We start from the raw sequence: 144,179 nt of genomic DNA, 5'->3' as shown, positions 1-144,179 counted from the left end.
GTTTTGTGAGGATCCTCAGTAAGACTAGTTGTCTCACACGAATGGATCAAAATCTTCTAGAAAGCCTACAATTTAGGAATTCTATTCTGAGAACTCTAATAACGCTATTGTCATCACCGCTAGATGCTGTCCCTCTGCTATTACTGAGGACTACACTGCATAATGAAATTACAGTTCTGTTTTGCAGAGTTTTCAGGAAAGAGGCATTTGAGGCTGGATCAGCAAGTTACATATAGCAGATCCATCTTGTGCTACAGGTTTACAGTATTGGTAGCGAAAAGAAATAAAGACCTACTATGGCTTGTCAGGAATATCAGCCCAGGAACTGAGGCACAAGTACAATACAGCATTAGAATTAGAGGCTTTTCTGTCCCTTTATAGGTTTTATACTTTATTTATTGATAGAAGTCTCTTTTTTTTCCCAGGGGAATTTCTTTCTGTGTTGCCACCAAATCAATCACCTGGAAGCAAAAAGGCACACGCATGTGTTCTGCCTTGTTACTACCCTGGCCACACACCTGAGTATCTGCAGTACAGCACCAGTTTTGCTGAGGAGGTGGCAGTGGTGAGTAAACTCCTAGAAATTTCTGTATGCCCTGCTTCTTACATGACACTTAAAGGAGAGCTGCATGCTTCATTGGCAGTTCTTGGATAACCTGTTGTCTTATCTTCACTGCCACACCCGGTTACTTTGATAAGCAAAGTAATACCCTTTACCATGTTAGGAAAGCTTAGATGAGCCATCATGTCAGATGGGCTCCTGTATGTGAAAGTAACTGAGATTCTAATAGTTACAGATTTGATATACTGATATGAAGACCCTTTCATTTCTAATTGAAAACACAAAGTGCATAAAATATTGTTTTAGTTGAGCATCTTGTTCTCATCTGAACTGATAAGAGTATTCAGACTTAAGTAGCTTAGGCTGCTATCAAAACTGATCAAATGGATTTGCCAATCTAACCAACATCTATTCATTTTGAAACTCTGAATTCACCTGATGATTCTGTCAGGAAATATTGTTGCCTGCAATTAGTGCTGTAGATTTTGTGATGCTGAATTTCCCCTTGCTTCTTTGTATCTTTTGAGCTTTAAATATTTGCTAAATACTGGAAAAAAATCTTATCAGAGCACTGGGTGTGGGGGGAAATTGCTTTACAGAAGGCAGTTGTTTTGGTACCTGGCATGGATAACATTGCTGTCCTTGTCCATTTCTCATTAATAACCTATAAAGGGCAAAGACTAAGCCAGGTTCTGATCTATTGGAGAGTCAGTCTTTCTCTTAACTTTAAATTCACTAACAAAAGCCACAGTTCAGCAGGGTGTAATCTAAACCTTAAAACAATAGGGGAGAACAGTAATGCCTTTCCTTGTCTTTGGATCCCCATTGGTAGTCTCAGCAGGGAAAACATTATGTTTGACCTCACTTGCAGCACTCTCAGATCAGAATAGCAGGGCTGAGCTTGATTCAGACCTCTGCTGACGCTGTTGATTATGCTTTGGTATGACAATGATTCTAAATTAGATCTGACTTGGATGCCAAGGAAGAAACAGACAAAAGGCTAAACCAGTTTCTGTAGCTGTCAGAATATAAGGAGAGCTTAGACTGCCCTTTTCCGGTCTCTTACTCTCCCTACCAGCTCATGGGAAATAAGTAACCCATAGTCTGGCAAAGCCCTCACAAACCCTTAGCATTTCACCTTGGAGGTAACAAGAACCTCATGAGGTATCTCAGGGTGGTGCTTCAGCCCAGGACAGTGACTGCTTTGCTAAAAGAGGGTGGTAATTTTGGCTGCTGAATAGCTTTGGGATAACCCCTTACTCAGATGAAGGCCAGAAGGTTTCTTGACCAGAGTTCAAGCCAATGAAAAACATTAAATGCCTGCTTAGTGTGCTATGTGTTAGGAGGAGGTGAAAAGGATATAAGGCTCATGACATTAGTTCTTGAATTGTTTGGTGGTCCTGAGTACAATTACTAGGCAATAACATGCAATTCTTCTGGATTTATATTGCATTTGCTATCCAATTGCAAAGTAGATATGATGCTAAATGAATATGTAGATATGATACATAATGAATATGTAGATATGATGCATAATGAAATGATACCCTGTTTTGGGAGCCTTGCCCAGTGGAACTTGAACAGCTAGAAAAAAAAAAACATATGCAAGCCAATTCTTCTTGAGTAAGAAGGAATAAAAACCTACAATGTGCTTTCATTTGGGAGCAGACCTGCTTTCTTTTACCTGTCATACCATGGAAGGTGTAAAGCCTCTGTTGTGATACCCTCACTGCATGCTATTTTTCTGTGATGTGATACAACAGCTCCTGTCCCAGGAAAACATTGAAACATCCATGTATGGTTGATGCTGAACCAAAGACAGGGAACACTCCCTGTCTCCATAACTGTAGTGCAGTTGTGTGTTGGTTTGGATTTCTACCTTTGTTTTCAGTCACCTGGGAAAGAATTGGTGTGTCCATGTTCCAAGTATGTGAAAAGTTTGCTATTCAGTGGGGAAGTAAAGGTCAGCGTATTCCCAAACATCAGCTGTTCTGGGAAAAGATAGACTTTTTCACAGGGAAGTCAGATCTTGCTTACTTTATTCATTACTGATTCTGAGTGGGAGTCTTGGCTTAGTAAAGAACACAGGGTCAGGGTCTGCTCACAGATGGGACCTGGATGCTGAGCGGTACAGTTCTGATAATGAGGGAAGGTGCTGAAAATTTTAGCACTAATGTTAGTGACTGCTGGGCCAGTCTTTACAGTTGCCTGCATATGGGTCAGATCTTCACCTTGGGGGGGTTAATGGAAAGGCTGTTATCTGCTTCAGTGGGCTCTGGAGCAGGTTCTGGATGAGTGGCAGATCCTTCTCAATAAGTATGCAAGAAATGTTTATCCTTCTGAGAACTCTGACTACAGAAGTGGTGTTAATTTGCAGGTCAGGACATTTGTTTCCAGCAAAATGTCTGAACTTGTTTCTTAAAGGACTCTAATTTCTGTAAGACAAAGGCAAAATACTTAATTTGTAAACATCCTTAAGGATCACAGGCTTCTTAAAGTACTTTTTCCTCTTTCACCTTGAAATAAACTTTCCAGGGTAGATGTTCTAAGGAAAATATTTTTGGGGTAACAAGTAGCAAAATAAAACTGATGTTTTCCCAACAAATCAGGGCTGCCCACAGAAATGTTTACTAACATCTGACTTGAGACTTTGTGGTTGTTCTTCTGTATTGCCTCAAACATGTATAGAAAAGGAGAATTTCTCAGTTCTGTGCCTTTGATAATCACTGAAGTCTTTTATCTGAGGAATTCTCCCTTGAAAATATTTTATTTGCTATTTAATATTAAATATTTCAATATTAAGAAGTTATTACTGGTTTTATAAACAAATATGCAAGAAGCAAATCTCAGAATACATTACCAAAGCCCAGGAGCTAGCCATCATTTTGGTGTCACAGTAATGAATGACTGGAGAAGCAATGCAGCCTGAAAGACTTTCTAAAAGGTAATTTTAGAGGTACCTGTTTGACAACCTTCAGTTTGTTTTCTGAGTTTGCTGAAAAGTCCTGCTCAAAGCCTTTGTGAACTGCCTTAAAACAGTATTAGAAGCTGTTAAACTGTGTTTGTTTCTTTGGCATATATGATACTGCCTTTGCCTTCTGATACAACCACTTGGGATGCAGCCTCATAATGCAGGTTTCCTGTCATACTGGCACCTAGCAGGTTGCCATAGTGACAGACATAAGAAACATTACTTCAGAAATGTTGCTTTATTACAGTTAAAGTGCATTTTGAAGAGAGATCAGATTTCAAGTTACTCCCTGTGTTTTATACAGAAATAAGCAAAATTACTGGCTTCTACTAATAAGAATTAGTTTGAACCTGCATATCCCCCCAAAGTACGTTGCAATGTTCTGTATGTGCTTTCCACGACTTTTAAGTAAAATAGGCCAGTATTCCTCTCTTTCTCTCTCTTAGCACATGCACAAATGCACTTTGCTGCTTTGTTGCATTCAAAACTGCCTCCACCTTCCAACAGTCTGAGAAGTGCTAAGTCATTGCTGCCTTTGACATTCTGTATCTTTTATTTATAAAGAGCATCTTCAGACTCCATCGATTTTGTTCACATTAATGTAAAAAAGACACAGAGGGGGACATCTGGGGAGATTTCTGAAGTATTCCTGGCTATGTTGTGTTCCAGCAAATTAATCAAATAACAAGCGTTTTGTAAGCAGCAGAGCTGCCTAGCAGCCCTGTGCTGAGCAATCTCTCAGATCTAAGATGGGCTTCCCCATGTGAACATGAAGCCCATGGAGATTCAAGCTGAAAAGCTCATCAGCCATCCTCTCCCCCCGCAGTGCTGCTCCATCACACAGCTGGGGCAGCCCTGGGGCTATCAGCATCCCACCTCTCCACTGATTAAACCTATCCCCACCATTTTGCCTAATAAATAAGATGAAAGGGTGCTCTGGCGAGGGGGAGGAGCTGGGGCACAGCTTAGAAACAGGTGAATTGAAGGTTTGCAGCAGGAATGTTCAGCCCCCCAAGAGCTCTCTGCCTTGGGCTCCCCTTCCCCACAAGGCAGATGACTGAGACATACCAGCAACATTACCTGCCAGCTAGTGAACAGCACTGTGCTCTAAAGCACCACTGAAAGGCCTGAAGTACTTCCTTTTAGGTATTTGGAAGTGTTCATATAAGTGGATATATAGTGCTGTATGGGACCTGGCTCTGCTCATCCATCTGAGAATCAGTTGCATTGCAGTGCACCTTGTGCAGGCATGCGTGAATGCAGAGAAACGTTAAATCTACACCTTCTTGAAAGCTGCACCACTCCATTCCCTCTTAAACAGTGCCTTTCTGTACACAAGTGGTAAGCAGTCAAACCAGTTTGAAAGTACAGCTCATGCCTCATGACCATTGCTGACTATGCATTTAAAAACTTACACCACAAAAAACACCCATGTTACTCCCATGTCTGATAGTTTTCCTGTCCAGAAATTCCTTCATAGAACAGTTGGCAGTTATTAGTACCATTGTGATTAGCTGATTGACTTCCTAACATAAGAGTAATACAGGGCAGAAAGATCCTACTACTTTTTGAAACAAAGCTTTGTTCTTTTGACATCCTTTACTTTCTGTTTCTAAAACTCATAGGCAGAAATTACTTCTTTTGTCATAGATAGCAAAGGCTAGAGGCAGTATTCAAATCCTATGCCCTTGTGCATCTAGTTATAATTATGCTGATAGTTCATACTAACAGTACAGTCACAAAGTAAAATGTTGATTTCGAGCCTATCCAGCACACTCCTTCCAAAGCATACTGTCCAAGTCAGATTCCTTCATAAGAGAATAGCCTTACTGTTCTAACAGCTCCTTCCTTCCTGACTGCTGTGACCCCTTGTTCCCTGGGTTGGGAACTCTAATGAGTTACTCTAAAATTCCCCCAGTGCACCCCATGCCGTGAATGTTAATGGTGTTCCTATTACAGAGATTAGACTTCTTATTTTACTTCTTGCTCATTCCTCATCTTTCTACTTAAGCAGACATGACCCTATTTCCATTTATTTAACACAGGTCTTCAATTACTGAGACAAGCAACAAGCATTAGCATTGGATGAATTCTTGTCTTGCATAATTTTGTTTTCCTGCCCATCAGTTAGTAACTGGGCAAAGAGGTAGATTAAAGTGTAATGCTCCAGGTGTGCTGTGACACTAGAGAACAGTAAATATTAACACAGGGGGAAACATCCCTATTTTCTCATCTCAAAAATATTGAACCTCTCTTCTGTTGAAACTTTAATAGTAAAAATAAGAACAGAAACCTGGTATGGAGAGCTGGATACCACAGCTTCAGTTTGCACAGGCATAGTGGTCATAGTGGGATGTGTCCACAGCTGTGATTGTAGGTGACCATCAGTGGTTCCTCTGAATTTGAGCCTTTTTGTGAAAAAGGTGGACCCAGAGGCAAAGGGAATAATTTACTGCAGCTTGTAACAAAGTCTGAAGAAAACCTGTATTAGAAGGAGTTACAGCATCAGCTTGCCACAAAGAGCAAAGGGTTTGGCATTAGGAGGGATGAGGCGGTGCCCTGGCTTTTCTCAGGTGTAGGAAGTGGGCTGAAAGGAAGCAAAATGTGACAGACTTTATCTGATGGTATTCTCTATACCCTCATGCAAACATTGTCTTTTCTTCCCTTATATCCCTGCATGAAACCACACACTTGTGGTTTGCTGTGTAATTAGTTTTGGTGCCGAGAGAAGACAAGAGAACTTCTTGTTAGATGGATTAAAGGGATCTGTGCTCTCCACCGTTTGAGTGACAAGAACCATGTCAGACCAGTCTGCTGTCAGGTGAAAAAAATAGTGACAGCACAGTCTGAGCAAGACAAGTTCTCCCACTCTGTGAGTGGCAAGAGGCAGGCATAAACTAGCCCTGTCAAAGAGCAGCCACAGGTGACTGGGTCAAAACAACTGGGGCAGAGCAGACAGAAGTCAGTTCTGAAAGCAAACAGTGTGATTCCTGCTTGGCTTAGTTAGAGCTCTCCTGCTGGGACTTGTGTCTTCCTACAAGGAGAATCAGAAAATGCTTTCAGGTCAAAAAGGAGGAAGGGGAGGAGGTTGGCACCAGCTTTCGACAAATATTGTCTAGGTTGCAGCCAGCAGTTTAGAACAGTGTTTACATGTAATAATTCTTGTGTAGTAAAAGAGCATGGAAGGTAAAATGTTATGAGAAACACAGAGTTCCTTCTGCTTGTGGTGCAGCACCAATGTATATGAAATCCACCCTCCAAGTCCATGAACAGCTGAAGCCAGAATAAAAGATGGGAATAAGTGAGATTCCCTTTTATTTTTCAGTTCCTAAGAGTTCTGCTAAAAACAAATGTTGGTTTCTTAATCATGCTTATTACATTAAGGGTATTGTCCAGAATAGTTAATTGCCAGCTTCACAGACCAGCAGCATGCCAGGAGTATCGCAGTTATTCAATATCCATTTCCTTCAGGTGCTGAAGAAGTAAGCTGATGAGGAATGAATGCTCCAGATTTAGATTAATAGAATTAATTCTGTGCTGAAAAAAAACCTTCCTCTTCTATGGAATTCTACCTTAGTTCTGAAATCCACAAACAAGTCTGCCTTTTCTATCTCTAACCTGTATAAACATATATACTGTTTAATGCAAATTTTACCAAGCATGAAAATCAGTTCATTGCTATTACATGGTAAAGAACAGCTATGAAGCAATGGCGTTTGTTTAACAGTTTCATTCCAAAAGATTGGAGGGACACAGAAACTCTTGCAAGTGCAAAGCATGTGCCCACCCAAAAGCCTTCCCTTTTACCTTACAAAGCACTAACACAGCACCTTCCCCTAAGCCTGAGGAGTGTGCCCAGCTCTCTGCCGTGCAGCTCCTTGTACTCTTCCCATGCACATGTGCAACTGCAGGCACAGATGACTATGTCAAATATGCATCTGTAGCTATAAAAGCATCAACAGTGCTTAGGCTGCAGATGTGCTGTGACTATATCTGACCATGTGGACCAGCATGTTCTCTTTGTTACCTTACGTTCTGCAGATCTTTGTGATCTTTACCTGTCGTGAATCATATTATACCCAGACTGTTAGCTCTTCAGGGCAGCTAATAATGATGGCAACTTTAGTTTAGATGTGCTCATATGTAGCTGAAAGATGTGTGCCAAAGCAACTGTTGTGAAATGTGTAAGGAGTAATAGGGCAAGAAGGGCAAAGAAAGAGATTTAAATGCTTTACAGAAGAATGAACAGCTGTGTAATACTAATACAGGAGATGAAATAAATCATTTGGTGATGATCAGCAAAATAATGGCATGAAAATAACCAGCAGAGTGGCCACAAAACCAGACATGTGCTGAGGGTGAGGCTCAACATAGCAGCATCACAGCCATTTGATCAGTGGTAAAAGTGTTGAAGTTGAGAATTGCATGCAGAGCTGTCAGGGCACATATAAGCCATAAAATCTACAGTCTTTGGTTAAAAAGTGACAATTGTCTTTTTTCTTTTTCTTTTTTTTTCCTTTTTTTTTTTTTTGCACCTTACTCTGACTCTAAAATGTGAACAAGTTCATACAAGAACATCAGAGGACCTAGAAGTCATTAATCAACAATACCTCCAAGCTATTATGCTTAAAAGTGTCAAGACAAAAATCATGAGTAATGATTTTCTGCAATACATTTTCACAAATTGTTATAAAAAAATACTTAGATCACCTTTCCTGGGCTGCACTTCTTTCCTGCCTGAAAGAAAGTAATATATTAAATCACAGGGATATCTTAATGGACAGATAAAAATGCAAAAAAGGGATGGAAGATCTAGGAATAAGAGCTTGTCTGTAGTGACTCAGAGCTCAACAGCAGCAAGGAGTCAGTCTGGCACATTGACAATGACTTTCACATGTTAGTTACAAACCAGGGGAGGGCTTTTGCATTCATTTGCCATGTTGTGAAGTAGCCTAAATATCAGGAATCAGGCTTTTAAACTGTCTTGCAACTCACAGAAGCCTTTGAAAAACTGAGATTCATGATGGACAGCTGCCACTAGAACATCTTCATGAACTCTTAGTGTGTTGGGTTCTCTCTAATTTAAGAACATCTTTCAGCTTTTCTGGTCAGGAACTTTAACCGAAAGCGTGCAGGTATCTGGTATTTTCCTGTTGCCTAGGGTATTTGCAGTATGATGGATGAACATTCAATGCTTTGCATAAATCCTGCTTCTGTTGCCTCCTTTTTATCATCAGAAAATAGAAGTTCTGATTAAAATTTTCCTCGCTAGGAATTTCTTCATTGCATTTGAGATGAGCAAACACCTCAGGAGAAAGAGTATCATCAGGAAAGGTCAGAGTGCTTGCTCTGTAAAACATCTTTAAAATATCTTAAAAAATATATTGGGATAGGTCAGACAAACTTTTCAAAACTCAAATAACTGGGAAATTGTCAGCCCGAGTCAATTAAATGATTTTACATTTATGTTATCACCTGAAATAACACTCTGTTATTGGTATTCTGTGTATTTTAAAGCCTGCAGGTTCTGCTCTTAAAACATAGCACTAGGAAGGAAATGGGACAGCTAAGGAGCTGTATCTGGATGTAGCCTTTCCTGAAGACCTGACTGCATGAGGACAGTGGGTTTGGAGATGGAGTGGTGACTGTCTGCTGCTGGTCCCATCTTGGCCAATGCTGCCATCCCCACTGGTGCAGGCACTGCTGTGCCAGTGACCTAGGCACAGACTGGCAGCCACAACCTGATGTGCTGGTGGATGTGGAGCACCAGCGCCCCTGGGGAAGCAGACGTGTGTGCATAGTGTACACAGCCATGCCTGTGGGAAGCAGCCAGGTCCCCCCATGGGATAAGCCCTCCACTGATGAGCACCCTGAGGGCTCCTCCTGAATGTTCCTCTCTGTGAAATGTCACTCCTTCACACCATACTGCAGTCAAGGATCCCACGTCCTTATCTTGACATTAAAGAAATAGATTTAATTGTCAGTCCTCTTAAACAAGCGTTTAATTCCATTCTGTGGGGACTAAAGACACTCTTAAATAATTGAGCGGCTGAGAGATTGGTTATTTCTGTTTTCATTGCCCGTATTGATTTAAGTGTAGTTAATCCTTTCAAATACCCATGTCACACGGGGCCTGATGGCTCTCTTTAGGGCAATATTGTTCCTCTGGCTAGATTATTTGACATCAAGCATTGTAATGTCACAATAAATCCTTCATGTGGGCTGTTCTTTTCAAAGAGAAGTACCAGATGGGGACTTTGCCTCTTACATTAAGCTCTTGGTTTTACTAGTCAGAAGTTGGGCTTGTGAATAATTTTCATTAAATTTTCTTTTGTGCCTCATAAAAGCTACCTCTGCAGCAGTGACATTAAATAATCAGAAGCCCAATTAAACAGGCATGTGGACATAAAACAAACCAAGGTGTTCCCCCCACTGCAAATTAAATATAGTTGTGTGTAAAATAATCTCATTTGGGATATAACCCAACATAGAGCTTGTGGAATGGATTTTACAGAAGTGGGGATGGCTGAAGCCAAGATCCAACAGACATGTTTTACAAGTCTTTGCAACTTTTCTTACTTCTAGTTAAGTCCTAAACCTGTCTGTCTACCTTAAGCTCCACCCAATCAGTTGACTGATACTCCACTTGTTACTTACAAATGGATCCAAATGGACCCAATAAATTATCTGTTCTCTGAAACTTCCTTTGGTTGATGCAATCATCTTTGTTTCCTCCTTTACTGTGGCTTTCATCACCATGGAGCCTTTAGAATAACTCTGGCATTAGCTGACTGAGGAAAAGGAAAAAGCACAGTAATGTATGAATTACCCTTGCAGCAGATCTCATCTTTGCTCATGTTGCTCACATGGTTAACTGCTGTATGAAAGAGTTTTTAACTTTTTTGCTTTGCTTGTCTGGTCCTCCCTTGGGTATCAATTGCATTGTCTGCTTTCCTTCTTTGGTTTAGACTTATTTTGAGAATATTTAATGATCAACTGGTAAAAAGCCTGCATGGTGTTTCTTTAGCTCTATCTCCAGAGTTTACTGTCTAAATACCAAAAATAACAGCAGGAATCAGAGAATCACACAACACTGAGGTTAGAAGCACCCCCAGAGATCATCTAGGCCCCCCACAGTTCAAGCAAGACCAGCTAGAGCAGGTTGTTCAGGACTGTGTCTAACTGGGTTTTGATTATCTCCAAGGATGGAGACTCTGCCACCTCTCTGGGCAGCCCGTGCCAGTGCTCAACTGGTTTTATCATTAAAAAGTATTTTTGCTATGTTTAAATGGAATTTCCTATATTTCCTGGGTGTATTCCTCCAGGGGCACAATTGCAGAGAGATCCTTCTCCAGGGTCTCCATTTACATTCACCAGTCTGTAGCACTTATTTCTATTGCATTAATAGTCACTTAGAATATTAAAAATCCTTCTTTATTTACCTGAGTACTAATGTACTCCATGAGCTCCAGCAGGAGCTCTGAAAGTTTATTGACAGCCTTGCTGCTTCCAGCATAATTTGCATCCCTGTTAGCTAGTTCTGAGCCACCTTTGTTCCCTGGCTATGGCCCATATCTTAAGCTTTTCCACCCATGAACAGACTGGGCTGTTGAGATGCAAGAATAGCTGCAAGTAGGTGAGCTCAACAGTAGGCAAGAAGATTTATGGTATTTTCCTTCCTGTAGTAATTTAGTGTGAGCTGCATTGCGCAGGTAAGAAGCAGCAGCAGAAGAACATGGAGAGGTGCAGCCATTATGTACCTTTTCCGTGCCACAAACAGAGGGCATTCAGTTATCAGTGTAGAGTGATTCATCCTAATATCAAGGATCTTAATGCTGCCTGCACTAGCAACCTTCATATTAACCAAGGAAACGTGGTTATTTATTAATAAGAATTTCTGCTTTTATGATGGCTTTTTTAGTAACCAGATGTGTATTTGAATTCCTTGAATTTTATGCATCATCTGGATGAAGCATCTGGATGCACCTCATTTTATAACCTTTACTGACAAAAAATAGTTTGGACTGGCAGCTAAAAGGAAACAGAGGGAATCACTGGTAGCATTCAGCATGCTCCAGGGCCTGTTGGATTGGCCTGAAAGACTGCCCTAAGCAGATCCAAAGCAGAAGGGAGGTAGTAGCCATGCATGACGCTGGAGTTCCTTCCTGACCCCAGTTCAGGCAGAATGCTGTTTTTCTACATCTCTGAGCAGTGAATTCTCATTTGGACTCACTCAGGAGGTAGAAATGTTTCTATGTCTGGAACTAGAAGCCACTGGTAAAACCTGCAGGAACAATGAGCTCACATTTATATGGACAGCTACGAAAACAAAACTTGGTTTTCCACTTGAAGATAAAAGGAAATTTTCACAGTTGAAATACAGCTACAATGTATTTGTAGCTGCAGATGGACATCCTTTTCCTTTATCCTCACAGCAGCGACTGTCGAGCAGTAGGATAACTCTTGCCCAGTGTTTTTGATGGTTTTGATGTATCTGAGCCTGTCATTGGTGAACAACCTCCATGGAAAAGGTCCCCTCCCTTTTCTGCCCTTTGAATGATGTTTCCCTTCAGGGGTATTCTCTAAAAAGTCAAAATATGTGTTCTGTGTGGTGCAGCGTACAACAAATGCTGTGAACTCCTCCCCTCGAGCAAGCTGAACAATCCCTGCAGACCTGTGCAGGCATCACCAGCCCATTCTTAATATTCCAGAAGTGACTTTTACAATTGGTCTGGTTACACGGTATGTTGTGTGATAACATTCTTCATCTGAGGCAAGAATGCACTGCTGAGCAGTCAGACAGCATGTGCATAGGAAAAATCGCTATCACTGGCAAAGCACAGCATCTTGGTTTGATTGCCTTGAATTCCCTAATGTCAGAATAGGCATGGGAAGAAGCTGCTGGGTTTATTCAGTGCCCTAAATTAACATGCTGAATGGGACAGTGAGCAGAGACGTACCTTGAAGATGATGCAATGGTTGAGATAGGCAGTCAGGAGCTTCACCTTGTCTGGAAATCTTCTCAGCATGGATAAAGTTACCACACGCATATCACACCAGATTCCTGCTTTTCTTCCACGGTGTTACTAATGCATACCATTTTACAGAATCTGGAACGTTACAGTGATGATCCTTTTGGCACAGCACTGCATTTCCATTCCCAGTTGCACAGGACAGACATCATCTTTCTTTCCCAGTTTTACTCTGTTTCTTTGAGGGCTGAGGATGATTTTCAGGATTATCTTCAGATGCAGGATTAAGTCAGACTTCAGATTTCAAAGGTATATAATGGTCTCCAGAGATACACTGAGGTCTTCAGGGAAGAGAGATTCAGGAAAGGGAGGGTGCTTCATCTAGTATTAAGCAGTATCTTTTCACTGCTCACTTAGACAGTTGATCTAGTTCCTAAGAGATCCACAGCAAAATACAGTTTTCCTTATATTGACTTTTCTGCATGGAAAGTGGACACTTGGGCCTGAATGCACAGTGTATTACAACCTCAACTTTTCAAGCCTCAGTGGTGAATATACAGAACTCTGCCAGCAACAGAAATGTGTGAATTCCTGGGACGTGTGAGTGTACAAGCTGGACTGTGAAGCTCAGGACAGCCCACTGCTTTGTCCTTGTCATCCTTCTCTTAGCATCTCTGCATTAGCTTTCCCTTCCCTCTTGTCACACAGGCTGCTGGTCCACTTGGAAAGTTGTTCTCACACTACCAACCTTTAACAATAAAAGTACGATCTGCTTCTTCAGCAGAAGCAGCTTCCATTGTCCACATGTTAAATGAGGTTAAAATCTCTTCTTTCTAGATTGATAGATGTCTCTCACAGCTGCCCTTATTTCTAAGTAGGAAAATAATGTCCAAGAGCAAAAATGTGTTAGAACAGACAGACAAGGAAGCTCTGCAAACCCAAATAAGTTTGTGGTTTAGGCTTTGGTTTTGTGTGAAGGGTACAGATACTCATTACACTTCTGGGTTATACCAAATGAGTTACGCTTCTGTTCACTGAACAGATTACATAAAGAATTTATGTCTGTTACTTGTCTGCTTGGGGTATTTACAGCAGAGTGATATGCACAAAACCTTTTTTTCTCTTTACGTATTGATTGCCGTTCTTCCATTATCTTGCCAAGCTGCTGCCCTAAGCTCTTTCTGGGTGGTCATAACAGATCTGGGATCTGCAGCGAGGCACAGATAAATGTACAGTTCAGCTCTTTCTAACGTACATTCGATCACTGGTTTTCCCAGCTAATTTTAAGAAATGCATGTTACTGTCAAATCCTGTCCTTATTAAGTGAGAGTTTACATATTTGATGCTTTTTAAAATGACATTTTTAAGAAGTTTTCTTAAGATTATAATGGAGACAGTCTGTCAAGAATGCAGCAAGCAGCAGCAGAGGGGAGCATTCCAACGGCATTACCAAGGCCCTGTGCAGCCGCACACTCAGCACGCAGGCTTGGCTTCGTTATGCCTAGAGGTGTAAGAATAGCTGTGAACAGCTAATAAGAATCAATGCTATTGGAGACATCTGTTTCAGTTTTCATTTTTCAGTGTTATTAGTGCTTATTGGTACAAGGCTCAGGAATGCAGCCAATCCCTTTGAAGTGAAGTGTATTGTAAGGCTAGAGGCATTGTGAGCCTTGTTGATGACCCTGTGTGTAACCTTTCAATTAAACATCCATAATGCACGGAATGAGAAAAGACCTCCTTAAAAAAGAAGAGTGGGATACTGAAAATCACATTGCTGGCATTTTAGTATTCATTTTGGGGTTTAGAAAGTAATCTCCAGACAAATAACAGGTTCTTTAATTTTTCAGGATTCTGTAGTTTAAAAAAGAAAATCTGTGTCTCCATTTATGTAAGTATGCCACTGTTCTTTCAGTTATTAATGTGTAATGAAAGTCCTTAATCTGTGCACAGTACAAGTAACCAGATAAAAGGTCTGTTTGCCCTAAACCTAGAAAATAAGGTAGAGACCAACCAGAGCTGGAGTCAGCTGCCAGCTATGTCCTGTTTCCCTAAAAAACCAGCCTTCCTCACATGATGCTCAAGCAGCATGACTGCAGCTCTGGTACCTGGCATGTTTTAGTTAATGAGACCCAGTGCTGACTGAATGCAATATTGACAAGTAAACGCAGGTGAACAGAAGCAGAAATAGCCTTAGGGCATGAGGAAAAGCAGCACGGTAGGTGAACAGTGGCAATGGTACCTTCATCACTGTTCTCTGCTTCCCATTAGCAGTGGGAAGAATCAGCAAGGAGTTTTCAACAATTGGTATGAAATCTGAACTCATTAACTTGTGTTTTTTTCATAGAGTGATTAACACAATTACTTAATTGTACTTACATGGAAAGAGTTACAAATATTACCAAAAATCAAAATGTAATAAAAATGGGCCAAGAGGGAGATGAGAAAAGTGGCAGAGGTTAGTTGGCCTCAGAGATGAGACGTTACAGCCTACACGTAAGTGGGAGAGGAATTACTTAGGATTGTAAAAGCAAGAATGATGGAAGGATTGAATAATTGCAAACCTTGGGCTGGCAGTGAGCTCTGCTGTGCTGTGAGAAAGTCTCATAAGCAGAGGGTGGAGTATGTCACTAAGGACATTTAAATCAACTAGAACAAGGTAGAGTAGAACATGTCTCCTGAAAAAAAACACATATCTTACTCCTTTGGGATGAGATACAAGAGGTTGCAGTGCCAGTAAGTTCACTGTGTGTTTTACAATAGGCCACCAACATTGCTGCTGGGATGTAGTTTGGCCTCAGCTGTAAAGAGGACAAGAAGAGTGGCTGCAGGGCTGCCAAGCAAGAGTCCTGACAAAGCCTGCTCCTGAAACCTCCTGTGAGTCTCTGACCGTCTCCCGTGGTGAAGCAGCAAATGTATGTGTGTAGAGAAGCATCGTCTGGGTGTAAAGTCTTTTTGGCTGTCTAAATAGGGCCTTCAGGGAAAAATTTACAAGGGGAAGTACATGACTAGAGTGGAGGCTCAGCAGTGGTACCCCTGGCTCTGCTGTGGTGCCCTGGAGGCCAGCATCCTCTGGGCTCATGCCTGTGCTGTCTTAGCTCATATTTTCTGCAGTATTTACTGACTGTGAGAGCATGTGAGCAGTGATGGATCGGTTCTCTGCCCTCAGCTCTACCCAAGAAACATGTCTTTTCTGATGCCTGAAGTGTCCCTGGGACATGACACAGTGCAGCATCCACCTGCATTGTGTTTTATTCGTGCTATTCAAGATGGACATGGGCACTTTCATTGTGTAAATGACCATTTTCTGCCACCATTATGTGCACAACCTCCTTCGGAGGCCAGGCTCTTAATCCCAGCCCATAAAACCCCCTGGCAGATGCCTGCACAATGCTATACAGGGACAGCTTTGGTGAGCATCAGTAGTGTAAACTTAAATGTGTCCTCTGGTTTCTGTCAGAAAAGTGACAGGCACTATGGGAAACTAATACACATTTTAAAGACCTTGTTCTCACAAGGGCATTACTTCACTGAATAAAATCATGTATTTGCACAGTATTGTCAGACCCTCACCCACCCTTGTTTAAATCATAATCACCGTCAAGGCTTACATAAATCCATTAACTTCATCAAATTCATGGAAGTGGAAATGGAAAAAGTTAAAAATTGCTTTTAGGAACTCCTCATGGGTTTTAAATGGGAAGATTTTTAGCACCATTTAAAACTATACTTGCAAAACTCAATCTGTTTGCTTCCTGTATGTATGTGTGTGTGCAGTCTAGAAAATGCCAGCTGTTACCTGCTGGTTAGAGATACACAACAACATAGAAAGCATTTCTATTCTGATGCAGATAGAGATGTAGTGAAAAGTTGTCCCTGTTTAATGCGTGTTTGCAAGAACCCTTGAGTAGCAACAGATCAAGTAAAGCTACCAAAGAAATTTTTCTTCATATGGAAAAAGGAATCAATGATATTTTTAATGTTTTAGACACTGCTGAATTGCAGCTTCCCAGTACAGACAGTGAGGACATGTTTTAAGCCAGAGACACTTTTTCTCTGATAATCCATATAGGAATGCACTTACATTTTCATCACCTGATGACTTGCTGCAAAGCAACACAGTGGCACATTGGGAGAGTGGATAGAAATGTGGAACAAAGAAAACTAGCCCACCGTGAAAGTGGAAATAAGAAAACTGCACATTCCTATGCCTGGGGCTTCTTCGCACCTCAGTATCCTTAATTACGTTCCAGGGTATTTTGGCGTTCCTTCTATTTGCGTTTAGATCTTTCATCAGGAAGCTAATGTTCTCAGAGCAAGTAAGATCTCAAACCCCATAAATCCTAATGTTTAATACGTTAACGATATAGAGATAAGTATTTAATTTTGCTTTATGCATGACAGAGAAGCCAATGACAAATAGCACTGAGTAATATTTATGAGTTCCATGCCTGGAGGAATAATAAGCACCTTAAATTATTGTAAATTCTGACAAGGCACATACATTGAAGACTTTATAAAACTTTCTGCATGTAACTACAACACTGCTGTTTTCCCTGCCGCAGTTCAGCTCCTTCTACTTCCAGCTGCTGTGATCATAAAGCAGTATCTTCCCAAGCCAGAGAAATTTGTGGGAATGTCGCTGACTGTCCTGCTTGACGTTGTTCTGCCCTCCAGAGCCCAGCTATACTCTGAAATGTGCCATTAAAAGGGCAATAAGGAAATCTTTGAGTGCTAAGGAAATCACTTAAGGTTACGTATGTCCATCATGGCTAGAAACAAAATAGTGTTCTTCCTTCCTTCTTTTATTTCACTATTTGTGTATTAATATTACATGTTCAACATCTCCTCCTCTGGAATACAGGTTGCAATCCCTTCCCACTTACAACACTAAGAGAGGCTCCTTTACCAGTGAGCCAGTGGTATCTGCTAGAAGCATCAGGAAGCATCTAGCACCTAGTTTCAGGGAAATCCAAATTCCTATACATTTCAAACAAAGAGCTGATAGAGCATTTGTATGCATTGCTAACTGTTCAACTTCACAAGTTTCTCAAGGTTTAGCTGCAGTCAGCAATAGTACTTGAGAAAATGGGACAACTGTGCCAGCCAACAAATATTTCATAGGCATAGAATGTTTGCTTGCTGAATGATAGCTGGAGAAAGAAACCTTACACATCCATGAGCACAGCTGTAATTTCTGTAAGCATTTTAGAGCAGTTCAGCAATGAAAAATCAAGAGCCATAGGAACAGAAGATGAGCTATAGCAAAGGAAATCTCTAGGAAGCCACTTAATTTCTTGGATTTACAATTGGATCTTACAATTGGATTAAAAAAAATTGCAAATGTACATGAAGGTATCAATCTGTCTGGCTGTATGTGGTTCCTAATGGAGGTGAACTGAATCTGCCTTGGTAATCAAAGAAATGTTTATAGATACTAACAAAAGAGGATGACAACTTTGTGTAAAATGACACAGCACCTGAAAGAAATTTTCCAATGTACAATTTTAAGAGCGTTTGTAGTCAGGAATAGCTGCCAGAATGAATGGCAAGTAACCTGTGCAGGAATAAAAATTGGGTTTTCCTCTGTTCTAAAAAGAATAAAAAAGAAAAAGAGAAAGGGAAAGGGAACAACAGATAATTGGCTACTTTAACTCAAATAGTTTTTCTTTGAATTACATGTGTAGAGCAGAGGCAGTGATTGGCATGTAAATGGGCATAATTGTGTGACTGGGTTTCATGACATCATTTAACCAAGCATGATGAAATGACGCAGGGTAGGAGGTGGGAATTTTCCTGTCTGGAATCATGTTTAGACTAGCAGAGAGGTAGTTCCCCCATTTCTAAACACCATGTCATACCCCTGACCTACTGCACTACATCAGTGTGAACCCCATGCAGCCCACGGACTCTGCACAGGAGATGAGCAAGATGTACACACCAGGATATTCAAATCCGCTTGCAGAAGTGTTGTGCTGGCAGAAAATGTAGTAGCAGAACCAGTGTCCCAGTCCTGCTTGGCAGGACTCCCTCTTCTCCTCCCTCATTGTAAAATCAAACTGTTTGTTCAAAAAAACAGTAATAAAACAAACCTTAGCAAAACCCCACAACAATCCCCAGAGCAAGCATCCCTTTTCCTCTTTTCCTTAAGGGCAATTTATGCAACCTATACCTTCGATGGGACCTCGTCCAACAGAAGCTGAGTTTTGTTTTTACTCTGTTAATCAGGCGTGGCAGGAAACTGTTACCAGTTGTGCACAATGCATCTAGTTTCTTCCCTTCTCTGTTCCAAATGTGCTTGGATTTATTAAGGTACAGAAGACTTTGAGAAATGTGATGTTGTGGGCTTGCCAAAATAAACCACAAGCAATGATGAAGCAATAATGTATTTAACAAAGTGTCATAGAAAAGACAAGCTGCAGAATCTATTTGCTGGGCTGCTATCTACACTTTACTGTCTGCAGCTGCATAAAACAGAATCCTTGTATTTACTATGTTGTACACACAGGACTGTCCCATGAATTTACCCAAGTTCAGGTGCTTCACCCAGAGACCCTGATTTTGTTATAGTTCTTTAAATTCTGATACTAGCTGTTGAAAATATGTTGGATAGAGAAATATTTGGTCACGTCCATCCTTTGATAACAGCAACAAATTATTCTTGCCAGTATTATTAGAAGAGGATGTGAGCTAGGTGTGGCCGTGGAAGGAAGAAAACCCCATCAGTTCAAGTGCCATTTCACTTACACCAGGACTCAAGGCCGTAAACTGCCTCTTGCAGTAGAATCCTAGTATAAGGCATTTAATTCTCCTTTTGATTTCCTGTATGTTTTTTTGTGGCTATTTGTTCCAAAGGAAGATAGTTGACCTTTGCTGAGGGGCAACCTTGTTGCTCTCTAGAGCTTCCTGAGAAGGAGACGTGGAGAGGGAGGTGCGGAGCTCTTCTCCCTGGGATGCAGGGACAGGACATATGGGAATGGTTCAAAGCTGCATCTGTCAGGGAAGGTTCAGACTAGATATTAGAAAACATTTCTTTACCAAAAAGGGTGGTCAAACCCTGGAACAGGCTTCCTATAGAGGTGGTTGATGCCCGTACATATCAGTGCTCAAGATACATTTGGACAGTGCTGTTAATAACAACATTGAACTTTTGTTCATGCTGAAGAGGTCAGCGAGTGGGACTAGATGATTGTTGTAGGTCCATTCCAACTGAAATATGATACTGTCTTCCATTCTGTTCTGTTCTATCCATCTGCTCACAGTGCAGTGGACCATGCTGCTGTGTGTAAAGCTGTGTTGAGGGGACACAGGGGAGAGGTGATTTCACAACTAGCCATAAGGCTGCAGGTGGTACCAGGGCTCCAGACCATATTGCACACAATGTTGTTGGTGATGTCTAGAAATTATGACCATGTCTAATCAGTGAAAGGCAATTGTGCCTGCTATCTGATTCCTGGGGCAAAGCTTTCACCTCCTGCTGTCATGTCACAGCATCCACATGTGTGAGTGCCCTGCTGCTAGTGCTGGTAATGCCATACCAGTGCTGGAACCCAGGAACCAAGTTTCTAGAGGGAGATGATGATGTCCAGGTCATGGTGTACAGGTCCTTGTAGTGCTGATGCACAGAGGCACAGTGAGACATGATTCACCACTCGCTTTGGATATGGCAGTGAGATGAATGGTGCAGCAGGGATTTGAGGTAATGGGCTGAGGAAAGCAAGAAGGACACGTTACTGGGAGAGTATTTAATGTTTCAGTGTGCTGGCTGCTCAGCTGACACAGCAGCATACACAGCCTTCCCCTTCTGCTTGTTGATTTGTTTCCACATTTGGTGTCTTCCCATTCAAGACTGGTTTCCTAAAAATCAGATAGAAATACATATATCTAATTGTAATAATGTATTCTTTAGTACAGTGGAGACTGGCTGTCTCTTGCCAGCTCTTGCTATGTTTTGCATTTTGGGTGAGAGATGTACATAAAGGGTCTTGAACAAATAGTAGCATTCTGTTGCATTCAGTGCCCATCTGTAACTCATTTTCAGCTCATTCGAAGGCTTGAACTAATGAGTGTGCTGAGGACACTCAGAGCAAAAATAAAACAAAATTCAGAAAGTTGGTGAAATGCTGTTTTTCTTGGCAACAGGAGGGAGCAGTGACTACCACAGGGAGATGCCTGGTGAGCAAGGGAATCATCCTTCCATCGCTGGTGGAGGAGTACCAGTATGGGAGTGGGACTGAGAAGTGGGCGAACCCCACCTCAGCCCCGTGCTGGAGGGACATGCTGCCAGCTACGTGTCAAGTGTTGTGTGGGGACATGCTGCCCCTGGGTGCTCTCTCTCACTCTGTTCAGCCCATAACTAATATGTATTCTAATGCTTTCCTTCCATTAACGTATAATCAATACAGACAGTAACACTGCTTTCCTGAATCTAATGATGCTGCAATATTCTGATGGATTACTGTTTACAATATTAGGCCCTATAACTCTTGCCCTCTTCTTGTTTAGCAAAATCAACTCACAGCAAAGTGCAGTTTCTGAGTTATTGGCATCACTGAACAGTCCCTGAGCAGTGGAAATCACAGGGTATATTTTTCCTGTATTTTTGGGGGTTTTATGATGGATTTTGCTTCAGTGTAGTATTTTCCAGCTGTGAGCAACTAAGTGGAGGGTTTGGGATCAAATAGCTATTGAAAAATGAAAGATTTTCATTAAAAAATTCAAAGCAGAATTGTGAGGAAATGGCTGATGGAATGAACAGTGATATTTTCAAGGATAAGCAATGGTGATTGCACTTCTCAGCAGTGGTTCAATCAAACTGATAATGATCAGACATGTGTCTGATAAGACGCAAGTCATTGGAGGAGATTGCAGTGAGTAGAAGCCACTCAGATTCCCTATCCCTGCACAGCACCAGCCCACATTGCTGGAACATCTCCTTCCCCTTGAGATAGCTGTGGGTGGGGAGATGCTGGGGTGTGCTGGTCAAGGTCAAGCACCTCAGAAACTGCCAACTCCTCAGTCTGAGGCTGAGCATGGGGACTCATTGGGTGGTGGTAGTCTTCGGGTTGGTATCAGGCAACAAATCCACTTTTGGGTCAGGGCCAGGCTGTGGCTCAAAAAGTTTTTATTAGCATCCATTTAATTTAAGAAAAATTAATAACAAAACATAAAATATTTGGTTTGTCGGAAGTGTTGCAAAAACATTTTTAAAAGCACATTTCAAAGCTTTGCTTAATGAGGATGTGCAGTGCTCTTGCCTTTCCTCAGTGGTTTAACAGGATGCAATGATGATGCTCTCCCTCTCCAGCCTCTGCTAGAATGACAGAGTGACCTGAATGGGTAGCAGGAGTTTTAAGGTGTTCAGAGTAGGGGCAGGCTCGTGACGAAGCAAGGTTTAAATCTTATTAGGTTGTATTTCTCTGCCCTCCAAACTAATGAAAGTATTTATTTGCAAAGAGAATTTCCCTGCACTCCCAAACAAGTGTTGCAAGAGAATATTTAAAATATTGCTGTTGCTGCCTTCTAGCACTAAACCTAATTAACTTTCTTTCATGTCTTGGAGGACTGCACATGCTTGTTTTCAGGAGGGTGGCAACACACTGGCACTGCCGGGAGATCTGTGTCAATGTGTGAGGTACCTCTGCAGTAAAAAGTAAATGACAGAGGTTGGTAGCTGGTGCTTATAATACAGACCCAAGAAGCTAAGATTGACATGTGCTGGCAGCAGGTTTGTTGTGGTTAAATATCTTTTTTCTTTAGCCAAGGAAAAATACTCACACAAAAATTACTTGATCCACAGCAGAAGAATAGGATTAGCATCAGGAAGGGGTGTCTGGTGGCAGGCCTCCATGGCACAAGCCTCCGTCCCTGAATGGGATTCATTCTTCCCCAGCTGAGCCAGTGGGAAGGTCTTACTCTTACAGGAAAGTGCACAGACTGCGGCAGTGGTGTTGTTTTTGCTCTCATGTTATGCCCTTTTGCAGGGGTCAAGAGTTCTTCCATAAAACTCACTCCAGGCTATAGGTCCTAACATAAGTAGCCTATGTTGCCTGTCCTCCCAGAAGGGATTTTATAGACGGGGTGCTGGAGCCCTCATGAAATGCTTGTCAACCCAGCACTGTTTGCTTATTCCAGGTTCACTGGAAGGAGACCTCACTTCACTCTTCAGCCTGTCGTGGCGCAGGTCTTTTTTCACACATTTTCTCTATCCCTTTTTTTTTCCATAGCCATCTCTCAGTGAGATCTCTCCAGCATCCAGCACTGCCAACCAGCTCTTCCAGGCTCTGCAGTCTGGCACAGAAAGAGACAAAGCCAGACTGAGTCATTTACAAAAACAGGGTGCCGCCCATTATTTGAGCAGGCTGGAGTGGACTGCTGCTGGGAGATCTCGAGTGCCAAACAATAAATGAATCCTCTCCGGTTAATCGTCACCCTGCCAATGAGACGGAGGTTGGTCGCTCTTGCAATGAAGGACAAAAGTCTTTTCTTCTGCCCTTTGTTGCCTGTAACAAAGCTGGTTGGATGCAGCTGGGATCAGGCCCACAGCTGATCCTCCTCTCTCCCGCCCCTGGGCCATTCCTTTCAGCTCAGCTGGGGTAGCCCGGACAATAGGGAAGCTGTGTTTGCTGCATCTCAGGATGTTAGGTCTATAGTTTGGACAGCCCAAGAATATGTGTGTATTCTCCCCATTGATGTTCAGGGGCTTGATACCTCTTTGTTTAGTTTGCTTTATTGAAAGGTAAAACGGAAGAAGGGATAATGCCCCTGCTTAGAAATATAGATGCATGGTGACATAAAAGGGATGAGAAGGGAACATTTCAGAGATGAGACCTGAATCCACACTCCTTGGAGTGGGGAGCAGTACAGGAGGGAAGCAGTTCTACCAGCTGTGCTGCCCCGCTGCAAGATTTCCTCAGGCAGGATGCTGGTCCGTGTTCAGATAACAGGCTGCGCTGGTGTAAGATGTTGAGATAATCTGCCAGTTCCTCCTGGCCCCTGGCAGGTAGCCCTCCATGCAAGAGTGAACAGGCCAGTCTGACTCAGCTGCAAATGCACAAGCCATCAGAAAATGATGATCAGAAAATAGTGCTCTCCATTTTCCGGTGTTGGAACCTTGCTTCCCTGATGTGTTTGATGTAGGTGCATTCAAAGTACAGGATAATTTTTTCCACTCTCTGTTTCTGTATTTTTGTGGTTACCTTTCTCCCAGCTTGGGAGCCAGCAGGCAGATCCTAGCACGTCCATTTTCTACCCACTAGTGCCTCAGCAAGAGATAGAGGTAGCTGGGCAAGCTATGCCTGTCTCGTTAGGACCTAGCCTTGTTACCTGCTTCCCTACTTTTCAACATGCTGGGCCTTACAGGAAATCACCACACAGTAATTTATTTCCATAAAGCATTCTACTACAAAAAGCATCCCAGCATCTGGCTACCTTTCCCACAGTTTGTCATACATGGTGGCTAAACTTCATTTATTCTGCATACTAGTCAAAGAAACTGTCTGTTCACATGAACACTTAGGGTAGAATGCCCAATACTGTGGGTTAAGTAAAATATGCCCTTTTCCAGATCATATCCGGGTAGCTGAAGAAGGGTCAAACCTGCAGTGCTCTCCTTCCCCCTTCTCACTGCTGCTGAATAACTGTTTTCATGCCTTCTGTGCAAAGCATAGTAGAGACTGATAAGCATCTCTAAAAATATCATTTAAGTTGTATTTACCTATGCATACAAATAAAACTGGGGACTACACAGGCAACATCACGTTTTCTGGCATCTAATGTTAAACATATGGATGGCTCTTAGTGCATTTACTATTTTGGAAGGATGTATTTCCTGGTTTTCCGGGTGTCATTGGAGTATTGATAGTTATTGTGTTCTATCTGCATATCAATGCTTGTACTCCCTCGGCAGAAGATGCTCACCTAGAAGCTTGCTGAAATCGAATACATATTCAGGACTCAAAACAATTCTTGCCTGATGTATTCAAACACAGCAGCAGAATTTCATCACCTACCTCACCACCAAATTCTTTTCAGATCTTATCTTTTCCAGTCATAAGCTAAAAAAGATGCATGATACAATATCCTACCAGTGCTGCAGGGGATGTGACTCCACAGGTAATTTGTGAGATAGATGTTGGGAGTGTCCCTAACTAAAATTGTTTGAGGATAAAATTACTGAGCACAGTGCTGAAATGGTGGATCACCCACTGGCCTGGTCTAGGATTTCCAAAGGGCTTCTAGGATCTATGTGCCAAACTACTATAGAATATCAATTAAAACCATGTTTCTAATTCAATTCTCTGAAACTCAACTAATCCTTCCCATAACATTTCTTTCAGCTTTTGGATGGTTGATATCATAAAAAATCCCATAGACTTTGATCATAACAGACAACTTTGCTTTAGCAACCGAAGTACGAAACACTGATAACTGGGCTGACCTGTTTGCCACCAGCAGTGGCAAAGCTGCTGTGCAGAGGGTAACTAAATCCAGAGGAAAGCCTTGTGCCTCTCTGCCTAGTCAGCTCACACTATATGGATGCTCAGTAGAGAGCAGAAAAGGGAACATGTCAGGCCACAGGCAATGTTATTTCCCATATGGTGTTCTTCTGTGGTTCTGCTCTGAGGATTCTGAGTGGCAAGAGGGGAGGTTTGGAGATAGAGCTTGTGGCTGTAATCTCAGCTTTCACTGGAGCCCTGAAGAGGCAGTTATTTTAAGAACCAATCTCTTCTTAGGGTGTGCTTTCTCACTGTCTGAATAATGCTAGTTCTCCCCTAGCTTTGCACTGAATTCACAGATAACTAGGACTGAAAACTGACTGAAAACCATTCAAAGTTTCCCCAGAATCCAGGGAAGAGTCCATGGAAGTATTACAAGAAAGGAAATATTTTCTGTATGGAATAATAAGTTTGTGCTGGGTTTCACAGCAAGCTCGATTAAGTGCCACATTTGAAAGGTCCATTTATTTTCAGGTTCAATGGAACATTATATTTTTTCAGGTTCAAGGTGTTCCCATGGCTCAGCTCCTTACCTATATGTTGTCCCCTGTTTGTTTGCCAGCCACGTAGCAGATGTATTTTGAGCTCTTTATCCTCTTTAGCTTCCAAGTGAGAGCACACACAAGAGCAGGATGTAGTTAGTACAATGGCAGCATGCTTTATTAGAATTCCTTACGTGCATAAAAAATTCACTGTGGTTGATTATAACATAGTGCTTTATAGTTCTTTATTGCAACTTAAAACTTTATTCAAAAGACACTTTTGAAAGGGAGAGAGATTATAGCTACTGTCTATGGCATCATCTAGTAACACTTTATTACTAGTGGATGATATACAATTCTTCATAGAAAGTTATTAAAGAATAAATTGCTCTTTAATAGGGAGTTATTAAACCACACAAACCAGAACTTTAATGGGATATTTTTGCAAATTAATATTTCAAATAAATATTTGAACTATATGCTATATATATATATGCTACTGCACCTTTTTAAATGGAGGCAACATTTCTGAAGTTTAGACTCTTTTAAACCATTGAATTACTTGTTTACTATCTCAGTGCCATGTAAAGTAACATGTTGCAGGATAGAGATCATTGTCCTGACTTCCTTAGGAGTACTCCACTGTCCCTACAATTTCCCTTCAGCTTTGTGAGGTGTTGGAGAAGCCGCGTGACTCAGCTTCATGGGTTCAGGTGCTGCTGGCAGCAAAGCCACTCCTGAATGGAACAGGGCACAGTCCAACTATGCATTTAATAACCAGCTTCATAAAGGGCATTGCAGTCCACACAGAGCCACAGGCACTGCTAGCACGTGTTTCCAGGCAAACAACTAATAACAGATCAAGAGACAGAATACAAAAGTGTCATATTTGCAGATGTAAGTGATGTGGGAGAATACTGACATGGCAGTTTAGATGGTAGCCCAGTACTTCCTGAAAAATCGGGTACTTCACATGTACTTCACTTTTAATGCAGATTGTTCATCTAGGAGCAGTCATCATAGATTAGATCACTAATGATATAATGTGAGTCTTTCTATTCCATCCTTAGAATGCCAAGAAACTCCTACACGCTATTACAGTGCACACCAAAAAAAGTATGATGTCACAGTACAACACTGCTGTAACACAGGACTTGAAGTCAGAGCTCCCAGACAGCAGCAGAGATACTATGTAGGGGTCTCATATATCCCTGGAAAGGGCAATAGGTTAAAGTGAGATGTCACCTCAGTCACCTCCTTGGAGCAAATTGTCCTTGTGTGTGACATGCCGCATCTCCCTCTGGCCTGGAGGATGCAAGTCCTGAGTGCTTCCCAAAGCATGTGTGACTCCTGGGCATCCGCACAGCATGGTGAGCCAGCCTGTGGGCATGGCTGCAGGCACCCCACAGCCATCATCCAAGAGCAAAAATAATGCCATTAGCAGGTATAGCAGTTTGCTTCCTGCTACACATCCTGTAATCCTTTGGGAAGAAATGCAGTAAAAGTCATGATAGTGAGGGACTGGAGATTAACTTACCTGTTTACAAAAAAGGCTCCCTTCACTAATTGCAGCTGAGAGTATTCCTGACAGCCACACAAACACCCAGTCTCTTCTCAGATTCTGACATGCTTTGGCCTCAACTGTATCACATTTTAATGACCCAAAGTTTGAAAGAAGCAAAAACCAACCTACTTTGATAATAGAGAGCGTTATCTTCTTAGCACATGTGAAGAGGATGGGTGCGTAGTGTGTGTTTAGTCTCTATGCCAGTTTAGAATGAATAAATCTAAATTTCTTGACAACAAACACTGCAGTGCAACAGAAAATACAAATATTTATGTGGGAACTTTGTGGACAGAGTATGGACACTTAGACATGGACATTCCCCTGTTTTCCCCCATTTTTACTCATGGAGACTGAGTATATGGAAACAAATTTTATTCATGGCCCTGGATGACACAAGGTGTTTGAAGCGAGTATGATGTGTTTGATACGGTTGAACAACAACTTTGTTCATCAGAACTGCATTTCTAGAGACATCACGGGTGGCAGCAGCTTTTCAGGCAGGATACATATTGGCTGATTGATGAGTGAATACAACAGATCCTGGAACACCAACAATCAATCAGCCATGTTACGTGGTACATGCACTTGTATTTCTGACCTCAGATCAAAAACTAACGCAATAGTGGATAAGTTGTGTGAAGAACATAGCTCAGATAGGGTCTGATCAGGGGTGGGATTTTGGAAGCCACCCTTTGTCAGAGGTACTCCATTCAGCAGAGAAGCCAAAGGCTGCTTTCTTACCAACAACACTGCAATACTAACAGGAACAACATCAGATGTTGCTATGTGGAGGGCTTAATGACCATACATACAGCAAGTCAGAACATCCATTTTGAGGCATGATTCTGATGCCCCCAAGATGAATTATCCTGGAGACATGCTGTTTTCTGATGTTTGAACAAGAGCCAGGCTTACCTGTATTTGCTTTGATGTGTTAGAGCTTTGATACCCACATCAACATGAACTCAAAGAAAAATTTGGAGATTCTTATCAGCTTATTATGGCAGCTATCCATAAAAATCTCTGATAGAAAGAAGTGCATATGTGATGTTTATAGATATTCACAGAAGCACAGGCGAGGGGACGACAAACATCATGCAAAATGAAGTTGTTGATGACAAAAAACCGAGCACTACCATACCTGCATGTAGGAATGATAGAAATCATGACACTTGTGAATCCCTGCTCCAGATCTGACTGCTGCTCTGGAAATTGCCATCTCTTTCTTGTCACCACAGATGACAATGTGAGTCTTTTCAACAAAAAGGCAGGAAATGCCAGTTGGTTTCCTGACAGAGCATCACCAACATTGATTGTGAGCTTGGGACCTGTTCAGTTATGGTTGCTTACAGAAGGACAAGATCTCTGGTACAGATTTACTTTCTGAGTGTAGGTATGCTGAGGGAACACGCAAGTCCAAACCCTTTGGTTTCTTTGTGATACAGATAAGAGGCAAGAGTTACTGTCTGAAATTACCTGCAGAAAGCATTTGTCTGAATCTGAGTTTTCCAGCATCAGTAAGGACAACAGAGCTGTTAGGCCAAGAAATGCTGAAGAGCAGATCAGTAATACCCCTTCTCCCAGAAGACACATGAAAGGAAAGCTAAAGAACAGTGTGAGAGGGAAGGGAAAAGAGCCACTGAAGAAAGGCAAAGGATGCTGACAGGCTGAAGAGTGATACCAGAAGTGACCATATGAAAGTGAGCTAGTTGAGTCCAGCAGTGGTGTCTCTACTACCAGCTTGGCTCTCCAAATTTTGTTTTCCATGTTAAACAAAACCTTCCTTACAAATTCTCCCCTTGTTGCTCCTCCTGTGGTTACTTCAGTGAGTGGGTCTGGACTGGAGGTACCATGCTTGCTAGAGAGGGAGCCTGCTTGCTGCCAGAAATACTCTTCTCATTGCTGCACCAGGAGGGAAGGGACTTGCCCTGAATTCTTCCAAGCTAATTATCTGGAGAATGAACTCACACAAAAGCCAACCTGTGCAAGAACAGGAATGTGCCAATGATCCTTACTTTGCAGGGCTGAAGTGCTGGAGAGAAGACTGTGGAGCACAGTCCTGCCCTCCATCAGCATCCACAGAATTGACCACAGGGTCTTTGAAGGCATTTTGCATAACTGGAGGGCAAGGTTTTCCTTCTGCTGCCCACAGTGTTTGTACAAGAAAGACCTGCATGTCTGATTGAGAAGAAGAGAATATTTGTACCTCATATATTGGAGAGATTGTTCAAGCACAGTTAATCCTTGTGAAAATCTTGCTCTGAAATGCTGCCAAGAGCAGTGGCTGTGTTGTTATCTGCCATGTCAATGCCAGTCTGTGAGCAACAGCTTCCGGCCACATAGCGTGTAACTTGGGCATCTGGCAAAATAGCAGGAAGTTCTTATTCCAGAGGGACACAGCGGATTCTGCTGTTAGTGTTGCCTGGTCCCCGTTCATCTCCACCACAGGCATTCTCTGATTTATGCTGTGTAGCTGTGGACATGCTGGTTTCGTGATGTCCTACAGGTGGAGCACATGTGGCACTGTTTTCAAGTCTGCCTTACCTGGAAAACCCTTTCACACTGGATCAGCATATGCATACCCTGTGCATCTGTTTTATCTTACTCATGATTTTGTTGATCGCAGTGTGCATCCTATATTCATAATCCACTGTATTCTACATCGTTCCAAGCCAGGTCCTCCTCAGCCTGCTGCTACCAGATAGGATGCGCTGGTAAACTCTGCACACCTCAGTGACAATACTCATCATTTAACCTTTGTGTTTCATTTGTCATGCTTTTAAATGCCGTAACAGGTCTGAAAGGTAAATGATGCACAGACTCAAGTATAGGTGGGAAGATGTTTGATTCTCCTGCAAAATTGGAATTGAAATGCCACAAACACCTTTTGATTTTCACATATATAAAGCATCATTCACATCACAGCCATGCCAGGCTCAGAAAGATAGAACATGCTGTTTTCTTTTCACATTGGTGCTTCCATTCCCCCCCCCCCCCCTCCACTAGCCACCCATACAGTCCTTACATATAAACTTCATTTCAACAAATGAATATTTTTAATTCATTAAACATTTCCCTGCCCTTTCTATCTGATTGGAATAACCATTTATGCTCTTTGGCAGACTTTCTGAAAATAAATGCTATTCCCTGAATCATGGTGCTTGTAAATGCCTCCTCTGATGGGAGCCCATCACACATCGGGCAGACAAGACTTCTCTGGAAGTTGCTGGAGGACTTAACTCCTTACAGAGACTCAAGGGGAATATATTAAGGATTTTGTCTCTAATTCTTTCTATACCTAATTTACAACAGAAGTCCAAATACTTATGTGTTTAAATTCAAGTTGTTGTACAGGGTATTAGATTTGTTGTTCATAGTTCCTATTTTTAGGCCCCGTTTTAGGGTGCTGTCCTGTTTGCCTGGGGCTTTGTGACTCAGCTCTGCTCTTCTCCTGATCCTGAGCTGATTTCATCTTCTAGGAGGAAAAGCCTGGGCAGGGCACAGGGATAGTGGCCTGGAACCACCTGGAACCATGTGCCTGGTACCAAGGGAAAGCTTGGGTACCAGTGCCATGAGGGCATCATGTTAAAGACCATCACTAGTGTGATGTGAATAGCCAAATGAGTAAGGGAAAGCTGCCTCTTACTGTTTCCTGGGAAGCTCTATACTAGCTCCAGCCTCTATGCTGCCCCAGATAAGGATCTAGGTCAGACTTTGATTTGGCAGAATAAGAGATGGATATCTTTTCTTTTGGAGGAAATGAAGTATAAGGAATCCTCAGGTTGTCAGAGTGAGGCGAGGGGAGTGCTTTTTATATGGCTGCGAGGCAGAAAAGAGACAGGAAAATCAGGACAGGTATCTGGAACATACCACGGGTTGGCAAGAGCAGTTTTGGGGGAAAATAGGTCTTATTCACATATTCTTAATCTTATTTCAGAAATAATAAAATGATTACATAAAAATGTCATGTCAGGGAAAAATTAGATTTAATTTTAAATTATATTAAAATATTAATGTTATTAATATAACATTTATATTATAATATAAAAATAATTATATTTTTATTAGTAAAAGCTTTAATCACTCATATATGCATTGGGTTCAAAACTAGCCATTTAAGACTTTTTTCCCAACCTTTGCAAAGTTAGCTTTCCATTCCAGTCTGTCAGGTTTCTCACTAGAATAAGAAACCCATTTTCCTCCAGTGTTATAAGATAAAGTTGGCAAATCAAAATAATGCTGATAGATAAAATATTATTCCATTGCTTTGAGTAAACGTGTTTGGTCTCTATCTACTTAGTCTGTGGAGGTTTGTTTTTCTTCCTGTGGTGTAACTGTTGTTTTTGGTAGAGAAACACAAATATTCCAGACTTGCACATACCAGCTCCAGCTTTCAGAAGCTCCTGTCTGACAGCTAATTGAGGCATTGCCTTGTTAGTAGTACTAGCAGGAGTAGCAGAGTCTTCCTCACCTCTGTGGAATGGTTCCTTTCAGAGCAGGTAAATAGATTAATGTAGGGAAAAGCAGTACTCAATGAAAACAAGGGCTGAATCTAGATGGGTTTTTCACAGGGCGTAGCAGTTCTGTACTGTTAAGTCCTGGCTGGCTGGAGGTAGGTTTGGATGTCCTGGTTCTTCCTTCAGTGGTGCCCCTTCGAACATCTGAATGCTGCTGCATGTTTTGAGCAGATTAGGAAAGAAAAATGTACAGCATTCTTTAATGGAAGCTGAAAATCGCTGAAAGCAGTAATAGGTTTGGTGTGCAAGTTTGAATAATAGTTTGAGCATGTGAATTAAGGTCCAGAAATTTACTCTGATGCCCTCAGGGGCATGTCTTTGCAGTAGCTCTATGTAGAGATAAGCAAGGTACCATGAGAATGAATTCGTGCTTTTTGTAGGTATGGTAATTTGGGCTAATTAGGGCAGGCTCAGCACCACCCTGGTGCAGAACAGAAAGCTGTACAGAAATTCAAAGGAACTAAGCTGTCAACTTTAGAGAGTTCTTCATCCAAAAGACCTCACTCACAGTCAACCATGGAAAAAAGCTACTTGCACAGGCAGGCCATCCTGAAAGCATCCAGATCCATGAGAAACTATTTCAGTTCTGAAGGAGGTGGGATGTTTAGAGCTTCCTGCCAGAACTCCCCAGTGGTGCTTGCAGGGTATGCTGGCTTCTGACAAGCCCTGCAGCAGGAGAACTGCTGCCCAGTGGACACCCCAGAGCCTTGCAGTTCCCAGAATGGCTGTCTTGTCCTGATGGAGACAGAGAGAAACGGAGCTCACTTCTCATCTGTTCTGTCCAGCAGTGCTTGGCCCTGCTTCCAGCAGTACCTGAAAGATGAAAGGTGATGATCTGCCCTTGGTTGCGACACTTTCCTCCACCCCAGCCCAGCACAGACATCACTAATGCCCCCTGGGGCTGCCTGAATCATCGCTGCAGCACCAGTATCTGACACTTTGCTTTGCAAAGTGTTTGCTGTTTAATGCCTGTCTCTGCTCCAGTTCCCACTTTGTTGAAATGATGAAACCCTGCACAACACCAGCCTGACACGGCTCCTTTCTCCTGGAGAGGATTCATTTACTGTATTGACAAAGTTGCCAGGTATGTGGAAGGGGAAGGGCTAGGGCTGTGCTCACATGCTCTGAAAGCAGTTGAGAAACCTGAAAACACAGCACAATCTGATGTAAACAAACAAGTTCTGCATATTCTCCTTTCCCAAATATTCAGAAGTCTTAAAAGAATTGGGCGTGTAATTGAAAGTAGCCAAAGGCAGCTTTATCCTGTGCTACCAGCACTTACGCAGCCGATCACCCGAAGTTTCACTTGGCAGGTTGACAGGGTTATGCATTTTCACATGGGTGAACAGGTCTCTAACAAAGCATTGCAGTGTGAACACCACAAAAAACCACATCGTCTTGTTCCACTGATCCTTATTTCAAGAGGCTGGGAGAGAGAATTTCATTCTTTCTTTGCCTTGACTTACCATCAAGCCCCTGATAAAACAGCCTTCCAGCACCAGAAGCCTATTTTCATTTACATCTTGCATCTCACGTTTTCCTTGAGAGACAATAGGAATGATCTTTCCTGTGTAAAGTCCCTTGTGCTGTTTTCTGTGTTCTCAGTACATACTTTAGAAGACATTGTTCTTGATGTCATGGGATCCCACTGCCAGGAAAGGATCCAGAACCAGCAGCATTTTGGAATTTGGAAGCTAATTTATCCGAAAATTTGGCACTTGAAGGGGATGTGATGGTTCTGAGAAACAAGGAGCATTTCCCTGCAAACCAAAGCACTCTCAGAGCTACTGCTCCAGGGAATGGTGCTGGCACTGGTGCCAGAATACCAGGTCGGCTTCCCTGCATGCTAAGACCTGCACTTTTTTCCTCTTATGGGACAGAGAAGAAAATCGTTGCATGAAAGGAAAACTCAGTAGGCAACACATTACTGAACAAACCAGTGAAGAACAGGGTATGATGAACCTCTTCTAGTTCTGCATTGAGGAAAAAGGAGAAACTGGGACCCTTCTACCATGAGAATTCAATACCCTTCAAAAATTAGTGCATTTCCCTTCTTTTGAGAAAAATTCTCACTTTTGATTACTTTGTTCCATGCTAAAAGTAACTTTTTTAGACTGAAATGTGGCAAGATAAACAGTAAAGTCCATATTATTGCCACACAGTACATGATACTAAAATCTGACACGTTTTTCCACCAGTGTCACCATTTTAATTCAGTTGTCAGCTATTTCCTTCCTACTCTGCGTAACTTAGAAATACCTGAAAGTAGAAGAGCAGGTGAATGTCCTGAGAGCTACATCCTAGAGAAACCATGTGAGGTGCTGAGCTCAGGCAGAAGAGTAATTCTCCTGATTAGATTCCTATTAAACCATCATTTTAAAAAAGGAAAAAAAAAGAGGAAAAAAGAAATAATACAGAAATCCCCTGTGGGAAAAGCCTTTTTATTTAGAGGGAAAAAAGGTGCTTTCTGTCAGTTGTTGCTCTTGTGAGAGACAGAAAAATCCACCTACAATACAAATCATATCTCTTACCAACACCAGGAATGAGTGCATTTCTGGTTCCTTCTGCGGCAAGCTTTGACGTCGAGTGGCATTCCCAGCATGGAGACAAATTTATTTATTCATTAATTTAATATATTCAATAAACCAACCAGCACACAGACTTATTCTTTACAAGTAATTAGAATGTATTACAAGCATACAAATGTGCCTAAGATTGAGAACTTGGGTTATAATCTAATGAAAATATTGTCGCTGAATTAATTTCCTATGTGGTGCCAGAGCCATGGAATAAAAAGTATATTGAAAGTCTTCAGAGACCTACTGTCAACAGCCTAGCACTACCTCTATTTTAAGCTGGAGAAGATTAGATTTCAAAAGCCTGTTCCTTTTCATGCATGTTCTAGTTGTCTTAGAGGAATCTTCAGTGCTTGAAAGGTTTCACCAGAGTTTCAGAGGTTAAGAAAGTGAAGTAACAGGCAATTTCTGCTACCAATGTCATTCAAATGCATTAGTCTCATAAAAATGCAGCTCAAATGCAAACTTACCAGGAGCTTGAAGCAGTTAGTCCTCTGTGTACCAAGCTGCAGTCTTGTGAGCTGCAGATTGCATCATTGCAGCAATGGAGAGCTGTACTACTTCTGGCTGCAGACCTGTGCTCCTTTCAGCTCTGCAGTAGCAGAGTGCACCAGCAGCATACAGGAGGTCACTGCTGCTTCAGTTCTGCTAAAGATGATCAGATTTCTTACTTTACTACCATTTTCATTTCCTAAGCATTTTTCAAACTCAGTGAGAAAAGGAATATTTTAAAGAATGGGACATGTAATCATAATAACACATATCGAAACATCTGGAGAGAACTGGGACACAGACACAGGCCACATTTGCTGGTGTTCTTAGGATAATAGCTCCAAGCAGAAGGAAGGAGCATTCATGAAATACAGCTGTTGAGACATTCTTTGACTTGCTGTTGGAAGTTAGACAGGCAGATGAACCACAACTAGGATATTGGTTCCATCATTCTCTTTCAGTCAGCTCATACAGAGGGTAAGAAACCAAGCAGAAATGCCCTGGCTGGTGCATGGTTTCAGACACAGGCTGCATCACTGCATGTGCAGCCACATCTCTGCTGCATCCCAGGAGCCGCCAGCCTATTAGCAACCTTCCTTCCCACATACTTCTTTCTTTCCACCTAGTGTACGGATTTTGGGACTTCACCCTCTATAGTAATGCAGAAAAAAAGAGATTAAGTTATCCAGGTCTTTTGTATTATTATTTTTAGTTACATATATTTTGCCTGCTTCACTAAGCAGCAGGTTTCCATTGCTTTATCCTGCATGAAAGACTACTGCCACCGGGAGTCTAATTACTTGGTTCCTCCTCTCAGTCCTAAAGCAAAAGGTTTTCGCATAGCACTAAGGTGTAAAGAAAGATCAAGGGAATGCACTCAGCTCACTGGGAGTACTTCTGTGAAACTCTTATCAGTAGCTCCTTATCGATGTTAATCTGACAACACAGGTGTGAGGGAATGCCCCAGCTGGGATAGATCACTGGTAATCTGATCAGGAGTAACCCATTGTGTTCTGCTGGACACCACTTTACTTGTTACCAGTTGAACAAAGGAACAAATTAAGCAAGCCTGATTAAGTCGTGTTGGTAACGAGGGAGGTGTGGAGGGAGCTGCATGTCTTGGCTGTCTGTGGGTGTGCAGCTAATAACCATTACACAACACCCACAGACACGCTCCCTCGGGGTGGGGGGGTTGGAGGGGGGGGGAGAGGGCATGGTAATTATAGAAAGGGTGTTCAGAAGGAAAAGGCATTTCATATTCCATGTTCCTCATTTTAATAATACAGATGGCTGAATTGGGAAACACCTTCCTTAGAAAAACATTAAATGCTGTGCCCCATGTCCTCTGCAGCAGCCAGCACAGCGCTGAGCCAGCACTGCAGTGAGCACCTTCACAGCATCCCTGTCTGGTGAGCAGGGCTCATCTCCAGGTCATGGCTACAAGGGTCAGTATCTGGCTGGTAGCAAAGCAGAAGGGTGTTCTTCCTGGAACACCTTGTACAGAAGTGGACACTGATGCACTGTAGATATCTTCTCTGCAAGCCCTGTCTCTGTCAGCCTCCTCATCCTCATTTCAGCTCCTATGGGGGTCCTGCATGTGCCACCCAGGCCCCACCACCTGAGGGAAAGGAGGATGTACCCTGGGCATGTAAGAGATGCAAGCTCCATCCTCCTGCTGCCATGGTTCTGCCTTCTGCAGGCAGCTGCCTGGGGTCTCCTTCACCCCTTGCTTTTGGTCAGAGCAGTTGCTGCCTATCAGTCTGGGCTTCTGCTGGGCACCTGAAGGAATGCTGCTGCTCCACAGAGGCCTCGGTGTGTGTAGGAAGGGGTGAACAGGCTACATGCACCATCTCTTCAGCAATTACACAAAACTGAAGTGCATTTCTGACTGTGGGAAGGAGGGAATACAAACCCCTGAAGCCACTGTCAGTCCTGTCTCAGAGGACCAGAAGGCATCTTTACTGTGTGAAGAAAATAGCTTTAAAACTCCATCATCCTGATCGCCATCATCTTCCCTGTGATTCTGTGTCTTTTGGCCACTGCCATTACCTAACTTCTCAACTTCGTTTTGTCATCTCTGTCTCTTCACAGTTCTCAGAACAATGTCCTGAGCACTGAACTACAGCAGCAGAAGAGCTAAAAGTATTTTAGCTAAAGTATTTTTGGGTAGAGCTGTGTTGAGGTTGTCATGATCCTGATGCTGTAAAAAGAAGTTAATTGTTTATGCAGGAAATAGTATTTCAGGTAGAAAGCTGTAAGAAATCCTTCAGTGCCTTACCCTTTTCTACAGTAATTTGTATGGAAAACTGGCTCAGCTCTGACAAAAGCACTTGAATTCTGAATAAGCCTTTTTAGGAGTAAAATATTGCAGAATATAAAAAGATTTTTTTGGAAGGGGGGGACAATGAGAAAAACCTGTGTGTCACTGACAAGACAACATGAGTGGTTTGAGCAATGGATCCAGGCTTCTGGGCTCTGCTCACAGCTCCAGCCTGTCATTCTTGGTGTCAACTACTAAATGCTTGTCATAAAAGCACTGCTTTTATCTGCCTGTCTTCCAAAATCGTTTTTGCTTTGGACATCATCTATGCTAGGACCTAATCAAACCTGCTGCTGCTAGGGAAGGATCACTAGCAGCTGATCAGTGGGTAAGCTGGCACAAGTGGTGGGCAGGAAGGTTTCTGAGTGAGCATAAGTCATGTAAGTCCCCTGCATAGTTCCTTGTGGAAACACCAGCCCAAAAGCCCACAGAAATATCACACTCTTTCCTAAAAATGAATGCAGTGCCCTCTTATTAACTAAAGGTCAAAAGATTATCAGTTAATGTAAATCCAGAGGGTAGAGAAGAGCAAAAGGGTAAATCTGGAGGGTAGAGAAGAGCAAATACTCTATCAAGACTCAGTAAAACGTGCATTGCTCATTGCTCTAGTTCATGTTGTGTTTTACATAATTCTCCACTCAGTATTATTTTCTTTCCTCTGTATTTTGGGGGGCAGCTTTGGTCATGTATAATATCATGTCTTGCTCAGAATGTGACGCTAAAGAGCTAGTGGTCTGCAGAAGATGCTCAGAGCCAAAGCTCTGAGCCCTGAGCAGTGAGTCCCACCCCAGCCACCATCCTACAGAGTGGGAACAGTCAGACCCAAGTGAGGAACTGTGGGCCAAGGAGATGAACATGTACAGATCATTTCTGAATGTAAGGTCTTCCACACATATGACTGATGCTGTGCTTTTGCTTTAGAGTAATTCATATTTAGTTTTCAAAGTAAGAGAAAAAACAGTTTGCAAATGCAAATGGTGGCTGTTGATTTGATAAATACTACAAGCCAAATTCATTAGTGGGCTTTCAAAGAGAATTGTTTTGTTTTCCCATCATAAGTAAACAAAGAAATAGCATTCTCTATCATCGCTCTCATTTCAGAATGTACCTGCTGGTTCTAGTGCTAATTACCACGTTCCTTCTGTGATGGAAAATAGCCCCACAGCATCTTAGCTGCAGAATTTGGTTTTCAGGAAAAGAACAGTTTTCTGAGAGTGTAAAAATGTGTCTTACAGGGTAATCAGTTTATATTTGAATACAAATGAGAGGCAAGTTTGCAATTTATTTATTTAATAGCATTTAATATACAATCATTTATACAGTGGGGCCATACTTGTAGTGGTTTTTTTGTGTTATTAAAAATATTGATAAAACACTAGACATTCATTAGTTACACCATTTCCAAGTGCACAGAAGGATGAACAAATGTGTTTTCATTATAAGAGGTAATAATAATTAAGAGTGACAGCACCTTATCCTCGGGATCTGCCTCCCAGCAGCAGTTTGGCTGATAAAAAAACAGAAGTTAAGATAAGGCAGCAATTATTAAGACAAATCTTTTGAAGGGCTGTTTGAACTCCTGTGTCCAGCAGATAATCTGATTTTACAAGGTGCTCCAAGGGGGGGTAGACTGCATGGGAAGCAGTACCCAGGTGCAGGCCTTTAGCCCTTTGCACCGGCATTTTTACCTCTAGCCATTTCCCTGGTCGCTTCTTCTTTTGTTTGCTACAGCTGTGGCATATAAATCAGTCTTCATTCTGTCTCACTGACACCAAAGAGAAACGCAGCACAAACAATGCAGAACACCAAGCCCCAAATGTATTAATCATCTTTTCTTCTTTTCTTTTCTTTTTTTGCTGATCCCTTTCACCTATCTTTTTGGGGAGATCCAGAAATGGCTATGGGCAACTCAGTAATTCTTCCTTCATAAATATTAGATGCACAGAGAGCATGAATATTTGAGTAGCTAACTCTGACTTAGGTGAAACCAATTGCTAATGGCAATTCATTTTTCCTCTGTGACACTCCACCAATAACAAGCATGAGGGGGGACAGGATGATGCAGTTTGGAGCTGGACAGCAAAAGGGAAAGAAGGTGCTGACTGGGAACAAAGATCTTTATTGATCAGGCCTTCAGATGTATCAGCCCTTACCTTGGAGAGTTCTAGTAGAGAGGTCCCTGCTCAGCAGTTATGTGCTTTAGGAACTAAATATTGGGGAAAAGTTTTAAACATAATTGATTTTGGTTATATCACTGAGCTGCCACCTCTTGATGTGCTGTGCTGGGTGTGATGTTGCACACATGATGTGCCAGCTGCGGTGGGAAAGAGCAGCCATTTCTTTAACATCCTCTGCCCAGGGTGCCCCACATTCCCACTGCTAAAACCGGGGTTTGCTATGGGAAAGGGCAGTTGGGATTCCTCCAACCCAGCCTCAGCTCTCTGGTGCAGGGCCTTTCTCTCATTGACTCTTGCAGCCCTGTGCTTAGAGCACAAGTCAGATTAAGCAGCTCTTCCAGGGGAAAAATGCTCTCATTTTGGTCCTTAATGGAGTGTTTTTCAAGCCAGATGAACTCACCCTGCTGCACGAGGGCTGCAAAGGATGTGCTGAAATGGTGTGACTGGAAGAAAGAGGTTCTTTCCCTTTTGGTGCTACCAGCTTAGCTGTAAAACTGTATGGTTTGATTTTTAATGAAAAATAGAAATTGTGAATTTATGCCTGAGGCACAGAAATGTAGAGTGTCTGGACCTGGGGAATGACAATGAGTGAATAATCAGATGTGACCAGATCAAACCTCAGCTGAAGTTCATGTTCATGTTTACATGGCCCAAGAGACACCAACATGCATCTATCATTTTATATTGGTCTCAAATTTGCCATCACTAGATGAGTACTTTATAATCTATTGGTAATACTTACACACATTTGTCTATGTTAGCACACAGCTCCCTTTGCATGTGTTTTGCCTCAGGAAAGACCCTGCTAGGTCACTGAAATCGCTTGAGCCTTTTTGTCAGGGCTTCTGCCACTTCAGGTTTGGATAGAATAGATGCTCTGGGTTGCAGCAAGGCCTGTGGCTGCCTATGCTGCTCTGTGCTCCTGCTGTCCATCCTGGTGAGCCCCCAACCACACAGTCCTGCTGACAATGCAGGACAACCTGGAGACCCAGAAGGATGTGGTGCTTGGACAGGGCTGTAAGGCAGGACAGCTTGGTCCCTGTGTGCTGCCTGTACATACCATAACAACTGCCAGCAGAGAGGACCTTCTGAGCCCAAGCACAGAGGATACTAACACTCTGTTTTCCAGTATGAACCCTCTGTGGCAGGGACCAGCAGAGCAGCACAGTTCCTCTGCCAAGGCAGGCTGTTTGGGTTGGCTCCCTGTCCCCAGGCACAGCTGCCTGAGGAGCCAGCCCAGCTCAGCAGCAGGATGGACCATTGGGCTTTCTCATCCCCCTGCAGCTCTGCATGTCTCTTCTTGTGCTGCTGCTTCAAGTCAGCAATACCACTGGCTTTTCACTTAAGGATAAATAGCATTAGTTAAGGTAATAAAAGAATAGCCATGGCCACTTCTCTGTCACTTCAGCAGAGAAAAAGTGGTTAAACCCCTTGGCCCAGCTTATCTGGCTGCCTAGTCCTGGAGCTCGTTCACTTTCCACACCTGCATTTGCTTTGTTTTGCTTCCCTTTAAAGAAAATCTTGCAGAATGTGTTCTTTTCTCATGGTGTCTGTTGAAAACCTAGCAGGTTTTGGTCAGAAATTTTCCATTTGAGTTATTTAACTTCTTTTAAAAAAATCAGAATTTTTGCTGGAAAACTAAGCATATGCTTCCTGTGGGTGAAGAGCAGCTTTTAGCTGGAAATCACAATTCTCACCTTAAAATAGTTTAAATGGCAAATTTTCAAGGGAGCCTAATGATGATGTCTAACTTGCCTTGCCATAAAACTGGACTGATAGGACCAGTCCACATCTCACACGGTGAGGAAAGGATCAAGGCAGCCTTTCCTTGCTGGACCACTAAGTGCCGGCAAACAACAGGAATGTTGGAGGCTGCATTAGAGCACTGCTGTTAACAGCAGCAAACAGCCTTTAACTCTGCAAGCTCATCTGGCTCTTGGACATCACCACTGCAGGTGGTGGCAATGAGCACTGTTGTCTTGCCCTCAAGCTGTTCGTGCAGAAACACTGCTCATTCTCCAGACCTCTGCTACTGTGAGTTGCTGTGTTCATGGTAGAAGCTGTTTTCTGTAATGAACTGGTATTTCCTTGGTTCCTCCTATAGCTGTGCCTGTGCCCAGTGGCAGAGGAGTGGTGCACTCAGGCTTGTCATGGCCCCAGGTATGCCCAAGATGCCACTGGGCTTATTGCAGTTGACTAGTCACATCCACGTGCTTCAGAATGAGCCTTCCTGGCACTGCCAGGAACAAGAAGTGCCTGCTCCACACATACCTTGCTCCTGACAGAGCTCTGTCTGAGTGACTGGGCTGGTTGCACCACCTCTAATTCCTACAGACTTTTCCTGTCCTAAACTAGGCCATGCAAAAAACGGCAGAGGATTGTGATAGCATAGTTTGGGTTGGAAGGGACCTTAAAGCTCCTCCAGGTCCTGTGGCAGGGGTATAAGAGAACACGCTTTCAGTCTGCAAAAGCAAAGAAAGAACTGCACACTGAAAGAAAATCCTGCTTTGTTTACAGGTTGCTTTTATTTACAAATATACTGAAGTGTCATCTCTCTCTTTTTTTTCTTTTTCTGGTTTTGTTTAGAGCGTGTGTGTGTGTGTGCACATGTGCACGTGGGAAGGAGCATCATGTAGGAGAAACTCATGTATCTTGGCTGCCAGGCAATGGTGGCAGGGAAAAAAATGCAGTGAATTGAAATTTAAAAACGCTAATAAATAATTTAACAATGACAAGTAATTAAATTAAAAAAAGAACATAATAAGAATCCGATCTACATACATTATGGTGGTTTGTTACCAGCACAGAGGGAAGGGAGCAGAGTCTATGGTGGAAGGCAGCTGGTTAAGTATGAGAGAGCATAGTCATATTTTTTTTACAAGTTAAACAAATTGTAACAGACAGCTACAAAATACTACATTTCGATAACATAAATACAGAATATATAAATATACAAGTAATACAGCCATACACAGCTAAAAAATAGGGTGTTCACTTAAAAACAGAGTTCCCAATGCAAAGGAGCTGGCAGTCCCTTCACAGTCACTGCTGAGCAGAAACAGGGTGTGCAGAACCAAGGGGCCTGGCTGCATCCTTGTGGAGGGCAAACAGTTTATTCAGATAGGCCTCAAATGAGCAAGACTGTGCTTAAATCCCAGCAAAGCCAAAAGACTTCAGGTGCCTGCCAAGAGGTAATAAGTCCCAGGTACCCCCCTAACCAAGAGGAGAGATGCCTAAAGCCCTGGCCACGCTGCTGTGGGTGCAGCACCCGTTGGCCCATGCCACTGGGCTGGTGATGGACTCACACACACAGGGAGCATCTGCTGTTCAGAAACACACGACGTGGTTTGGGCATGGGGCTGTGCAAAGCACTATCCTGAGCACTCGAGACTGTGAGTACTGTGGCTCCAGCTCCCATGGCTTGGATGTGTCCCAGTAGCCTCTCTGTCCTTTACTGTTGTGACCAAGCTCCAGGCTTGTGAGAACCCTTCCCTTCCTCCTGGGTTCTGCTGTTAATTTCTAGTGGCTTTTAGGGACAACCAGAGTTATTATGACATGGTTCAAAGAGGAGCTTTCGCAAACCCCAGCTTGCAGCATCCCTAGCAGCATCACAGAGCCGGGTTCCCTGGGGCACCTGTGGTGGTGGCTTGGGATCTACTTCTGATCCTTAAGGAAACTGGAAGGGAGTCCTGAGCACAGTAGGAAGAGGTAAGTGGGTTCACATCATCCCTGGAAGGTTTGCCAGCATGGAGGACCTTCCCCATGCAGTGACAGCACAGTGAGGTGGCTGAGTTGCTGCTGACAATGACTCCTTCAAAAGACCTGGTAACACTCATCTGACTTGTGCAGGGTGGCTTTCAAAGATCCACTCAGCAGCCATTGTAAGGGCTAACTTGAGTCACATCTCAGGCATGGTTAGCAGCAACTGAACCAAGTGATTAGGATGTTATTCATGACAGAGTTTAAAGAAGAAAAGGAGATAAAAATACCTAGAATAGTGTTTGAGTCATAGTGATTGCAACCACCATTCTTTACTTGCAGTAATTTAACTGTCTTCCATGTTGTGACTGGGATACAGATTTACCACCAGCCCCTAACTGCTTATGATATAGGGTTTAATGTGCAGTGCTGTGACAAACGGGCTGAGAACAGCCGTGCATGGTAGGAATTGTCCTCTCAACAGTCAGCTGTGCAATGGAAAGGTGCAGCCAAGAGCCCAGTAGTGGGATCAAGGACCACACTGCTCAGCAACCATTCCTGAATGCCAGCAAATCTCTCATGTGCCACTGTTACCACCTGGTAACTGCATACTAAGGACCTTTGAGGAAGCTGGTGCTTGGTATATTCATTCTGATCTCACAGTATCTTTTTTAAACGTTACTGAGCAAACACTGAAACCTAATCAATCATCTTTTACTTAATTGCATCTTGTCACCACTTAAGCTTAACATGTATTCCTTGCTTAGCCAAAACAACATGATTGAACCACCGTCAAGAGCTCACTTGATGCATTTATATTAGAGAGGGGTTAATTTCCCAGGGAAAATGATCACTGTAAGGTGCATGTAATAAACTGCTGTCATGACCTCTAGCCTTCAAGCTCCCTTATGTGCAGTCATTGTTTGTGGTTTCCGTTGAAGTGCCAGATGCTAAGAATTTTTGGCAAGACTTTATCAATTTGACTCAGTGTAAGATATTACTGTGATATGGCCCATTAAACATCTTACTTTCACCTGATCAGTGAAATCCCCTTGACAATAGCAGAGTAAAGCAGAAATCAAAAAGGTCAGAGGTTGCTCTATAATCTTTTACTGCAGGTCCCAGGTTAAAACCACAATGATCACACTCCAGTAGGGTAATTCATTCCACAAAAAAAAAGTGACATTTATTTTGCTTTAATGAACTTTGGCCTTTGCCAGATATAACGGGTCCATTGGAAATCATTGGCTATGCATTCCTTCCCTTGACCAGCAGCAACCCACAGTGGCATGGGAAACGTTACACATGCCAGAGGGCTCGACTGTGTCATGCATGTGGCACCGGAGATGGTAGAATATGGGGGAACAAACAGCTAAGGCATCATCATCCAACACAACAAGAGAAGCGGGCATGGTATGTACAAGCAATGAAAGAAAAAGGAAAAAAAGGTAGCAGTCATCCAAAAAAAATCAGCAAAAGATTATGGTTACTTCAGCTATAAAATGGAATATCTGATACTTTCCTTGGAAATGGATTGTTATTTCAACATCCAGCCCACAAGCAGAGGTAGAGTTGGGACAAGGCAGTTCTCCAAACTGTAGGTCACATTATAGTTCTCATATAAGTCCCTGTAAACACTAAAAATGCCATTTTGATCCTGCCAGTAATGAGGGATGAAGTAAGGTTGTGCCTACGTGTAGAGGCTATAAACACAGTATGTTTGAGATGGTGAAGATGCTTTTCTATGATTCTAAAGTAGCACAGCAGAAGGGTGGGGAGGAAAACTTGATGAATCCATTGAGATTGGTGGTGACAAATGTTTAAAATGTGCTGTATGAAATATGCTTGCCTTCTGCTCTGCAAGCAGTGAGGATCACCTGAGTTCTTTATAGATGTTTGCGGTCATGCAGAGAGAAAGGAAATGTTATTTACTTTGATACACAGGGAAAGGGAGAAATAATTGAAGGGGATGGGTAGGAAAAGAAAATTCTTCGAATTTCAAAATGTATCCAGGGGCTCACAACCTTCAACTGAAAATCCACATCCCTGCCAGAAAGTGAGCAATGGTCGCTAGCAAAAGCACAGGGGCCCAATGGCCCTTTTTCCCTGGTCATGGCAGCCTGCAGATAGGGCTGCTGCCACAGAGGGAGGAGATGGGAACCAACAGGGAGGGGAGTGTCACCCCAAATCCTCACTGAGACATTGGTTCCTTTGCTTGGGAAGAGCTGTGTGTGTGTTGGACAGCAGAAGGAGGGTTTGCCTGGGGTCTGCACTTGGCTGTCCTGCACTGCACACACAGTTTCCTCCCTGGTGCTTTCCTCACCTCCACAGAGTGAAAACACATGCACCTTTTGCTTTCGCAACCTCTAACATGCTTGGTCCATGTTTCCGTGCTTGGGTAGGGAATGTGATCTTATTTACTCCCTTAGACTTATCATCTGATCCTTGCTATCCACCCCTCTGGGACACAAGAAGAACCTTCCTCCATCAGTGAAGGGGTGAGCAACTCTCTGAGAGGCTCCCCAGCAGGACCCCCCCTCTGCCAAGGCCATAGGTTCTCTGTGCTCAGTGGATTTGCTTTCTTCCCAGTGGCACCGCCACCCCAATGGGAGTCCCAGAGAATCCCTACAGAAGGCACTGAGTCCCACAGGAGACAGCAGTGCTGGCCTGGTACCAGTCCTCAGCGTGGAGAAATCGGATTAGCCAATGCTTTGGACTTGTTTTCAGCTATTATGGTCAATATATTAAAGGTATTTATTTAAGAAAGTGCCTATCCTGCCAATCTTTCCCCATGAGCTCTATTTTGAACACACCCTATAATTACTGATATTACCCTGGCAAATTTTCCCCATGAAGTTCTCTCCACTAAGAGCCATGACCGTACTTGTCTGCCTCTCCACATTATAATTATCACCAGGCAATATTTATAACTATACTATTATTATTTATGTTATTTTATGCCCTACAAAAACCTATATGACATATGCTCAAACTTCAGCATCTGAGACATTCAGACTTCAGCTGGAACATTACCTTCAATTTGTGTACTTGTTCATCTTACAGTTGCACTAACAGGTTACTTGAGTATTTATTGTAAATACAGGAGTCCTGTCAGCGTGAAACCTGCAGGACTCGGCTTAGACTTCAGCTCAACAAACCTAAACCTCCCATTGTGATCTCTTCTATACTGTTTTTTCTCCAGTTAGAGCACGTTTCAGGACTTCTGATGGCTCAGGCTAGAAATGTGTATCATAGATTCTTGCTGAGGCGAGATAATTAACTAAAGGAGTGCTTAATTATTCCAGATGGACAATGGAGCACATTTATGCCTCATGCAAAACATAAATAAACAGAAGAGAATGAACAACACATGTTTGCCAGCCATGGTCTAGACTTGAATTTGGCACTTCCAAACAAATGTAAATGGTTTATTCTCACACTTCAAAAAAAGAGAATTAAATAAAACTCTGTCTTGTAAGCACCTTTAGTTTTAATTATTTAAGATCAATACTAACCTAAATGCCTCTGTCCCTAACATGCATCTCCTCTCCAGGGTCATAGACCTTTCTTATTATGAAATCACTGGCTTTCTCCACAAATATTACTGTTAACCAGTTTCCTCAGTATCATACGCATAAGGGCTATAAACTAATGAGCAGATCTAGGTTATGTAGAAAAAGTGTAGAAAGGAAACAAATGTTGAACGTCACATTTACATTAACTTCTCACAGTTCAAATGGCAATTTATCCACAACATAGTATGAATCATGCAGTAAGAAAAGGGAGGAATCTCCAGTTTCCTTGATTTATTTGTCATATGGTCGACTGATGTCAGTATCAGTGGCTTTAAAAAAAAACCAAACAAAACAAACAAAGCTTAAACATCCAAAAGAAAGGAAGAGAGAAAGGAGGAAAAGGTCTAGCTTTCCGCAAAATCCATTTCCTGTACAACGATGAGCTCAAACCAAACCAAAGGCTTCTGACGAGCAGGGTCTTCTGTTCCTTCCGTGCTTGTCTCGTGGTCTGGTGCAAGCTGGGAATCAAGGGGGTGGGATTGTGGATGCGTTTTGTTTATATATATATATGTATGTATGTAGGTAGGTATTAATATATATGTACATACATACACATATATGCACACAGATACAGTCTTCCTAAAAATGCTCTTTGCAGTCCAGAGGCAGCAGGAGTCACTGTGAAGGAAGAGCTGGGCAACATATGGCTGTAGAGTCTGCACTGGAAAAAGTCACTGGCTAAATATACGCCGGCTGTTTGTTTTCTTTTATTTTCATGAGGCGAAATAGGAGCTCTGCATAGAGTACAGCCTGTCAATGGGATTTCCTACCCTAGCCTGCATGGAGTTAACTTCGGAAGAGGCAAGAAAACAGTCGCTCAAGCTAGTTAAAGAGGTATCACTGTCGATATCATGAAAAATGGAGTCGTTTCCTGCAAATGAAACGTATATGTTAAGCTGGATTCTGTGCAGGCAGAGGAGGACACAGTACACACGATGCTCACATGTTGCACGCTGCAGCAAAAGGGAACGCTCCTGGTTTTGTTTTTACACGTTACCCTAATTTTGCTCTAAGGGTCTGACCTACAAAGAGGAAGGCCAGCAACCAATCTGCAGAGTTCAGCTAGGAGCAGTGCCACTCACAACTGCCAGGATTTAATTTATACTGCAGTCAGCAGCACAAATGAGAGTCTTGGCTGATGATGGGAGCAAACAGTGCTAGGGAGGAGGAACAACTCCCTGGCTCCCTCTGAATTGGGATCTGGCATTTGCATTGGCACCAAAGCCCCAAGGAAGGTGGGAGCAGACATCGAGTGCCCGTGATGGGAAAAGTGGTCTGAGAACCATAGCCAGTAATGATCTTCATTTACACACAAGGTAAAAGGCAGAACTACAAATGCAATGGGACTCGGGAGGAGAGACCCAGCTTCCCTGGCCTCGAGTTAGCTACAGTTGTAAACATGCTTTCATTTAAGAAAATTCCACAATTCTGGGGCTGGTTTGGAACAGCGCCTTTTATTTCCCTTAGCAAATGAGATTTCAACTTACTTCAACTCTGAAGGTACCAGAAAGAGCTGTAGCTCAAGTCCTGTGAGCATTAAGAAAGCGTTAGTCTGGCTCTTTTTCCTCACGCGCCCATTTGAAATGGCTTTGTGCTCTCCCCTCTATAGTGAAGTGCTCCTGGTCAGCAGAAACAAGTCTGACAGAGCAGACCCTTGTGGGTTACAGCAAGGCCAATAACCAGTCTGAGAAATCCTCTTAAATTTTATTTAAATGCCACACTGCAATTGTCCAGAATCAATTATTAGGCATTTAGTGCTCGTGATGCATTTAGGGTACCTATCCACTTGAAAGTGTGTGGTCAGGAAATCATGAAAGCAAACCATCATCTTGATTTTGGGCAGAGAATGAAATTACACAGGAAAAAATGTGCTGTTGTGACACATCTCTTAGTAGCTTAAAAACCTGTTTTTAACAAATCCACACATCCAGTCTGAGGGATCCTGCAGGGGTGTTTATGAATAACATTTTGGAATGAATAGATTGCTTCTTTTTATTGAAGGCACTTTTCCCCAAAAGTTTCTATGAAAAAGGGAAACTTGTGAGGGAGCTAGAATTTGGTGCTGTTTATTTTTCAGTGTCTTGGATATTGGTTTAAAAGAGTGGAGCTGGAGAGGTGATGTCGCTTGGTTTGTCATTTCTCAGAATTACACTGTGAAATAGTTCTGAAGGGTGTCCAGAGCCTTGGATGAGCTCTCTTTTTCCCTTTATGTATACATGAAAATATACACATATACAAAACTGACTGGTACAAATTCCCTGGTACAAATTCAGAAAACAATACTATAAAAGCAAGTAACTCTACTGAACCTGTAGGGTGTGAACCAGCATACGAACCCTGCTATTTCTGATGCGGCAGAATGATGCATGCCTTACCATAAGGGTTCATGTGGTCGCCTGGCATTTGTGGAGGGGTAAGACCCTGCTGAAATGGGTCTGTGCCATAACTGCTTTGATCCATTGCTACAATCTGCTGCTGTGGTGGTGCAAGTGGCGTGTAAGACGTCATCATCCCTTCCATTCGATTGGACATTACTTCTGCAAAGCAAACAGGAGGGCACAGTCACTACTTAGGAATAAAGAGGCAGCATCAGCAGCAATAAAGGACCCAAGCACAGAGGGGATGCAGCTCAGTGTGTCCTGTCATTCAGAGGAGCCTTCCACATTTTGTCTGAGAGTACAACCCTGAGCAGTAAGTTGAAAGACTTGTAATTTCTGACTAAATAATTTCTGGAGTTATTTAACTCTAGGTGTGGAGTTAAATAATACTACTGGACCCCATCTTCCCAAAGTCTGTCCCGTGTGTAACAAAGCCCTATTATTCTCTAACTTCTGTTGGTACCAGTTTTTCTGGCTCTTTGTAGAGGAGGATTTGAGGCTGCAAGACCCTGGGAGTTGGAGATGCTCAAGAGCATCCATGGAGCAGCAGGGTAAGCCCTGGTGCCTCTGTGCAGCTCCCTGTGCCTTGGCTGTGGCAGCGATGCTGATGATACCTTTGCAAGCAGCCTACAGGACTCCTTCCTCAGTATCTACCTGGAGTGGGGCTCCTGGAGGTTTCCTCCAATGAAAGCATCTCTGTACTGCAGATTTATTCTAGGAAGCAGGTAACAGTTTCTGTGTAAGCACCTGCAGGGCCTGGCTGCATGGAAGAACTGTGGGATAACCTGGGGTGAGCACTCGGACAGAGCACTGATGGTGGCACACATTATCCACAGACTCATGTGTGCTCTGTGGACCTGTACTTCAGGCATTATGTGGGAACAGCACTTCAAGAAACATGGCAGATTCTTTATCCATTTCTTTGCCTTCAATCACGGATGCCCTACCTTGCCCTAGTCGCTGTGAGTTTTGCTGCTCCTGCTGCTGCTGATGCCTTCGTGCTAGTTTTTTCATCTGATAAAAGAGAAAGAATAGAACAATCTCATGGCTCCAAATGCAACAATTTTGTTTCTTACAAAACTCTCTACAAACATAAAATCTATTAAACCAGACCATTTATATTCATGCTCACACCACTGTGGGTTCAGCTTCATTTCTAAGCTTAAACATTTTAGTCTCTATTTCATATTTGCATGCAAAATTTACCCCCAGCTTCATGCTGCTTTGAACACATGAACTTAATATCTGTGTTTGAAAGTTGCCTTTCCTGTATGGATGCAGAGAGCAGTGCATGCAAAATAAGTACAGTTCAGTCCCTGGGATCCCTGTGGTATGTACTACATCTAGGGGGAGGGGGAAACTTGTGTTGGAGGACAATTTGTGTTTTACTTTTGAGGACTTGACAAACAACCTACCTTTGCTCTTTGGTTTTGAAACCAGACCTGGACAACTCGCACGCTGAGTCCTGTTTCAGCTGCTAGTGTTTCTCTGACCTATAGGAGGAAAAGTTTAACAATGTCAATTTTAATATTTTTTAGAAAAACTAATCAGTTATGTATGGAGGATTATGCCTGTACTTACACTAAAAACTGCATGCACAGAATTACTTCTAAAAGTTCCTCATATTTTTGCATAGTTCATTCAAGTTCTGCCCTTCATGTCACCACCAGTTTCATAAGTACTGAACAAATAGTCTGAGCTGTGTAAAATGACACAGTCAAACTTAGGAGGAAACAGTGAGCTGGGTTGCTTTTTGCTACCTTCATCAGTGAATAAATACATTCTACCTTTCCCTTGCTGCTACAAACAGAAGGGTTAAGTTTCATAGAAAAGCAAGACTGGAAGGACAATAGTTGGTCCAAAGCTGAGCACCCTCTGAATAGATAGTAACTCCCTCTGTAGTGGGAAAAAGAAGGGCCAAAACACTTGTTTACCTGGGCTCTGATAGTCAAGGTCTATTTCATGTTTTATAACAGACAAGTATTGGAGCTGTTCTGCTTGCTGTGAATACCAAGGGACAGCAATGAGCTGGTTGGTCCTGAGCTGCTGGTTGCTCCAGGTGGAGATGGCATTTGGGTGAGTATTACCGTACACTGGCATGGTCTCTGGAGTCACCCCAAGGTATCTGCTGCTGTCCCAAGAAAGTGCAGGGAGCTGTGGCCTGACCCTGTCAGCTCTGCAGCCTGGTGTCAGAGATGACTTCTGGTCTGTGAGGAAGCACCTACCTTCCTACAGGGCTTGGAAGACACTTCAAAAGATGCTTTGAATGCTCGTCTCTGCTGCGTAGTAAGTATTGTCCTCGGTCGTTTAGGTCTTCTTGGGTCCTTCCCATCATCACTTCCTTTTCCTTGTGTTACTTGTCCTTTGGTGGGCTTAACATCTCCGTCTTCATCATCACTTTTAACTAGTGAAAAATAAACAGGATATGAAATCATACTTGTTCCACCAAGATTTGGTTGGTTTAGTGTGGGGTGTTCCTGCCCATGGCGTGGGGTTGGAACTAGATGATCTTAAGGTCCTTTCCAACCCTAACTATTCTGTGATTCTAAGGTATTTGAGAACTGCTCTTCAGCTGCCAAGCTAGTTAGCAGGTTCAGCATTAGCCCATGTTTCTCTGAATACCTAATGCAACTGCAGGAAGGAAGAGACTATCTTACATTTGTGTGCACTGCCTAAATCAAATGCCATAAAAACATAAAAATGTGTTTCATTTTTAACTCAGGGGTTTGAAATCCAGAAAATGCTTCAATATTTCCAGGAATCAGGCACATGGAGACTTTGTGCCCTTTTGACATCACTTGGTCCCCCATGTGCTCACCTCCTGCAACCACATCAACTGATGCACACCCTTTTCTTCACAGCAGAGTCACATCTCCAGAAGCATTAGCTGCAGACAGGTACTACTGCCTGCACCACTATGGCAGCAAAACAGTGTAAATGCAAGTATCACAAAAATATCTCAAGCTGTATAAGTGTAGATTCCAGCTGTGGATTTGAACATTTTTAAGCTCTAGAGATAATATTCAATATAATCTTTGCCATCTCATTCGTGTTTCCCACAGAAAACATCAGCGTTCTTTCTCTATGTACTATACTGTGTCTATCTGTGCGTGCAGAAATCTCTCTTGGTAAATACATACAAGTAAGTATGTGCTTGTGTAGACTAAATGCATTATTTGTTAAACTCTGAATATTCATACAATCTGATGATACAATGTTTGTTAGTGTGTTGTAATAGAAAATACCAATTGTAGTGGCAAAGTGTGAAGAGTTAAGTACAAATCTGGTTCCGAAAAACAACTTTTCAACTCAGCATATTTTATTTCACCAGATTACTGATTTTTCTTCCAGAAAATGTTAATATATGATTATAGGGACTTCAGCATGAAGAAACACTCTGCAATTTTATATACTCAAAGATCACGTTTGGGGAATTAACAAATTAGACTTTAATTCATTTTAGGGCCTGATTATTATGCACCTAGCAATCTAATCACCTTTTACTTTAATAAGCATCTTTGGCCTAATGATTAAAGAGAACTTCAGTCATTTTAATAACCATGACATTATTAACTTTCCAGCATGCTATTTCTAAGGAAAGGTTTGTGAGGATTAACATTGCTCATTGGAGAGTTACTTTTGTGTCCAGTGGATAAATATTTGATTGGAGCAGGACACATTCCCAGCCAGGGCTATGTGAAATCGTTTGCTCTCACACAGGCATCTGGGAGATCTGCGTTTTCTATGTATTAGACAATGGGAGACAAAACATCCCATTTAATTTGTCAACTTGTTTTTCAGGTTTGGGTTTGGCTAACAGAGAATAATGGGGGGGGGGGGGAAAAGCAGCTCCAGGAGTAAGAAACTACCCCTTGTGCCAAGGGGAAATGGAATTGAAACCAAGGTTGTTTTGTCCCACTGGGGTAACTTGCTGATCATCACAAAATAGAAAATGTGTCCTGAAGGAGAGCCCAAAGCACATCTCAAATGCAGCTACCAGTGCCAGCATGATGAGGGAGGAAGGTAAGGGAGAAGGATCCCCATCCCATTGCTGCAGCACGGGGACAACCCTGTACATGCATCTTCTCAAAGGGGCTTTGTCTTAACACTTACAGGCTGACAGTGGGACTTTGAGGTTGGAGATGAGAACGACATGCTGAAGGACAAGGAAACTCACAGGCCTGGGGCAAATTCACAGACCTTGTGACGTGAGATTTACAGAGCAGAGCACTCAAGGCCCTGCAAATACAGTGTGACAATAAAGAACATGCTCCTCCAAGAAAGACCCCGGTCCTGCATGTCCTGCGAGTTAGCAGTGACCTTTGTCTTGCAGCATTCCTGACATCCAAATACAAATTTCAGTAATGTGGAGAATATGACTCTCAGATTAGAGATTAAGATAATTACTGCTCTTACCTAAATTAGAATAATGCATTTTCCCATCAACCAGAGGCAAACATTCATGTCATTTGTTCGCTTAATGGAATGATAATTGTTGATTTTCTTAGACATTTTCTTGGGAAACAAGTGCACAGTTATGATGGCTGGCAGCAATTTGTGTATGCACTGCCTCTAGTTTGGGGATCAGCCAGGGCACAATGGCAGCAGTTTTCCAATCTCTCTGAGCATATATGGCACGGGAAGGAGGCATCCAATGTCTCCTGGAACTGGCTGTGATCTGAAAGCCAGTCCTCACTGTAACCCCTGCTAAGTCCCTGGGATTTGGACTGGAGAACCTGAGTCCAGTGTGTGAGCTATCTGTCCTGTGCCCTACCGTGTTCTTAACCCTGGATAGACAGCACATGGATTTTGCTCACTCTCTTTCAAAAACTTCCCTAGGAAACAGATGGAGGAAAGGAAGCATCTGTCTCTCTATCACTGTGAAGAACTTGGGGAAGACACCCATCATCTGCTATCGAGTATGAGGGCTCCGATGTCTCTTTTAGGAGAAGGTAAAAGCTCTGGTCACAGTATGGTGACACTTGCCTTAGCCAAGTGTGCAGACTCTTGCAATCACACCATTCAAAGCCCATATCCCTCTGAAGAGAGGGATCACTCTGCGGATTCATAATAGACCATTTTACTAAGGTATCAAGCCTGACGTCCCGTGGTCCTAAACAGTTTGCATTCATCAGGAACAGTGCAGGACCTCCAGGAAAATCTGGAGATCTGTAGCAGGCAAACTTGTTTTTATTATTGCTTTTATTTCTCTCCTAGGTGAGCCCACTTGTCTGCCTTAACAAGAGCACATTTGCAGGCAGCCTCACCAAGCAGGCAGCTGCCATGGCTTCCTCCACTACACATCCTATTGCTGCAGCACAAACCCGCTCCTCTGTTTCAGATTCTCCTAGTACTTCTGTGTTGTGCTTAGAGTGTCTCTTAAGTTACTCTCTGTGATCAGCAGAAAGAATACACTTGAAAATTCGATTACTACTTTGTCCACTTTCCTAGCTCAGCGCTCAAAGTGTATGTGCAGAAGATCCCCTGAAAAACATGTTAAGTGGATAGAAGAATGCCTGTGGAAAACAGCACATTTGAATGAGGCCTCGGGTAACTGAAGTGAGGCTGATTCACATTTTGGGATCTTACAGAAAAATACATTGACAAAACCTAAATGCTTTTGTCCTTTACTAAGCAGCACATTCAGGGAAGGAATCAAGCTAGGGAGAACAGACTGCAAGTAGGGATTTCTTTTAGCTGTGCTGCTAATTTGCATGTGTATATAAATAAAGTAGATGTGCAAATGGATATATATTTCTATAAGAAAGCTCTACAAACCCTTGCAGCTTTTCCAGTCGGAGCAGGCGTGGGAAAAGCTCACCTGAGTCTGAGTCGTCTGGGCTGACCGAGCTCAACAAGTCTTTCTCTTTTTCATAGTCACTTTTGCAGAGCAATTGCCCTTCCTTAAGAACAAACTCGTCCCCTTTCCTCAGCTGTCGTTCGCAGACACAGCAGCAGAAGCAGCTTAAGTGGTAAACACACTCCAGGGCTCTCATCACGAATTCTGTTGGGGCGATCTTTTCCATGCAGCCACTGCACTTAGCAGCAAACAGCCTGTAATGAAGAGAGGCAGCAAAGTCAAAGGGAATGTCAGAGAACACACTGCATGATTTCAAACACAGCAAATTCTCTAACTGCAGATCTGTTTGGCTCATGCTTTTTCACACTGCAAGACTTGCATCCTTAGACTTGGAAACATCACAGGTACGCGCTTTATTCAAATCCCAATCCCTCTGGTCTCAAGATTCTCAAATCACCTTTGCTGGAAAAAAAATACTAAGATTTGTCCTTATCTCACTGTTTTGTTCCTCTTCAAAAAGAGAAACAAAAAGGAGGTCTCCGAGTACAGATACCTTGTTCAAAACCAAATTTACTTTAATGCACCTTACAGAGGAAGGACCAGCTCACACTTTGCTTTACACAGGCTCTCTGGTTTCAGCACTTAAATCCTATTCTGAGCAGATTTCATGACTTTCCATTTTTGGTATTGTCTGTCCCTGAGGAGGCTGATGTATGAACACAGAAACAAGCACAAAACCTCAGTGCAATTGCTGAGAAGACGATCGATGCACACACATGTGCGATCACACACATGCAATTGATAAAGTCAGGAGTGAAATAACATGGCTTTTCCTTGGATGTTGAGTTATTCCAGAACAACCTGTCTCTGAAGGGAGTACTGTGCATTTTAAATGGTGTGAAACATCCTTTGGCAGAGATAGGCAGTGATACAATCTGCTAAATTACCACTATAATCACAGGCTCTAGAATATACACTACTCAAGACTAGTTCTTATTAAACCTTTAAAAATCCCCTTTCCTCCATCATTAATTTTCTAAGATAAAAGTTAGGATGATTCAGATTAATTTTATTTTGCTTTTCTAATGGCAACTGGGAATCTCCCTAAGTGAGCTTTTAGGAAGAGAGCTGCTTCAAATAAAGATGAATAGCCAAGTTACATCCCTGTATCACGCAGTGGGCTTGGTGATTTGAAATTCAGTGTCTTTTATAGCAATATATCAAAGTGCAAGGTGCATTAAGATTTACATTTTGGCAATGAAATTAACACAACTGCACCCATGTGCTCACAGGGGGAAAAAAGGAGATTCTGCCTTTTGGGATGGGGTTTGCTGATGGTTTTTTCATCCTCCAAATTATCACCTTTTATAAAAAAGGGCAATTATCTTCAATTTTAGAAGGCTCACACTGTGGTAGTTCCTGATTCCTCCAAAGCCTCCATTTTGTCTGAGCTCAGTAGTACAGCAAAATGGCAGTCACTAGCTCCTCAGCAAGCGATGGAGTCACAGAACGGGCAGGAGGGAAAGGAAAATGTAAATCCGTTTACACATGGCATCTACAGGAAGGCTCAGAGCCCAGTAACTTGTGGCATTTCCCCATCTGTATCTTCTGATCTAATAAAAGAGATCTACACTATTAACCTTGCAGGCTCGGTGCGTACCTCTGCATGGCCACAGCCACGAGGTAACAGCTGAGCAGTGTATGAGCCACGCAAGGTGGACTGAGCAGCTCTTATCTGGCTACATAATGAATTAAATCTATTAAAGGGACACTGATGCTACACAGGACCCACGGGCACTGCTAGTAAATAGGCCATCTTATTTCATACAGGCTTCCCTGCAAGGTTTTTCTTACAATGCTTTAACTAGCAAATTCCTTAGCAGGAAATATTTTTATCTATACACAGTAACATATCTGAAAGGATTAAAGGACAAAGGAGAAGGGAGGGAAAAAAAGAGCAAACAGATTTTAAGCACTTTAAAAAGTTGTTTCTATTTAACTGCTTAAACCGATTTGACTCAGTTTAATTAAGCTTGTATCTTTTGTCTGCAGCCTGTTGTTATGATGGAGCGCGCTTAAGCACTCCGCAGATTAGCAGGTCTGGTGTGGAGGCACCGGCTCATTCACACCGCTGCGCCGGGTGACACCCGCTCGCTGCCGGCACGGACGGGACGGACCCGACGTGCGGGTCCCGCTTCGGGAGCCGCGGCCGAGGGAAGCGGCAGCGCCTCAGATCGGTGCTGCTCGTCTGAGCCATCGGCAACAGGAACCTGCGGGTTCTGTCGCGACAGCGCTGCGATCGGAGCAAACCGCTGCGCAGGGCTCTGCCTCGAGGGGGGCACCGAGGGCGCACCGGGGACCCGCTCCCCCAGCCTGGCAGCGGGCAGGTTCCCACCTCCCCACCGCAGAGAGGACAGAACGGGGGGGGCTTCCCCGGGATGAGGCTGGCGCCTGAGGGGCCGGTGAGCGGCCCGAAGCGAGTGGGAGCGGCGCTGCGGTGATGGGCGCATCCCCCCGAGCAGGGCTGCGGCGGCCGCCGGGCTTCTTCCAAGCAAACCGCAAAATACATACAGTGAGAGTGAAAACACGAACGTCACACGGGTTGCACTTCATTCCAAATAGGAAAGCATATCCACCCTTCACATTCCTCCTAACCAGCACACAAAACCAACCTCCTCTCTTCTCAGCCTTGCGCTGCGGAGCGTGTTGCTCACCTGAGGAGCCCCATCACTGTCACACTGCTTTACCGATTGAGTTTCCCCCCCCCCCCCCCCTTTTTCTTCAAAGTAAGATGTCTAAAGCATAAATATAAATATTTTGTGTTATTTATCTGCAATTGACTGTTGCCACGAAGATGGGGCTTTCAGCACCGTTTCTAAAGGCAGTGTTTTAGTTATAACGAATTACATTGTTATCAATGTAGTATTAACTCGTTCAAATTACCATTAAATTGGCCTGATAATACTGCACGAACTATCTATCTTTAACTTGTCTGTTGCCAACGTAAGAAAATGCCTTGCTCTGTATTCAGATGATACTCCCTGCATTATAACACACACACAAATACACTGCACCACGTTGGACTGGATTCTAAGATTATAAAATCTTCATTACATTTATCTTATAAAGTGTTTATGGGCTTTTTTTCAGCTCCCAGAAAGTAACCCAAGGTTATGCACTTTTTTTTTTGCACGAGGCAATCTCACAACAGGAAACTAATCTTGACAAATGACCAGACTTTGATATCTGTGATCTAAAACACTGCTCATTAGACTGTTCATTTTATAAACGAAAGGTAATAAACCTGTTGAGAAGTGTAGGATAGCAGGAATACTTTACAGATCACCCCTTTACAGGTTTCAATCGCAGCCATAAATTTGAAGGGGAGCATGCAGATATTCTGTGCTGAGACAAAGCCTCTGTCCCGCACCAACCACATTTAAAGAAATAGTTCTTTTGCTTTCTATACATTTTACAAATGATTTGCATAACTCTGGCTTTTTACCCCCATGGCTGATTATCTCCAGCTCTCTTAAGTTAATGTCAAACCTCAAAATCCTTGGACTTGTTAAAGTATGTGGAGAGTGGAAATCAAATGCCTTTATTAGAAGCCCCAGGAAATCTCCGACTCCTAAGCACAACGAAAACATTCCAAAGAAAATTGTTCAAAGAGGACAAAGGAGAAAAGCAGAACAAGAAAACCTTGTTTTGAATCAACGATTGCAAGAGTTTTATAAATAAATTCTGTTGCCTGGACAATTCTGAAAGACAACTCAATAGGTTTAGGAGTTTTTAAGTATGTTTGCCTCTATGCCTGGAACACTTGGGGATTCAGCTGAGCTAAAGCTTGGAACAATGGCCTGCCTGTCCATCTGAGTATTTGTAATAAATGCTGTAAAGCAACTTTACAGTACTAGAGTCAGAAACTCTTCACCAGCTAAAACTGGGTAAACTCAACAGATTAATTTTGCATAGATATCAGGGGCAATGAAAACGCTAAGACATGTGGTCCCGTCTTTAAACAGTAGATGAAAATGTTCACCAGCGGAAGAGGCCATAAAGATTTTATTTGTTAGGATATCCCTGTGAAGTCAGGCTGAATCAGTAATCCTTAGAAACAACCACAGTTACATGATCCACCATGCCTTCCTGCATGGGCACAACCATCTGGTGTTTAATACGTACTACTGATTTATTATCTCTCGTGTAGTTATCTTGCAGTAAGTTTGACCCTGCTCTGCTCCAGAGAATCACGGCTCTGCTGTTTACTCTTCTGATGTCCTGACAACCCACCCTTACCTTCCTACTGCTCACCCAGGTCCTTCATTTCCTCCTGTCTGTGGGCAAATAGATTTTAATTGTTTTATTATAACTAATTTAATCTGTGCTGAGAGATCTCCATGTGCAGTGTGAAATTTGCTGTTCATATTAAGTGTGGTTCAAGAGGTTTGTTATACAGGACTGACGTATAAAAACAGACTAATTCAGTCAGGTTGCTTATTTACTGGACCTCTGCCGTGAAGCAGTAAATAGGAAGTTATTAAGCTGTGTTTGATATATGCAAGAGGACAGATGCTGCTGTCTACCTATCAGAGACATGAAATCATTTTCCCTTCTGTGTTATCCTGACGTTATGTGTTGCAAGAAACTGCAGCAGATACCTGGCTCTTCTTTATTTAATAAACATGCAAAGATGGTGGTCACAAGCTTTTGTAAATATTGTAGGTATAGTCTGTAGCTCTGATGCTTTTCTTCCTGATAATACCCTGCATATAACATCCCTATCATCCTTACATAGCCAGCTGGGAGTTCACTTTGTGCTTGTATGGTACAGAATACGTCAGAGCTGAAGTAAAATGTATTGTGCTTTTCAAACAACTGAGTGTTATTAAAAGAAGAAATTAAATTATTAATGAATGACTCTTTCTTAGGGAGAATTTTATCTGCTTCTCTCTTTTTAGCTGACATAGAAGGGGAAAAACTGTGCACGGGGTTTACCCAGCACAGGGCTTGGACATTCTTGTAGTGTCATACAGCTCATGGGTGCTTATGAAAAAGGAAAACTGTTGCTTGGTTACACTGAATTCTGAACATTCAAAACATCTCGAGCGCACTAAGGCAAAACAGAAATATTATAATTTTATGATTTGAAAAAAAAAAGAACCCTAAAAAAAGAAACAATCCATTTCAAACGTTTTCCCTGCAGAAGAAATAATTACATAGTTTATTAAAGCTGATTTCACAGCTGAAACTTCACTAAAAGAAAGCCAATTCCCTTTGACTGAGTGGTAATAAAATGTGCAAAAATTAAAAGTTTCTAGGAAAAAAATAATATTTGGAGAGAAACTAAACCAAAGAAACCTTTTTCTTCTTCAGGGAGAACTGAAGAAAGTATTTATTAACCCTCTATCCACAGGTGCTGCAGTAAGAACACAGCTACTGGTGAAAGCTTGTGTTTAAAACTGTGCTTCACAACGTGGTCTGGATTCACAGGTTAAAACAAAACTTATCTGTGTACTGAGATACTTTTGCTGCCTGAGAACATTTCACTTGTATTCTCACAAGTGCCATCCAAAGGCAACCTAATGGATAAAATGATGATAGAGACCACATGTTATCCCATGCTAACTGAAGTCTTGCTCTGAGGCTGGTGGGAATTTGACCATAGACATAGTCAGAGCCACAAGTTCACATAACTGCTCTGCACACTTTCTTTTTTTCTTTCTTTCTTTTCTTTCTTTTCCTTCCTTCCTTCCTTCCTTTTCCTTCTTTCCTTTCCTTTCCTTTCCTTTCCTTTCCTTTCCTTTCTTCACACAGAGCAGTTATGTGGACCCACCACACAGGAAGATCATACCTGAATGATGGCTTGAGTCACAACCACATCCATAAGAATACTACCCTTAGTTTGAATTCCTTCCCAATGGAATAAGAGGGAAAAGTCCCATTTGCTTCAATAGGAGCAGGTTCATTAATATTAGACCCTGCTGCAGAGACAGCGGTGCTGTGTGTACCTCTGCGCCACCATCACCAGCCTCTACTGCAACAGCCAAATGACAACTGCCAAGAGCCTCCTGCCCTGTGTTCATCTTCTCTCTTTAACAAAGGAAAGCAGCACTGTGGTCAGTGAGCTGATATCCCCTCATGGAGCAGAGCTCAGGACCCCACATGGGCTGCTCCAGAAGGAACCTCGTGAAGACCAGCCATTCCCAGCTACCTCCCAGCACACCAGGACAGGTCTCAGATGCTGCCTGCTCTGATGGGGATCTTTGGCAGGGGAAGGGACTAGCACAGATGCCCCCTCAGGTGGTCATGACATGTCACCTTCTGGAGAGGTCCTTAGGCCATCAGGCACAGGAATCCCATTGCCCAGTCCCCAGTCCCAGCTCCTGTAGCTGAGGCATCCCAAAATCCCTTCCAAGGATGGGCCAAGCGTTTGCTGGCCACACCAAAGCTCTGCACAATGGCAGTTCTGGGGCCAGGACAGTGGTGTCGAGACAAGTGGAAAAGACCCACAAATGGATTCACCAACATGCATTAAGACACACAGAGTTCAAAGCTGCCATCCTAACCTAACTTGCACAAGCAGGGCCAGAATGACCTGAAAAGTTACATCTTCCTTAACTATAAAGTAAAACATAAAATGTAAAGTGCAGAGGAGTTTCTCGCTTCGAGCGAGATGTGACAGAACGGATTCTTCTCTTTGCTTAATTTTCATCCCCTAATTGACCCCTTTGTTCAACTGCCTTCCATCACTGCCATGCAATTCTATTTTATAGCATTTTTCCTTACAACACTTTGATGGAAAAATTTATGAAGAATCGAATTATTGCTGTTAGAAGGGAATTAAAACAATTTTTCATTTACAAAGTCACTGATATTGCTCTACTGTGCTCCACCTTTGGGAATCCAATTGCTCTTCTCAGCTACTCCCATTCCTCTTTATAGCACGGCAATTGCACTGTACAGATTATGGCTGCAATTTTCTCCTAATCTGTTCTGTAGAATAGAAACTGTTATAAAAGTTAAGGGCGCCAATTGAATTGATAAAGCCAGGGCTGCAATTAAGAAGCCTAATGGTTAACAAAATATGAAGATTTCGTTAGAATTACATTTTCAGGCAGTGCAAACATTTGGGAAACAATGTTATTTTTGTCTACGAGTTTAAAAAAAGGCTGAAGAGGCTTCTGCTGTTGTGCTTTTTGGACTGCTGCAAATGATACTGAAGTGCTATAAAAGCACAGTGCATGTTGGGGAGTTTGTACTTCTGCTGCAGCTCTGCTAAGCGAGGTCATTACCAAAAACCAAGGTTTTCTTCATTTTTCTTCCTGGAGTTTTATTCAGTTATTTACACATATTAAACCAAATCCATCTTTATTTCCTACCTGTACAACCTGACTGACTTCCACTTGGTGAAATGTCTTCTAGCCTACATGGAGCTGGGCCTTATTTCATCACCCAGCTCAGTGCAAGAACCTCCTGTCTCCAGCATGCTGGATATGCACTGGGCTGGTCAGAATGTCTTATCCTTCTTGTTCACTAAGAGGCACAATGAATTTACAGTTGCCTTTGAATTTACATCTCCAACAACACAGGGAAATTCTTCTAATATAATTTTTATATGAAAATTCACCCTAAAGGCCCTCTAAAGCAGGGAAATTGTACTGTCGGTGATTCACTGCCCCGGTCTTCACTTTTACAGGAAAAAATAATCGTGTGTCAGAGCCATTCAAATGCAATTTCTAAGTTATTTCTCGGCTGGCAAGAATGACTTAGGGAAAGAATTTACACAGGGCCTTTCCTCCCAACTAAGAACATTAAGAGGAAGAAACGTTATTTGCCAGCATAAAACAAAATAACTTCCTGTGCCTGCTGCACTGATGCTGTACAAGAGCTTGTGCCCAAACCCATCAGCACAGCCAATTTAGCAACTGATTTGCAAGGGAAAGATACCTTAGTCCTGTGGTGTTAATGTCTTTACAGTGGGGGGTCTATTGCCAGCTTCTCCAAACTCATCAACACAATCTATTATTAATACCCAGAAAGGCTTTATAGTATCTTTATAGCACAAGGCAATGAAAGCTCTGTGGTGTAATCTGTTATCTATATTGCAAAAACATGTGAAATAAAACAAAACACAGACACTTCATAAACAAAATGTTTCATCTGTTACATCTCTCTGCCTCTCCTATATATAAAGCAGTAGGGTGCAGGAAAGGCACTCAGAGAGATTTGCTGTTAGATGTGGGACTGCCTTCTTTTTAGATTTTATTTGTAATGTGACAAACTTTAAACAATGAAAATTTCTGCTTGTTTCAGAGATGAAAATGCTCAAGATCTTTGCAAGATCAGGCTGCATTTGAACAGCAGAGCAAAGGGTTCTCAAAGCAAAATACAGCATCTAAACATCCTAAAGGTACACGAGAAGCTGGTCAACACAGCGCAGGGACACAGCCCCTGCTCCCACCGCACGCAGGCAGAGGCAGGTACTTATGGTAGGGGCATTGCCATGGTAAGAGCTTAAGAATTTGTCTCCAGTAAGCAGCAGCAAAACCAAGAGCCTCCTGGCATCGTCCTGGAAGCAGTTATTTGTTTGGAAAACATTTAAGAACAGAATTTGAGCAGCTGGATTTTTTCTTCTGCTATTGATCTACATGTCAATATTTTGTATGAAAAGCCCAGAATTGCCCTCAACTTAGTCCCTAGGAACAGACACAGTCAGAAATATCATTTAGCAGCAAATAAGTACACACACAGTTTAAAACCCAAGAAGATTTTGTTTGGAATAAACAGACTGTGGTAAAGGTGGAGGTGAGAAGGGCGTATGGAGGAAGTTTTGTATACTTCATACATATATGTTTGCAATACAGTAAAGAACCAAAAAAGCCCTCAACACAGGCCTGTGTCTTATTTCCCAGATGCCCTTTTATGTTCTTTGCCTGCTGAAAATAAATTGTTCTTTTGTAGTGTTTCTCTTTTCAGTCCGACTGTCAGCTATTATTTTTCTATTTCCTCTTTTTGTCACTTTGCATTATTTTTGGTGCTGTAATTCCCATTTGTTCCCACTCCTATCTTCCTGTCTCCCATTGTTCCATTTTTTAATCCCCAGTTTTACTCTTCTTCGGCTCTTTTTTGGCCCATTCTCAGTAGGGTTTGAGAGAATACCCAGGCGTGACTCCCTGCTATAGCAACCACACCTCCCCAGGAAAGCCACAACAATCTCTTCGGGAGGAGGAAAGTCTTTCACAAGCTGGCAGCAAAAGTAAATCCTTCTTCAAGGAACAAGAAGGATTAGCAGAGAGCAGTGGGCTGCAGACTTAACCCTACCCCTCATTTCTTTAGAGCACCAGTCACTCAGAACCCTGCTGGGATGTACAATTAAATAGAACCCAAAAAAATCCTGAATGACACAAGAGCCGGATTGTGTAAAGGTTTAATTCCACTTTAATACCTTTCCAAGTTCAGAACTCAAAGATAGCAATTTAACCCAAGAATCCCCATCTGAGCATGAAAAGTTGCTGCTTGTCTTACAAAAGTCCCGCTATATTCTGCTCTAAATCATGCTCTATTAGCCTGACCTTTAATGGATGATTTTTTTCCCCCTATCATCTCACATAGTTTCTCTTTAACGTCTTTCTTTCACAGACTTTGTTCTGACAAGACACTGAGGGAAACTGTGAAAAGGAACACTGGAAAAGGAACACTACAGAAAGAACAAAGTCCCAAAACTCAGGCAACTAAAGGTGTGTCCTGCAATGTCTAAGGATAATTTATTCTTGTAATGTTAAGACACTCTTATTAACATCATGTCAATTACTTATTATTATTCATACTATGATGGAAAATAAATAGCTCTCTTAATACAGGCTTTTCTCAAAACTCCAAACATCTGATTCATCTTTTACATTAATGAACAGACGAGCCTGGTTATTCTAGTATGGACAGTTACTGTAGCTGCTCTATGAACTGAATTGTTAGATTAACAGAAAACTACCAAAATTCCCTAGCTTCTCTAAGGCCAAATATGGTTGTTAGAGTCTTAAAGACTTAGCTATCAGCATCTGTGTTTGTATTCAGGCTTTAGTAAACTAGACCCTCTAAACCCATACAAAAAGATTTAGCAATAGGCAAGGCCCTATAGCATGTCCAGACCCACCTTTTCCTGAACGTTAGCACAGGGTTTAAGTTATTCCAGCAGTTAAACATATATCATGCAGGACACTTCCACATGTGTGAAAATGAAATCCCATTAGACACCAACAACATTATTAGGCATGCAAAGAGGATTATTTCCTTAAGCTCACAGGACTGAAAGGTTTGTCTAAACATTTTATTAACTTTTTCAGGACTTTTTTCTTTTTAATTAAATGAAAACTTGTAAGTCAGTCAAAGCTGGAAAATGCTTAACTTTTGTGGATATATATTATGCACACACATGCATACGGGGAGGAAAAAACAGAGATGCCTGTTAGAAAGTGTACAAAATCCCCACTACATCATATCAGCACAGCATTCCTTTCTTGTGGTGAGAAAATCTGTGTGGCTTAGAATTGTTCTCTAAAAGCACAGAAATATCCCATGGTATTCCTGAGGGTTCCATAAATCTTTCCAAAAATTAGGTGCTTTGCTGAATATCAGGCTGGGAAAAAATCCTGCTCTTGACTGTACTGTCCTTTGTACAAAGTTGACAAAGCACGTTTCAACCAGAATGTGTGCTGAAATGGAATGCTGTTTCCTCACCCCTAATTCTGAGGTTCTTAAGATCATCTGCTACAGATAAACACGAGGAGAAGCTGTGTCATTTTTTTGCTTCAAGTAAGTGATATGAAGAACTTCTGCGACACCATCAGGTCCTCATTTACAGGCAAGAGACTTTAAAGACACTCAGCTCCATTGAGATTTTGGTCCTAAATCTGTCTTCTACTAGTCCCTTACAGAACCCCCAGCTTTGGCATTAAAGTTGTTAGCAGTGTCTCAATTTGCTGTTGGAAGGAAAATGATTCCTTTTACTGGCTCTCACATCAGCACATCACACCCCCCCAAACAGCTTGCACTGGAAATCCTGGGAATGCCATAGGCGACACTGCAGCACAGGCTCCTATGTGCTACCTGCCAGTCACGAGGGACGCGTCAGATGGCCACAACCGACCTGCACATTCCTCTTGTTCTCATTTCACTGACAATAGGCATTAAAATATTTAAGATTTGCTTCTAGCGCTGCACGAAGCAAGCAGGAAATGTAGAAGCTTGGGTGTACAAGTTAATGAAATATGGTTGGGTGAACATAAGCTCTTCATTTAGACAATAACAGTTACCGCTGCAGTTTCTTTGTACCCGCTTTATGAAAGTCATAAACTCTCCAAAGAAAAGCATGAGCTATTTTACCCTGACGGTCTTTGACTCCCTCTCACTACCTGCTGGCGCAGTTAGAAAGTATGAACTGCCTTTGAACAGATTAGGACCAAGTTAAAGTGTGACAACATCTTAAGCTTTCTCCACATGTTGCCAATGATTTCCAACTAAAGATGTTACCCTCATCACTTCTGCCACAATGATAAGAATCTATAGCCCACTCACTTGAGGAGATAAAAGCAGTTTAGCTGGAAGTATAAAGTACTCTGACTTGCTAAGCCGAGTGACTGGCTGTCCCAACCTAGCTGATTTTTTTCCTCTACAAAGCACAAAATCCTTATCATTAGGGACTTAAGCTGCTTTTTATTTTGAGACAAAAAGAATACTGTTTATTGGCATCCAACTCAAACCAGCTGTAAACAGTTGCTTTGATGAAGAAGCAGCTACAACTTCACTATGCCTGAAGGCACATAGCCACTGAGTGTCAATCATTAAAGGAAGAATGTAAGGTGTATGCAGGGTCAAAAGAAGGCCAAGGGACATTTAAGACCTCAGGGATCCTGGATAGCCCAGCTTCCATTTAGAACCAAAAGAGGATTTTAAGCTATTCTGCTGCATGACCTTTATCTCCAGAGGCAGTTCTATGGCTGGGCTCAGCCCTGAGTTTACCCAAGGGAGAAGACTTGCAAAGTCAGGCTTCTCTTCCCGATGTACTGTGGAAGCAACAAGGTGAATTTTGATTTGAGAGAGCCTAAATGGCTCCAGAATGCACATCATGACAAGCCCAGAAGACTTGGACAGCAGAATCCTGCTGGTGTCTAGAGATGTTTGAAGTCACAGATGCACAAGGCACTCTAGGTAATTTTAGTTCTTATACTGACCCTTTCGTAACTTATGTCTTCCATCAAAAATCACTTTACTGACTGCAGCAACTATTTAAGTTAGAGATGCCCACCAACCATTTTGGTGTGAGAAGTATAAAGCTGTTACAGAATTAAAGATGAAATGGAAGGAAGATCAGCAATTTGAGTTTGAGAACCAACAGCAATAGCTCTATCATTAAATGCGTCTCTACACTTACAAATCCTCTTGTAATCAGACACATACCAGCAAAAACTTAAATCTCAGGACAAAAGTCTCAAAGAGTCCCCAGGCAATTCACAGATTCTGCTTGGAAAACAGTTGTTCTTGGATGTGGAACTGGAAAGAGTTCAGAGTCATCAGAAGAAAGCAGAATAGTCCCATTGTTGTCACAGTTCTCTCTGAAAGTGCCAGTTCTTCTCTGTGTCCTGGAGTGGGTCAGCCCAGTTACTACTGTCAGCCTTAGATTAGGTCTCAAGCAAATAAACGTACAAATGGTGTGGGTTTCTTACACCTGCTTGTTTGCATTACACTTGAACACCTTTATTTGGATGGTAGTACCTACTAAACACTTTCTAAACAGAGAAAAAATGCAAATCCTGGCCCCATAAATGTGAAATTAAGGGAGAGGAGATCATGGTTAGAGAGGTGAAATGGCTCTGTTGTTGCCAGGCCCTGGATTTCTCAGTTGCAAAGTTCAATACTAGCAGGAAAAAAATCCCACTTCTTGCAGATCCCCTGTACTGAAGTCCATGCTGTCTCCATTCACACCATTCCCTGATACAGACAATTAAAAGAGACTAATTGAGGGGGCAGATCCATCCCCTGTCATCCACCAGACTCAACCTTCTCAGCAAGGCACCATGCGGGAGAAGCACATCCCATTCCAGCAGGGAATAAAGGACAGAAGAAATGTGCAAGCGATGCTGACAAAGGGCATACGATAGCGTCACTGAGTGGTGACTCCTGAGGAGGGTCTGCAGAGTCCTGGGAACTGGTCTCTTGCAGGACTCCAAACTGGGGGGGTCTTGAGCAGAGGCAAACCCAGCACACCCAATGCAGAGCTGCTGCTCAGCTCTGTGCTCTTGGCACCGTGGCAGGGCATAGGTGGGACAGACTGCACTTCAGGCAGTTGGTGCCTCATTCCTGCATCCCTGCATCACCCAAGTCCCCTGATGTGGCTCCATTTGCAACACTGCTCATCTTGTGTGCTGCCTGCAGCCTCCAGTGCTCATCAGCTCCTCCCTGCAGGAGCTACATAAACATCTGCAGCCTGCACAGTTGCAAGAAACCCATCTGCATGGCCCACATCTGCATGCACCAGTCTCATGGCCAAGACTTAGCTCCCATAGTTAAAAAATAGAGACCCCAAGGCCAGTCCTAAGCTCCACCATCGATCTTCTGCCGGTGGGAAGAAAGCAGAGCTCCTGTCCTATGGCGTACTGGAGGGAACAGGCCCTGGAGACACCAGGGACATGGATGTAGATGCTCCCTTGTCAGGGGAGCAAAGACATTCTGGGGAAGCTACAGCTTCGTGCTGCACCCAGACTGACAGAGACCCTTGAGGGAGGCCCCTCTGGTCATCTTTCTTCCTCATCACACCTTCTGCCTGGTGGATGCTGATGTCTGAGAGTTGGTGCAGGCTTCCTCTTCTCCCCATCCCCAGCACAGCAAAATGAGCAGCAACACAAAGGGCTTCAGCACAGAACTGCAGTGCTTGGTCATTGGGTTGCAGAGGTTATGCTCTCTTAAAAGACCAGAGTGACTGTTTCAGTGTCAATTAACTTAGCTATGAGGTGGGCCAGGCTAAGCAGATCTTACTCATGCCACATGAGCTGGAACAGCTACGTATTTTATAGGAAAGTGTTATTTCTATATAGAAGGTCCTGGTGCCACCAGAGATGTGGCTCCTCCAGGCACAGACTCAGCCCCTCCTCCTCTCATGGCTGAGAAGATACACACCAGTTTCACCAGTTCCTCTGGCAGATACCGGGTGCATCTCTCTGCCCACATCCGCACAGACACCACACACAATACCCTTGTTTTGGGGCTTCAGTTCAAAATTGCTTCCTCAGGCTCAGAGCCCTCTTCTGGGCTCTTGCCAACCTCACAGCCTCTCCCTGACCATACCGGTACCCACAGCAGCATCCTCCCACTGCCAACACCAAACTGGGAGCCAGGCTTCCCACTGCTGCTCACCACCACCCCTTCACAGACCACATCCCTGCTGTGCTGGTACCTGCCTTCCATTCAGCTCCTGCTGTCATTCCATGCAGCCATTCCCTCCCAGGTACACCTCACATGGCTGGAATTGTACCTATTATTTTGGGCTCCCAGGACAGGCAAAAGACAGTAGGAAGTCTGTGGCACTGTTAGATTGTACAGCATCACCTACACGGTATAAGGAAAAATCAGTCTTTGCAATTTATTCTGTTAAGAAATTTTCCTGCAGAAAACCTCATAAAATCTGTTTTAAAAGGGACAGTAGCTCATCTTTATCGTCACGTTGATATCTTTATAAACTTACTCCAGTGATCTATAGGAAAAGCAAACCAGACAGCTCAGTATTTATGGGCATATTTTAAAAGGCTCTTATATTTAACAACTGCATTTAGCTGCGTTAACTGCAAGTTGCAGTAATAAAGGCTCTGTGCTCTTCGATGCTAAATTAAAAAAAGTTCTGCTCTTCAATAATACATAGATGCTGCTTTTTTCATTACTCTTTAATATCATTTCCATTTAGTTTATAAATAATTGTAGCTAGCTAATGAAACGAAATAAAACCTGCCTCCAACCCATTCCCTAGAGCAAAGTAAACTCCTCTTTTTAAAGCTTCTTAATCACCGCCCAGTTCTTACAAAATTAGCATAGTAATGGGCTTTAAATTGAGCCTCTTTGTTTTTTAATTAAGCTCCCAGCAGGTAAAAATAAAACAGATTATTGAAGAATATGCCAACTCTAATAGCCTGAAACTCTTTTGACAATTAAAAAGATCCCATGTTAACCCTTTTGAGGAATCCTGCATGCTAATTAGTCACTCTGAGGCCCAAATCCATCAATATTCCATCTAGACACCTTGTAAAGTTGAGATGGTGAAGCCCGTGTCAGTACCGGATAACATTTCCAAAAGGAAGGTGAGGCCCAAGCTCCCTGTGGCAGCAGAACTGTGCAGTTATGGACCCACACACCATTGCCACAGTGGCTGGTGGTAGGCACATGCGGGGCAGCATCCACAGGGGCTGGGACTGGGAAGCCATGGGATGATGCATGTTTTGATGGCATCCACTGGATACCCATGGCTGGTTGGGTTTGCCAATGGGCAGTAGCAGAATAGAGCAAGGGGGGACACACAGTGGCCACAGATGAGGGGAGGATGGCACAGGTACCACTGGGGCTGTTCCTCTCACGTCCAGGCTCCAGGTCCACTCTGAATCCCAGCTCCACACCAGCAGCATCCCAGCCCTGGGGCCTCTGCTTCCAGCTCCTGGCTGCCTTACAGCTCACTCTGGTGCCCTGAGAGCCCCTCTCCACTCTTCACCCACTGTTTGGCGATGCCTCCTTGGAGCCTCTGCTGCATTTTGTACAAAAACATTAAGTGGATGCCAGAGGTAGCAGCAGCCCCGGTCGGCATTTCAGCCCCGGAGGCTTATTTGAAGTGTCTGCCTAGCAGCGAGTGCCCCAAACATGCCGGAGACACAACCACTCTTCTTTTGCTTAGCAACATCAAGCTGCCCTCGAGGCAAAGGTAAATCTTGAGCAGAACAACGGGGGGTTAAGAAAGAGCAATGTTGAAGCCATGTCGTGGACAGCAGTGATTCTCTGGGAAAATTTAGTAGATATTGCTGGCAGCCGAGAGAAAGGAGCAGCACAAAGTTCCACTGGTAGCTCTCTGTCAAATATTTGGAAAGCTCTTTCTGAGTCCCACGCTTTATTTTCAGTGTCTGATTCAAGCGTCAGAGTGTGAAGTGCTGGCTGCACTCTGCTCGCATCCAGCCAGGACTATTAATCCCTCGCTTTCAGGAGTGCTTGTGTCCATCCCCAGAAATGAAATCAACCACATGAAAAGCCCATTCATTCCCAAGAACGCTGATCACTCTGCATCCTTCAGAGACTCGCAATAAATGGTACCGAATGCTCTTGTGTACTCAGTAAAACCCTGTCAGGTCTTAGGCAGCTGCAGTAACTACTGTCAGTCGCTGCTTTATATTATACCTTATACCGCAAGGGTCACCGTGATGGAATTAGGGGCCGACAGAGAATGTGATCAGATTTAAGGGCAGACTCCAGCCATGAATATACGCTGCCTTCTTTCACTGAAGCATTTGGGAGCTGCTGACACATGTCCTAACGTTTCATTTTCAAAGACAAATGACATTTCTTGTGTCTCTTAACTGATACCAGATAATTTGGAGAAAGAAGGAAGCATTTGGCTTATAATGGAATATAAATTCATTAGGTTAAGACCTTCATTTACTTCTGCACAGGGACAAGCATTACAAACTTCACTGGACATCTCTGGACCATGCCCTGTCACAAATAAATATCACCAGCAGAATCATTTAAAACAACGTAAATCCATCACAACTGAATTAACTTCCCCTGAACTACCCTGGAGTAGATCACATAACTCATATAAGAGCCAGAGAGGCTGGACTGATGGCTTAGAGTTTCTTAGATAGGATCCATAGTCCCACAACCCCAGCTCCTCACTGCCTCTGCTGGACCTGATGAAGAGACAGCTTGAGTGTACAGAAATGCTAATTCCTCCTGGGAGCATTTCAATTATGGGGACCTTTCCAGGAATATATTTTCTTTAAAGCAAAAAGCTGCAACGCTGAGAATAAGCTTGCAATGTTTTCAGCACATCTGGTTGAGAACAGCTGGAGAGGCAATATGCTGTACTAATGTCTATATCCTTGTGCTTGGGGTTTGTCAGCTATTGGTGGGGCTCCAGGGTGGATGGAAAAGAGAGCAGCAACTTGTAAGTGAGGTATATCTCATATTCCCACAGACCCCACTGCAGCAAACAACTGAACTCCAATCATTTCACAATGAAAACTTCCCAGCAAACTGAGGGTAACAATTCCCTGTGCCTACCAAACAGGAAAGCATGCATATGTACATTTTACATTACATACCTTGTGCCATGTCACATTAAACAAGCTCTTGTATGAAACTGTGCTGGCATAACCATTTTGAAGACATGCATCCATCCCTATGCATTTCAAGAACATGGAAATACAAGAGGAGCTCAGCACAATGGTGCATTAAAAAACACTTCTGCCTTCTTTTGACAGTTTTACCAGGCTCAGAGACATTCCTGACTGTATGAATAATCCCTCTCCCACCACAGAACCAGCCAAAATGGAAGAAACTTTCTTTCCATGTCTAATCCCCATTGGTTTTCAGCTGCGGCTGCAGATGGAGCTACCAAGAACCTACCAACTTGTGCTCTGTGTGCACAGGCTGTTATCTCCACCAGCGTCTGACCTTTTGCAAACGTGATCCAAGGTGACCTTTTACTATTATTGCAGCAGTAAATGCAGTTTTTCAGGGAATTCTCACTGGAGCATGTTTTACATTAGTACTTGGTATGCATCAGAAAATCCAACTTCTCTGCTATGCTGGGTTTATTAACGCAGCTATCTCTGTAGAGGGCTGCAATTTTAGATGAACCTCATATGAAACCAGCATTATTATCACCAAGCCACTATCAAGCAGCACCTTTCAATGGGCATTGCAGCTGTCCAAACAGTGCCTGTTGTACCTGGCAGCATATAGGTACTTGTTTACTCTCTTCCAGCAGAATACACAGAGGTAATTCTTCTGGATTTCATCACTGTCCCTTGTTTTATGCTTTATATTCAACCTCTCAGGAAATCAGAGAAAGGTATTATTTCCTAACAAATATATCTGTCATCTGATCGTGGCTGGCAGCTTCAGCCTCCCCCCAGCCCCCCAAATGAGTGCTTTTGTTTAATGTCTCCTTGGCGGGAGTGTGTTTTATACTGCAAAGTGGAATACAGTTTCTTTTGGATAAAGAATATCCAGCCATTGCTTGGTGAAAGCTCACACCATCCTTTGTCTCAGAATGAAGCTGGACTTATCGGCTGCTCAATAGGAAAAAAATAAGAGGCTATGCAGGGATGTTTTGGTTGAATTTAAGACTCTCAACAGATCTAAATGTCAGCCCAGAACCAATTCTGCTGATTAGGCAAAGGGCTCTCTCATAACTCAGAAACATACTCAGAAGTTACCAAAGCCAAATAACAATAAAATGTTAAGAACCGTGTTTGGTTCCTAATGGTCTAGGAGCTCAGGTATGGGGTAAAACATATCTGCAAGAGACCAGGCTCAGAAATGGACAGCAGCACCATAGACTTCAGGTGTTCACTCACCCTCCTTTCTGCACCTATCGGGGTCACTAAAACAATCCCACAGCCCCGTCCGTGCTAATCAGAAATGGGCATGGACTTTATTCCTTCATGGCACACGTTTTAATCACTTCCAAACAGCGCCTGTGAAGCCTGTGGGACCCCAGAAGTCCTCACACAGCTTTGCTCCACTCCTGCTCCGCCAATGTACAGAGCTCCCAGATCCTCAGCACCCTCAGTGAGCAGGGATGATCCCAGTCCTGTGCCTCTGTCATTAATTGTTCACAGAGCACATTTAAGGATCATCTGGCACACCCGCAAAGGTGGGACTTCAATTTCCTGCTGTTTATTCAGAAGAAATCTTTAACTCCTTTATCACCACATCACACTGTCTCACTCCACCATTGCATTCCCTCCACCTGCGCCCACCCCACATGGCACTTGGATTCTAATGCAGTGTTCACCTCTCTTACACTGCACACTCTTTGCCTGGTTTTTCCATGTATACTCCAAGTTCTCCATGTCAGCAGCCTTCCTGTGCTGTATGGTGCTGAGCACAGCCAGCAAGGATCACTTCTGTAATAACCGTGACTGACAGCTCTGATGTAACCCAGCAGTGAGTATGGGAATGCCAGGGCTGGGGAAGGGCTGGAGGAGCCTGTCCCGGGGCACAGGGCCAGCTCCCTCCTCCTGCTGATCCACATTGTGTCCCAGTGGCAGAGAGCAGGGTTATGGCTCCTGTATTCCTCTTGCTTATAATATAAGCTGACTTTGGTCATCAGCTGCCAAATGGCAGAAAAGGAATAGGATAAACGTACCTGGAGCTGAACACCAAGCCCACAAGTGCCATTTAGCCCCACGGTTGCTTTTGCTCCCAGGCATACTTCAGTATTTGACATTTCACAGAATGTATCAGTTAAAGCTATCACCTAATTGCAGTAATGATCTCTTGGTTAAGAGTGAACTCTTGGCAAAGCTTCAAGCCCTAATCATTTCAACTGAATCCAACTGCAAGAAAACAACAACCTTTAAAGCTGTCATGTCTTATAGCACGACCGTTCCTGCCACCCCATGAAGCATACATGCCACATCCTCTAAGTCCATCCTCTAGCTGACCCACGTCAGCCCACAGAATTCCAGTGGGTTTGTGATTCCCATTAAAGAGACCAAACTCTGGACAGTTTCATGCATAAGGCAGACTTTTACCTGGCAGTAACTCAGCAAACAATTTTGTAAATCTGAAAAAATAGAATTAAAGAAAAAGCAGCAAAATCTGTCTCCGCACTCAAAACATCACTTTCAAGTTTTCTCTCCTATTTTTGAAACAATATTTTCCAATGTATTTTTGTCTATCTTAAATTACCTGAAAGCGAGATAAGCAACCCATGAATATTTTATTAGACTTGACATTATGCAAATTAAAGAAGTTTGGATTTAACCATATATTAGCTCTCAGCCCCCCCCCCCCCCCCCAAGGACTCCTCATGATTTCCCACCTACTAAACACTGACCCTCAGCATTCTTCTGCTCTGGAGGAGCTGAATGCAATTCCTGACTTGACCCTGCAGAGACAGAGACTGAGATAGGCTGGGGCTTGAAAAGGCAGCCTGGAAAGCAGACCTCCTCTGGCTGTTGATGGAAGTGTAATTATTTTTATAAACCTTTCAATGTGAGTGACATAGAGAACAGAGGCACGAACCCTCCATGATTTCCACACCGAAACAGTGATTTTGATTGGGCTCACAGCACTGCAGTGGTTTCCTTCAGCAATTCTGCCCACTCATCTCACAAAATAACAGGGAAATACATAATTAAAGGCAGATTGCAATGCTGAACTCCAAGCCTTCTGACTTGGCTGTTCCTCCCCTGCAATGTAAGAGCAGGAATTAGAGCACCTAAGAGCAAATACAGCCCTGCAGGAACCATCTACATACGGCTCCTGATCCAAAAGGGAAAGAAACAAAAAGGTATTTCTTAGGGAGCTATTAAACTGACTGCTACTTACAGGACACAGTTTATTTGCAACCTCCAAACTCTACAGGCTGGATGAATCTCCAAGCTCTTCGTTTCGTTACCCACCAGAATTAGAAGTATGATATGCTTAATTTAAACCATGTTTCTCGAACCTCTAAGTGGTTTAGCAGAGCTGAGAAGCTTGTCACCCTGTAGAAATGATTTTATGTCATTTTTCTATCAAAAATTCACAAAAGCTACTACCACACTGAAAACATAAATTACAAATGTGTTCTTCTCAATACATGTATTCTCCCTTTAATACACGTTTTCTTGAGCTCATGGCAGACTTTCTATACAAGCACATTACAGCATAGCGAGATGCATTTGCTACAGGTATGTAACTTAAAACTGTTTGTAAGAAACATCCTAAACATGTCCCTTGCTATAAATGTGACATCTTTACAGCATATGCTTAGTAAATGAAAGCCCTGGGAAAAGGAGGAAAGTCAGGATACCTCCCATATAACTGATTGTAAATTCTTGGGCACCAGGTTTATATTCTTAATAACCTACTAGTTAGACTTAGTGTGTCTGTTCCATCTAAGTCAATTTAAATGAGGTGTACCAGATACAGTACATAAAGTGTTTCATACTTGTGGAGATATGTTTAACTATTGTTTCTTTAGGAAAATCTAATAGCTAGCTCCATTTAATCACTGTCAGATGTTCTACATGTTGCAAGTGGTAACTTCCTTGACACAAACTGCTTTTAATCAGGAATCTCCAACATATCTTGCATACATCTCAGACTGACTTTTGTGATACATTAAAAAGTTTTTATAGTATGTATTTTTTGGTTTACTTTTTGCTTTACTGGGTACTTAGGAAAAACCCTACAAGGTAACTTCTTCTTTCTCTGGAAAAGACCACGAATTCCATGGGGTTTCATAAAAATTAACCCACAAATGCAACACCCCCCACCTCCCTCTCTCGCAAGCTCTCATTGCACTTATGTGGAGCCTGGGTTAATACAAGCAGTTCTGTCAAACCCAGCCTGGGCCCAGTGCAGCGTTACTGTTCCCCCTGATCTCAGCCGTTGTTTGTAAACACATCTTGGGCTGAGCGCACGCGGATGGAGCACTGATTATAAGAGCCTTCAAACTATGTTCTTTAACTTCTCTGCCTCCAAAAAGGCAATCAAAGCCACCCCCCAATGTGTGATTAAATATACGCAGGGGATAATCTCGCCTCCGAAAAGCTGGAGAAAAGGTGGTGTCGAGACGGGTTTGAAGTGGCCTCCTTAAGAGAAAAGGACGGTCCCTTTCTGTGTACATCATGATTTGCTTTGGGATTTCTGTTGTGCCCCGTAAGCCTACAGGATATTACAGCAGCTTTTGTGTCGCTGGTGACCCAGCTGTTCATTATTGAAAAATTCCACTGCTTGATGCTGAGGGCAGGAAGGCTGACCCCTCATCTTATGGACGTTACTATCTTTCAAAAGATACAGGATTAAAGGGCCGAGCAAAATCTGGAGGAAAGCTATGTCTGGTTTTCTGTGTTTTCATTGTCTTTCGCTATATTGGCCCAGAGAGGGATGTTTGTACAGGATTTAATTAGTTGGAATCAGGCTGAGATTATTGTTGAGACTATTTACTCAGCAAATCTCCAGTCTGAGCCGGAGCTCGAAATGAGTCTGAATAAGAAGAAAATGCAGGATAGCTCAGTCTTACCGCTCATATTCTGTAACAAGCAGCAAGACGCGGATGTGAAGAGTCTGATCATGTGAGGTGCCGAGTGCCCTTCGTTCCCACTGGGATCAATATAGCATGAGGGGAACTATCATTATACCACATGATTAAGCCTTAATCAGCTATAAATAGCAAGTGAGAAGATCACAAAAGCCCCTGAGGTTCAAGGAGAGCTTTTAGTGCACTCTCTCAGGGAGCATGGCTATAATACTAGCGTGTGATACAGCACAAGAAGCAATAAAAGGCATGTTGTTATCACTCCTGCAGTTGTGGGGATCCAGTCATTCCATATAGTTTAACTTCCTATAATAAAAAATGTTAGTAATATATATTTAACATATTTTTTTTCTAAGTTAAAGTATCAAGATTTGGGTATGAGACCCTGGACATGTCAGCTTCAATGGGAAAGAACACACAGCATCTTCTAGATACAAGGTAGGCAGCTGGAAGTAGAAGCTGGAGGGGAAATCAACATGGGAGAAAGCAAGGGATGTTGTTCTGCAGCAGGAGATGAGCATCTCTGAGAGCACAGCACATTCACTGTCAGGCCTCCCCTGGTTCAGGGAGGGAGGAGATTCTGGCAGGAGATTCCCTAGGAGACACATATTACACTCCTCAATAATTCAAGGCTCTGAGCCCTCTGCGTTTCAAGGGGAAGGTAGTCACTATTAGGAAAGGTTTGTAGATCAATAAGCTGCTGTTCATACTTTGTACAATAACATGGGTGATTCAGTCACCATGTGCAAACACAGAGATACTGGAGGGAGCAGAAGCAGTCCCTCCATCCACCCTTCCAACAGGGCTCCACAGTGCAAGCACTCAGGTGGAAAGCCACTGCAATGCACAGTTGTTGGACTACATTTCCTTGTAGGATGACCTCTACCAAAATGAATAGCTGCTTGTAGATGCAAATGGTCATTATCCAGTGTATTTTATGAGTTCTTAAGATTGCCAGAGGTGAGAAAAACATGTGGACTCAGCTCCCTTTAGCCAGGCATAAACCTCATCAAGAAATCACTCCCTGAGATTTATTAGGCTTTGATGATGACCCAGTCCTAGCTGCCAGGACCTCATGTCTTGAGCACTAAGCAAGCCCAACAGTATTACTGCAGCAGCATCCCATCCTGAGATGAGAGTACACAGAAACCAAGAACCTTCTACCACATAGAAGGATGTTTAAGGTAAGGAGGCTGTTGCTTTGGTTGCACTGGTTACTATGGCATGAACCTGGCCCTGCCTGTGAGGGAACAGGGAGCTCTGCAGGCACGTTGGTCTGCGGATGTTCCCATTCATGGAGCTGCTCTCCACAGAGGGGAAAAACCCTTCCCGGAGGCACAAGGCCCCTTGTTGCCTGGCTGCGTTAGTTCAGTCCAAATAATATTGTTCTAAAGTCACACTTGCCAGACTGAAGAGTAACAGACACCAAGAAAGCAAACACAGGAACTCCAGCAGATCCTCACCCAGTCAGACACCAGTGACCGCCCGCTTCAAAAGACAAAGGCAGGCTCTGACCCATGCCTCAAAGCAGAAGGCAGCAGGCATCCTGGGCATCTCCTCAACTACTGGAACACTGAAATAAAGCAAGGAAGTAGAGGAAAACTCAGCACGGCTCTCAGATCCCAGCTCTGACTTCTTACCAGTTTTGAGTAAATTCTTGGCACTGGCTCAAAAGGCTTTTTGTGAGCAAGCATGTTGTCAGCATTTTTCCTTTAAAGACATATAACCTAAAGTAAAAGAATAAAGCCAGACTGAGATTTATGTTGCAGCTTTCTTTCACTACTCCCCTCTACCCCCTTTTGGTAAAGTACTGATGTTGATGTATTAGTGAGCTCCGCAAGCTGTGGGCATGTGACTTCAAAGGCAGAGGTTTAGCCTGCCAGGAAAGACGACAGGATAGACCTCTCCAGTGCTGGGGGTGTGGATCCTGCAGCTGAGCAAGGCAGAAAGGCATCTTATCTGGAGCTGCTGTGTAGCACTGGGAACTTCCCCAGACCTTTGCCAACTGTTCTCAACATGCCTGATGGATCACGGGGGCTAAGGAAATTATTGCCATGTTTATATTACATGGCCGTATTATCTGCTTGCAGGAACCATAGCCCCCCCTTGTGCGCTCAGACTCTTCTCCCTAAAGAAAGGGAGAGAATCTGAATAGAACAGTCTGAGCAGAAGCAAGATGCAACAGACAATGAACAGAAAAACTGCTTTCAAGTATTATTGCCAGTGGTGCTGTATGAAATGGCAGGTATGCCTTCCTCCCTGAAACACACTGTCAGCTTCCAGAAACAAAGGTTTTCCTGAAAGTTAAGATTTTATATAGCTCAGAGTATGGAGGAAGAGCTGCATGGCTCAGCTCAGCTCACAGACACAAACCCCAGGGCACCACGCAGAGCTCTGTGGTTGGAGCGGGTCATGCTGCTGCTCAGGCTTCAGGGGAGAGATGGCTTGGCTGAATGGCTTCCCATTCTCAGCCATTCCTGGACATGCTCTATGTGTCTTGTAAAACTGAGTAAACTGTTTATCTCCTCCCAGGAAAATGGCAGATATTTGCTGAATTATTAGTTAAGAAATTAAATGTGAATGTTTCTTTTTATAAGTAGTCAGGAAAACACGGTAATTTTAAACAAAGTAAAGGACTGGCTCATTTAAAATAGCTATGCCACAGAGGTTTAGCTATGTCCAAGCTGCAGTGAGACTCAAAGCCTTCTGTTTTAAAACACTGAAGCACAAAGGAACACCTCAGTAACACAACATGGACCATGAGCATGTCAGTTCTACTGTGAATGAACTGAAAGCAGGTTTGGGGCCGGAATATATGTGGGACATGGGGTTTTGGTGTCCTGTGCAGATACAGATAGATGGTGGACACACAGCAGCACCCCAAGAGCAAACCATTTGAATCCTAAACAAAGACACCACTGAGTATCCATGATGTAAATGATGTGGAGATGAGCTACATCTCCAGCTACAGGCCAACAGGACATCAGACCTTCACAGCTTTTCTAACAGGCAAATCACTGCATGGCACTGGCAGCATCAGCACCCTTGGTAGCTTCAGGACCTCCTGCCCTGACAAGGTGGGTTCCCTGTGCCCAAAGAAAGGGGCTCTGTGAAGGGGAAGAAGGGCTGTGAGGGCAGCCATGTCTCACACACCAGCACGGGCAGGAGGGACCCTACACAGTACCAGCACCACATTTGGCACAGCATCCACCCAGGATGCTGCAGCAGCATGGGTACAGTGGTGGAGAGCACAGGCTGCAAATCCAGCACTGTGGCTGCATGGTTATTCATCAGATGACCAGAAAAGCACTGCAGCAAACGCTCATTTGTCTGGCTGTGAAGCCACACTTGCTCCTTTGTTGAGCTGACACACACAGGAACAGGGCATAAAATGACAGCGCTCAGGCTGCCAGTGCCACGCACCGTGTGCTGCGGTCACCAGGAGAAAACCCTTCCCCATCTTTTTTCCTCCCTCTCTCCCCTTTCTCCCCCTTTTCACAAAGAGCAAATGGATGTTTAAAAGCCCCTGATCTGATTGCTCCGTCCAAGCTGCGCTGCACCTTGAGAGATTCGACATCCAAGCTGTTGACAGCGTGATTTCCCTTATCGGCTCATCCTCCCATGGAGAGCGACCAGGGCCAACGCTCCTGGTGATTTATAAAGAAAACTGTTTTCACAGACAGAACATGAAAGACACAAGCTCTAGATTACCACCGAGATTAGCATGCAAAAATGTATTTGAATTTCTGATCAGCAGGAGGCTTCAAAGGGGACCAAGTGCAGATTAGCAGGTGTTACGTGAAAAAAGGAGAGAGGGCTTTTGTGCTACAAAGTTGCACGAGCAAAACAAATATGTCTTTCACTTTGAAGAGCTGGGGAGGAATTTGTTGGCCATTGCCATGGAAACTCAACAGGCCTTAACGCTGTAAAGCCAGATTTTGGAGACAGAACTGCTGTTATGGCTCTATGCTGCTGAATACAGTGTGTCTTTATCAGAAGACTGGTGGGGAAAGTTAAATGACAACGTGACACCATTACGACACCTTTGTTTGCATCAGCTGAGTTTCCATTATCTGCAAAGAGAAAGGGCACAGCAGGCACTTGCTTTCGATAACGGACACCCGGAAATTACATTGATTTGGAGAAAAATATAAAGGGCCTTGATTATCATAGAATCATAGAATGGCTTAGGTTGGAAATGACCTTAAGACCATCCAGTTTCAGCCCCCCTGCCATAGGCAGGGATGCCTCACCCTAAACCATGTCCCTTATCATTAACACCTAGCTAAGTTTTCTGGGCCAGTATGGTCCTACCCAAACATTGTGTAGGGTTGGTCTTTGGCTATATGTTTTTTAATTCTTTTTCCTCTTCTCTTTGCAGTCATCCCATCTCTGCATTGTAACTGACCGATATTCATGGGAATCACTGAGTCCTGATTAGTTTGCAATGGTCTTCAACCAAACCAGTTGTCTGGAGAGCACCATGATGCTGTTTTCAGTCAGTGACCATGCTTGAGGTATTACAAGTCCACATCCTTAGGCTTTGCAAATGGTGCTTTGCTCTGGTGCGGGCTGCTGCAGCCTATTGAGGCTATCCCCATGCACCCACTGACAATGCAGCAACAGCAGGCTCAGGCTGCAGAGCTTCTGCCTACGTATCTCTGCCTTTGGCTGCCCAGCGTACCCAGCCCTAGTTACGGGTATTGTTTTATAAACAGAACACGTCCACAATTAACCAGTTAGTCCACCACCAACTCATCACCATCAGCCCTCTTGAAACACACAATTAATTAACTGATGCCAAGATATTAAGCTTAAAGGTCACTGTATCTCACAGCTTCCTCTACACCGTTCAGTCTGTACTTATCAAGCAGCCCAGCAGGACTGATCACAGGTTTTGTGACTGGGGAGCCTGCAAATCCCTGCTGCTGGGGGCAAGACCAGTTTTGAGACCAAACCTCCACCAATATGACCCCTCCATGCAAAGAACCACTGCAGACACTAGACACCACTATGCAAGGTCTCCTGCTTGCTCCCACCAAGGTCTGGCTGGACACTGCTTCCCAGAGGGAGCAACATGAACACACTGGATGCAGGGCATTGGGGCACCTCCCCAGAGAGGCTGGGGGCATCTGGGGGCCACACAGGCAGCAGGAAGGAGGCATGGCCAAGGCACAATAGCTGGCATTAGGCTAGTGCCCATGAGAAAGGTGCTGTGCCCCCTGCCAGCCACCCCCAGCCCTGGCAAGGGGCACTGTGCCAAAGAGGCCAGTGCTCTGCTGTGGATCCTATATATAAAAAAGACTCTTTTCCCAGTAAAAACATGCCCCTCTGTGTGGCTGAGGTCGATAGTGGATGGCAGCAGAGCCATCAGCACTGGGGCCCCAGGGCCTCCTTCCCCAGAGGGCACACAGCTATAAGGGCCTGCAACCACAGAGCAGGTCACTTCATGCACACTGAAAAATAAGGTGGCAGTAAAGGCAGAAGCTGTTGATTTTCCACTGGTTTGGATCCCTCCATGGGGAGGCTGCTGACGCTGCTGCCTGTAACTAACCCTACCAGGGAGCAACGAGTGCTCAGGGCACCCGGGAGCTCCTCACATGGGGTACAAAATATAACGGAAACAAAAACCATGGAAGACTTAAAAAGCAGGATTCAGAAACCCCTCCAGGGCTGGGGTCAGGAGGGGATCACGCACTGCTCTGCTGTGCTTGTGTTTCCACAGGCAGGATCCTGCCTCCAGGCACCTCTCTGAAGTGTGTTCAAGATTCTGTGCAATCCTTCCGGAGGACACTGCACTTCACAGGCTCCCTGGGGAACTTCTGGTTCTTGGGGGCTTGAGGAGAAGTGGGTTAAAAGCAATAATCAGTTTTGCTCCATTTACAACTGGCCTTGCTAGAAAACCATGGGAAGAGGGACCCGGCACCACGTCAGACACGAGGCCAGTTTGGAATGCCCTGGTAACAGAGGGAATCTGCTTTCCTAGTTCTCAGATAGGAGCATCAGAAGACGCTTCTTAGGCACACTGGGGTTTGGTTAGTTTGTTCCTGCCTAAGATTTGAATTGTTATTTAAAACATGATCTACTGGTGCTTGAGTGAGAGCATGCCTCACAAAACACCTTAAGACGCCCTGTAATGTAATGCACTACATTAAGGACATATTCTGTACGAGGCAGAAGCAGCAGCACTGTCCAGACATTAGATATCAACTACCCGTGAAAAGAAATGAGTGCAACAATAGTCAGTGGAAGCGCTTGAAACCCAGTATACTTGCTCAAACATGTATCCTCTGCCTTAGATCTCATTTTTAACTTCCACAACTACTTGCATAAGAATACTGACTTCCTTTCCAGCTTGACTTACCTTAGCCTGCTTCATTCATATTTGCAAGTATGCATTTTGCCCCCGAGAAATCTGGCAGAAAACGAAAGTGCTGTCCTCTTCTACTTGTTGGCTACTTATGAAAAGACTTACAGTATTAAAAGCTAAAGAACTGGTTCCACAGAATTCCACAGAGATAAAGCACACAATTTGTTGCAGATACTGACTGAATTTCAGTAGCATTTACATTCAAGCTAAGAGGGAGCAAAAAAACTTTTGTTTTTAATCACTAACGAGTCACACTCCTGTTTACACAAAGGGCAAATAACACTTGCATGTGTAAAAAAGAAGCATGCTTTAAAATAGTAATCCTTGAAGCATATTTCATATGGGACAAGCACTTTTAAACTCATTTGGTACATCCAGATATTTTTGGAAAGCTTGGAAGGGAGTATTTAGATCTTTCTCCATGCCATGGGTTTCTGAAAATCCACTCCTTTGAGCGTAAGCGCACAAGAAATATTCAAACACATCATTTATCTAAGGAATAAAAAATGTAGTCCTTACATTTACAGCCTGTTCACATTTCTAGTAAAAAAATATATTCAAATTCATACATAATTCTAAGATAGATGTGACACAACAATCGATTCAAACCAAACGAATATCATTGCAAAGTACGGGTTGGAAATACCCAAAGACTATTCCGAACAAACGAAGCAAAGAAGAAATTTTATGATATGGATCTAAGAAGTTGCGAGAATAACTTACAGTCAAATGCCAAGGTTTTACACTGTCAGTTATGTAAAACAGCATAAGACAAGGCAGCTGAATTTGTACCTCACAAAGCCCTGACAAGTGTGGTCAACCTCCTGAAAGCAATAATTTATTATCAGAAATGTCACGCCTACACAATAGCCTTATTGTTGATTCATTAGGTAATTTCCCTTGAAGACCAGCTGTTTCTAGTGTGGTAGGATGAATAATGAGGAAGATATTCAATGTTCAGGGTACAAATGACAGACATAAGGAGGTTCTAACACCACCAGCGTCCCACCGCCTACGGCACCGGCTCTGTTCCAGGGGGTAAAGGTCCTACACCTCCCACTTGCACAGAAAACCTCCCAGGTGTCAGATTTGCTCAGAGGGCAGGTTGCTGTGCAATACCTTCAATAGAATCAGGAGACCCATGTGATATGGCCAAGCAGGCCTTGGGCTCATTGTCACCTTCTATTTCCATTGACGTGCCCCGAGGGTAGATACTTTCTCCTCCCAGCAGACTCAATTTATTCCCAGGTGCTCTAGTGAATGTCTCGCCACCAGTATAGCTTGCAAAAGACAGTCCCGATGGCTGTGCTCCAGGCAAGCCTTTATCCTATTTTCCAGAAGTGCCTCTTTTTTAACCTTAAGCCAAATGCTATCTAGATAATAATTATTAAACTGTAATTTACTACAGCTAGTAGTACTATCCGCTACTTGTTCGTTTTGTGGTTGGTTGGTTCTGTGTATTTTTTTTCTCTTAATTTTACACAAATACATTATTCGCCCCTCAAATGATCCCTCTGAGGGCTACATCTCCATCACGTTAAGTAACACTGCAATTAAAGTGAGTTAAATTCACCAATAAGCAGACAAGCACCATGTGCTGTATGGTTGGTGTTCATTATGCTCAGTACATTAATGCTAACAGTTTGTCAAGTCTTTTCATGCTACAGCCACCTAAACTACATTAACCAGAAAAAAAAGGGAAAAAGAAAAACTTGTCTAAAGCCCCTTAAAGTGAACCTGGAATACAAAACTCAGGTGGACCCTTTCCTTTGCCTTTCAGAATGTATTTATTTGGAAATACAAATGTATGCTGAGCATCATATGGAAACACAAATGCATGCTACAGGCAGAAGCACGAACACAAGCTGCACAGAGCAGGATCTGATTAAAATCACCCCTGCTTTTGTTGTGCTCCTGAAGGCTGCAGCAGGATGGAAGTCTGGATGTTGACAGTCACCTCTGTAGCAGATTCAATGAATATAACCGGTGTGTTGGCAGAATGCATGCAGTTTTAGGTGAAATTTAAAAACAAAAGGAAAATAAACCCTTTCTCTACCTTGCCTAGTAACACCTTAACCTTTGAGACGATGGAAGAATAATTCAATTTCTAAAGGCCTGTCATTTGCAAGAGTCCCTATTCCTGCTACATGTTCGAGTTGCAATTATATTAACACTTTCAATTAGACATGGCTTTACTAAAGCCAAAAGGAACCCCAGCCAGTAAGCGTTACTTAAGTATTTTTCTGTTTTAAGTTGCACCTACACAGTACTGTACTAATGGAACATAAAACACAACTGTTTTTCAGTGAAAGTGTTGTATAAGATAAATAAGTAAATATCTTTGTCTGAAATCTTACTTGTGCTGCAACCGAGATCAGAATCAAGCTATTGTTCTTACCTACTGGGGAAAGGGGTGTAATAAAACCCTGGATTTACTGTTAATCAGATCTGCTGACTTCGTGACTTCCGTGTGTTTTCGTACTGCACCATAGGTGCATAACTGCATCCTTAGTCACCAGAACAGGTCCTCTCTTTCACCACAACTATGCTGCAGTGATTTTGTTGCTTTTAAAACAGTACCTTTTTATGCTTCAACTGAATACAAAACAGTATTTTTAATATCAGAAGAAAATGTTTGAGAAAATACATGTGAAGACTTTGTCATCCCCCCCCAACAAGGGGTAACACTAGTCCCTGCTGCAAGCTCCCCACTCTCAAGCTCTCCATCCCATCCCATGGAAAGGCAGCCCATTGCTTTGGGTGTTCTGGCCAAACCTGGCAAGCTTTAAGAAACCTCCCTACACATTTGAAGCCTCCAGCTTTTAAGAGTTTCCAATGGTCAGTAAAATATTTGTGTAATTCATGGCCTGATCCTATTCTCTGTAGCAGGATTTTAAATTTGAAGTCACCCCTGGTCTACATTTAAGTAGAGCTGAGAGAGCTCTTTGGGATTTATATTTAAAACACAAATTTAAATCCTGGCTTGCTGAAGTCATAGAGACAAATCACAGCTACTAGGGTGGCACAGCAGCTCCTGTGTGCTCCCCAGCCTCGTACCCTCCACCACCTTACCCTGGGGAAGGTGGGAACGTGGTCCTCCAGAAACATCCTGTGGCAAGAGCTGCTGACATCAGCCACTAGCTGAAGCTGCTGTCAACATAAAACCTCATTGCAATTAATATTTAACCATATCTTCCTTTCTATCAGCCAAAGCACAGCACTGACAATTGTGACTATCACAAATCCAACCTTAGGAACTGTTTGCACTTCTCAAAAGGCCCCCACAGTAGGAGCATCTCTTCTATCTTGCTATAAGACTCCTTTCCATGAATTACAGAGTATATTGTGTTAATATTAGTAGACTTTAAGTACAACCAAGACCTGGAGAACTCCTCCCTGGTCGCCGAGCTCAGCAGTCTACTGGGACAGGAGCAGTGCCACTGACTCCTGTAAGACTTCACAGTGTTTTGGAAGGAGGGGATCTCTTTTCCTATTGTTTTTGCCTATTCAAGTCAAAACATGGAGATGTGCTTAGGACAATTTCTCCATGCAGAAATTCATACACTGTGCCCCACTACAAAGAGTTCTGTCAGTAGAAGTGGTTTTGCAATTAACAAAATCTTGTCCATGGCTCAGTTTCAGAATCTGATTATTGTTCTACATTTATCTTAAGCAAAGTGGCTGACAAATAACTGCAAAATAATGTGATAAAAACCATTTATAATGCCAGCTTACTCCAGGTCTTTCTCCCTAACTAGTTATGACAAGGTAATAATGCTGGTTATGCATTTGTCTGACTTTAAATTGGTTACTTATAGCCATGATGGATGAGGGGAAAGATCGCCTTATTCTGAAAAGCAGCTCTTGATTTCTGATCTCATTTCTGCAGGTAATGAATTATATCTAATTAGTAGCTTCCAAATCTAATCAAGAGGTTGAGATGCTGACCCAGAGACACAGCAAAAGAGGGTGAGGAGGCCTCCTTTATGTTTTTTTGCTTATCTTAAATAAAGAATACTCCATATATAGTCTTCAGTAGAGCACTGACTACACTGGCTAAAGATGGAATCAATTTTAAAAGTCACTGTTTCAGTTAACTGTTTAATGAAACTCATCTCCACAGATGTATTCTTTCCATTGGGAATGTAAACTCCTTATTCACCATTATGGTCTATTTATTTTATTATTTAGGAAATGAACGAGAAATTGTTATTGTCGTTGTAAGCAAATCAGGCTCTGAAGGAAAGAAATGACTTCTGATGAAAGAATTTTGTGAGTTAAGAATAATTTCCACCAGAAATAAATTACTAAAAGAATATCAGGGAACTAAAGTGGAAAAAATAGCACAAGCGATGAGTGGATGTATAGATGGATAGTTGGATAGATAGATAGGAAAGTGTTTGTTTTACATCATAGTAGCCATAAAACAAATAAAAAAGCTACATTTCTAATAACATTTTGCTCTTAAAAGTGCAATTTTCCCCACCAGAGCTAGCAAAGTAAACTGAATGTATCAGTACAAAACCTACCCAAAAGACAGTTTACTCATGTTTGTTATTCTTTGGCTTTCACATTAGACCCAGACCCACTGTTTTACACCTAAAAACATTCAAACGTACTTTTGCAATGTTAATACATGTGCATCAGTGAATCATCTCCCTCTAAGACTGCCCTGCACCTCCCACAATTAGACTGCTGGAGGTTTGACAATCACTGTATTAAGCCCTGAAACACCAGTGTACAGCATGTAGAGCTTTCTTCACAGCTTCCCTCTTACTTTCCCTTTATAATCTATGTTAAGATCTTTTAAAGAGAATTAGCTATTAAAATAAAAAGGGCATTTAAAAGACAAATATCTTATGAATTAATAATGAGGACCTATGCCGCAAAGTTTATGTTCATAAAAAAGACAATATATTATACAAGTTTTTCAGTTGCTAAAGCTAGAATAAATCCCTTTAACTGAAGTCCTACATAGACCTAAATTTCTCCTAAATATTCCTAAAATATTGATCATCTGTCTACCTAAAACTTACACAGCTCCTAAATCCAGCAAAATAGCTTAGTATATAAAGGGCACAGAGGGCACAGAGGCAAAGGCATTTGGCAATGAAATCTGCAAGGCGGAAAGTGGATGAAGAGGTGGGGAAGTCAATTGCAGAAAGTGCAATGGCACCAGGAAAATTGGGAAAATCAGGGAAAACTCCACTGAGGGTTCAGCTGAGCCTGATGCTTTAACACGAGCTGTTCTATAGGGAAGATGCAATCTCTGTGCTCAGGCTGGGCATCCCTTTCCCTGCTCCCAGGACACGCTGGTACCAGCATCCCAGAGAAAGCCTGACTTTGGCTTGGTCAAGACTTTCGTGTTTCTCCAAGTGCCTTTTGCTGGATAAAACTCTTCCCCAGAGATGGATTTTGAGTGCAGTAGCTACAGTTCCCCAAGTCTGAGGCAAGGTGAGAGAGATAAAAAGGGCTAAACACAAATTGCAACTCAAACACACACAGGTTGTGCTGTACCTGCAGTGAATGCTTTGGGGTAATAAGCCATCAGCTTTCAGAGCTTGCAGGGATCAGAGGACGCGAGACTAGAAAGCTGAGGCAATATACTTCTGATTCATTACAGCTAAACTTTTCCACAGCAGAACACAGATGTACTTGGAGGCCTTAAAGCATACTGGGGTGATCTAAATTCCTGCTTTTGTGTGGTGACACTGTGGGCATGTGGAAGCTCAGAGGACACAGACTCCCTGCGTGACCTGTGCAGGCTGCATGCACCAGCCTGAAAACTGCTGACCCATCTCTGCTTTCCCAGGAGCAAGCAGAACTTTATGTGATCTATTAAAAGTCAAATAATCATTAGTCTTCTGCTATTTTCTACCTGCCAAAGTCTCTACATAACCCTTATTTCTTGTTTTGATCATAATTTGAGAGCCTCTTCAGTGCTTGGCACACAGCATCCAGATTACCACCCTTTCCAAGATTGTTCTGACAAGCCACAATCCAGCTTCATGCAGTCAAACTCAACACAAGAAGACACTCAGAACCCATAATGACTGCAGAGGGAGTCCTGGACTGAATAAACTGGAGCCATCCTGTGTTCTGCTTATTCTTAACATTGCTAAGATGATGCTACCTCTTGATTAGCATATTACTGAAAGGAACAGTGCTTTGTTTTTTATATTTGAACACCCTGAAAACTCCTGGTACTTTGGTTGGATTTGCCAAGTGTAAAAAGAGAGAACAGGCTCTTCTAAAATACATTGGTAAGACATCTGGATCAGGAGGTCCAGGGGCCACATAATTACTGAAAGGGAGACATTATTCCATGTTGTACTCACTTGTACTCACTTCATTACATGCCTGTCCTGCTCTTAAGCTCTTCCTGATCCTGCTGTCAAGCACTTTAGATCCTACAGTAGAAAAATGTAATGAAGGAACACTGTTATAATTTATAAGCACATATTGTACAGCAATAGCAGCCAAGGTGTTGCTCAGTGTAATTCCTTAACTAAAGGAATGGCTTAACAGACCATTGCAGTGTTACAGATAAAGCAACAGCAGCTCTCCTGTTATGAACCGTAATTTTACATGATTTACAACTGGACTCCAAAGCTATTATTGATTTAAATCCGCCTATGCAAAGTCTCAGCACGGAAACTTTATCAGACATCTGAGGAATATGGCAAGATAGCCACAACAAGCTCTGTTAGGTTAAACTGGACATTTAAAACAAGGATTCAGCCATCTTTTTAGTTCTGTTTCTGACGCCAGGTTTATTCCGTTTCAAAAGAAAAACCTTTTTCTAGGAAAGTCTACTTCCTTCTCCTGCCTTAACGTGTTAAACCGTGCTTAAGAGCCCTGTGCAAGAATGGCAGTTTTGGTCTCAGAGCTTCTGCAGGTAGGCAGATTTCATCTCTATGTGCTCCAGGCAGCTTGCTACCCCAGTGCCCAGAGGTGTCCTGCACAGGCTGTGATGTGCACACTCATCTGCCCGACAAAAGTCTCCTAATCCTTAGCTTTTGTAGCCTGAAGTCAGTTCTAAGAGAAGTATTTGATCTGCTGAAGCAAGCGAATAAGAGAAGGATAATCTTAGGGGATGCACCGCTGCTTCCTGACTCACTGCCCCGAGCCAACGGGGCTGCTTTGGTATGAGCCAAGGCACGGCTCTTCCCTGGACCCCCTGACCAGCAATGCTCCTGGCCATCAATCCAAATACTGCTGCTTCAAAGAAACCTGCTTGTCTCTGAGCACATCCACTTAGAGTGAAACTCTGTCCTACCTCCTGCTGTTTTGTGATCACCAAAGACAGGCTTGTAAACTGTGAGGGTAATAGCAGTGGAGTCTTTTGGCAACAAGCAGGAAGATTCTGAACTCCCTGACTGTACATGGGTAAATGAATGTGTGTAAACAGCATTCAGCACTGTCACTGCAAAGGATTTAGAAAGAATTAAAAAGAAGAAGCATCAAGACAAAGGAATTCCCATTATACTGTAGGGAACACTCAGGATTTTTATTTTAAAGGAAAAGAGGTATGCTTTAAAAATCTGTCAAGCTATTCCTGATTATTTTCCAGAAATACCCATAAGAGTTCCCAATATGTAACTTCTGGAACCCAGTCACCATGGAAGGGCTGGCCCTGTGCTCCCAGCTATTAAGTTTGCACAGCTCACCTTGTTACAGGGCACTGCAAACATTGCACTGTGCAATACCTGTTTAGGAAGAGTACCATTTGCTTGCCAGGCAGACTGGTAAAATGATGGATTCATAGAACTATGTCTTTCATCTAAAGAGGTTAAGTGACCAGTTCCAACTATGCCTGTTTCTCAGGCAATACCAGTTTTAAGAGCTCCTTTTTAAAGCCAGACAACTCTATTTTGTGTATTTATCTATTTATTTATGCATTTCCAAAGATCACCACAATATTTACTCTGTTATTAAACTGCATGTGTCAGGCACTAATGGCCTGTAATTATCTTTGAAACTGGATTTGATGTTGTAAAGTTACATAGTGTAGACAAGTGTCTTAATGATGAATGTCAGTGTCAGGGCTGCTGTTAGGGTTTCATCATGAAAAACACTGTTCTGCTTCTGCAATTTACTTAGAAAACACACCTGCCATGCAGAGCATATGAAAACAGATCAACAAGAACCTTGCTTAAAAACTAAAACCAAATCTCAAGCACCCTAAACCTGTATGTCAATTTCAGAATAGCATAGAAAAGAAAACCTACAGTTAGCAATGCTCATAGCCTGCAGCTCATACTCAACTGCACAGACTAATGGAATACTGCTTTTCTTATTCAATGGAATAGTTCACAACATAATTCCACTAAATTAGCATAAAATCAAATGTTTGTGAGCAGTATTTCCTTTGTTCCCCCTCGAGTTTGCCCAAACCAGCATGTTCTGTGTCATTCTTTTTGTGAACAAATGGCTGAGAGCTATCCCTGCCAATTCCCCATTATGTCCCTTTGCCCTCACTCATTCTGTCTTCATAGAGAACAGAAACCCCCCAGCAGCAGGAGCACACTGCCATTAATTCAGTTACCCAGGGAATTTCACACCTTTGCCAGGCCCTTTACGGTTCTCATTTTAGTGCAACCTAATCTCAAATGGATGCAGAAAGCTGTGAAGAAGGGCAGCTCAAGCTGAAGGCAGCAATTAAATGATAATTAGGGCTTTACTTCATCTTGTGATTGATAGAGGCTTACTGGGCCCAAACTGCATCTTGTCATCTACTAATAGGCTAGGCAAGATACTCTACTAGAGTCTGAAGGATTTTGTCTTATCTCGAGAGAGATAATCTACTCAACAAGTAATCTCCTGCCTGTGGTAAAGTGCCACTGTATATTTACCAGGCCAGTATTCTTCACGGTTCCGCTCTAAACAAGCCTTAGGACTTCCTTAGAAGCAAGGAAGCTGCGGCTTTTCTTCCCCATATTCAGGCTTTTGAGTGTCTCCCAGCTCAACTGGGAAATGGGAACTGGCTGCTTCACCTCCCCTCCAGCCCAGACCCTTGCAAGAGCCACCACCCTGGAGTCTCAGCAATGGAAAGCTTTCAAGCTGTTTTCAATCTTTGCTATTCCTGAGAAAGTGAATTGCATTGCACCAATGCCATTGCACCAGCTCCAAGCCAAACACAAGCTGGGCAGTCGGGCAGCAGGAGCCAAAGCACATGATCTGGGGCATCTGAAGTTCCTGTGCCTCTATGCTTGTGTACTCATCTGTGTCATTTGGGCCTTAGTAGACCCAATTACTTATTATAAACAATTCAGTTTATCTTTATCAGAATCATTATCTAAATTGGCTACATGACACATACTGTTTTCCTAACTGCACTCCTGGGAAAATCTGCTATAAAATCTGTGATTTTGTACTTTGTAATTATCCCTCTATGGGCTATAAAACATTACACTTGTGTTTAAAATAGGTATAAGCTAGCATTTTCCACTGCTCCAAATGGAACATTCATTCTACCACAGAAAATAAAATGCAGCGACAGATCTGGTGCAGTCAACACGCAGAGTTTCTGCAGCAGCCATGTTGTGGCTGCTGATCCGATTCCAAAGGCACAGGAGTTTCTCGTGATGCACTCCATTTTTATTATAGAGTTTCGATCTACTGCTTGATGTTTCTTTTTCTTTGGGCAAGGTAAGGATGACCTAAGTTAGTGTCAAGTGAAACATGGCCTTAGCTGGCATTTTAGACTGGAAATGATGAGGTGTCAACAATAACAGCTAACAGAATCATACTCCCAGTGTCATTAATTTTCCTCTTTTCGGTATCCTCCACATTTCCTGTTGTAAAAACGCTGGCCAATTCTTCCCTGTTGCTGACTTTTGTTTTCCTTACTGTTTTGAGAAATTCCTCCTTCCTCAGGATTTAGAAATCCATTTCACACAGTGCCAAGCCAGCAGCTCTCCCCATGATTAAAACAAAACACTTTAGTTCTAAAGAGCAAAGACCTAACCTCCCATCTCGCACAACATGAGGTGTCCCCAGCCTCCCTTTTTAGCTGATTCTGCTTGCTTGACGTACTTTCAGAAGTTCAGTAACTAGCAGTGGAGGGGTCATGTTTGCCCTCAAGTTGCTGCTTTTCATGCTTGACATGTTTTTCTACTGTCCGGTCCCTTAGCTGCAGCAGGGTCACGAGGATGGAGAAAAGGGTGGGGGTTACAGAACGGGTATTGTATTACACAAACCCCAAAAGGTTTTGGTTACAGAATGTATATTGTCCATGCCTATTGGGCTTGTGGAGAAGTATCAAGTTCACCACATTCTCATTTGAGGACTTTGATCCTTTCAGTTAAAAAGAAGCTGCTTAGAATTACTCTGCAGAGCAAAGAAATGAATCAGTTGTACTCACTCACCCAGCACTGAGGAATGCCAATATTTCTGTTAGCCAACCCAATCCTAGGGAGATTTACCCAGCTGCAGAGAGGCTGGAAGGGGCTTAAGTCTATCAACACAACCACAGGCTCCCCCCTCCTTTCAGAAAGGCCCAAGCACCTTTTATGTTGCCTGACTTTCAATGATGTGGAGCCTCTTTACACTTCTAGAGAAGTGTGTGTGGTGTCACACTGGGCTTGAGTATTTTCATGTTCCTTTCAAACTGGAGTATTTTTATGCTCCTTCTGTAGCCAAAGCAGTAATGTGAGCTACAGCCATGCACCTTACCTCCTCTCCTCTTTCTCTAGGTTACCCATGACCTACCAGGTATTCCTGCTTAGGTAGTTTATCAGATAAAAATACATATGGTTAATATGACAGTGCAGTCAGCTCCCAATCCAAAGGACACTCATTTTGCCAACCCAACATAAACCTACATCATCTACCATGAAGTGTATTCCTGCTTCAGCTACAGATTCTTCTCCTTTGCTGTAGCTCAGGTGACTCCCTTAGCACCAACTAAATTGTCAAATGGCACCCACACGGAGAACATGCTGATGACCTGCTCTCAGCCCCCATGCATTCCTCCTTCAATAGCAGCAGGCAAGGGGAACAAAAGCAACACCAAAGATCCCTCAGTCCTCTGGCTTCCCCCTGACCAGGGCACTAGACTGAGCTTTGCTGGAGAGTTGCAGCCCCCAGTGTGATGCTTTGTTGAGTGACTGGAAGAGGAAAAAAGCACATAACACCAGGGAGGCAGCAGCAGCAGACACCCAAGCAGCTCCTCTGATCTGCAACTGTTCTGTGGGAAGCAATGCTCTAGTGAATGGGGTCAAAAGGGACCCAGAAAGGCATAATGAAGCGTTAGCTGATTTTTCAAGGGGCTCTGTTTTGTTGCATTAGCAATTTTCTACAGCATTAAGCAGTTTCATGGTACATTGTACTGTGTTGCCTGAAATGGCACACAGACTATTTTCAGCCCAGAAGCTGGAGGATATGAGACTTGAACATGGTACTAACATCACAAGGAGAGACTAACAACAGCAGTGACACACCAAAGCTTTCTACTGCAACAGAAACTCCCCATCAGGAGCCCTGCTCCAGCCTTCCAATGAACTGCACCAGTGCCTGAAGAACCTGCGTCTTTATTATCACTACCTATGTGTAACCTGTACTCTCTCCTTGCTCCAACCCTCCATCCTTTCCCTTTTTCTTCCTTTCTCACCTTTTCTCCTTAAACAGACTTCCTTCTTCTTCTTTTTCTCAGTGAAATTGTCCAGAGATAACAGTAAAAGAACAGTTTCACTATGGGGCCAAGAACTCTTTTTATAACAAATGCAATTTATATACTTCAATCACTATTCTCAGTTAAATTCTGATCTATCCTTGTCCATTCTAGTTACAGAAGGAAAACAGCAAGTTATTGGCATGTCCACAGTGGGCAAAGCTGTCACCACAAGTGTCTTGGGATGGCCATACTAATATTCAGAAAGAAGTCTGGCCACAGAGCAAAAAGCAAGGTTTCAAAAGGGCTAGAAGATATATTGCCTATAGGCCATAAGCAGCACTCTTGACTAAGAAACAACCTGCACCACATCAGTCGTGACATTTTGAAACCACCACACTCAAGAACAGAAAGAGATATTAAGTGATATGATACAATATGCACAACTTGTCTGTACTCCACTAAATGGTCTATCACAAAGGGTCATGTCAATGACAGAAGCTGCACTGCTCCTGGCTGAGCCTCTTCATATGGCACATGGAGAAGAATTTGGGAATATCTGCAGCTTGAAGGGAGCTAAGGAATCCATGTGGCTATTGGGGTCTTTATTCTTTAAGATCTTGCCTTTTAGACTCAGGCAACACTTCTAATAACAGTAATATCTTTTATTGCTGCTTGATTTGCAGTATTTGAATCAGGTTGGAATCAATGTCTTTGACAAGGAAGAATTCCATAACGTGCTCTCCAATCTCTCCTGTTTATTTACAACTATAATCCTGAAATCACAGTCACCTCACATTGAAAGAGAAAAGGAGCAAAATGTTCTAGACACAGCCTGGCAAAAGGAGAGCTCTCATCTGTTACAGTGAGCTCTTAAAATTTCATGAACATTATTAGAAATTATGATGTCACATTTGTCACTAGAATATTTCTCAAATATTAAACTTCATAGATCAAACTACATGTAGTTTTGCAAAACAAAACCCTAAAATAGAGCCCCCCAGGGTGCTCAGCACCCTTTGCACATGCTGCTGAGGGATCTGCCCCATGCCCTCCCTGTCAGTCAAACTCAGACTTGCTTCAGCTCAGAACATGGATGGAGGGAGGAGAGCAGAGCAGGACCCGGGTGACTCCTGCCTGTCCTCCTCAGACATGCACTCAGAAAAGACATTATCCATTTGAAGAATGAGACTGTGCATGCCAGAGAACCAGAGGAACATCTGTGCTCCAGTGCAGGGGAGGAGAGGGAGGAACCATGTCACCGTGTCAGCGAACTGCTGATCCATGTAAAATGCCAGGCATGGTATCCAGCACTGGGCAGAAAGCACTGCTCATGAAAGCTGTGCCTACATGGTGGGATGGCAAGCTCCACTGGGCCTCTGTGGAACTGTGCCTTGACTGTCTCCTAGCTGTTTACTGGGATGAGACCTGGAAATAGCACATCCTTCTCTGCACCTTGATCCCCTTTGGAAAAGAGCCCAGAAACAGAGGAGTGGCAGCCTGGTTCCTCCAGATGGGGCATCACCAATCCCAGCCACGCAGTGAGGGTGCAGCAGCACTCTGCATACAAGAGGTTTCCCATCAAGTCTGCATGGGAGTAACCAAGCACAGAAGCTGGCCTGGCACCATCAAGTCATTAAGGGTATGTTCTGGCCAGGATTGAGCTGTACAAACATTTTTACTTCAGAGTGTGAATGTTTTCTGCTGAAGCCTTGAGTTAATCCTCTAGGAGCACTTTCTCTGGCCTCAACATCCATCCTGCAAACCTCTGTTATAATGCTGAGGAAGTCAAGGTGCTTACACAGCTGATTGCCTTCTCACAGCAAACTGCTGTGCATTCAATTGCATCTGCTAATATCCTCTGTAATCTAAACTACGCGGGTGAAAGCAATCACCAAGGCTCAGATTAAACAGCAACAAAGCTTAGTGCTGTTGTTGGGCTGTACTGTCCTAAGTATTTACTCCAAACTGCACTTAACATTCATACTGGTTTTCTCCCAAGAAGCAGAATCTTTCTGTACTTAAAGACAGCAAATTCTGGTTTTTGTCACCTTCTAGACAACAACTTGACTAAATGGAACTAACCAAAACCAAATTCTCATTGCAAAGAACGAGAAGGCTGCTTTTTTTTGCTAATCTACATCAATTCTTACTGAAGGGACAGTTTTAATAGGCAACCTACACTTCTCAGCAATAAAGATTGACTAAAAGAACACATTAAAAGGAATATGAAAGTGTGTATGAAGAGCTGCTCACTGGAAACAGCCACAGATAAAAATCCCTGGAAATGTCATCTTGCACTGTTTGTAGATACAGCTGTACCCATATCTCTAAATTACAAATGATAATGAGGTGTAAAGATTTTATCAGATACCTAGCCTGCTTGAAAGGCCTTTGTGTGTTGGCTGCTGTAGTCTCATATTAGGTGGTAGGAATTTTGTTTTCTTTTCTAAGTGGAACATCAGATTACACAGGTCTTATTTCACTGCTGATTGCAGTCGTCCACTTAACATCTTGACAGATATTCAAGAACCGAGCAAGGCTGGTGGCGCTGCCGAGTGAGGTGCACATTCATCCATCATCTGCTAACAGATCACTTGGAGGGCCAGGCCTTATGTCATTAGCCTGCTGCACTCCACAACTCGGTGGCTTTTTTTCCTTTTTAATTCCTGCTAACTAGGTTTCTGCACAATTCTGTGACAGCCTGTTAGCTTTCGTTCCTACAAACAACAACACCAGCTGAAAACATCTTAGGCCAGAGCTTGAATAATACAGTATGGGGTTCGATAGATTTGCTGCAGATAACAGAGTTGTGTGATGCTTTGGCCTGTTTCCAGTGAGTATTGCCACTGCACAGCCTCTGTAGGGTGGGGTATTCGTCAAACACTTTGTTTTTCCCAGCAGCAGGACTGTGATTGCCTGCTGTGCCATCTCCTGCACTCCCATCCCAGCCCCTCCTATAGAGAGGACTGATTCCCAGTTGAGCCTGTGATTCTGCCATCTAAGGATCAGTCAAGAATCAGTAAGAAGGGTCACTTTGCTGTCCAAACAGATGATGGACACTGGCTCAAATACAGGAATAACCAACCAGGATCCCAATGCACCACCAAGCCTCAGGCACTGCACCATAGGGGGCTGGCAGCAGAGCAAGCCCTGGGCAGGACAGCATGCTCAGCAGTGCCAACACCCTGCCAAAGCCCTGTGCTGCTCTTGCCTGTGCTTCAGTTCAGCCAAAGGTGAAGATGCCCCAAGAACAATCTTCTGCCCATGATCCCTGACTGGTCTTCCTGAAATCAGCTTTCCAGAGGGGCTGGCAGAGGATTTCCCTGATTCCAGATGACCTCTATACTACCTTTGCTGTCACAACCACACCAAGTGCAGAACCTCTCTGGACCCATCAGCACTGTGCAGCAGTATGGGAATCTGTTGGTTGGTATGAACCTCATCCTGCAAGCAAACCCGTCCATCAGTCCAACATGAAATGTTTAATGAAACACAAAGCTGATCATTCTATACCCATTTATTAGCGCTTCTGGCGCCTCATTCAGCCTCCTTTGTGACTTCTTATTTTTGTGGGCTTTTCTACCTGGTTACATTAAAAGAGGAACTCTCTTGAACCTCTTTAATGTTCTTAAGCTCATAAACCACAAAGCATGCACTATTTGTGGCAGTCTATAAGATTTATTACACAGACTGGCCTTGTGTTCACACCTCTGTTGAAAGACAGAAACAAACTCTTCAGCATTCAACAAAGAGAGTTGTTGCTTGTCAACATACCCCTGCATAGTTTGACTTCACTGGACGTAGGAGGAGAGGAAGGTTTCTCTCTAACACTGTTGTCTGTGAAATAGCCCTGAACAAGAAGCAATGAATACAGGAAGTTGAAGCTGCCTGTGCGTGTGACATGGTTATCATCCTGCTTGCTTTTGTGTAGCACTCAGTGGAAAACTACATTTGCTCCTATTTGGAAAACACTCAGTAAAATCATTAAAAGCCATGGATGAAACCCTATAAAATAGATTTGTGTTTCCTTGTCCCGGTACACTCGACATAACAAAGGGCATATACTCCTTAATGTAAATAGATCACACTTGCACAACACTATTCTAAATAAATCTGGGGCTAATGTAGTTTATGAGATACACTGAGGAGGTTAAATTGTTTCTGACTAGGTGGTTAATTAAAGGATTTATTTTGCAATTGCAGAGGACCCATAACTCATGAGTTACTGCACAATAAAAGTGTTGTAGATGTGTAAAATAACACCACGATTAACTCCCCCAAGCCACCTAGCCCCATGCAGCTTTGTGTGCCCCTTCCTTGTGCCAACGGCCCCAGACCAAAACCCAAGACCTTCTACCAAACTGTGGCTTTGGTTGGGTTTTCATTGTTGTCGCTGGGTTTGGGGTTTTGGTTTGGTTTTTTCCTAGTGAAATAGATGCATCTGATGTAGTGGTGCTCAAGGCTTCTGCCAGCTACATCAGAGGAAGAAAAAACACATATAGAGGCTTAATTGTCAAGCAAAAGCGGTCTGGAACAGAAGAGAGAAACAGCCCAGTAAGGTTTTTTAATAGATGGTTCTCATTCTGTTTCTCTCTCAAAAGACTCCTGAGGATCTTTGAGCTGTACCAGTGAAGCCACCATCAGAAGACATACAGCATTTGTATTTCGTTTGGCAAGGTCTAGCATTTGTTTTACCAATTCCTCAAAGTAATCTTAATGTTTAATGAAAAGTGACAAAGAGGAAGTGTGAAAAAAATAGAGCATGGTTTTCCTTTTAGTTAAAACTCTGATTGTTTTGGTCCATATTAAAAAAATGATTTTCCTGTATATTTAAGCCCTCTAAAATCCATGCCATTCGGCTACCAGCATTAATGACGTTAGGGTGAATTATAAAGAGAAATCAAATTTTCCATAGCATTTGAACGCCATTAAAATGCCAAACAATAAACTACCAGACTGCAAATTAGATCAGTGGAAATATCAAACACATTGCGGTATAAAATCCATAATTGCATTTAGCGCTTCGGCTCCCAGGGGACAGGCTGCTAAAGATCATCACCGTGCCACATATGAGAAGCTATTGACAGAACGATAAAAATCGACAGGCTAACCAAATAAACACTGCAGGCTTCATTAAATATTCAGCAACTGAAATTTGACTATCATGTGCCTTTTTTCTCCCCCCACTAGATGTGTCCTGCTGCAGCGCTCAGGGTTTTCCCTCTGACAGCAATATGGGCTGCTGTGCCCTGCAGGCCTGCGCAGCACCGAGCGGCGGCAGGACACGGGCAGCACCGGCAGGTACCAGCGCCATCAATAAACATGCTGCAGCTCAGACAGGGTTATTATTCTTCTGAATACATTATTAGCCTTGGCCCCAGGAATATCTGGCTCCAAAGGCTTTAATTAGAGGAAGCGTAATATTTACCTAAGTTTAACACTTCTCCTGTGAGGATAGGGACATCTCGTCCCTAACAAGGTGCTCTTTTAAGGATGTGAGCACTAAATTACCTCTTTTCTCTCCCTCCTTCTGCATGGTGGGGTGATGCTGTGACTGGATGGTCCTGTACACCCTAAGAAGAGAGGATCGGGATGTTACAGGCTAGCCAATGCCAAATGGCCACCTGCATTTAAAGGGATTGTGGTTGCCTCAAACAGCTCTCCACCAAGCCCAGAGAGTACCTGCTGGCTTGGGTGCTGGGATGCTCATCACTGTATGGCTCTGATCTAGGGAAGGGTAGTTTGCTTTTCATAGCAGTAAAAGGGACACAAAGGGAATGAGCATCCCTGGGAGAAGATGAGATGGTGCTAATTTTGAGTTTTATTAACCACTCATTTCTTGTTTCTCTCTACCTGCTTCCAGGAAAAGCCAGCTTGTGGCTTACACAGCCATTCTTCCTGCTCACAAAGAGATAAATGGAGCTACAGGAGAGCCTGGTACAGGCAGAGGGCAAGGAGCATTGCTACATGCTTGTGGAAGAAAAAGGCACCTAAGAAAAGCCAGTTCTACAAGCAGAACAACACTTGCTGCTTATGGACCTGGCCCAACCAAAAGGGTGAGAAATTGAGACTTGGGACAGAGTTTGAGTACCAATGTGCATAAAATGCTTAAAATATACTGGCATATTACTTAAAATTACACTGAACATTTCAAGCCCCACTATCCTGTCAAGATCCATTTTAGCCTGCTTGCACGATCGTGTGTGCCGAGGGACACACTCACTGCTGCAATAGAAAAACCACGAAAAGCCTGCATGTTTCCTCTCTGTTCCTACAGGCCTTAGAGTCTGAAATTAGAACAAATAAAATGTATAATGCATGCTCTGGAAGCACCCAATAGGGTTATAAGCAGCCATTCCCTCTTCATGGAGAAAAAGTTTATGTAAATGACTGATGACAGTGTTATTGTGTGAGGAATATCAATGGAGTAATTACAGTTACATAGCTTGCTGCTGCACTGCTGCTCTAAGCCTGTGTTAATTTTTCACACCACTCCCTTGGGAAAGATCGCAGTGTGCTCCTAAGAGCAGAGCTAATAATCGGAGCTCTGAGCCACTGCCGCTGAAACTAGCCCCAAGGTCTTTCTGAGCAGACTGCTAAACACTGACTGTCTCCCCAGAGAGAAGAGAACAGAGATAAAATGATTAAAAACTGCCAAATTGGACTGGCAATCACTTGGCTGTACTGTCAGCCCAAGACAAGACAAATCTCAGTTATTTTTTCTTTTGTGAGCTGGAGAACTAGGAGAGCACAAAGCCGCGTGGCTGCAAACAGAGCAGCGGACTTGCCACATTTCAGGTCTTCGCAAGTACTGTGTCAACATCTGCAGACACAAATGATGTGTCAGTGATTGTATTTAACACCAACACAAATCAAGAATCTGAGAAAACCAATTTCTATTTAGGCCTACTGGGACCCTTATTATTATGAGTCAATTCCACTTGTTTGATCCCAGGAATAATTTCAGGACTGAGCAGATCACAGACTCAATAACTACATCTTACTCTATATGAGCAGTTCCCTGAGGTTAGATACTGCTGATACTATTTGTCCTAAGATTTTAACCAAATGGCATACCCTGGTCAGTTCTGCACAGTGAAAAGCAGTGTAAGGATTAAGTGACAGAACACATCTCAAACTTTGTACCTCTGCAACCCAGCAGTGCAAGCACTGTGAGAGGATCACAAGCCACATCTGATGACCAGTAAAACAAGGCTGGAAAAAATAATCCATATCAAGAGAGGTAAGTGTACCACAATTAGCCTAGCAGCTAGGAAACAACAGCCCACAACAAAACAAGCACACAGTACTGCTATAAACCACTTCAGAAAGGGATGTCAGCCTTTCCTGGTGATGGGATGCAGAAGAACAGCCTGAAACAGCTGTGGGTAATCCCACTGACCTAACATGTTGGTGGTCAGCAACCCAGCATCTCCTGTGTGTATCATGCCAAAATCAGTTGGCATAATTCCATCACTGTAAAGGGGCAAAAGTGTGACAGCAGTGGACCTCTCCTACCTTCCAATCACAACTTTTGTAGCTCGAATTAACTGCATGAATTCATAAGTGCAAGTGTAAGCATTCTTGTAACCACCTACCTTTACTGGAGTCAAATTGTCAAGTGGCTCATGTATAATAAGGGAAAAGTTATGTCAGTCTGAACTAGGGCCCACTGACTCCCTCCTTTCTGCACACACAAAAAGAGATGATACAGGGATTTTCCTCCCCTGTCCTGCAACTTTCTCAAGCATTTGTTTGTGATTAAAAATACTTCTAGGCTGTTCCCTTCTGAAGCAAGGGGAAGAAATCTGGCAACACTGAACACTGGCAGCTGGCTGGGATAGCGTTGGGCTACAGGAGGCAACTTCCTTTGATAAATTCTCAAACATTTCCAGTTTACACCAAAACACCCACTGCCACATCTGTTCCTCAAATACCTCATTTACAGGACAACCACTGGAAGCTTCTGAGAGAGTTTCACAGGGATTATGATGATGCCTCAGCTCTGGTTTCTTTCCAGGGCTGTGCCAACACTGATGCCCTTTACAGGGATGCCTGGGGACTGCAGTCCCCTGCTACCTATGTAGGACTCACATCTGCTGCAGTAATGGAGGGTACCCTGTATGTGGATGTCCACCAGCCCCTAAAACCTTGCCCAGAACCTTGCCTGACATCAGCTTCTTCTATGAGCAATGGGTGAGAGAACAGGTTTGGCCCATCTGATCCTAACAGAGATCTGCATTTTGGAAACAGGGTACATTTGAAAGCCTGCACATGAAGGAGGGAAGGAAGCAAAGCAGCCCTAACACAGGAATTATTTTGTTCCCATCTCGGAACAGCCCTGTTTAATGTTTTTGCTCTAGCTCAGCATCACATGAAATGAGTGGAAGGGGGATTCACTACAAGCCAAGGGATTTGCAAGGTCTGCAGGAAGTCCTCCTCTCCTCCTCCCTGAGAGGGAAGTACAAAAACAGGAGGTGAGAGTTGTGCTCCAAGGACTGCCCCAAGGTGAGGGGCACACAGGGACACTTTGGGCCTGGGGCTGAAACACATCCCCATGGAACATCAGCAGGCAATGCTGAACTCCCAAGAGCAGCCTTTTCCACACGAAAGCTGCATGCCAGGGCTGGACTCGGGATTGCTGAACTAAAACCACATCTAAGGCTGAGTATACTGCAGTTATTAAATAAGTTTTAGTTTATTTCATTGATAGCTCATTTTTAGCTGATTCTTTTTGATCTGTCTCAGTGTCTTGTTTGACGTGTCCTGCAGGTCCACCCCGACTCACTCTGGCTGTGTTGAAAAGGACTATCCCCTCCCTTTGAATCCTATGGCTTCTCCTTTACATCAGAGTAAGACAAGCAGAACCCTTTCCACCTATTCTAAAACTGGTCTTGCACAGAGAAACAGCAGAACTATGACACAGAGCTCTGCAAAGTTCCTTTTATCACCTCCATGTTATCAAACAGTTAAAGTCAATGTTTCCTGCCTGTAAAAGCAGCTGTTAGGGTGAGCCTCTAAAATAAATTCAGGAATTATATGGCCACATCTACAACCCCTTCCCACTCAGCTACACACTGATGGATTCACACACAAACTACTCAATTAAAAGAGTCTAAATAGGCATATACCTGCAGCCTGGGAAAGTTTAAGCTACTGGAGCCCTCTCTGTAGGGCATCTGTGGAGTGGAAATGCTTTAGGCTGCTGCAGATTCAGTCTGGTTTGTGTGGATGTGACACAGGCCTGCTGGACAGCCCTCCCCTCCTGTCTTCAACATAACACAGTCATCTTGCCAGCTGACAGACCTTCTGCAGTGGAAACAACATGGGTTTCCTTACTGTGCTTGTTTTCTCATTCCCAGTCTTCAAAAAAGAAACCACTAAAAACCTTAACCTTCATACACAAAAATTTACCTTTTCACAAACTAAATCTATAGGTTACAACACGCAAGATGCACACTTACCATGCATTTAAAGAAGGTTATTATGAGCAGAAGGTAATATTGTAAACAGAAAAACAACTTTCTACTTCAGCTGCTATAGATCCAGATGCTTTCTCTGCTCTGCAACACTCCAGACACATATGATTAAAAAGAACATACCAGGTATTACAACTATTAAACTGTTAGATACAATTTACAATGGCAATAACCCCCTTGTCGTTGGTCTTTGCTAAAGTTAACCAGAAGTTTGTCAGATATTTAACAGCCCATGGAGTGAACCCAGTTTGTGACTCGTTTCACAGAGGTTTGTTCAGTTGTATCTTACAACCACCAGCTTTTGTTTTAACTCTGTTTGCTCAAGTTCAGAAATATGTGAGGCTAATCGGTGCAGGGGTTTTTATTTTGGGTCCATTTATGCAAAATGTTCCATTTCATTTGTATCCAGAGAAGCTGAGACCTGATTTCCTCCTGTGTACTTGCCAAGAGCTGGGCACCAACAGTGCAGGCTGGCAAACCACACTGGTGCAGCATGAGCCAGGCAAACACCTGGAGGACTTGGCTCTGGACAAAATGACCTCTGAGCCTTAAGGACAGAGGCTGCTGACACACACATCTGGGCACCAGCCTGGCCCCTCTGGACCATGCAGCTCCTTGTGCCACCACAGCTGGGGAAGGTCAGCTCGGTGGCCCACCTGGGAATGCTTGATAGCATCCCAAGGGATCAGTTCTGAGGCAGAGGGATGGCAGGAGAGGACACGAGGCTGGCCTGTCTGATGCACCTCCCTGGCCCTCCAATAGCACTGGTAGATGCAGTGCACTGGTGCTGGCACAGACTTACGTGGACAAGGGTGGTAGGACTGCCCAGAAGACAAGATGGGCTTGAGCATCCAGCAGAGTCCTCACTTTATGGGAAATGTTATTACCTTTGGTAGGGATGCATGAACCAGGAAAGCTGTTGGCGCTCATTCACTGAGAGTAATGAGGTTTGACAAGATTTTTCTCAAGGCTTATGGGATATAGGCTCCCCTAGTCCTCAGAAGCAGGATGTTTCCTGGGTGACATCCATCTTTCCCACAAAATCTGAGCAATTTAAACATGTGAGAGCATGTACAAATCACAACAAACTTACTCCGTGTCCCCACTAGGATGAGCACCGCAAACTCAAACCAGCCTCAGAGTGCCCACCAGCAAGATGCAGCACTGGAAAGGATCAGTAAGAGCTGACGATGAGACAATGCCCAGATGAACCTTATCTCACTCCAAGTCTTTCAGCTCACTGCCTTCCACCTCTGGCTAAATCCACACAGAATTCAGCCCCAGACTTCCCCAGATTTTTTGCTTAACAAAGCATCTCTGGGCTTAGCAGTTGTACCAGATGATAAGATTTTGAGTTTACAGAAATGTCTTAACTTTCCATATTTGTTTCTGGAGAGCTGGTAATTTAGGGCCTGACACCACGTGCAAGTCTTGCCTGAGCAGGAACCCTGCATGGTGTAATCGTTTCCTGCTGCGAGGGCACGGTGTCTGGATCAAGGCTCGCAGCCGACACGCTGCTGCCTGACATCAGGCTGGATCAGCTGCTTCTCCGTGCCATCAGCACCATCCTGCAACCATTCCTCGCCCGCCAACTTTCTCTTTCAGTGGCACAAGTGTTGTCAGTGTATGAGCTGCCTTCCCCCCTCCTTTTGCTTCAGTTCTCAGAGGAATGAACTGGGAGGTGCAGATTTTATTATGCTAACGAAATAAGAACACAACAGCCCTCTGAAGCATGCAAGCCAGGGTCTAGGGGCAGCGCTCAAAACTTCTCCCACAGGAAAAACAGATACAAGGCTGGCTTTGAAAAGTGGGCGTCTTCTACACTAACCACTGCATTGTCAGCAAACCACAGCTGTCCACCACATGAGCAAGCTCCAAGTGGAATTGCACCGGGGCGTGCTGACAGTATAGTGCCCACAGTGCAGTGCACGCCCAGGGTGCTCCTCCACAGGCAGGGGCAGCTCCTCCAGCTTCATTGCTCCATGCTGATGGCCTCACAGACCAGGATGTGGAGGAAGTACCAGGGCACAGCCCACAGCAGGCACCAGGTCAAGCTGTGCCAGACTGAGCTTTCCTGTTTGTCTTCACAAAGGTGAGGTAGGGAAGAGGATCCCTGGGGTGTTTCTAACATAGGAAGTCCTCACACAGACACTTCTTTTTGATTCTTGTATATGAGACAATGCTTATCAGTGTCTGTCTTGCAATGCAACACCAACATCAGCAGAAATCTTCAGCTAAGAACCTGCACAGTTCCTGTTGGATGCCTGATCTTATGGGATGCTGTGCATTACACCCCTCTGCACCAGCTGTTTGCCCTGTCGTGCTTTTACAGTACACACAGAACAGCTCAGATCTTCCAGAAGAAAGGGAACCCCCCCAACAGGCCATTATTAAAATGAGTTTAGTAAACAATAATCACAGGAATATAGTTAATAAGCACAGCCTTTCTGTGTTAAGTAGGAAATTAGATCCACTGCCCCATTACTATTTTGAGTGAGAAAGCAATGATGCCTTTAATTATGCATAGTCTGCTTTATTTGAACTGTGTTGGCTGTTGTGAGGGAAATAATCAATGTAAACGCCTCCTGAGGTCGCTCCTGAGGCAGACGTGAAATGAACTAAGTGAGCAGAGCAGTGTGTATAATCATATCAAGCAAATCCCCAGGTACTAGCCTGAGAATCACACATACATATGATTTATACACTCTCAACAACTCAACACTGACACCCCGAGCCATTTTAACAGCAGAGCTCGCATATTGCTTTGAATTCTCATCTACACATGACAAGTTGAATTTCTGAAGTTGGAATTAATTCTGTGCCTTTTAAAATGAATACAGCCTGCACCGAGTTCAGTGCAAAGCCTGCATGATTACAGGTCAGGGAACTCGACTCCTTTTTAAAGCAGTATTTATGCTTTTTAAAGTTGGTATTCTAGGGAGTTTTTAAGCAGGGCCACCCAAAGAATTTCTTCAGAGTAAAGATAATCTTCAGCAGAAGTTCAACATGAAAACGGTTTTGAACCAAACTGCTTTACTGAGAGATGTAAGAATCAATCTGGAGGTAATACCTTTTAATTTCTATATTGCTATAGTATTTATCCAATAACAAACTTTGATCTGACTTCGTTTCAAAGCCACTCAGGTTTTTTTTTATTTCTCAAGTTTTTGAGTTCAAGCAAATAGTTTCCATAGGAATACCTGTTTTTAGTGGGGATTGACATCATACATGTAAAAACTGTGAAGGAGAGAATACAACACCAAAACAAGGCTTTGTTTTAACAAGACAAGGGTCAGATTCTGTTACCCATCATCTCTTAATAACCCAGACATCATGGCAGTGCCACAGCTCACACCTTTGCAGGCACAATTTACTGCTGTAGGAAGCCTTCACCTAGAAGCAGAGTTAAAAACACAGGAATTGTGCTGTGATTCAAAGAATCTATTTGGCTGCTACAGCTAGTAGGAAAAACTGCACTGTACAAAACCTAGTCCTGGAACAGCCACTAAAGCTTCTTCCAGCTCTGCTGGGAAGGAATCACTCCAGAATTCCTCAGAGCCTGACATTCCCTCCCCAGCAGCACAATCACTGTCACCGCTCTTGGCCGCGGGGCTTCCCTCTCACATACCCACTGCACTGCTGAAGAACAGCACTGATGGCTCAGGGAAGGATGAATCCTGACTGATTTACACCCATGTGAACCTAATGGCTTCAGTTTGCACCCTGTAAATCACACCCGACAGTGAAATGATCCTGCCACTCCCTCACACACCGCCCAAGCCTGTGATGGATTTGGCAACAGGACTCAGGTATCACAAGTCCCAGGTCAACACATCCATCATTTATTGGAGATGTCACAGAAGCCCTATGCTAAAACCATTTTTCACAGCTGCTTGCTGTAAGAACTCTTCTTGGTTAACCCTGATGAGCTTGTTTTCTCCAACCTATCTGCTGCAGCTAAGAAAACATGATGCTGCACCTGTTACATCACCTCCATTGCCATGGCAACAGGCATGTCCTCAGCATCCCAGGCCCGCCTTGCAATGCAGATTTCTGTAGAGCAGAAGCACACACCACTCCTCTCCACAAAGCTGATGGGGACAGAACCAGGTCCTGTGGCCCCAGACACATAACCAGGAAAAGGCCATTTCAGAGAGCTGGGCCAGCCCAACCTACCATGGGATTAGGCAGCATAAGCAGCAGGCAGCTCGGAGAGGGTGATGCTCAACTGACTAGCAGGTCTGCAGAGCAGGAAGCTTTCTGCCTTGTTAGATGTTTTCCTTCTGTGGCAGCTGCATCCCCACACAGCTCGGAAGCTGCACTGAGCTCTGAAATTTGTGTCATTGTTTTTCCCCCAAGAATACAGTTTCTAAGCTGTCTCATGCAAAACCTTCTACTCTGAAAATCACACCCAAAAGATCTCTCCTTACAGCTGAACTACCACAGCATTTACACAATACAGTTTTCTACCATGTCCTCACTGCCAGTGAAGAAAGCATATCACAGTTATAAAGAAATGTCTTGGCACACATTTGGATGTTTGTGCATGGACATCTGCTCTCCACTCCGAATGCAAGATTTCTGCAGGTCCCTTATCCATGTGTTAACAGGAGTTTGATCTTTCACAGAGACATGCACTGGCGTGAACTTCACCCTAAGGAGTTAAATCAGCTTTTGCTATGGAAACCCTCATGATAAAAATAGATCCTCCTGCTCTAAAGGATTTGTACTGTGCATGATTTAAGGGGGCTTATTGAACTATCCTGTGCAGTTGGTTTTGTGGCACACAATCATCTTTGTCAAAAATGTCTTTCTTTCACCAAGACTGACTAGGTTCCACTGTACTGGCCATGCTGTGGGAAAATACTGGCATGTCCTTTTCGAATGGAAAAGGCAAGCTTATGCTTCCTAGTATTTTGCCTAGAAATAGACGTTTTACAGAGTAAGAGCATGTGGTGGTCTATTATTAATATACATAATCCTCCAACCTATCCCTTAGCATGTTACCATAAATCTTTAACAGTAAGTCTGAATACATGTATCCAGGATCATGAAGCAGTAGTATTTCGTGTGACTGAAGACTTTTCAAGTTTACAAGCAAAACAGTCATTTCCAAAACATGCTAAAAAATATCCAGCAAGAGATTGCAGGCTATTAATTGTGTTCTTTGATAGATCTAATGTTCTAAAATTGAAACACTACAATGGTGATTCTAGAAAATTACATTCAGACCAGTTTTTCATGAGAGTTGGACAGACACAGAGTTGGGTATCAGGAGCTTAAGATTATTTGAATGCAGAAATTATTGTTTGATTTTAGTTTCAAGACTGCTGTTCTGGGCACCCAGAAATAAACCACAAAGGCAAAGGCACATTCAGTCACCAGGCAGGCCTGGAACAAAGTGACTGGGGTGAGTTTCAAGTAAGATGCAAGGCAACTGGCCAAAGAACTATCACCTTACTACCTGCCTAGGTAGCGCAATGCACTGAGGATACAATCATTTGAATAAGAGGTACACTATTGCTAACCCCAGCTTCTCACTTTACCCCTATATAGCATGTACAAGACATGAAAGTATTTCCTCAATAGTTTATGGACTGCGAGCACCAGTGAGACGATGCATGTCGGCACTGCGATGCTTTAGCACGGCTGCCAGAAGAACTGTAACAATGGGCTTTGTCAGTGCACGCAACCACAGAACGTGGAGATGCTCCAGGAGCGTTGAATAGTCTCCTATGCCACACACACAGCTGGAATGACCTGAAATTCCTGTCCCCTCTCTTGAAATACTATGGGCAGAAGCAAACAAGGTTTCCAGGATGGAGAAGCCAGCCTGTCTGTGGGACAGTGTGTCACAGACAGCAGCAGCCCTCCTCCACCTGCGGGTCTGCACTGCCCAATGCATTCCCAAAGGGTTATCCTTCAGGCAGAGCTTGGGGGATCACACAGCCGTACACACATGTGCACACAAACACATCTGCACACACTCACATTTTCCAGCCCCTTAAAGAAAATAAATTGCATGAACGTCATGCATATTTTAAGCTGATACCCTGGGGGATTTTCAGACCAAAAATGCCTTAACCAGAAAACTTTGTATTTTCCTTGCTCTGAAAAACTCAGAAGAATTCATATACAAACGATGACAAATACTTCATTCAAAGAGACAGTTACTCCCAGAGCAGAGGGAATAGGGCCAGCTCAAGTAGTTAGAATGGCTGCATGCAGCTAGCCCCTTCGCTTCAAGACCACAGGAATTGTTTATCACTGAGACTCTCCCAGGCTAATTGAAACCAGCCCTGACTTTTGAACCTGCCAGCACTAAAGAAACTTTAAGTGTTTTCTCCTACTGAGATTTGGCCTATGGGGACTGCTCATTGCTCACCCCTCAGTCATTTTCAGTTCACTTTATTTCCACCTTGAATGAATCCTTACTCTAAAAGATGCTTAAGTAATTCTGTGGAAAAAAAATTCACTTACAGGACAACAAAGTTTTGAGACTGTGTTGCCCATGTTGCATCCTTCTAAGAATACTAAGTAGGCTTGAGCCTGTACATTAAGGACCCCCCTTATAAGACAGTTTCAACAGTATCTTTGCAGTTTACATTTTACAACTGTAACTTACATCTGCACTGTGCATCATGCTCTCACTTAGGATTTCCACAAGCTCTCTGTAGCAGGAATTTCGCAGGGAATTGGAAAGAGAGTCCAGTCAACCTGAGCCTAGTTTAACATTTGCTAAAACCAACCTGAAAGACATGACCAGCTAAAGGCAAACTTCCTCAGGGGTACGTGCTACAGTAGTCAGGTATGCTGCCTGTCCTACACAACAATGGGGAATGAAGTTTTTTCTAGTCCATATCTTCATTTGGATGCAGTGATAACAGGACACGAATGTAAAATGCCTTCCTACACAAAAAAACACGTTGGAAAGCTTTGCCACCATGACGCTCTACTGCTAACATGCAATCCACAGCCTTATCATTGATGGAGAAACCGATACAGGTCACAGCACCAGGTCCTGGCAGCCTGACATCCCAAGCTCTCTTCCAGCTCTCCTAATCCCCCCAGGACACTGCTCAGCGCATCGCAGATTAAGTCAGGACAAGCAGGCAGGCAGCAGCACATTTATCTTCTCTGCAAACATCAGTTCCAAGAGAGATTCCACAGATAAGACAAGTTCATTCAAATTCATTCATCTGAGAATAGAAACCTGAGCCAAAACTAACATGCGTTTTATGCTTATTTACAGACCACCAGAGACTAAAGGATTCACCAAGAAATTCACAGGTACCTTCTCTGCAACTGCAGTGAAATGCCACAGACTTGTCCTCCTGGGAGGTTTCACTGCACTCCAGCCTGAGGTTCAGCTTCTTCCCAGGGCTCTTCTTCTTTGGTCCTGTTCCCATCCTCAGTCATGCTGTGGAATTGACCTTTGCCCATTCAGCAGCAAGGAGGACACTCTATGCCTGTTGCTGTCTGGACAGACAATCCATCTCATTACCACAGGAGCTACAGAAGCCCACAGACCCCAAGAAACCCTTGCAACTAGATCACAAAAATAACTTCTCTGCACTCTTAGTTAAGCACATGCATCTGTTCAGAACCTTGGGACACCCTGAAGAGCAGCCCTACTCTTGTGCTGCAGCCACTGTAGTCCTAAAGCCTAGCTCATCAATCAGGAAATAGACCTGTGCTCAAGTCAGCATTTTCAAGCTTCCGGAGAGCTTAGCAGCATGTGAAGGTAATGAAGGGGAGCTACAAGCCTCACCTGTGCCTCTTGGGAGAAAAGGAGCAGAGTCTCAGGGAAGAGTAATAAAATGGTTTAGATCTTTGTCTCCAGGATGATTTCAATATGCAGTGACCACGCTCTGCTAGATCCCTTTTTTAAAGTCCCTGCAAAGATCAGCTCTTTCTCTGACATCTTCTCTATATGGTGCATGCAGCTATTAGTTGCCTCTGTGTATGGAATACAATTAATAGCTTAGAAAGAAAGAGGCCAGTTAAGTTGAAACGTTCATGCATGTTGTGTTCAGAGGAATCTATGTTGTCAGTTCATAAACAGTTAGTAGCCAGGTCATGTCATACATGAATAAGATAGCAGTGATGTGAATGAACAAGAGAGAGGGAAGAAAACTTTCCCAGTGAACCTATGTCACGATCTCCTGCACAATAAAGGACAAACCCAACCTTCTTTTTCTTATTATACACCTTTTACCAGCTTTGCCTCTTTTGAGTGTGCAGCCAGCAGTCTGAGAACCTCATCAAACGAGGGCACAGAACAGCCATACATCTCCTTGTGGGAATGACATGGGAGAGCAAACAGCTTGTGACAGAGGTTAGTCATAGTGCGTACACATAGCTAGATGGTGTTTGGATCTGGAGACTGTAGCTGCTGAAACATTTCACTGTGAAAATCAGGAGGGTGAGAGAACTATGTGCCTTGGAGCTTGATGTGCCCTGAGCCTCAGCCACTGCAGCAGTGAGTACTAGAGCAGGGGCTGGGGAAATAAAACCACCCATGGATGTAATGGGGCTCTAGTGGAAAAGGGCACACAGATCCAGCTGAACTGTGCCCACATCCAGGGTCCTGCTCACTGCTCTCACTGACACCAGTAACCATGAGGCTGATGGCTGTCCCCTGGTCACCTCACTAAGAGGCTCTGGTGATGTTGACGTGCATCATGAGGAGCAACAACTTCCAGGAACTCTGCAGGCCACAGCACCAGTATTTTCCACACATGCCAATACTTTTGAACTGTGGGTACTCCCCCTTGACAGGAATGCTTGGGAGTTTTGGATTAGCTCCTGGATCTGGAACAGCCATGTCAGCACGGCACTGTGCCCAGGCTGAGAAAACTGGGGGCGTATGAGTGAAGTTCACCTGGAAGTGGGACAGGGGGTAAAATAGCTTGGGAAATGCTGACAGAGGCTGGTTGACACTTAGCCTGTCCCGAGGAAGCCTCAGGAATGCCTTCGTGCTCGGTATCATGTGGGGATCAGCCTGGCAGGCTTACACGTGCACACTGCTTGTTTCCCCTGGTACTGGAGGAGCAGCAGCAACATCTCGTCACCCCATGCGTGGGAGCAATCCCAGTGCAAGTGTTGAGGCAAGTGGAGAGTCACCCCCAGCTTGATCACCTCTTCATGTCCTCAGCCCTCACAAAGGGAAGAGCTTTATACCGTGCTGCTGTTCCTTCTCCACAGTGGGTATTTGTGCCCAAGCCTGTAGACATGTCTATATGCCATCTCACAACATGCAGCAAATCAACACCTCTTCTACCAAGATGATGCTGCCTTTGACAACAGTGCAAACGGACTCTGCTTGTGCTCTCTGTGTGCTCCAAGTTGCTATGCACAGCCCAGATGCCCAGAACAAGCCATGCAGAGCAGCTTTGCTGGTGGAGCATGAAGATGTCCTTGCAGGTGCTGAGGGACACATTAACATGTGTCAGTCTACAACAGTGCAGAAAGTAACTAGGACTGAACTGCATGCTACTACAGAGAAGCCTTCACCTTTAGGCTGCAAAAATGAGATTGTGGGCTGCAAGTTTGTGTGTTAAGGAAGTGGGAGATGTCAGTTCAACCCTCCCCACCCCTTGAGGGGGTTCACACCTTTCACCACCCTGGAGAACACCCTCACCTGCAAGCTACAAGGTGTCTGGGGCAGGTCCCATCTCCACCCCCTGCAGATCGCTCCACCATGCACAGAAGGGTGAGCATCCTGGGTGCAATCTGTGCACACGAGCGGTGAGGGCACTCACCCCTGGGTGCCGATGCCCACCTAGGGCTGCCCACCGCTCTTTCCTGGGTGCAGGCTCCCGTGAGCCCCCCAGGCTGCAGCAGGAAGGGAGGGGGGGAGCGGGAGAAGCAGCACCACCGGCTCCTCCTCTGGCAGCGCTTTGAGAGCAGGTTTTGGCTGCCGCTGCATTCTGTACGAAACCTGATCTTGTCAGCGAGCGGTGCGCTCTCGGCATGCCTCCCACAGCGAGCCCCGCAGGGCCGGGCGCTGGGTGCAGGCAGCTGGGGGCGAGCCAAAGCCTCTGCAGGGAACGGGGCACCCCAGCACCAGCGCTCAGCACCCGCGCCGCGACAACCGCAGGCAGCGGGGATGGGATCGAGGACAGGCAGCGGGGATGGGATCGAGGACAGGCAGCCGCTCGCCTCACATGTGCCCACCCCACAGCAAGCTGCCTCTGAGACCTCTGCATTGGTGATGAACTGGGACAAACCGTCACCCCCGCCTGAGCCTGGGCTGCAGTGGCTCTGCTGGGTTCTTCCCTCCATAAGCAGCACACGGGATGACAAGGTTTCTTTTCCCATCTCCTCACAACTACCAGAATAAACTCTGTTTGAGGTGTCTGCAGGAATAGGATGAGGGACAATGGACTGCCCCAGTAAGTGCAGTGCCATGCAGTACAGCTCACACTGCCCCATGGCATCACCACTACCAAAACGACCCCAGCCCCTCTGTCCTGTGGTAGAGCAACAGAGTAACACCCAGGGACATTATTTATATCAACAATAGATATACCCTGACCATTGCCTGCATGTACACCCTTAATGAGAATGAGATGAAAAAAGAGATTTGAACCCAACATTTCGAATAGATGTTTAAATATTAAAACTGTACAGTCCAAAGCTTCCAAAGAGTCAATCCCCCACCTTGTAAGTCTCCAAGTCACAAATCTCCTAAGGCTGAGAGAGGTTGTGGGGCAGCATCCCCCCCAACCATCCTGTCACTGACCCCCACAGCCACTCACACTTCTTATGTTCTTCAAGCAAATTCCCTGCCTTCAAAATGGAAACACAAAACCAGTTTCTAGTCATTTAAAACAACCACACACGTTAATTACAGCTATTAGAAGCTACTCTGTATTTATACTTAATAACAGCATCTTTATTGGGGACTTCAGAGTTCACACTCATCTGACAGCCCTTTTCTGGAAGGGCTGAGCTAGATAAAGTTGCATAAACTTCACACTCGCTTTGCTCTGCTTCGGTGAAAGGGTTGTAGATTTACACTGCTGTGAGACAAAAATCTGGCTCTAAACCCATGAGATTACAAATGCAGCCTCTACAGCACAACACAAACTGAATTCAAATGCAGGCACAAAATATTTTCTTTTAAAAATTCTTGTGTTTTTGAGCAGGAATTCCTTCCAGCCCATGTGACTGTAGCTGGCAGCCAGCTTAGCACTGCTCCCTACTGTCAGTACTAAAACAAACAGAAATTTACTGCCTCTCCTCCATTCAACACTGTCACAGAGCAAGTTCGTAAAAGCAAGCAGCATGATTACAGCCCTTCTGCAGGTCAGAGGGTTCTCTATTCATTAGAAATGGGTAAGCAGAGCAAATGTCCCTCTGTGTAACCTCTCTTCCTTATCAGAATTACTCTTTATCTTTTTTTGCCCATTTTCCATATTCTAACCCCAGCATTTGTACTCTGTTCATTATCCACCATAAGTCACAGCACGCTGCATCCGCACATTGCCTTGGACAGCTTCTGTTCTCCACCATCATGGCCTTACTAAATGCACATTGTGAGGTTCATTTTGAAGATTAAGCAAGACTATTTGTTTTGTTTTTCACAAACACATGTACAAATTAAGCTTAATTGCCAGAGCAATGTGTTTTAGAAAGGGTATGGAAAAGCATATTGAAAACAACAGCTTTAAAATGAAAAGCTAAAGGATATGTGGGATGGGTTTTTGAGCAACCTGGTCTAGTGGAAGGTGTCCCTGCCTGAGGGTTGGAACCAGATGAGCTTTAACGTCCCTTCCAACCCTGAATCCATTCTGACTATGATTTCATGTTTCTCACCCTTCCCTGCTCACATGACACAGCAAGTGCTGCCCTAACATCAGTCGGGGGGGAATCAGGGTAACATCCCTGCCTCTGGTCACTTGCTTTCTTAAGCTGCAAGTCTTTGACTTGCCTGGAAGAATGGAGACTGAGGGAAAAGAGAGAAAACTGCAGCAAAGGGGATGCAGAATAGCCAGAAAAGTATGCTCACATCTGCCTGCCGAGCCTCAGTAATAGAGAAGATGTACAGAGATTCACTCCAAGAGGAAGATTCAACTATTTCCCACTTCGTACAGCAACTGGCTAAATGTGGCACTGCCCTGTACCTGCTTCTGCATATCAGCTAACAGAAATGATGCATCGTTAGGTGGGAAATGTAGGATCAAGATTTTTTTTCTTCTCTTATTCCTCCACAGCACCCCAATTCAGGTGTTTTAACAGCACCTCAGGCCCATTCCACTGGCCAGTGTAGCAGGAGTGCATAGCTACAACATAAGACAGCACTGATCCTAAGGCTGACTGACCCCTGCTTGATAGCCCTGTTTTGTTCATGGGGTATTAGTTCATAAAAGATTCTGCAGATCCACCTAAAGCTCCTTCCTCTCCGAATTTCCTCATGATGCAATCCATTGAAGTTTCAGGATGGATGGCCTTTATTACAGCATATGCTGAGGCTTCAAATGTAAAGCAACATTTTGAAAAGGCAGCATCTGTCTCTGCAGGCAGGAAAACCCTTTTGTTACCATATTGAGCTGCTACACATAGCAAGGGATGCAGTTCAAGCAGTAAACTCTTGATCTTCACTCGAAAGTCTCTACTTTCACTTATCAGCCTGACATCTCACAGTGGGGCCACCTGACCAGACTGTGGGGTTGGCTCCAGGGCTTGCAGACTGGAACCAGACCTCCGAGGGAACTGGGGCGGACGGAGGTGGCCAGCTCCCTGGGACCCTCCAACACAGTTCAAAGTGACATGTTTCAAACAGTCCTTCCCTCCGTACCCCATCGCCTTCAAAGCACAAACAGCTTTATAGCCTGGAGCATGTAAAGGATTCACTCGGGGATGCACGGCAGTTGCTTTCAGGAGGAAGGAGTGCGGCTCTGCAGAGACATCCTCGTCCTGTGCGCTCCCAGGACTTTCCTAAAGGAGTTTAAAGCTGAATCCGTTCTTTTGATTTCTGCCATCTCGTTTCTGCCAAACCCTTGCAGTTCTCTGTCAGAGCTCACACACAAAGAATTCGAAGCAGAAAGACACCAACCTCCAAAAAAAGAAATCATTTTTAGAAAAAGAAATAAAACTCCCCAGCAATTGGGCTCCGAAGTTTAAGACAAAACTTCTCTGAAGTCGAAAATGAGTTAACACATAATTAGGGGTTTTCCCAAAGAGACTGAATAATTTATGGAAAGTTACTGACATGTTCCTGACATGTTTAGTCCAGTTACGCCTTTGTACAATATTGGGCTGTGACATCACAGTGCCAAAAGACAATGTTTTCAAAAGAAAAATCAGTTCTTGTGAAGCCAAGAGAGCAGAAGCTCCACAAAGTGCTAAACTTAGAGCATTCTCCTAAATTGCTCTTTTATAAAAGGAAAAGGAAAACATTCCTGGCTGCATGCAATGTGTGCTGAAGTCACAGGATCCCACTTGTAACAACTTTCCTTCCCCTTGTCACAGCTTAAATTAACTGCGCTCAGGAGGCAAATGAACAGAACCAGAGCGCTCTGCCCAAGTCGGTCAGCAATTTGTTCCCAGAATCGTTCCTGGAGCAAAGACCTACCCACCACTGGTCAGAGAGAGGCACTCTAAACCTGAATGGGCAACTCTTCCGCTTTGATAAATGGACTAATGGAGCACATATTCTGCAGAGAGCTGCAGAAGAGCAACTGTCCTTAAACAAAGAGAGGGTGCTTCTTTCTGTGTGAAGATACAGACACTGTTTATCTAATGGTTGGAAAGTTTACAAGAAAACAGCAAACTTCGTGCTGCGGTTGTTGAACTGAAGTAGTACTTTACTAGAACCAGGTTTTTTCGGTAATTTTGCGGTTGTAACAACTATTTTCTTTACATACTGCTATAGAAAAGGGACTCTTTTTAACTTAATTGAAGACACTATCAAGAGTAAATATACTGGGGCTTTTAATAAAAACAGTATGAGGAGAACATTCAAAGCTAAATAATCAGAAGCAATTTGTGTTCATGAGCAGAATGATGTGTCATTTTTTTCCCTTGCAACGCTCTGTACTGGATCAGTTTTGAGACTGTGGCAAACTTTAAACCTATCTTAAAATAATGAACAGCAGTGAGGGTTGAAGATAGTTTGAAAAATACGCTGGAAAGAGAAAACATATGCCACAGAGTGTGGTGCAAAAGTCATATTTCATGCATGACTTTAGAGAATGTTAATAAGGATTAGAACCATACTTCAGCAGAATAACAATCAGTCAAAGAAGTGTAATTAATTTTTCTTTAGATCTCTGTTAGACAAAAATACAGGAGAGATAGCATTGTTGCCTATAGATTTTGCTCCAGCTAAGAAATATAGCCCTTAAATACATGTTGTAATTGTACACTATGACTGGAGTGTAGTACATGACTCATTTGCTTTATAGTTGCTGGTTTTATAATATTATGAATCCAAAAATATTTTAAACTTCAATTTTTTTTTGCTTTGGCCAATAAATATGATTAAGATAATACATCCAAAAACATATGTAAGCTGTGTATGTGGGACATATGGAAAGCAGATGTGTTCTTAATTTACATATGACCTAAAAAAATCAGCTGATTACCAGAGATGGTACTTTGTGAAGCTGTTTTGGACTCAGAAGCATTGTTGCTAGCTCAGCACCATTTAGGCAGTTTGTTTCTCTTGTGCCTGAAACCCCAAATGCAATGCTGCAGAAAGACTCCATCCCTGGAACAGCGATCACTTGGCTCCACGCAGAACAGCCCAGAAATGGAAAACCAAGATCATTTGTTTCTAAACACAATTGTTATTGAAAACCTTTCTTTAATATTTTAAGTGTATGTTCCAGCATATGCTTACAAAACTTCAGTTGTGCCCTTAATAAATGCTCTTTCAACCATAATAATAATAAAGGCTGTGCTCGGTTTCCATTATAAGCCTGACTCTGAATGCCGAAAGGCAAAGCTGTGTCCATCTCGCTGGTGAGAAATCACAGCAAGTCACCTTCATCCACATCACAAACTCACTTTGTTCAAATCACAACACATCAGGGAAGCAGTTTCTTAATTATAACCCCTCCTGACAGAGGTTCTCTGGGGACCATGTTCTGGTTTTTGTTTTTTTAGCCATACCCAAGAAGAAAACAGTAACTTACCACCAGACACAAAAGGCAGGGAAAAGCTTCACTTTTGAGGCTCTCGGCAGCACATACAGCCAGGAAGAAACATCCCCATGGCAATTCACATCGGAAGGAGTCAAAGCTGCAAACTGGAGCACCAGAAATACAGGGTTCCTAAAGCTTTTTAAAGCAAAACATATTTGGGCCTTTTTCTGAGAAGAGGTGGTTCGAATCGCGAGGGACAAGACAGCTTTTCCAAAACACAACCTAATTGAACGCACCACTGGTAAATAAAGACACATTTTTTCAAGCAGGCATTTGTCACAGTTAGGAAATTCTCTCTCTTCTGCCAGGCTCCAGCTTGGCAGCATCCACGGGAATGGCTCCAGCCAGAGTCCCCCTTGCAGAGGTGCCAAGATGCAAACCTGCCTCTCCCCGATGCTCTGCAGCCATGCCCAGAGCCACAGTGAGGGGCTGGGCAGGCTGAGGGGCTCAAGCCTCACACCAAGGGCGACAGCTCCATCCTCTTCCTCACCCTGTCTTGCAGCAGCATAGGGAGGTAGCCTCCTCCCAGCGAGGCAGACACTGGGAAGGCTTCGCATGGCCTCTGCGCTCCCTCAAGCCAACAGACAATATTATTCTCTCTTTTTTTTTAAGCAAACAGCATTTCAGAATCTGTCTCCTCTCTCCTCACTGCCGACGTGTAATCCAGGACGTGCCAGCACAGCTGTGGCTGCAGCAGACCCAGGGAGGCAAGTCGATGCCCAGCTCCATTGCTACCAATGCAGCACAGAACAGGGGTTTTCTCCATGGCTTTGGGGAGTCCACCCCCACTAGGAAACAGTGCCCACTGCTGCTTCCACAGTGGGGACTGCCTGGTGAGGGCAAGAGGTGTTTGCAGGATGCACCAGCCTTGGTGCCGCAACACAGTCCACCGGGCGTCTTCCCACTGTTTCCCACCTGGAGCAGAGGCCACAGCTCCATGCCAGGAGACATCCTTATCCCCCACATGCTCCCCAGGGCCAGAGCCCAGCACTGGGGTTTTGCTATGGACAGGGCTTTGTCTAGCAGAGACCCATCATGAACCCATCCCTGGCAGGACTGCTGTCTGCTGCTTCTCATGCATTAAGCTTTAAACCAGATACAACTGGGGGTTGTTTCCCCAACTTGGGCTACCTGCCTACGCTGTTCTGTTGTTCAAGTATACATTATGTATATAACACCAGTATACTCTCTCACAGCACAGCCGAGGTCTAAAATTTATACGACACTCTAGCCCAGCAGCTGTGATGTTGAGAGATGTTTTGCCCTGGCTGCAGAACGAGTTCACATCCACATGCCAAGAGCTGGGTCTCAGAGCTCCAAGCCACAGGGTTCACTGCTGCCCCACACCTTCACTCCTCCAAGTGCAGGGACACTGAGATCGACAAGCAGGGACCAGGCAGTGTGAGCTAGTGTGAGCAGTCAGTGTCACAGGCACCCGATAGACCTACTGCTGAATTAGGATCTTGAATGATTCCTCCTCCTTCTCCCCTCTGCCAGTATTTTTCTTCCCTTGTCCCAGAATCTGTCCTCCTTCCAGGAAATCTCTGTTTATATCAGACAAGGCAATGGGACATGCAGTTATTGTTGGATTCTTGTCCAAAAACTATTGCTCCTCTGGCTCTGCTCCTCTGCAGACAGCCCCGCTCCACAGGCTGCTGCCAGGGCTGGCAGCACGCACAGCCCAGCCCCGTCACCACCACTCTCAGTGCCCCTGACACCTATGGGACAGCACTGGAAACAGACTCTCCCAAGAGACATTAAAATCCCACCCTGCTTGTCAGGGGTACCTAATACAATCAGCACAGAGATTCCCCCATGATAAACCCTAAAAGCTTAATCCTGAGAGATGCAGCATCACTACAGCAAGGAAAATCTTAAAAGGGCTGTAGAGAAGAACCCAGGCTGCTGGGGGCATTTTCTCATCATCATCAGAGACCTCCTGATCTGAAACATCTGCACTGTCTTACACTGGTCATCAAGACCCACTGTCCCTCTGAACTCCAAATGTTTCCCTTCTTCGCTGTTCGATGCCTCCCTGGGTCACGGGCCCTCGCACACAAATCATTTCAGCCCTCAGAGGGGGCTGAGAGGAAGGCAGGGAGGCTCTGAAATTCAATCCCCAAAGGTTTTTTTTCTTCCCTTTTTTTCCTTTTTGGTCCAAACAAAAGTTATTTTTCTTTCAATGAGAACTCTTTAGTATCAAGTGCTGCAAACACAGAACCACCAACCCGGACTTGCGGTTGGTGGATGGTTATTTCTCCACTCTACAGACTGTCTTGCTCAGAAAAAGGCAGGACATGTCCAGAGGAGCTGCTGTGTAAAGCTTCAGGGCACACAGTGAGGGTTTGGTTCCCTCTGGAAGATGCAGAACATTGTTAGTTCTTGCAAGATACCCTATGCAGGCAACACGATGACAAGAGTTGCTGCCTTACACCACCAGCCGTTATCAGTGAAGATCCCAAGTTTAAACCCATGAAATTAATGGGATTCCAGCTTGCTTTCTGAAGTCACCTCTTCTGAAACACACACAGCCTCGTTCCACACTGCTTTGGTTTGCATTCAACTTTTCCAGCATGTTAGAATACTCCTGTTCTTGCATTTCAGTGAGACTTTCTCTGGATGTTTTGATGCTCGTTCAGTTTTACTGAGCCTTGTCCCTGAGCACGCCCTGACATTGCACTGTCTGCTGCAATTCACCTCTTAGTTAACTGACCTTAAAAGTTTACAGACGTTTTATGGACTCATTTGCCAGCCTCACTGATTAGCTGGGTATTTAACATGGTTTTCAGCACACCACCTCCAGCCCTGTCCTTGCTGCAGAGACTGATGCCAAGGTGATACCAGGTAACTGATGCTGAGGTTAGAGCAGAGCTGTGCATTTACAGCAAGTACGTTCTGCTAAAGGAAAAGCCTCTACCCTGTACGTTCCTGTTCTGTTTTAACATCAGGCAGTGGGTCTGTTCCCTTATTTGTAGGGATATGGCTGCAGCCAGTAACTGCTTAAGGTGGAAAAACAAATCCAGACGAAGCAGCAGCAAACTGCTCCACACAGCCCAGACATGAGAACTTTCCCATCCCGACTGCTGGTGCAGCCCAGTCCTCAGAAGACATGGGAAGAAACAGTGTGTCCCAGGGATGAGCGCACCCAGGACAGGCCCCAGCCTGCAGGAACCCTGGGCAGGTCGCTTTGCAAAGGACTTTGATATCTGCTGGAGGAAAGCGCCATGAGAGATGCAAGCATCTCTGGAGAGGAGATGTGTGCTCAAAGTGGGGAGCATGAGGTCACCAGGAGATGGGGGGGGGGGGGGGAGGGTGGGACAGAGGGAGAAAGGGGAATTCCTGAAAGATAATTTCTGGACAGGTTTAATTAACACTGACTTTTAACACCTAAAATTACTTTAGAAATGTGCATAGAGATGAAAACTACAGAGGAGCTGGACACACCTTCTAAAACAAGGACGGGTGAGTAGTGCCGACGGAGCCGGCTTGGAGTCGATTAGCTGAAGGAAGTTTCAGGCAGTATCTCCCTACTAGTGGTGCCAGGCTGGATGAAAGGGAATAAAACCTTAAGACTTCCCCATTCGCTGGCTTTTGATTACCGCTTGAAAAAACACTTAACACAAGGAAAAAACCCCAATTAATCTATCCCCCAGAATGCAGCATTCTGTTAAAACTTCCCAGACTTCTGTTTCAAAACTTACAGCAACCAGTACAAACCTCACAAATCCACTGAGGAGGCAACTCTTCAAATACCTGTGGTTTCCCACATTTTCCAAGGAAAACAAAAAGATTTATAGTTTCTCATGTTAAAACTGAGAGGCTAAACTTTGGGAGACATACTTGCCCACCTGCTGCATGTGTATTAGTTCTAGCTGAAGAGAAGTCAATAAAAATAGAGAAGGAAGAATTTGCAGAGCTGGTTAAAGTAATAAGATTTGTTTCAGAGCATCTGATCTTTAGACTAACAGACTTCCAAACAGTTGGACAAGTAAATAAAGCACCACAGGGAACCGCTGGTTGAAATGGGTTACCGCAGGGATACGCACAAAGGAATTCCTACAACTAAGAAAGGGCCGGAGCTATGAAACTTATAATACCAGTGATTGGGATGAATTGCTGACTTCTACGACACTTAGGAGTGAATTTTGAAGGTACCCAGGGTTTGAGGAGAGCACGAAACTCTGTTCTGAGCTTCGGGAAATATTACGCTCAATAACAATTACCACTGAGCAACAACAGCATTTTGCACTTTGTGTTGCTTCTGAAAGGGCAGGGTTTTCGTTCCACTCACTCTTTTTTCTGGATGAAAGGTTTAAAGAAGCTTAGTGAGACATTTCACTACATGGTCGTACACACACGACGCAAAAGGAAGTATTTCCTTTCAAGGCCGAACTTTCTTTAGAGACATAAAAAGATAATCCCAACAAAAGAAGTTACCCTGCGAATCCTCCTACCATCTCCCTGGGATTTTTCTGCAGCACATACACAGCTTCCCCTGGACGGAAGCAGGACAGCAGACACAGGGCAGAACAAGACAGGACACGTGAAAGCCATGCAGCATCCTCAGCTCCCAGGAACTGGGGCTGTGCAGTACAGCAGGCAGCAGCCCTGCTCTGACAGTGAACAAAGCAGGAGATGTCCCGTGTCCGTCCAGCGACGAGGGGGTGGAGGTGACACTGTTGTAAGGTGCCATCTGATCAGGACTTCTTTTCTGTGCTTGACATGAATAAGGGGATTAGGATGGCAAGTTTCCGTGAGCTCACTCTATCGGACAAAAGGCCCTGAGGTTTAGTGTCACACTGCCTGATAAAAGTACAGGAGGCTGTCAATCAAGGGCTCCTAGGTACTTGTGTCGGTGACATAATCTTGTTAGAAGATAAACCAGTGAAATCCTTTTCATGATGAAAAGTTACATTTAATTGCTGCTTTGCTTTTCTCCTCTTTCCCTTGTTCATTTAACTTTGTTAATGTTAGCTATTACAAGAACATAACGGCACAAAGATGCAAGCCATCTACACTACAGCCATGCTCATAATAAATGAACAGCTAAGGATCCTGAAGGATGGCAGTGTCTGTGCAGAAACAGCATCACTTGTGATCTTTTAAACAGAAGGTCAAAAGAGCTACTGAATTAATTAGCATGAGTGCTCGTGCACAAGGATAAAGTAAATGTTATGTCAGTTGCTTTAATACCAAAGCAAGCTGACAAAAAGACTAAAAAATGGTAAAGCTCAGCCTCCATGCAACAAACAGAAGGAGACTTTTAATATCCTCTCATGGGAGCAAATCCATGTTAGCCTTAGTAATGTGAGTGTTTCACTTTCGGCCAATTTCAGGTTCTTTTTGGTTTCACAAACAGGCAGCTGATGCTGATAGCATGAATCACTGCACACTGCTGGGAATGAATCAGGAGAAACTTCACCAGAGCCCGGAGGGGCAAGTCAGGAGCGTCAGCGTCTGCATCCCCTGTGTGCCTGCCAGGAGCTCACCTGGGATCAGGTCAGGATCCAGCCTGTGTCCCAGGCCAGGGTGACCGGAGGAGCCCTGGCAGTACAGAAGCCCTGTTGTGCCCAAGAGGAAGGCTGGAGAGGGCACACATGAGGTGTGTGTGGTTCTCTTTTATGGGAATAAGGGAAGGGCAGGATGCACTGCTCGATCAGAAGACCCTGAACCCTGGTGCAGAAGAGATGGATTTGACACCCTGACCATTGTGCTCACAGCTGGGAGACAGTGTATGTGCATGTCTGCAGTCTGGCACTCTGGCAAGGAAAGGAAAGAGAATGAGCTGCCCCTGCTGTCATCACTGCTGAGCAGTCCCTGTTCTCTGCCCACAGCCAGGCACTTGGGGCCATCAGCCACTGCTGAGCAGCAGTGGAACTATTTGGTCTGACCTGAACTCCCCAGCAGTGCCAGAAGCAGCAGAGTAGCAGGAAGCCATGCAAAGTTTTAAAGCTGCTTTCCAAATATTTTCAGTTTGGGAAAGAGAGCTTGGACATGATCTTGGTTTAACAGGACTAATCCAGCAGAGGCTAAACTGGGAGGTCAAAAAGTGTCCTGTAAAAATCAAAACGGACACAAAGATTAGCCAAGCCTTTGCTGGTGCAGAAGAGGAAAGAGTTGCTCGGGTTACTGTGGCCCAGATTGCCCCAGAAAATGCCTCTGGGAAGTCAGTGAGCATTCACCATACAGTTTAGTCACCCTAAGGTCCCTGATTCTTCAACTAGTTTGCACTGAACTTTACCTTGTAAATAGCTACTGAAGAAGCTGAGTAAAATTAACCTCCTTATTAATGCAGGAATACAGCTCAAGCTAAAAGTTATGCTTCTCAAAAGATATATTTTTAAAGCATCATATAATTGTCACAATTAATAAACTACAAATATATTCTTATAACGTCAAGAGCCATTTAGTGCCATGGAGTCCCACTAAAGTGAAGTTTACACAAAGCATCTGAGTGTGCATATTATCCCAATAATGTAGCTCCACAAATGTGAAATGTTTAAAGAAAAAATGAATTCCATTCATTTCACACATACTGTTCCTTATTTTATGCATATGCCTGTCTAACTGAGAACAAACTAGCACTTCCAGCTGAAATGCTTTGAGAAATTAAATGTGCAATTCCCTCCCATAACTCAGCTGATCTTACAAAAAAATAAGTTCTCCAGAATTCTTCAAGAAAACCACATTTTCATTTAAGGACTAACAAAAAACTCTGACAAATGTCTTAATACTTTGCTTTCTTAGTAAAAGTACACATGAAACATCATAAGAGAGAAGGCTCAGAGTGGTTGATGGCAGAACAAAAGCAGCTGAAAAATGTGATTTAACTTTGGTTAAATCAGTGGTAGTTGGTGATTTAGTGAAAAGACAATTGTTACATTACTGGCCTGCTGATCACATGTCACTGGCATTCCACAGACACTTTGCCAGTGGAAATCTAATGCCAGCTTTTGGAAAGGCAATTTCGAAACAGCACAATGTCTTATAAATTAATTACCCGAATTACAAGTTTCTCTCAAACCAACAGTTTCTATATTATGCATATTGACAAAATCCTTTATTGCGCTTTCAAATATTTAATCCCACATATTTCCTACCTGCCACTTCTGTGTTAGACTCTAGAGACTCCAATTACTAAATTGATAAAGCCTATCAAATACAATTGCATATAAGTTAATTGCTATGCACCCAGATTCCTCTCATGTTTTGTTCTGAAATCAACCAAGCTGTGGAAGGAGACCAACCCCTGCTCAGGTCCAGCAGGTAGTTGTCCTGGTCATCCCCATTTGAAACGGTGCAGTGCATGGGCTAATCAATGAAACCAAACTCCTACAAACGAATGTTTAAATGCTTCCAGAGCAGCAAAGAGGAAAGAACAATGGGTGAGCTAAGAGGAGAAATTTATTTTTACTGATAAAACTTAAGCAAATCCAAGGAACCATTAGGAAGTGCTGTCAACTAAAGCCTGAAATCTAAGAAAGTAGCCATTCAAAGCACAGTAGGCCCTTATAAACAGTTAATCCACGCAGCTGCAGTAGTTAAAGCAAACACACTACCCTTCACTGCGCCATCAATTACACCTTCCCAGAAAAAATTACACAAACTTTGTAGGATTTTTCAGAGAGAAGATGGATTCTTTTGGAGACTTGAGGTCAAGACTGGGCTGTTTAAAGTATATTATTAACAAATAAACATTTATTGCAAAAAAACCCTATAGGCCTTTGGGGAGGAAAATTGTGTTATTTTTGGCATCAAATGACACAAGCCATTTATGACATGAATGGCTATCACCAACAGACTGATGAAATGGCAAATGTCTCCCACTTAACTTCCCCTGGCTTCCTGAATAAACTTTTTCAAACACTTTTTTCCTTCTGAAATGGCAATAAACTCCATGTAATTTTGGTTTTCTCTCTGTTCTAGCTATTTCAAGATCCGTAGCTGGAAAGGGTTGAAGGTACTTCCAGATGGAAGCTGAAGACTCCCCAAAGACTGGTAAGGCGATGAAAATCACATTGTTAGGATCCGGGGCTATGTACTGCCCTTGTTTATATGTATTCTTGCTTGAGTGACAACTTGCAATTGGCTTTCAGATGGCTGGGTGAAAAAGCTGAGGTTTAATTGTGGCATCCAACAAATTGAATGTTATAGCTCTTGTCATTGAATGTATCCGCTATGGGCTCAGACAAACCCCTGCCAAAATATGAACTGAATTTTTAAGTAAGAAAAAAAAGCCACAAATGGAACAGGCTTCAATTATACTAGACAACCAATATTCATAGGAGATGTATGAAATGAAGACAGCTTGCTTGCCTTGGGCTTGTTTTCCAACCTTTCTGTAAGACATGGATCACCACAGTGAGCTCTACTACTGCCTGGTGCTCAGTCCCATCACCCTGGGCCCACTGCAGACCATGGACCACCCTGCTCCAGCCTCTGCCATGAGGGATGATGCAGGGAGTGGGTACGGCTGGAGTGCTGGTGCTGCCTCATGGAGCCCTTCCGTCTCCTCCACGGAAGCAGCGGCTGGATGGGGAGGACGCCACGCTGGGCAAAGCTGCTTTCCCTGTAATTGCCCTGGAATCTCTGGGGATTCTCCCACATAAAATTAATGCAGGCGCCATCAAGGCTAATTTATTCCACACCCACAGAACCATGCTGGGGAACTGGCCCGGGCATGGGTAGCGAGGCCGAGGCAGCACGACTTTGAGGACCACAGTAGCAGGAGCTGTGTACCCCAGAGACATGGGGTACCCTGGAGCTCAGGGGCCCCACAAAGGCCACATGTGTCCCCACAGCCCCCAGTACAGGACGCAATTGAAAGCCGCTGCTGAAGCACGAACTGCCTCCTCCATGCAATGTTCTCCCTTAGCAGCTCCTGCCAGGGCATCGACAGCCCTGAGCAGCCCCAGCACAGGGGCTGCAGTGGGAGATCCCCCAGCAGTGGGATTCCACTGGTTCCTCCATTAACAAAGTAGCTGTCGGCTGTAACGCTTTCTGCTCCCATCAGCTGAATCACTTGTTTGTTGCAGCTCCAACCACCAAGCCTGGCAGGTTCAAACCAACGATACCAAGTAGAGATATTATCACTGCAGCGTTTCACATGCCATTTATTCCCTCGAATAGTTTTACTCCAGTGGTACTGCTGCAACGTTTCGTAAACTGCTCTTAACAATGACCTGTCTTTCATACTACAGGTACTTCCATCACTGCATCTCATCTCTAAAAACCCCAGTGTTGGCTTTACACAACACACACACAAACCAAAAGGTGAAGGACACTGTAGTATCTGCTGTGAGCATCAGCACTCATACAAATATCACAATGAGCACCAACAGCACATGGCTACAACACTGTTACTGTCAACCATTCATGACTCTCCCTGGAACATGTGGACAGCTTCCTTGCAGCTTGGGAAAGTGTTGGCAAGTGAAGGAATGAAGGAAATAATTTCTCATATGTGTGTGTAAATAAATAAAGTGAGAAAGTACCCAGATATTGCAAAGCTTCAGCACGTTCGGCTGACAAGAAAGGGAAACCTTACAAGAGCAGCATTGCCCCTGGCACAAAGCGATGCCCGGAACACGGGAATTCTTCCTCTCTAGACCTCAGAGACAAACAGGTTATGAAAATCCAGGTGGCTGAGGCTGCAGTACTGCCTGCCCCAGCCCCGGGCAGGCAGAGGCACCGGCACAGCAGCAAGGCTTCCCAGCCAGCTCCCAGCACCAGTGGGTGACGGCACCAGAGCCCATGCTTGTAGGCTGTGTGCCTCCGACCGCAGGGCAGACCCTCGCCAAGCTGGAGCTTGCGGATGCAGGGCAGGATCCGCCCGACGCCAGGCAGCACAATGTGAGCCTCCAGCATCCTTCCCTCCTTTTGGCAAAGGGAGGGCTGGAAAGGGGCACGATGGCAATGGCAGGGCTCAGATCCTCTTTGTGTCACCCAGACAGACTGCACAGGACATCAAACCAGATCCCTCCAGTCCTCTCATGGCAGCCTGTGCTGGGGACATCCACCCACAGCCACCAGCAAGCTCCAGCAGTGCAGGAGGGTACCAGGTTCCCTGCTGCCCTCCATAGCAGGGTCTGCACCTTGAGCCACTGCACTTCTCCCTGCCCAAGTGCAAATGCAAGCTCTGTTAGCAGGATAACGCGGGGGACTTCCTCTGTACAGCTTTAGTCACCTCAATTTCAGCGGGCCTCTATCACCTCTGTCGCTGTTACCAAGTTGAGATGCTGTGTATGTGTCTGCATGTAATAAAAACCAGACTGACATATAAGAATATTAACATCAATAGAATCACTTTGGAAAAGCATTTTCTCATAAGATTTCAAGAGAGAGGCACACAATATGCAAAATTTGTTCATTGGGACTTAGGGCAGACCGGCTATGTGTTGACCTCTGCAGAGAGATAGGTTTCTTTCTCTTCCCTCTTTCTTCCTCACTCTGAACTCCAGTTATTAATGACCAGAAGGTGACTGGGAAGCACTCAAAATACAGTATTTGCACTTCCCCAGTGCAATCACAAGCAGAGGACCACAGAGTCACCAGAGCAGCAAGGACCACATGCTCGTCTTTGTCAGAATGTTTAATGAAGGAAAAGGGTTTCTAAAGCCTCACTGCTGGTACTAATGTTCATACGGGGCCCCACCACACTTTCTTCATACACTCTGGTGTGAGTGAGAACTCACCCATAGGGTCATGCTCCACATGTGAAACATTTGCCATCAGATGAAGCCCATGCCCCCAAAGATCCAACTGCGAAGACAACTCACAATGTTACACTGCAACTTCTATTTAGGGTGGGTTTTGCCTATGAAGAGCTCTATCTCCAAAACCGCAGTGAGCAGCTCCACTGAGCTCCCTCTAGACACTTGCTGTCAGGTAAGTAAATTGACCTTGCATGACACTGCAAGCTGCTGCATGCCAGGGCAATTGGCTTCAATGGCATTACTCATGGGAGCCCTGCGAGTGGGGATTTGCTGGCTTAGGCCCCCGCTGGGGCCCATGAACTGGCAGCGTCAGCCCCTCCGTACAGGGAGTGTTCCCAGTACTGGTGACTGCTGCAGGAGGAATGTGCTGCCAACCTCCACAGGCACCCCCAGCCCGCTGCACGCACCAGTAATCTGAAGGAAGCTCTCTAAAAGTGTAACAGATAGGTACTGACTCAAGCCTGCATGTACATACAAACCTTTGTAGAGGGGGTATTCAGTCTGAAAACCACCATTATTAATAGCAGGGGGTGGGGAGGGAGGATCAGCTCCTTCTTTCCTGAAAAGCCAGAAATGTCAGCCTCCCCATGCCCAGGAATTACCTGAATGGGAACTGCCTGACCCCATCCCACACACACAGGGAACCCCACAGCCAGGAAGGGCCAACCCCTTTTGATCCGTGTGAGCTCATGTGCAGTGCCAGCATAGCTCCAATGTCCTGAACACGTCATTCAACTGGTAAGGAGGACAGACCAGATAACCTGGATCCCGAGTAACCTGAATCCCGAGCTGCTGGAAGTGATAACCAAGGTGGAAATGGGGCTGTGTGCCTCACTCCCCTCTGCTCACCAGTTTCCCAGAGCTCCCTGCAGCACCTCGTACCTCTCCGGTGGCTCCTCACCACCTGGAAAGCTCATGATGAAGCTCATGAGCTAGGCAGGTTGGCCTCCTCCCAGCCAAGATCTGCCACAGAACCAAGGGCACAGCACCACTAAAGTAAATAGGGGAGGCACTGCTGCACTAGAGGCAGTTTGGCACAGATCATCAACTGCAAAGAAATGCCTGCAGAAGATCCCAAACATTCATGAACAGTGCTGGGGCTGGCAGACTGTCATGTACAGATGGACTGTATCACACCAAAGCTTTGCCCTAACTGAAGGTAGCTCACCATTTCTGTGGTCATTTCCGTGGTTTGCTTTGCATTTTTTGTCTTAGTTTCACGATTTTCTACTTCATTGTGATTTGCTAATAAACCTCTTTGTACCATACAGAACTAAATACTTGCCTCATTTCACACACACTGCCAAAAGAAACCTCAGCAAGCACACCCATATCCCCTCCCCACGAAACTGGGTTAAAGCTGTGACATGAGGGAATAAAATCAGAAACCAGAGAAGCTGCTTCCATTGGGAAGCTGCAGGAATAGCTCTATCAGGTGATAGAAAACTGCTAGCTGTAGGCAAGCTGACTATATAAAGGATAGGATCGCACAGGTTGGAAACAACTGTTCTGTGGAAGGGATGTTACTGAGAGCTGTAACCTTTCCCACTAATGAGTCTTGGCAGGTATCGTGCTGCAGCCCAAAGGTCTGGTCCCATGGAGCTCCTGGTGACCCAAACTCCAGCTGTGACAGGCAACGGTACCCATCTCTGTGCTCACCTATGGAGAGCACTGTCCCTGCTCATACTGTCCTCATCCACACACTGCACCAAATGTGTTAGCTCACTAACACACAAGGAATGCACCAGCACTCAACTGGTCTGAGAGAACAAGGAGGAAGCACCGGCTGTAATTAAAAATGCTTTAAAACAACATTCAGGATTTCTTCTGCAAATCTAAATTTGCTTGCTTCCTATCATAATAATAACCTATGGTAAAAGTAACAACTGCAAAAGAAAATATTATTGATGTTTTTTTTCTGGTTTTGTTTTGTAATCAGTGAATGGTGATCCAGGTTACAAACACATGAAAGTAAACTTCCTAACAGCTACCAGGAGGATTTTAGTCCTCAGCATGTGCACATAAATTCCATTAGCTCTTACTGGGAGGGTGCATGTGCACTCTTGTACATTATAAATAATACACTGATTGCAGTAAAATCAAGAGCCAAATTCTATCCTTTGATGAGCGAGGATGGCTCTCATTGAAGTCAATAGGGATTGCATGTTCACAAGTTCATGTCAACATTTGCAAAGGAAAATTCCGTACATCTTAAAAAAACATTATGTTTTGGAAGCAAAGCAAATGACCTCCACAACAAGTGTTCCCTGTGAATGTATTGCCTTATTACAGGAGCATCAGGTTATAAACCCTTATAAAATTCCCAAGAAATACGTTATTCCTTGTTTATATTGGTGTTAACTGCACTTATCAATTTGTGCCCTCGCAGTTCTGCTGTATCTATAAAGAAGATCACTATAAAACTGCAAACCCAGCAAAACAGCACACTGGAATTAATCACATTAATGGTTCCTTTACTGTAATACAATCTCACGAATGTATACTTGTTCAGTTGCCCACAGGCAAACAGTTTTTGAAAGGCAAGTAAAATACCCTAGTTCTGTGTGAGCATCACGATGGGAAGCACACAGGTAGGTTTGGCTGGGCTGAGATTTCCATCTCGGACACAACAGTTGGTGTAACAGACCCTGGGTTCCTCTGGTAATACTGATCTGAACGTTTTACCTTCTCAAGACAGTCTGAATCCACAATGTTGCATGCAAGACACTTAATTTTAAGGGTTTTGTTTCTACATAATTTTCATTAAAATCATGCAATATACCACACATGGTGCTTTCTGCTCACAAGGTATATTTAGCATCCAATAAAGGGCAATTCTGTGTACGTGCAGGTCATATAAAAGGAGAAAATATTTGTTATCAATAATCTGTTTTGCAAAATGGCTGGTTTGAGAACTGCCTGTTCAGGAACAGGGGACAGGAGTCCCCAGCCTCTCCTCAACCCCCCCCCCCTCACAGCAATAACCTGCCCTCCCCATGCACAGGGCCCATGGACACCAGGGGCTGGCTCTGCTCTCGATGACTGCATTAGACACAGCAACGTAGGTGAGTTTGCAAAGGTCTGTTCAAAGCAGTTGCAGACATACCAAGAAGTAAGACAAGAGTAAGACAGTGTTTCACTTGAGGAATATTGGTCTGGACAAAGCAAGTCCAGGAACATAAAGCAAATGTAAGGTTAGCATTTAAAAAAAATAAATAAAGACAAAAAAGTTAAATATCTGCCTCAATTTTATGTTGAATTTAAAGAAGCATCTAGAAACAGTGAATAATTTGCCTGAACAAAGGATGCAAGATTTAGATCTATATTAGAGTGCATGTTATAAACACCGAAGAGCATTATATTTAAAACCAAAAGTCAGCTCATTTTACCTCACAAGTATTGTCCTCTCTTTCTCTCTTATGGCCTCTACTCTCAAACTCAGCAGCCCAGCTTTACTTTCAACATTCATTTTAAATTAGAGATGAAGTTGTACAATTACTTTTTTTTACTTGTTACTAATGGAGAAAAGTGGTGTCTGGTTCCCTAAACATCACCGGTGCTGTTCAAGCTCCCACTGCTGCAAAATAACCTTCTCTCCCTGTTTCATTTTTGATACTATCCTGACACAGAAAACACCTCTGCTTTCTAAAACAAAAATTCTAATACTTCTTTCATCAAACAAAAATCCTAATATTCCTTTCATCAAACAAAAATCAATTTAAATTCATAGCTTTAGATAGACACCACAACCGCAAGGTGTATATTCGATAGACATTCCCTGCCCACTTCACATATCCATTCCAATTCACTTAAAGGAAGGAAATTTCTGTTCTTAACTGCACCCATCTGAATCCAAAGCAACTCCTCTAATGTCATTACTTGGCTGCGGGAGACTCGGCTGTCGAGGTTCACGTCACATTGTTACGAATAACCTTATTCTTTGTTTCCGAACAAATCCGGAGTTTTTCTATTTTGCAACGAACAAGAAACTGTCATTTCATTATGAGTCAATCTCTGCCTCCTGAGTAATGCAATCATCCCCAAATCATGCCAAAAAAACCCTTCTACCACACTAACTCTTCCAAGAGCAATACCCAGCTTGTTTACCTTTACTGGAGATTACTGTACCCTTCACTTCACAGTTTTATTTATTTACTTGCTTGCTTTCTTACCTCATTGAGCAATAACATGACATATCATGCAGGCAAAAAAAAGACGTAGGCAAAGAGAAGCATTTATCCCTGTTTTTTCTGCAAGTATGTTGCTTGACCTAGTGCACCCTTTATAGAGGACACTGTAATGGTCTTTCTCCATCTTTCTGCGGTTGAAATTTGCAGCCTTTTGGGGAATCTGCATTTCATGCAACTCATGACGCAGTTTAAGCCAGCCCAAGCAGCAGAAAATCCCTTTCAATATTATCATGAAATATTGCTGTTATATTTACACACCATTTTCTACCACAAGAACTGAACAACGCAAGGAGTTCTGTGCAAACCAAACAGAAAATGTATTTGTCTACTCCTAGCCCAGCAATGGTGAGAAGAATGAAGTATTTTACTAACTCTTTCCCCCCCGGATCACCCCATGAGCACACCAGCAGATGTCCGTGGGCCTCTCTGGGTCCGTGTGTTGGTAGGAGGTGCACAAGCATGTGCCCCAGTACAGAGCAGCCAACACGGTGGCTCCCGGCGCCTGTTTCCTTACACCCAAGGAGGCCCCCGTCCGCTTTCTGGTGCACTGAAACCTCCTGCTGACCTGCACACCGAGCACACAGGGAGCTCAAGCAATCCTCTAGCAATTTGCTATATCCTACTCCATTCCAGGAGAAGGAGGTACTAAATAGAATTAAGTCAATTCCTGTTACAACAAGAAGTACCAGATTTAGTGCAAATTCGAATTTCAACTGGAATGAAAAATAAAAATCACAGCTGCATTATGAGAAGCATACTCCTGGATATTCCTTCACAACTGACTGAATCAACCAGCCTCTACTCGTTACTAAATATGCAACCACCTCCTCAGTTCATCAGAGCTCACTACGACGTACCACGCTTTATAGGTTGCTCCACAATGGAGGCAAGTAAAAGGGGTGTATATTTACAACTGAAATACACTAATGACATAATTAGTCTAAGGAGAGAGACATTATAATCCAGCTATTTAATCATGATATATTATTGATGGTTGAAAATGTATGATGTCTACCTTTGAACTAGTTCAAAAGTTTAGGCCAAAAAATAACAGATGTGATTTCCAAACAGAATACAAATTATTCCTGTTTCTTATATACAGCAGTGAAGACATTTTTGCAGTGAATTTTGTATTTGTTAGCTATTTTTTCCCAAGTTGGTAGTTAAGCATTATAAATTATCCTCTTATTAATCTAATTGCATACTGCCTGTATTACGAAAAGATCCCCCTATCATTTTCTACCACGGATTAGTGCAAATTACCTACCACCATTGCAATTATTTTGTCCAATAAGGTTACCATGATTGCAGCCGAAAACCAAAATGTCTCCCCAAATTCTTAAAACACTCTCCATTCCAGATCCCCTTTTTAAGTATTTCCTAAGACTAAGCTGGAAGCACCTCTGGGCTCCAGTGCCGATATCTGCCCTATGTGCTATGGGATAAACTCCTGCCAGCACAGGGGGGACCTGTGGGGGCTCAGCCCGACTACAGCGACTCTGCTGACGTCAGAAATAACAGTTACGTTTCCTCAGCATTCCTGCTTTTGGGATTGTGTCGAGGTGCTTACGGAGACCTGATGGTACTGAGGGTTTTGAACCAGGTTGATGTGGCTGAGAGCACAGGGCTGGTTGGATTGTCAGCAAAAATGCCAGAGTGTTTCAGCGATTTTTAAAAGCATTTTTAGCGCATGACATAACTTTAATCATTACTCCTTGTCCTGGGCATGTGCTTAGGTTACTCCTCACCTCTAAGTTTCACTCTGTTTTTATGCCATTCCCTAACAACACAAGGACAAGCACAAGCCTGACATGAGAGGCAAATGACATGGGGGGGGGGCACTAGTGCCCTGCACAATTGTGCTGAGTTCCCATGAGGAGCAATTGCACCAATGAGTGTAACAACATGTCTGGTGCTCCTTGGTTTAAAAAATGAAAAGCAAGTACAATTGAAGACAAATAAAACCTTCCTGTTAGCAAATGGTTATCGTCCATGCTGCATGTAGCAGAATCTGGGAGCTCAAGGCACCTCCTGCACCGCGGATCCTGCCTACATTCCTCAGCCCGTGCTCCCCACAGACATGCGTGCACTCTCTCTGGATGAAAAATAACAGTCACAAAAATAAGAGACATTTACTAATAGGAAGCTTTTGTCTTACTGCAACATAAAACGCAACTGAACTGGGAAACATCAGCCTTGGTATTATACTCATATGAAAGAATTCCCAAAGTGTGGAGAGGGGAAACGTTCCCCTATAGCAACGAGGCTTCGTAGCGTTTTCTTTCCTTCCTGCGAGGTACATGCTGCTCCGTGCTGACTGCACATAAAAAATAAGCCCAGTCACTGACAAGAAAGGACTTACAGATGAGGAACAGTGTAAAGACGTACCAGAAATATACAGCAAGGCTTTTTTAACAGCACCCAGTAATGATGCTAAAACAATGCCTGACATATCTGGAAGAATCTAACAAAAACCTGACTATTTCTCTAAGCAAAACTTAGAAGGCATTAACGTAACATTCTGAAATAGCAACCGTGATTGTTTGCTCTCCTACCTCTTGAATAACTGACCTCTTCTACAGCCTTTCTTTGCAAAGCTAGAATAGGAATACGGATCTTTCTAGAAATGATATGCATTTCTTACATATGAAATATGTAACCTGAAACGGTTATTTTTCATAGCATATCTTTTTGCTTAACGTCAGCAATAACTAGGGTATATCCTTACATAGTGCTGGATAGTGAGATAAAAACAAACCAGAAAAGCACAATCACAAAACAAATGAAAATATACAAATGGGAAAGAAATGTAATATTTATAATTACTAATGCTTTATAGCAGGAAGCACTGTTACAAGCAGTACAATCAATAAATTCATTTAAGCAAAGAACCAGAATGTAACTACCGCAAACCCCTTGTTTTTGATAAATATCCCTTCTGAAGGTTTCACTTTGTCAGAAAGAAAACTTCTTCTAAAGGAAAAAAGTGGAAGGGTAAGGTTCCAAGTGTGCAACACTCCCCCTGCCATTTGGCAAAGCTCTCATTAAAATCACAGAGATTCTGTTTGACTCGGGTTTGCAAGAGCCAGCCTCCCTGGTGCCACTGGACTGCTCTGGGGTTTTTTCCCCTTACAAAAAACTTGCAATCAAACATACCTGTGACCCTCAAAATCTTACATTTTAGCAAAATAAGTACTCTGATTGAATTAAATCAAAAGATCGGGATGTGCTCATGCAAAAATTGTTGAAACTCTTGTATAAACCCAGTGCAAAACACATGCACAGCTTGTCCCACCGGTCCCACTGATGTACCGATGATACTTTGTGATAAATTACACCTATCAGGCACCTCTGACTACCTCAAACTGTGCCTGGGCCACTAATCCATCTCCCCCGGGATTTGTTCTAACATTCCAAGCATAGGGGCAGCTTCAAACAGGCAACATTTTTATAAAGAAAAAAAAAAAAAAGAAGGAAAAAAAGAAAAAAAGAGAGAAATGTTTTCACCCTTCCCCCTAATGTGAAATGCCCTCATCTGAGGATGGGCAGGAATCATTCCTGACCCAGTGAAAGGTTTAAGGTCTGATATCTGACCCATCAAGAGCTTGCTTTCATTAGAAAGACGAGACACCAGTTTTCCAAAGATATACACACAGCACTTGATTATAGTCCTGGGAGTTCTGGAGAAATCTGACCTTTAAATTACATTACTATTTACAGAAAAACCTATTTAAAGCAAATTTCAGTAACTAAGATATTTAAGTAATCTTTATGCTCCATGGTTTTTTTTCCCCCCCTTTTTCTCCCCCCAAGAGATCAGTAAATAGGGCTCAGGACAGCAAAAATCATCTGATTTTTGCTGATACCAGTCTTCCTCTGCACTGATACCATTATATCTCACTACTCCAAAGCACGCTTCCTAGTGCAGAGGCATTTTCCACCCCAGAACGCTACAGCCCAGGACGATGGTTGTTCCCGCACACTGGAGACGACTCGCACAACTTGCTCATGGCTTCACTCCTCCCTCCACACTCCTACTGATCAAACCGATTGCCTGCACCGCACAGCCCAGAACCGCTTGCCATGTACGAGCAGCTATTTTTATCCCTCAGCTCTCAGAAAAGAGTATTTCTCCAGGTCTGAAAGGCAGCAGGCAGGGGAAGCACACAAACAGCATCAGCGCACTTTCACGTGTTTGCTTTTTTGGACTAATAAAATTTCATGGAAAACAAATTTGGATTTACGGTGCCTGCCCTCCCCTTTCCACGAGCCGCTGCTGCTGTCAGTCCGGAGGGGCACACACAGCAGGTGACCATGTCATGTCACGCGAGGTGCTGGGATTCAACAAAGGCCAACATGTTGATATCTTTTTATTGCTCGTCAGCCTGGTTACCCCATTTCCCCCCTATACAATTGGACACCTTTGATAACACGGAATGTTCTGAAGCGGTGACATTTCTATTTTCAGTCAGGAAAGTGTTTTTGCATTTACAAAGGAGCAGCCTGTGATCTTGTTTTTTAAAGTCGCGAAGCACAATCCTCTATTTCACAGAAACTAAAGATGGGACTCGGAGGGTTACATGGCTGTGTAATTAATGTAAATATCTACATGGCCAAATGATGCTTTTTTAGGTAGCCTAAAGACTATTCTAAACCTTTCAGGAATTAACCAAAATACCTAGGTAGTATTACCTACAGAGGCAGAGGTTTCATTGATTTACAACTACAGCTCTCATAGGGTGGTTTATTTTGTACAGAAGTAAAAGATAAAGTCTGTGGATCTCCTGCCTGCACGGGGGTATGAGAAAAACCCAGCCAATGCCAAGCCCTTGCCCAGTGAGGGTGGCTGCGGCAGTGAGCTTTGAGCTTTTCTCATGTGAAGAACCAGGGCCCATGGAAGAGTCTCTGGTGAGGGCTGCAGCATGAAATAACACATTTTGTTGTAATTCCTAAACAGGGGGACATTTATCTCGGCCGTTTATACAAGAGTTATAACCCTAACAATATTTATACCCAGCATGTCATGTTAGCATTTACTACCAGTTTCCATGGAGATGGATTTTCATGCTGTAGCTATGAAATGCACATTGTTGCCACTAAGCCACTTCAGGCCTTTCTGGAAGCCTGCTGAATGCCTGACAAAAGTTGATGCAAACCAATAGTTGTTGTTCTTTGTTTGTTGCCAGACTTCTAGCAGAGCCATATTATGTCCCAGTGATTGAAGTGCCCATGTTCGCCCCCCTCCCGGCACAAAAAGGATCCTCAATTTCGGTGACAAGCATGAAGTGGGCTTCTGCAGGGGAGGACAAGCGCGGCGCGGGCAGGGCTCTGTCTCCGCGCAGGGACGCGGCGCGGCGGGGGGCGGCCGCCCGACAAAGCCTGACATTTGGGGATAAAGCCTAAATCACAGAAAGCGCCCAGGCCGGGCGGGCCGGGGCCAGCGCCGGGCTCCTCCTGCCGCGCCCGGCCGCGGAGCCTCGACCGGCGCCGGCCCCTGCGGCTGGGCCCCGCTGCCGCCCGCGCACCCTCCGCGCCCGGCGGCGGCTCGGCTCGGCGGGGCGGCTCTGTCGGGATAGCCCGAGGCAGCGCACAGACGGCCCCGCCGCCGGGCAGCCGGCACCGACCGCTCCGCTCCGTGGATGTCCCGGAGCTGCGGGCGGCGGTGGGAAGGGGTTCGCCGCAGAAAGAAGGGCCCTGCGGGGCTGTCCCGAAAGCGGCGCTGCCTGAGCTGTCCGGGCGGAGCTGAGCCGGGCCGAAACGGGCTGCCCCGCGGCCGGACCGCTCCGACGGCGCCGCAGGGTCCCGGACAGCGGCAGAGCCTAGGGGCAGGCGGCAGCTCCCTGCTTAGGATGGGCGCAATGGCTCAAAGTCTCTCCAGTCCCGCCCGCTGCCGGGGTCCCCGCTTGCCGGGGCCGCCACCAGCAGCCGCGGGCCCGGGCCGGTGATTCCCAGCTCCGCAAGGCTCGGGACGGCGGCCCGCTCTGAAACACGCTCCGAGCCCCCGGCGCCACGCCGTGCCGTGCCGGGCTGCCAGTGCTCCCCGCCGGCGGCGGCTCCGCGCCGGGCCCCGCTGAGCCCCGCCGCGCTCTTACTGTTGGTAGTCCTGCTTGCAGTAGAGCTTTCGGTCCCGGAAGTAGCAGCTGGTGGTGAGGGCTTGCTGACACGCCGCGCACTGCAGGCACTCCTCGTGCCAGGAGGACTCGTTCACCCGCATCAGAAACCGGTCCGAGATGGGCCGCTGGCAGCCCTCGCAGACGGCCTGGTGCTGACAGTCCGACCCTGCGAACGGCAGACAGCGGCGTGAAGCTCCTGTCCCGGCCCCCATCCCCTGTCCCGACCCCGGCCCTACTCCCCTGTCCCACTTCCCGGCCACAGGACAGTCAGCGGGCAGCGGAAACCCGGCCCCGGCCCCGGGAGCTCAGCGACACTGAGCCTGACGGCCGCTGCCGAACCCGCACTCCGCAAACGTCGGTGAGACGATTCCGCACCCTGCTGCAGCCCGAGGCGAGGCGGCCGCAGCAGTCCGGCCGGGCCGCGCAGCAGCCGGCCCCGGGCACCGCGAAGCTCCGGGGCCGCTTTAGGCGCAGCCGAGAAGCGAACGGCAACTCACCCAGCAGCACTCCTAACGTGGCCGGACCCGAGCGCAGAGGGTGGTCTTCCATTTTAATACCGTCCAGCATCTTTGAGCAGTCCGACTGGCCCCGCGTAAAGCACCTTTCCAAGGACTCGGGACCTGTTGCGATATCCATGGGGCGGGCGGCGGCGGGGAGAAGCGCTCCGGGCGGCGGGGAGAGGCGCTGCCGGGCGGCGGGGCCGCCTCAGCCCCGCGTCTGGCCGATCGCGGGGGCACTCTGCGGCCGGGAGGAGGGAGTCGCTTTTATTTTTATCTGGGAGACATGAGGAGCGTTTCCTGCCTGCACTTCCAGAGACGGGGGGCAGAGGAAGGAGCCGGCGCCGCTGCCCATGGGGGCAGCCCGCGCTAAGCGGGCGCGCACATGCCGCGCACACGGCACAGGGCAGACCGCGGTGTCACCTGCTCGCCGGCAGCGCCGGAGCCCCACGCCCTCCGCGGAGGGCCCTCCCGGGGCCGGGCCGGGCGGAGCGGCGGGGCCGGGCGGGGCGGCGGGGCTTCCCCGGCGCTCCGCAGCCCATGTGCCATGCGGCGTCCCGAGGAGCCGCGCCGTTTAGAGCAGGGGCCGCGGCGGAGGAACACACCCCCCGGTGCCTCACCCCTCCTCAAACTTGCTGACATTTGAACTCCATTGGTGCGCGCCGTATCGCTGCGCCGCGGTGATTCGTCTCCTCGACGTCAAATAGTGCCCTGGCCCCGCCGGGCCCCCGCGGCCCCCGAAGCGCGGCGGCGCCCGGGGCGCGGGGCGGGCGGGCTCCGCTCACCCCGGCGCAGGGAGCGGCAAACGGGGCTGGGACCGGGACCGGATCGGGCTGGGACCGGGGGGCAGAGCGAGCGCGGCACCGAGGAGCGCGGCGGAGCGGGGATGCAGCCGCCCCGCTACCGGCCCGACGGCGGCTCCCGGCTCCTGCCCTGTCGGGGTAGGTAGCAGCGCGCGTCCCCCGCCAGGCCGTGGGCAGGTGGCGGCGGGACAGTCCCTCAGGGCGGCCGGGTCCGGCGAGGACGTGGGGGTGTCCCGAGGGTGGTGGCTGTGAGACCGGTCCCGGAGGGAACGCGGGACGGGTTGCAGGGATGGGGGAATTCTTGGTGGGCAGCCCCGAGCGGTCGTGGCGGAGCTGCCCACGAGTGGCCCCGGAGAAGCGTCCGGAGGCCCCGCTCCTGCCCGCAGTGGCCCGAGAGCTGCGGAACCCTCCCGCGGAGACGGCGGCCCGGGAGAGATTATGGCGTTCCCGAACCGGCGTTTACCGGGAGCGGTACCGCTAAGCTCTGTGCGTGCGGTGCGGGAGTCCACGGACAACGTGCAGAAGGAACCGCACCGTAACGCACTGCTCTCTGCTCCCCGTCCGGGACCGCAACGGCCGGGAAAGGCGATCCCCACCGGCCGCCGTGCACGGGGGCAGCGCGGCTGCGCGACCCCGGCTTCCCGTTCCTTTCGGTTTTCTTGTTGGGGGTTTTCTCCTGCCGATACCGTTAAAAATCTAAATCTGAGGAAATGAAAATCCGGGCGGGATTCCGCGCGGGGTTTCTTAATGTGACCCGCGATATGCCGTGACCCCGCCGAGGGAAGGGAGTTTGTTTTGTAACGCTCCCAAAATATTGATACTTAATAAGCGGGACAAGTGTTAACTTGAATTACTTAATGCTTTTTTTCCCTGGGTCTTAAGATAAAGCCTTTTCGTACAGAAACATCTCTCAAAGAAATTCTTGTTTAAGTTTTAGCTAAATATTTTGGAAAGGGGTTTCGGCAGTGGAGCATATTTGGTTTTTGTTCTGGACAGTACAAATCTGAAAACCTTTGCAGCTAATGCTGAAAAAATAATATATGATTATTTAATTCTGAGATCAAGATAAAAGCTGCTTAGATTTCAGAGTTCAATCAGTGGAGAGAAAGCTTCTCGTTCACATTAATTTTTTATGTTCCTTTCCTACTTTTCGGGACGGATTCCGTGTTCTCCATCACACGGGGCTTCCATCAAATTATCTTCTACAATTGCGAGGAAAATTAGAGCTCCTCTTTCTGCAGCAGTTTTCGTAACTTCTTAATTTAAAAAAAAAGGGAAGAAAAAAACCCCAATCAAAACCGAAGGGCAGAGCTGTGCGGCGGGGCCGTGGAGAGCGGAGCGGGAACCCTCCCAGATCGCACCCGCAGCAATAATTCCATCTTTGTTCGTAGGCTTTTACTCGCAAATATCACACCAAAGATTTGTTGTTTCTTGCTGTGTGTGTGTACGAACGCTGCACCGGATAATTATTATACCTGCCTCTTCCCCGAGAACAATTCGATGAGGTGTTATATTCGGTTTATATAGTGCTTTTAACGAAAAACAAAATACAATTAAAACACCCACGCGCAAAACCATCACAGAAATTAAACCAAACCAAGAGTAACGCAACCCCACCTCCCCGTGGCTTCGTTCTAATTCTCCCTTGATTTGCAAGGCAAATCTTTTTGTTTTGAGGTGTTTTGGTTTAATTTTGAGACTCGAGCGAGGAACGCAGCCAGCCACAGCTCCGCATCCCCTAAACGAGGCGGGGAGAACGGAACACCGGGACAAGTACTGGATAGCTGAGCCTCCGGGAGCCGGCGGCCGGTGCCGCTGTCTGAGTGCTGCTGCCCAAGCTCAGCCGCGGCCGGTGTCGCTCAGGCGGGACAGGGCGTCCCTTCCCCTCATCCCGCCCGTTGCATCCATGCGTGTGCCAGAGCCTCGGGGAGAGCTGCGGGAGCTCAGCTGAGGGCTCGCGGTGAAAGCCCCCCTACTTTGTGGGTCTGCAGATGTGTGCGTGACAGAACCGCCTCTCTGTGCTCGGGACAGCGCGGGGCCGCTGGAGGCTCGACAGCAGGAACAGAGGAAGTCCCTGTGTCTCCGTGTGAGCATTGCCGGCCCCGGTGCAGAGACCCCTGCTGCCGTCTCCCACGTGTAACCCCGGCTCCCTGCTTGCGGGCAGCCCCGCCGGACACAGCTCGGGCTCCCCATGGTATCGATCTCACCGTCCCTTGTGGGACCAGGGGTGCTGCGCTGAGCTCTGAGCCTGCGTCCGGCGGGGAGCTCCGGAGGCTGCGCTGTTTGCCGCGCCGGTGAGGGCAGGGCCAGCAGTGCAGCCCGTGGGTGCGCTGCCTGATGCGCGGGTGCGGATGCATCCCGTCGGGGAGGGCA

General features: G+C 44.3%; 1 protein-coding gene across 1 annotated transcript; it reads right to left on the bottom strand.

Annotated features, from left to right (window-relative positions):
* Positions 1–41,869: 41,869 nt before the first annotated feature.
* Positions 41,870–141,516, bottom strand: LMX1B (LIM homeobox transcription factor 1 beta). Its single transcript, XM_034067392.1, has 8 exons — positions 141,004–141,516; positions 140,486–140,672; positions 54,604–54,836; positions 51,008–51,186; positions 50,198–50,275; positions 49,730–49,796; positions 48,780–48,941; positions 41,870–47,275 (listed from the first exon to the last, which is right to left on the bottom strand). Exons 1-8 carry the CDS (start codon positions 141,140–141,142, stop codon positions 47,118–47,120), a joined length of 1,203 nt encoding a protein of 400 aa, XP_033923283.1. The 5' UTR covers positions 141,143–141,516; the 3' UTR covers positions 41,870–47,117.
* Positions 141,517–144,179: the final 2,663 nt, after the last annotated feature.

The sequence above is a fragment of the Melopsittacus undulatus genome, chromosome 11 (genome assembly GCF_012275295.1).
Source record: "Melopsittacus undulatus isolate bMelUnd1 chromosome 11, bMelUnd1.mat.Z, whole genome shotgun sequence".
Classification (NCBI taxonomy): Eukaryota; Metazoa; Chordata; class Aves; order Psittaciformes; family Psittaculidae; genus Melopsittacus; species Melopsittacus undulatus.
Note: the sequence above shows the minus strand (reverse complement) of the source record. Positions and strands in the feature narration are given on the sequence as shown.

Bases quoted from the DNA above. Each gene is read 5' to 3' on its own strand.
- LMX1B (XM_034067392.1), bottom strand. From the start codon at position 141,142: ATGGATATCGCAACAGGTCCCGAGTCCTTGGAAAGGTGCTTTACGCGG. The intron at 50,276-51,007 runs GTAGGTGCTTCC...TTCCTCCTATAG, and splicing joins CTTCCAAGCCCTGTAGGAAG to GTCAGAGAAACACTAGCAGC. The intron at 49,797-50,197 runs GTAGGTTGTTTG...CTCTTTTATCAG, and splicing joins TTCAAAACCAAAGAGCAAAG to ATGAAAAAACTAGCACGAAG.